This window comes from Primulina tabacum, chromosome 16 (genome assembly GCF_025594145.1).
Source record: "Primulina tabacum isolate GXHZ01 chromosome 16, ASM2559414v2, whole genome shotgun sequence".
Taxonomy (NCBI): domain Eukaryota; kingdom Viridiplantae; phylum Streptophyta; class Magnoliopsida; order Lamiales; family Gesneriaceae; genus Primulina; species Primulina tabacum.
In genome coordinates this window covers 1,880,273-1,996,050 of record NC_134565.1, presented here as the reverse complement: position 1 = coordinate 1,996,050, position 115,778 = coordinate 1,880,273, and the positions used below count along the sequence as shown (strand labels likewise).

General features: G+C 34.9%; 6 protein-coding genes, 1 long non-coding RNA gene and 1 pseudogene across 17 annotated transcripts; 4 read left to right on the top strand and 4 right to left on the bottom strand.

Annotated features, from left to right (window-relative positions):
* Nucleotides 1-11,916: 11,916 nt before the first annotated feature.
* On the top strand, nt 11,917-13,527 carry LOC142529449 (putative UPF0481 protein At3g02645). Its single transcript, XM_075634985.1, has one exon. It carries the CDS (start codon nt 11,917-11,919, stop codon nt 13,525-13,527), a length of 1,611 nt encoding a protein of 536 aa, XP_075491100.1.
* A 24,247-nt stretch (nt 13,528-37,774) lies between these two features.
* LOC142529129 (uncharacterized) lies at nt 37,775-48,454 on the bottom strand. Of its 2 annotated transcripts, none has more exons than XR_012815837.1 (3): nt 48,030-48,454; nt 38,263-38,469; nt 37,775-38,030 (listed from the first exon to the last, which is right to left on the bottom strand). It is a non-coding gene; the product is annotated as an uncharacterized LOC142529129 (long non-coding RNA). The 2 variants fall into 2 exon arrangements; XR_012815838.1 differs by having other exon boundaries at nt 38,263-38,449.
* Nucleotides 38,655-41,638, bottom strand: LOC142529128 (uncharacterized). Of its 10 annotated transcripts, none has more exons than XM_075634538.1 (6): nt 41,106-41,629; nt 40,803-40,885; nt 40,469-40,597; nt 40,228-40,380; nt 39,438-39,525; nt 38,655-39,044 (listed from the first exon to the last, which is right to left on the bottom strand). In XM_075634538.1, the coding sequence occupies exons 1-6, from the start codon at nt 41,125-41,127 to the stop codon at nt 39,016-39,018; spliced, it is 504 nt and encodes a 167-aa protein (XP_075490653.1). In that variant the 5' UTR covers nt 41,128-41,629; the 3' UTR covers nt 38,655-39,015. The 10 variants fall into 10 exon arrangements, with proteins under 10 accessions (XP_075490653.1, XP_075490650.1, XP_075490654.1 ...); XM_075634535.1 differs by having other exon boundaries at nt 39,417-39,525; nt 41,106-41,628; XM_075634539.1 differs by having other exon boundaries at nt 39,438-39,517; nt 41,106-41,620.
* A 4,492-nt stretch (nt 48,455-52,946) lies between the features above and the next one.
* Nucleotides 52,947-59,657, top strand: LOC142529448 (uncharacterized). The gene is made up of 7 exons (XM_075634984.1): nt 52,947-53,694; nt 53,740-54,708; nt 55,009-55,179; nt 55,327-55,530; nt 55,809-56,022; nt 59,180-59,270; nt 59,607-59,657. Exons 1-7 carry the CDS (start codon nt 52,947-52,949, stop codon nt 59,655-59,657), a joined length of 2,448 nt encoding a protein of 815 aa, XP_075491099.1.
* An 11,913-nt stretch (nt 59,658-71,570) lies between these two features.
* On the bottom strand, nt 71,571-73,681 carry LOC142529447 (protein REDUCED CHLOROPLAST COVERAGE 3-like). The gene is made up of 4 exons (XM_075634983.1): nt 73,534-73,681; nt 71,951-72,102; nt 71,788-71,880; nt 71,571-71,708 (listed from the first exon to the last, which is right to left on the bottom strand). The coding sequence occupies exons 1-4, from the start codon at nt 73,679-73,681 to the stop codon at nt 71,598-71,600; spliced, it is 504 nt and encodes a 167-aa protein (XP_075491098.1). The 3' UTR covers nt 71,571-71,597.
* An 897-nt stretch (nt 73,682-74,578) lies between these two features.
* Nucleotides 74,579-79,367, top strand: LOC142529446 (DEAD-box ATP-dependent RNA helicase 35-like; annotated as a pseudogene).
* Nucleotides 79,368-83,494: 4,127 nt separating this feature from the next.
* LOC142529314 (glycerol kinase-like) lies at nt 83,495-86,298 on the top strand. The gene is made up of 4 exons (XM_075634818.1): nt 83,495-83,738; nt 84,153-84,374; nt 84,779-85,745; nt 85,836-86,298. Exons 1-4 carry the CDS (start codon nt 83,605-83,607, stop codon nt 86,079-86,081), a joined length of 1,569 nt encoding a protein of 522 aa, XP_075490933.1. The 5' UTR covers nt 83,495-83,604; the 3' UTR covers nt 86,082-86,298.
* A 5,889-nt stretch (nt 86,299-92,187) lies between these two features.
* Nucleotides 92,188-105,429, bottom strand: LOC142530190 (protein REDUCED CHLOROPLAST COVERAGE 3-like). The gene is made up of 23 exons (XM_075635989.1): nt 105,053-105,429; nt 104,892-104,953; nt 104,692-104,784; nt 104,493-104,565; nt 102,724-103,020; nt 102,562-102,623; nt 101,963-102,094; nt 101,828-101,869; nt 101,216-101,743; nt 100,360-100,514; nt 99,378-99,864; nt 98,369-98,431; nt 98,186-98,287; nt 97,776-98,084; nt 97,613-97,705; nt 97,432-97,533; nt 97,241-97,345; nt 96,526-96,659; nt 95,800-95,983; nt 95,489-95,620; nt 94,948-95,060; nt 94,789-94,867; nt 92,188-94,120 (listed from the first exon to the last, which is right to left on the bottom strand). Exons 1-23 carry the CDS (start codon nt 105,120-105,122, stop codon nt 92,510-92,512), a joined length of 5,028 nt encoding a protein of 1,675 aa, XP_075492104.1. The 5' UTR covers nt 105,123-105,429; the 3' UTR covers nt 92,188-92,509.
* Nucleotides 105,430-115,778: the final 10,349 nt, after the last annotated feature.

Below are 115,778 nucleotides of genomic sequence, written 5' to 3'. Positions count from 1 at the left end.
ACTGAATATCTGCTTGACTTAGGCTTCAAACGAGGTGAGGTTGATAAAACCCTTTTTATTCAAAAATCGAAGCATGATATTCTTGTGTGTCAAATTTATGTGGATGACATCATTTTTGGTGCTTCTTCTCAAAAGCATGTTGATGAATTTGTTAAATGCATGTCTACCACATTTGAAATGAGCATGGTAGGAGAATTATGTTTCTTTCTTGGATTGCAAATTAAACAAATGCATGATGGTATATTTCTGTGTCAATCCAAGTCTGCCAAGAATTTGGTGAAGAAATTTTCTACCGAGAACACTAAACACATGAAAACACCAATGGGGTCGACTGAAAAATTGTCCAAAGACGATGTTGCTGCAGGTGTTGATAACACCCAGTATCGCAGCATCATAGGCAGTCTTCTTTATTTAAGTGCAAGTCGTCCCGACATCATGTTTAGTGTATGTTTGTGCGCCAGGTACCAGGCTGATCCTAAAGTCACTCATTTAAAAGCTGTCAAAAGAATTTTGAGATATATAGCCGGGACAGTTAACTTAGGTTTGTGGTACACCAAAGAAACAAACACAAATCAAGTGGGGTTTAGTGATGCTGACTGGGCTGGAAATCTAGATGATAGGAAGAGTACCACTGGAGGATGTTTTTATCTAGGTAACAATTTGGTGTCATGGTATAGTAAAAAGCAAAATTGTGTATCTCTATCCACTGCTGAATCTGAATATGTTGCAGCTGCTAGCTGTTGTTCACAACTTTTGTGTATGAATCAAATGATTAAAGACTATAGTTTCAACAGTGACACCTTAATTGTATACCGTGAAAATTCAAGTGCAATTGATATTTCAAAAAATCCAGTACAACACTCTCGAATGAAACACATAGACATTAGACATCATTTTATTCGAGATTTGGTTGATAAGGGTACAATTCGAATGTAATTTGTTAGAACTGAGAACCAACTGGCTGATATTTTTACAAAACCATTGGATTTTGAGAGATTTTCCAATCTTAGGAAGTCTCTCAGCTTGTGTGCACAATGATCACTCACGGATGTTGTCCTCGGTGTTACAACACCTGTGGACAACACTCAGCATGCATGTGCATTTTATTTTTAGGATGCTAGACATATTGCATACATCCTGTTTTGTGTGAAGCCTGTACAAGTGAAGGATACTGAATGGTGTGCTCTCAGTTGTGAATCAAACTTTCTATCAAAATTTTCTAAAGTATGGAGTGTGCTCAATCTAAGTCATTAAGCTATGAGGATGTTCGTGTACAACATGATCTTGTCCAATGTAGAAAATGACTTAGAAAATTCTTGAGCAATAAGGTGAAAAATAGAAAAGAAAAAAAAAATTGTTGTTTAGAAGAAAATGGAAAAAGCTACCTAGAGGAGTCCAATGAAGACCATTCTTCTAGTGTGGGAGCTACCACTTCTAATTCAAAATACAGATGGAAAAAGCTACCTAGAGGAGTCCTATGAAGACCGTTCTTCTAGAGTGGGAGCTACCATGTCTGAATTAAAAATGTTCAAGAAAGTTTGAGTCCAACTTGTGAGTGTTGCCAAGAGGTGTTGCCAACACCTAAGTACAGACTGATCACAGTTTGATCACATGCGTGTGCATTTCATTTTTGATCATATTTTAGGCATAAATTTAAGTCATTCATACTGCTGTTATGTGAATTCATCATGACCAGTGGGCTATCAGTTTTTAATTCATGAAATACGAAGAAAACCCTAACCGATTTAATTTTTAAATTTCTTGATTTCTAACTATTTGTGGGGTTAATTCGACGTGATATTTTATCCTGCCTGATTTCTTGAAATAATGATGGCACTGTTTCAGAAAGTTACCGTTGGGTGAGAGTAAAAATTGAGTTGAAAAGGTGCTGAAGTTGCGGCTCAACAGAATGTTACCGTTGGAGAGTTGTGCTTAAATAATTAGGAATGAACGAAAAATAACTTTACTGTTTAGTATTTTCCCTCAGATTCTAAAATTTCTCCTGCCCTCACTATTCATTGTTTTTGCTTAAAATATCTCTGTTCTTCGCGATTTTCTGTGTCCTTCGAACCGATCTACTTCTTTTGTTCTTGATTTCGCAGATGGCTGGCTTTGATCCTCATGACATTAGGAGTGAAATGGCTGCGAGCATGGGTGGAAAATCACCTGACACAACACCCACAGCCGAAACCAATGTTGAGAGGATGGAAATTGTGGGCGGGTCAGAAGAACCAACTCCGATAGAAATGATCGCTCCTGATGAACCTGGGAACGAGATCAATGTCGAGAATCCACCGGACTTTGAAGTCTTGAATAAAGCTTTTCCCACTGCTCCTATGCGCCGAAGGTCAAAGAGACAAGCAGGGTTCGATCCTGACTTTGTTCCAACCAAGAAACCACGGGCATCTACCTCCTCAAATCTTCTGGACCCTGATTTCTCATCTGGAGACGACTCCAATTATGATGATTTTGAGTTGGTGGCTTGCCCCAAACCAACTGTTGCTGCAAAGGAACCTGGTTCTACTTCTGGTATTCAAAAACAAAACCCCATCACAGATACTCAAAATGTTACAGAAGAAAGAGTTCCTGATAAGCCTGTAGAAGATGAACAATCTCTGGCCGAGTTTCTTGCTCACCTTAAGGAAGAAAAGGCTGCCAAGAAACAAATTTCTAAGGATGATGAACCTGATTCAGAAATGATGAAGGAGTTTGAGCAAAACCGACCTGGAGCTTCTTCCTCTTCATCGTCTGTATCTGACTTTGAATCTGAGGAACAGGGTGATGCTGAATCTGAGGATATTGGCTCTGAAGCTAGTGAGTCTTCTGATGATGTTGCTGCTACTGCTGCCGGTGTTGAGGTGGATGTTGACAACACCGAGCACCACATTGACTCGGCTGACTATGATTTAAGTAAGTCTTTTTCCCCCAAATTTTATTCTGAGGATGCCTTGGCATTATGGCCGCTGTTTGTTCAGAGAGAGCTGATTGAGGAGAAAAATATTGATGTTAATGCATATGGGAAATACAATTTGATTGAGTTTCTCAAGAACCGAAGGTTGCTATCCACAGTCACTACTGTTATGCCCTACTGTCGCTGTGTAGTGTTAGAATTCTACTGCAATCTCCTGGGCAGTGTCGGAGATGAGGAATCGGTGAAGTATGGGAGAGTGTTTGTTCGTGATCGTATCTACAAGTTCTCACCTTCTGTGATCAATGCATTCTACAACACTCCGGATATTGAGGAAGTTGAAGAGGATCTGGACATAAATGCTGTAACATATGTGCTCACTGGAGGCCTGATCAAAGTATTCCCTGATTATCCCAAGAAGTTGAGTGCTGCTAATCTCACTTCTTTTTTCTCCGTGCTGCACAAGACATCAATCTGGAATTGGACACCGTCAACCAATTCTACTACTGTGACTAGATCTCAGGCCCTGGTGTTGTTTGCTATTGGTACTGGAAGGGCCTTTAACTTTGGAAATCTGGTGTTCAGGACAGCATTGCAATATGCTGAAGTAGACTTCAAAAAAACAAAGCTGCCCTACCCTTCACTGCTTTATGGAATCTTGGAATCTCAAGGTTTCATTAGGGATATTGATGAAGATCATTGCCCTGTCAGAGATCCTCTGAGGATTTCTCCTGCTTATTTCAAAGGCAACAGAAAGATCGATCTGCCTTGGCTGCATTCAAATGTTGCTCCGGATGTTGGCAACACTGATGATACAACATCTGAACATGTGCCTGAGACAGCTGAACAGCCACCTACAGATGTTCCTCCTACTGGTTATGTCACACTGTCTATCTCCTACATTCAAGCTCAGATTGCCTATGGTCGACAACAGATTGAAAATGCCAAGAAAACCATTGAACATTATGAAAATCAAGTGGCTGACTATGAGCTTCTGCTGGGTGAACGTGCCCATTCTGGACAAAAAGGGGGAGTAGATACAGATATAGCTGGAACCAGTGGAGCAAAAATGACTGATGATGATGATGATGATGGCAGTAATGAAGGATAATGAGATTTTGTTTTTTTTTTTCTCTCTTGATGGTTTTGGTCTCTCTTGATGGTTTTAGTATTTTAGTTGTCCTTTTATTCTCTCTGATCTTTGTCCCTCCTGATTAATGAACTATTTCGGTGTTATGATCTGAATGTTGCAACATCTAACATACAACACCTGTGTGAACTGTATTTTTCATCAGGGGAAGGCTTAACGGTAGAATTCAGGGGGAGTCAACTAAAGTTGGCTGAGTCACTGATTTGCTAACTCAGGGGGAGCTGAGCCGTACAACCATTTTTGGGTTGTTTTGTCCAGAAAGGCAAAAAGGAGGAGATTGAAAGGAATTTTATTCCTTGATATATTTTCCTTTTTTATCTTTAATATTTTGCCTTTCTATACATGAGAATAATCTCGAAATTGATGATATGATCTCGTATAAATTCAATATGTGATATAAGACTATATTTGATATGACTCATAATATTTTTAAGATATGATATCATAATATCTTTAAGATATGATATCACAATATCTTTAAGATATTATCCTTTTTTTAAAAAGAGTTTGTTTCCTAATGAAATTGAGTTTCTATGTTAAATAGGACTCAAAGGAGAAGAAACGAGAGAGAGGGACGATATAGAGCAAAAACCTTTCGGAGAGACAGATATGCATTTGTACGAAGAAAAGGTTTTCTGATTGAAGCAATCTCGCGTCGTTGATAAAGTGTTGCTGTGAAGTGCTGACAACATCCGAAGACAACACCTAATCACTGTTTTGATTAGTGCGCTGATTTTTGAAGACTTTTTCACTTCTCAGTTGATGCATCCTATGTATTTTGGTTATACGGTTTGTTAGAGGTTTAGGATGCAATTTGTTACTCGCCTTAATAAGAGAGTTGTTTTATTCTTTCACTAGTATTGGTTTTGTAAACTTACAAGTTTTTCTAGTGAATTATTTTGCCCTGAGGCACCGCACAAGTATTTTATACTTGTGCATAATTTATCTCTCGTATCTTGTATTGTTATCATTCAAGTTGCGTGTTAGTGTGTTAAACTATAATTTTCGCTGCATGTTGTCGTGGGTGTTACAACACCTACGCACAACACCTACATTCTGATATACACAACACTCACCCTCGTCACATTCACTCTGTGAAAACGGAACTTTCAATTTTTATCATTTTAATTCGTATTTAATTGTTAACTTTGATTTGCGGATTCACTTTCAAGTATCAAAAAGCTGATTAAGAAAAGTTATTTATTAATGTCAAATCAAACCAATGTAAAATCAAATATTCATCGTTTTACAAAAATTATGACAAGATCATAAATATAACAATTATCATACTAATGCTTGCTCGTTCAAGAGTGTGGCTGTGTGAACATGTTCATATTTGTTTGCGTGATATTTCTTGTTTTACATGATAAAAATTAAAAATTTAAAATGATTTTATAAGTGGTTACAATGGACATTTACATCAACTTAGGTTAATCATCGACAAATACGAAGTAGTTGTTATAGGGACTCATTGTACAGTCACGTAGGCGCGAGCTCGAGCTCAGTACGTGACAGTTTGTGACCTCACAGAAATAAATTAAAAAATTAGCTAAATAATGATATAATTTGGTTTTTCAAATTTGAGTGCATATTTTGTTCAATGCCATGTATTGTACACTAACTAAATTTTATTTCATGACATATAATTCATTTGAACCCATTAAATTAGTTAGTTGAGGAATAACTTAATTAATTTTTTTAATTTGAAAATCTAGCTCAAGATATCGGTGTCAATTTGGACAAGACCACATTTACTTACTTACACACTCGTCCTTTGCTTGGCAGAGGGGATATACTGTCCTCTCCTCGCCCTTTTTCCTAGGATGACGTCATCATCTCTTCCCCCAAGTCACGTTTGGCTCCTAATCCACGTAATCAACGTATTATTATTTTTTTAATAATAATAAAAAAAAAAACGACAGGATACTTAAATGTAAACATATATAATGATTTTTTTCATTTAAAAAAAATATAAATAGATTTCTTACAACAACAATTTCTGTTTTCTTTCTAGCATTACAAGTCTAGTCTACTCATCCTTTTTAATACGAAATCATTTAATTATGGTCAATGTTATTACACATCGTAATTCCTAAAATAAATTTGAGATTGAATCAAGAATGGATCAAATCAAATTCAATTCGACCATGATCAAGGTATATAACATATGGTAGACGATAAATCGATACAATCATACGTTAAATGAAATAAATATATTTAATCAAATGCTGTATGATCGTTGACACTAAAACTGTTTTTTTTAAGTCACCGTTTGCTTCATGTGATATGATAAGTAAATGATATATAATAAGAGTGATTATAAAATAAAAAGTAATGATAAACAACACATTATGATAAATTATATGATGTTTGACATGACTTTAACTTACTTGATTATTTTTGTTAATTATTTACTAAAATGCTCTCATCATATATTAATTAGTAATATATTCTTAAAATGATTGAATAAATAAATAAAGTTTCTAGAATTAATTGATTTAAAAAATTATAAATAAAATTAAAATATTATATTGATTATTAAATTTTCATTAATTCCAATTTTCGAAAAAAACTAAAAAATCGGTTAATATCATAGAAAATAATTAAATTTTGATAATAACATAAATATGCATTTATTATGATAATTAAAATAATTAATACAAATTTGAATATTAAATAATGGTTGATAATAATTATAATATTATGGTTGAAAATAATAAAAATATGATCAATAATAATTAAATTATATATAATATTAGTCAAATTAAAAATTATATTTAAATATTATTAAATTTTTTGAATTTAAGTATTTTAAATTTTATAATATTAAAGAAAAATTTAAATTAATCAAACATCATCCCTTCTCTTTCACAGTATTATATAATAAGGCATACAGTGCAGGTTGGGTGTGGGCTGAACGAGCTTGATTACGTGACTTGTAAGAATGAGAGTTGCTATCAAATAGAAAAGATAGTTTTGACTGATGCATGGCCCATGATTACCCCTTTTAACCAGGAATAACTTTACGTGCATGGATTTAACCTCCTACAAACCCGCAGGGTAAAATAGGGTTTTCTGAGAAGATGGCAATTTTTAGGGTTTGGGATTGAGTGAATACAGTTTAGGTGCATGGGAAATTGAAGGGATTTTATAAATCACATCAATCAAGTACTTAACAGATATTAATTAACTTTGAATGTTTTAGGACAACTATTTTTTTGTCTTATCCTGCGTGTGTAAATATATATATATATATTACTTATTAAAATTATATAAAAAAATTATTAATTGTATTTTTTAATATAAATCTTTATTCTGTTATAATTATAGAATATAAAATATAATAAAAAAGTGAAATTGTTGAATTAACTTAAAGTTTCGGGGCTTTTTTTTTAAGTAAAAGTTGGGGGAATTTAACAGTATGATGTTCACGTTTGGTTGTGTTAGTTGGGAACCCAAATCTTTCTATTGAAAATACTGTTTTTCTTGTTTAAAAAATAAATATAAATTAACGAACTCTTTAATTTCGTAAAATCTTGTATTTATTAAAAAGATATATTTTTATAACCCATGTGTCATATTTATAATATTAAAGTTTGACGCTTATGCAACCAGAATTTTCAATCTTATATATATAAAGAGTATTTCTTTCTCATGATATGATGAAAACATATAACGACGATTTTTTATTAATATGTGAAAATTCATATTATTTAATGATATTGAGATATGTGGAGAATTATTTCATAAGATTTTAGAAGAAGTAGAAGTTCGAATGAATATGAGAGTTAATTAATGTGTTTTAAGATGCTCAATTAGAGTAGGTTTGGCTAATTAAGAGTTAATTTGTTAACCCGTCGATAATCGGCACGTATTTGTATTTATATAATTGGAATTATAAATTTTAATACAAGTCCACTAATATTTTAGTGGAACTCAAAATATTTAACATTGTTCTTGAGTAAAAAGATTTGAAATTTTCCGGGATATTTATATATAATTTGAATTTTAAATATTAATTTATATGGATTTGGAATCAATTGTACTATTAATTAAAAGGTAGGTTGAACTTTATTGTAAGCTACATCGTCTTAATAATAGTACAAATTAATGCATATATACTTGTTAAAGTAATTAAAAGCACATAAATAAATATAAATCAACTTACATAGTAATAAAATATTTATTTTCCAAGATAAATTATCATTAAATAGTAATAATAATAATTTTTTATAATAACAAAAAAGTATTATTTTAAGAAGTGAATCATGAGTTAATCAAGTTAAAGATTTGTCGACCACAACTACAAGTTAGCTACAAGTTTACCTTTCTTGATCTGTGTATGTGTCCTCTTTGGGGCACATTCCCAATGTAGCAATGTCAAATGAAACCTTCCAACTTGCAATATTTTAAGTAACATTTGCAAAGGAACAAAAGGGAATGTCGGACTAAATGAAACTTGTGGATGTATCGCATTGGGAAGGGTGGCTTTCCATTGTTTTCTTGAAGAAGGGATTTCGAAAAAAAATCTTGAAAAAAACAAAGGAGAAAAAGAGGAGTTTCCCAAGAAAACAAGCACTCTTTGGACTGAGAGATGATAGGGGAAATGGGGTTTTCTTGACTTTGGGGTTAGAGAAAGAGACATGAAAAAAGAAACCAAAGTGTAGATGCACAAATAATATAATGAAATATTAGGATCTAGAGTAGGTCTTTCATAAGACGGTCTCACGAATCTTTATTCGTGAGATAGATCAATTATGTCCATATTTACAATAAAAATTAATATATTTGACATAAAAAATAATATTTTTTCGTGGGTGACCCATATAAAATATCTGTTTCACAAGATTGACCCGTAAGACCGTCTCACAAGAGTTTTTGTGTAGGATCTATGCCAATTTCGTAGTGTGTGCAAATTGCATTTCAACTTTTACTTCATGGATATATATGATATATATATATATACATATATATATATATATATAAGTTTCATTTATTTTTGTATACTTAATTGACTTTTGTTTAATAAATTTTTTTTAAAAAAAAAATTATTCGAACGTTGTCAAATGGGAACTGGAATTTGGAGCCTGGCGGAATGCCATATTAAACCACTCAACTAAGACACCCTTTTTATTTCAACATATAATTGGAAAAATAGTCCTTTACTATGCCTATTTTGTGTTTTGTTCTTTTAAGTTTTCGGTTTTGGACTTTTGGTACTGTAAATTAGGTTGTGTTTTGGTTTTTAATAGAGTGTAGTCAAGAACATAAAATATTAGATACTTTAATTTGCGTCAAAGGAATTGTATTTATTTCATTGATTAAAATAATACATTCTACACTCTATTTATAAAGATTATCAATGAATAAAACAAATAATGATCAAAACAAGAATGTTATTCTGTTGTAGTCAAATTCTATCCATAGACTCGTCTAGAATCCTACACATGTGTGAGTACGTGTCTACGTGCCAATCTTGCTAACATGGTCCTCTGTTTCCATTTGTTACTCGACTAATGTTGACATGGCGCTGACCATGTCAGCATTTCCAATGTCTCGTCAACATTTTGGTAAAAAAAAAAAAAAACCTAAACGCTAAAACATAACCCCAATTTGAACACTTAGGAGACCTAAGCATATGCAAACTCAAAGGAGAAATTTTTGCTATTTTCCCTTATCTCAAAGATTTGTTAATTAATTAAACATTTTCAATATAATAATCTTCTAATATAACAACCTTTGGGAATCTCTATTTTACTTCCGGAGACCAATCAAACTTGACTAGCTACGACTAATTATCGTATAACCGATAATTTTTTGTGAGTAATTTATGTATAAGTAACTATATTTGCATAGAGATACAACTTCTTTTATCACTTTTAGTCTAATGATGGAACCCAGATGGATACAACGATTTGAATTCGACAAAAACGTTCTAGCTAGGTCCCTAAACTTCTTTAAGAACAAAACCACATATCTATCTGCGACGTTTATAAAAGTACGGGTATCAAAATGCAACACGACTCATAAACCCGACAAGATCCAACACGAAAAAAATCAGGTTCGGGTTGGGGTTTTTCGGGTTGATGTTTGGTGGGTTCGTGTTAGTGCGAGGTTAGACGGGTTTCGGGTTGGGTCAAGGGTTGGATCGCGGGTTGACCTGAAAACTTTTTTTAAAAAAATATTACTTATATTTTTATATATTGTATGTTTGAACAAAATTTATGTATATTTATATGATAAATTTTCATAATTTAATATTTATTTTGTATATTTTTTATTTTTTAACAATTGTTTATTTGATTTAGTAAATATACTTTTAATTTTCTACGATCAAACTTTCAAAATTTAAATCGAAAATTTTGTTATTATGTGTTTAAATTAAAATATTATTATTATTTTTTATTTTTTCGAATTTTTGTCATTACTTTTTTTAAAAAAAATAAATAAAAGGGGGTTAGGCGGGTTAGACGGGTTCGTGTTCGGGTTGGGGGTTTTCAGGTTGATTCAGGTTCGGGTTGGAAAAAAAATTTACGGGTTGACCCGAAACCCGACCCACCAACCCGATTGACACCCCTATATAAAAGGTTGAAATACTTATAAGACTTCAAACTTTCAATGAAAATTAAGAAAAATAGATGTGTATTTCATCATTTTAATAGCTTAATACGAGTTGGATCCATTACCATGTTACCGAATTATCGGAATTACTTATCCACTAAATCAGAATAATCAAGAAAAAATATTATATTTTAAGATATTTACAATCAAATATACCATATGGCACAATAAGAAAAAACAGCAAGCAATGTCTATCTTAAGATGTAATTTTTTTTTATAAAAAAAGCTAAAGATAGATTCAAAATAAGATGTTAACTATTAATTTATTATAATAATTACATGGATTTTCAGAAAATTATTATATTATTAAAAAATATTAATTTATCATTTTATTTTAAGTTTGAGAGCGAGAAAGTTTGGTATATTGTTAGAGTATCAATTTTTTTAAGGTAATATTCTAATTAGAATTTCTCTAAGAATGTAAAAAGTTTTATACTAATAAAATAAATAGCATTGACGTCACAATTTTAAAACTATAAGATAATCAATAGACTATAAGACCGTCTCACGGATCTTAATATGTGAGACGGGTCAATACTACCCATATTCACAATAAAAAGTAATACTCTTAGCATAAAAAGTAATACTTTGTCATGGATGACCCAAATAAGAGATCTGTATCACAAATACGACCCGTGAGACCGTCTCACACAAGTTTTTACCTAGACTATAAACCCCAATGGTACAACAACCAAAAAAACATTTAAAGATATTGGTCTGATTTTGTTAGGGTGGCAAAATTTACTAGTCCATTCAGGCCCAACATTTTTTGGGTACCCACACTTAAATTTTTTTTTCCTCTTTAAAAATATAAAATTTTGGAGGTGGTAACGGTTACAATTGGATTTTAAATTTATTTTTGAACTTTGACATCTTAATATTATATGAATTATCATAAAAAAATTTATAAGACGATCTCACGAATTAATTTTGTGAGAGTTGGATTATATATGAAAAATTAATATTTTTTTATGTAAAAAATATTTCATATTATTATAAATATGGACGTAGTTGTTATATAATTAATATTGCTTTAGTTTGTATTTGATTGGGTTAAATATACCTAGACCATTTATAGCAAGTTCAAGTTTTTTCCCCAAAGAAGGTAACGGAACATCTTTAAACCTCAAGACTAATTTGTAATTCCTCTCAGTCAATATCAATAAATTAATTTCAACTTGAGAATGCGGAAATGTAACATCCAAAAAGAATCAAGAAACGAAGGAAGAACCAAAGCATGTTCTCTCTGCACCCGAATTCGAATCGGAATTTGGACGAACAAAGCTGGATTAACCAGATCCGTCGTGCCCTTGATCAAGATGAAGATCTTGAAGAAGAATCTGATATCCCAGTCTCCATTTTCAATGTCCCCAAGACCCTTTTGCTAAGCAGCCCCGATTGTTACATCCCGCAACGAGTTGCGATTGGGCCATATCACAATTGGCGTCCTGAGTTGTATGAAATGGAAAGGAACAAGATTTATGCTGCAAAAAGATCGAAAAAGCAGCTACAAGCCCTCAGATTTCAACATCTTCTTTACCATTTGATCAAGTTAGAGACTATGTTTCGGGCTTGTTACCAAAATTATCTGAATTTCGACGGCGAAACTCTAGCATGGATGATGGTGGTGGACTCTTGCTTCTTGCTGGAGTTTCTTCAGGTGTTTGCTGTCAAAGGAGGTAGGATTCTCACTAGAGCCTCATCAAGAGTGTCGCGTTTTGTTGTATCGCTGGGCCGACAATCGGCAAGTCATGATAATGCTATTGTTAGAGACATGATTATGCTTGAGAACCAAATCCCATTATTTTGTTTAAGGAAAGTGTTGGAATTTCAGTTAGGATCGGTAACTTTTGAAGCAGATAATAAGCTTTATGCAATGTTAATGAACTTTTGCAAAGAACTTTCTCCTTTCAAGATGATCCAAGAATTGCCTGAAGTTCATCAGGTTATGGGTTGTGACCACTTGCTGGACTTATTGTACCATCTAATTGTGCCAAAATCTGAGGAAACATCATCTGAAATAAAGTTAGATATCGAGGAGCAACAAAACGAAGAAGGTGGCGAAAACAATCTCTGGAAAACTATTTCGAAATCGAAGTCAGGCCTCATGAGATTGATTAAAAGATTATTGGTTTCAAAACCTGCTCACTTCCTTTTCAAACTTCCTTGGAAAATTATTTCCAATCTTCCAGGAGTTATAATTCTAAGGCAGCTAGAATATATTTGCTTCACTCAATACCAAGAAAGAAACGGCCTCGAAAACAGAAACAACATGAATATGCCTCCATTGATGGAAGAAATAGCAATCCCTTCTGTCACAGAACTCTCCAAAGCTGGTGTAAAGTTCTCAGCCACAAATGAAGGGATTTCAAGTATCCGATTCGACGTCAAATCAGCAACATTTCATCTTCCAACATTTGTTTTAGACATCAACACAGAAGCAGTCATAAGAAACTTGATCGCCTACGAATCCTGCACCGCATCAGGGAGGTTGGTTTTGACACGATACGCGGAGTTAATAAACGGGATTATAGATACAGAAGAGGATGCAAAGTTTCTTAGAGAAAAAGGCGTCATTTTGAACCATTCGAAAAGTGATGAAGATGTGGCTAACTTGTGGAACGGCATGACCAAATCTATTCAACTGACAAAAGTGCCCTTCTTAGACAAAGTCATTGAAGATCTGAATATGTGTTATAATCAGAGTTTCAGGGTCAAGATCAGAAAATTCTTGGCACAAAATGTGTATAGTTCATGGCAGTCTCTGACTTTAATGGCTGCAATAATGGTCTTGTGTTTAATGAGTTTCCAAGCTTTTTGCTCAGCTTTTAGCTGTGCTCATTTGTGAATCATTCAGCCACAGAATATATGTTGTCCACTCGAATGAAATAATGAAAACGAAACTATAACGAGAGAGATTCGAGTTCGAGTCTCCCCCTTCCCCAGATCTCAGAAAAAGAAGTTATAATGGATTCATTCACTGGACTGATAAATATGGGCTGCGCCATAATGGTTAAGGGATGCTCCCTGTTCCCTCTTCCCTTGCACACATTTAATGGTTCTTAACAAATGGATCCCATTCTTAAATTGTATTGAATTCGTGCTGCCCTTTCGTCCGGATTTTTCTATGCTCCATTTGGAGTAATTATAGCTGTTGTGTCGTAAATACATAATGTCACGTGATTTAATGATATTCAAGTATGAGAAGAATGACTCAAATAGAGCATAGACCAACTCCATTCTTTCACTTATTAGATGCGAAGGAATGTGACGAACATCGGTCGGTTACTATTAGTATTATTTTTATAATCCTTGTGACTAAAAACACTCAATAAAACTCGTTGGAAAATGTTTTCTCTTGTCGACGAAAGAAGTTTCCGAAAATAATGCTTGATCGATGTCATTTTTAAATATTCATCGGTATCATGATGTGGAAGCTAAATATATCTTTTAAGAAAATATAATATTTTTATAAGTGGGATTCGTTTTAAAAAAAAAGTTAAATTAATGTTATTTTTTAAAATTATTCCTCGGTACCGTGTTGGTAAGCTAAATATATCTTTTAAGAAAATACAATACTTCTGTCATACGGAAGTCTTTTCCAAAAAAAACAAAAAATCGTGTGATCAATGTGGTTTTTTTAATTTATCCATTCGTACCGTGACGTCAAAGCTAAATATATCTTTGAAGAAAATACAATATTTATGATAGACGAAAGTCCTTTTGGAAAAAAAAACCATTTGATGAATGTTATATTTTAATTGGGTCCATTTTATGTTTTTGGCATTCGTCTCTTTTATATTATGTTATAATTTTTATACTAAAAATATTTAAGCAAGATATATATTTGATACGGAATCGTGATTCATGTAGGATCTTTCCCCTTTTGCTATTTTGACCCAAATAATTTCAAACAAAATACCCTAAACACCGAAACCCTAAATTTGTGTAGGTTCCCTCCATTGCCAGCAACAGTATAAAGTCGGGATTTTTCCCCTTCCTCTCAGTATTTCTCTCATTCTACCTTTCGTTTTCCCCTCTAATTGTTAGTTCATTTACAGTTGAAGAAGACGAAGGAAAAACAATGGAAGTGGAAAATTTTTGCCCTGCTTCTACTGTTTCGAAGAAGATGATTTGGTTTTCTGTTCTTCAGGCACTTGTCACTGCTCAAAGATCTATGATTTTGCTTATTTTTCTGGTATACTTTGTGATCTTTTGCTTTCTTTGTGTTTTGTTAAGTTTCTTCATTCAGGTGCTGGAGGTCGAGTTGTTCTTTTCAATATTTGGATTTACATTTTTGTTTGTTCATCAATGGGATTGGGATATGAGATCTATGACGAACTAATAATTCCTCTGTTGAAAAGATACAGCTTCTCTTCTGTGATTCGTCTTGCTTTGGGATTCATTCTTGCTTTTGGATAAAAGTTATTGGACTCATTCTTGTAGATAAACATTACATTGTTTTTGTCTTGGATTTGTGCCGTATCTTGTTGACTTGTTACGGTTGTTGGTTGTTTTGATGGAAAACTGGGAAGCAAAATGGAAATAGAATTGAAGTGATGATCTGTGTAGAGCAAATGTGTTCTATTTAAAGATGTCTAAAACATTAGCAGACAGTTCATATCTTGCTATGGCTTCCCGGTGCCCATTCGGCATGCGACCTCAGGTTTTGTTTACGAGTATAACATCACGTGACGGCATATTTGCATGCAAGTTAAATCTGTACATCCTTGCTGGATTAAGATATAGTCGTAGTTTTAGTAAGAGCCTCTTGGTGTTTGGAAAATTCTATTCAGTATGACCCCACAAATATATTTACATGTTAAATCATATCGTCAGTTAATCGTTATGTACGATGGAGTCTTATAAATCCATTATATTGAAGTGTGATGATAAGCCGTAGCTTCCTGTTTTATCTCTAGGTCTTATTGCTAGTCTATTTATAGGCATATGAAAGAAGTAAGATAATAAATTGGACAATAGTGTGACTTTCCTTTTTGTTACAGATGTTTCTTAAGTGTTTGAAGTTGAATTATTTTCTTTTTTTTTTCGGTTCGTTATATAAGTGTCAATCACTTGATAAGGTTACAAATCTTGGCCGAAATCATAACATGGACTGTAGAGAAATAGATACAGACGCATGAAAAAGAATGTGATACCTGTTTCTAGGTCTTTTCGTAGATGTCTGTTTTCCGTGGATATTTGCCCTCTTTGAAGGATCTATTGAAATTTATTTTTTCTGTATTGGAGAAAATCCAATCAATTGAAAGACATTCAAAACTTCATATCAACATTCTTGTCTTTGCTTGGAACAAGTATGCTGCTTAATTGGGTGTTTCATTAACCGAAGAGAGAATTTCTTATTCCTAGTGAGAAACTGATGCAGGGTTCAGATTTTGGACATTTAGCTGAATCCAAAATTAAAAAACAACCTAGAAGCAATTAGGATCTAGTTATCAGCTAGTGGCATGAATCTTTCTCCTGGTGCCTGACTTGTTAGAAAAAGTTGTTAACTCAGTTTCTAAGCATTTCCTTTTTATCATCAATTGGAGAATAACGTTATATAATTGGGATTTTTTCAGAGTGGAGCTTTTCTTCTTGATGTCAATGTGGTTCCACATCACTTAACTACCAAAGAACGGTATGTTTTTGGTGCTTGTCTCTAGACCCAAAAAGGTAGAATAGTTTGTATTAAATTCCTATGCCACATGTAGATTCCCATTCAGCAATATTGAGAAAGAGGCGGGGTCAGAGGAAAACAAAGATGCTGGTGAAAGCGATGATGGCGAGGAAGATAATGACGACGACGACGACGACAGCGATGATGATGGTGACTGACGACGACGACGACGACTATTCTGGAGAAGACAGCGACGACGGATGGAGATTCTGATGGCAAGGCAGGTGCCAATGGCGATGGAGGAAATGATGATGACTGAGGACGACGACGACGACAATGACGATGACGATGATGAGGACGACGACGACGATAGTGACGATGAGGAAAATGAACCACCTTCTAAGAAGAAAAAGTGAGAATCTTTATGTAGTTTCTTTATGTTTCGATTAGGAACATTCATATTTACATATCTGGGTTTGTTATTTGGTATTACTACATCTGCTACAATGGTTTGGTGTTCGTCGTGTAGTCATAGGCAAATCTGCAATTAGTGCATGAGTATATGACGAACATTCGGTCTATTGCAGAATGTTTCAAACTATCCGACTCACATCCCAGCTAAGGTTATGGTTGGAAGCTTTCAGTGTTTGAACTTTTATACTAACTTCGATGTTGTGGTGCGTTTTTTTTTTTAAATTTAATCTTATGTTATTTAATGTTAGATATTTTAAAAAATCCAATTATCGTAAATTTACTAAAATATAAAACTATTTTTCGATTTCTTAAGTTATTTAAATTGCTACATCTCGCCTCATCCAAAAATTATTATAAAATACCACAAATTGAACTTGGGTATTTTTATATTAAAATTGGAAGAATGTGTGTGTGTGTGTGTGTGTTTTTTTTTTTTTTTTTTTTTTTAAATTTGAAACATGGAAGAATAAATTTTGGATATAGAATAAAAATAGAAAGATCGAAGATAGCATTTTAGATAGAATTTTTTTTATTATCGATGCTATCTATATGCACACAATATGTACTGTATAATTACTTTAAAATTTTAATAAAAATATTTTTTAAATTTTTTTTTATCGTATAAAAATATTCTCATTGTATAACAAATGTTGATGACAACCAATATTCTCATATCTTGAATTTAATATTTTTTTTAATACTGAAGCGTACTAAAATCACTTTTTAATATTAAAAATAATATCATACATATGTTTTAAGCTATAAATTTAATAATAATAATTTCTTTTCTTATTATCGATACTATATGTACACACAATATATTCTTGTTCACTTTTCACATAGATTGAAAATTATTCGAAAAACAAAAAGAAATTCATTTTCAAGACATAGTTAATAAGAATATATTAGTAAAAGAGTAGAAAAAAATATTACTAAATATGATATAAGTCTATATATTTGAGACAAACGAAAAAAAAAACATAACATTACTGACATGTTACGTTAATAATTTACAGGATTAGGAACTTCACGCATGAAAAAACCTCGACTTTTGAAAAAGAGAGAATTGTGGATTTTATAATTTCGTGGAATAAGATCTTGTTTTAGGAAATTAGATAAAACACGTCGACTCAATCTCAAGTCGTTTTTGTCATGAAATCTTCTTTTGTCCTTGGTACTATTTTAGGCCGATCGAGGTGAAGCATGCTTGTTGTTATTACATACTAATTGTTCTGCAAACGCGATGCGTATGTACAGTCTTTTTTATCATTATCGATGAGCTAAAGTGAAATTTGACAAATTATGGAGGATCTAAATTGATATTTGAATTTGTTAAATAAAAAAATAAAAATGTGTGTTGCAATTTTTTTTTAATAAAAACAAAAGTGTAATATTAGTATAATATAAGGGTAAAGTTGAAAGAAAAAATTGGTGTCTTTCCTATGTGGTTACTATCATGCCCTCAACCTTAATAAAATAGAATATATTATGAATATAAAATATAGAGGGTGTTGGTTTTATTTTTGATATTTTCGGATATTTTTTGTAAAATACAGTACGAGTTGTTAGCCATATATGGGAATTTAAGCATATGTTATGTTTTATTTTAGAAAATATTTCATTATAATTTATAGACCAGCTCGTGTGAATTTTAAATTCATTAAACCAATCATAATGTATAATATAATACTTAATTGGATACTTTACAAAAAAGATAAAAATTTTAATTAAGAATAATGTTTAAGTTGGTAGACGTAAGAATAAGAATTTAGAAAATGAAAAATAAATCATTTTTCCCTCGATATGGTGATAGAAATTATGATACCATGTTAAGATTTTGACGCCAAAAAAATTGTTAACAACAAATACCATGTTAAATATCCATCATGCAAAAGGGGAAAGGAAATCCATGTACAAATTTGCAAGGGCCAACTTCATACCCTATTAGCATATAAGATCATACGACAAAAGAATGAATGAAACTTAGTTCATTTCAAGATTCAAAACCTCCAGTTTGTTTTAGATTCAATACTCGAAGGAGAAGACTCGGGCAAAGGGCTCCGGCTTCTGCTTTAACTGTCAGTGATGCTCGTCGCGAGGGGCGGAGAACACGAAGAAGAAGATGATGAATTGGAAGATGAATTTGAGAACCTATTAGAATGGCTTCTGAGTTTCTTCTTCTCAACTTCACATTGCTTATCTTCTATTCTGTGGTGGCTTACTTTTGTTGTATTCAAGTTTACTGGAATTATGCATTGGCATAACAAACCTATACAATAATGCATAGTTTGGTACATAGGATAAGGGAGAGATTGATAAATAATCCTACTTATCCCATGTTTGGTACTTTTTTAAAAAGCCCATGATTATCATGGGCCCTTGATAAATAATTTTTTAGAAGGATATAATGTCCCTTCTATTAGGTGTGATAATTTTTATTTAATGATAAAATACACTTCAAATGACTTAATTACCCTCAATTTATAAATAATTTTTATAAATCTATGATAATACGTAGAAATTAAAATCAAATAAATATTTTTATTTATTTTTATATATTATATAATATGATAATTATATAAATGAATTCGAGATAATTACATAAATAATTTTTATAAATCTCTATAAAATTATTAGTATCACTCGATTAACCTTAAAAATTGATATTTGACTTGACTCACAAAATCAAGACCTCAATTATCATATTATATAATATATAAAATTAGGTAAAAATAAATAAATCATGCGAGCACTATCGGCGCATGAACAGATAAAAAATATGAACTCAAGCAACAACTTTGAAATTATAAAATTTATTATGATAAGTTTAATTTTGTCATTGCAATCTATTATATAAATTTAATCACTCTTATTAAAATCACACCAAACATTAAATATAATATCCTACATCTTATTTATCTTTAACTTATCATTATATTATATATCACATGTTTATCATATCATGTGTACCAAACTATGCCTAAAAGTATTCTTAGCACATAGTTAGAGACAGTGCAACGAAATACATCTAGGGGTGCAGGCGGGACGAGCCACCAACAAGTAACTCGTTAACAACTCGATCATACTCTATGGTTTTGTTTTCCATGTTATCACTGAACATGGCGTTTCTGGCAAGAGCAAAACATGAAGATGTCCAAGTGGTTATCATTTATCGAGTGAAATAGTCTACAGTTATGGTTTTGCACCATTAGTCTCTTGACTCGGAACAACAGGAAGATTTTGTATACTAGCATGAACTTCGTTACGTTTACCAACTCTATTAAGCGTCATCAGGTATTCACCGCTCGTTCACATGTGAATATATCTTATGTGATCTAATAAGTTAATAGTGCAATGAGTCTCTGACTAGAGTAAAACATGCACTTTTGGAAAATGTACTTTCCTAGTTGTATATATGATGTCACTATTATTTCTCAAAGATACATTACATCGTTATCAAAATTATTTGTAACTCTCGATGTACCAATGATTGCGAATTCGATTATGATATATGAGTTGAAGAGGCCATATTGTACGCTAATTATAACTTACTGATTATTGCCGGTACTATAAGTGATACCTAGGGGGTCATAGTGCACGTACTACTAGACACTTTTATCATCATGAGACTTGAGTTCTGACTTTCTTGACCAAGGGATTGATGAAAATAATGAGATTAATTAGGATAAGTATGAATAAAACAAATGTTGTTGTGAATCACATGAAGTTGTGAACTCTCGCTCGCTGTATCCTTGAACCATTGATGTCACACAAGTACTGAATTCTGTGTTCCCGTTGAAATAGTCAAACTCAAGGAGTTGAATTTGACGACTGTAGTTTGATGAATATCAAACATATTTCTTATGAAGGAATTTATAAGAAGATTCCATTATTGGAAGTTGTGAAATTTAACTTAACTGCTAATTAAATGAATGATAGTTTAACTAAGAAGTTAACAAAATTAACAACCTGCAAAAAATGGATCAATAGTCGAAATTTTCATTTTTCATTATATGAACAAGATTTATACTATCGATATATCGGCTCTGTCTGATAGTCGATCGAGATTATAATGAGTTCATAATTATTTATTTAGTAAACTTTAAAGAATAAATTAGTAGTTTTTTTAAGGTAATAAATTAGCAGTTATGACTACTAAATATAAGATTCTCAAAAAATATTCTAGATGAGTCTTGAATTAAAACTGGGATAGTTGGAGCCGACATTAAATACACAAAAATAAATCAAATCTAAAAATCTTACGAATGATTTTAATTCACTACGACACCTAAGAAAATTTTGAACATAAAACAAAATTTGCAACACTTTTGTCTTTTAGATATGCCCGTTTTAACAACCAAAAATTATGTTATCTACCATCCTATTTTTGTTACCAACCTACTTTCTAGTGGTGGCACCTAAAAATCTAGCACTCAAGATTTTGTGAGATGGATCTCAACCGGCCTGAATTTGAAAAAAAAAATTATGTTAAAAATATTACTTTTAATTGTAACTATGGATCAGATCAACAGTCTTATAAATATAAATCCGTGAAACCATTTCACAAGGAACTTTATTATTAAAAAATGAGAGAAATTGTAAAAAAATATAATGCGTAGCAAAAAGATGTGGCTCAATTAATAATATTTTTATTTGTTATGATGTAAATTTATTTATTTTTGAGTTTGAAATGCGTTTTTGTTATACAATTGTCTCGAACCAGAGACCTCATCCCTAATTTGAGATTTTGATGTGAGATATACCTGAAAATAATTGACGAAAATTCAATTTTTAACTAGATATAAATTGTTCTGGCATATGATATATCATGTATGTATATAAATAATGAAGTAAATTAACCAGTATTTGAAATTGAAAGCCTTGTAGAAACATGAAGAATTTGAAACGATGAACGAACACGAGGTTTCAAAAATGGAATAAATTTGAATTTTGATGTCAAGTCTATTACTATCTAGACGATTAAAGAACAAATATTCTTGCTGATAAATTTGAATAAGATTAAAATAAACTTTATTACAGTTTTATTTTTATTTAAAGGATATATTTTTAAAATTTGATAATATTGAGATGATTTTGACTCTTACTAACCATAAAAATATAGGATTTTCAAATTTCAAAACTGGATTCATGGAGTAAGAATTACCTACTTAATAAGTTAAACGAGAGAGATTTTTTTTCCTTAAAAAAAGGCCTAGCACATTGATGATGACACCTCCTTGAATTTTTTGGAAAGCAATTTTCATAATTTTTTTGTATATAATAATTTTTTTGAGAGTATAAGTATGATATTATTCAAAACCACATATATATAATGTAACTGTCCGGACTATTGACGAGAATTGAGCAGTTGACCCGAGTGAAAATTTGTGTTGTTTTTTTTTTTTATTTTTATGATGGAACCTGCAGTCGTTTTCTTTCGATACACACTGAATAAACGTAAACAAAGCTAGCAAACTAAATCGTATTAAGCAAACTCTAGATGACATACTCATAAAAAAACATTAATAGAAAAAATTAAACTCATAAAATTATTCAAGTGCTAGTCTATCTGACCACATCGGGCAGCACCTAAGGAGCGCTTCATTAAAAGTTTGAATAGTTCACCGAGTCTAAATTTCCTTGGAGTTGGCCTGATTGTTTTTATGGGCTCATACCTCGACGATTTTTGGGCCTGGCCTATTTAGCTCTGGATTCAATATAAATCCACCTATGGTAACAATTTCAGATAGTGTCCTGCTTTCATGTCCGAGATGCTGGGGGATGAAGGTGTTAGAGTAGATGTCCTGCAAGCCAATTGTTGGCTGGTGATTTTATTGACTCAGTTGTAATAAACAATCTTTATTTTAATATAATTCATTATTCCATGGTTTGTTATTTCTTTATCTGTATACCCATGTTATCAAATATAGATAAATACCTTGATTATGATTTAATATAAATGAATCGTAATTCGATGTTGAAACTCGTTTGTAAACACTATATGATCTAAATTTGTTCCTAGTCGATTCAGCTGCTTAAAACATGGATAAAGGTCGCTTGAGCTCGAGACTAGCATATGTGATGTTGTGTACTGCGTTTCTTGGTAAGGGCATAGAGATGCCCAAACATGCAGATGGGTACTCATATGATGATTATACCGAACAACCCTCCCTCGGACTTTCCAAGTTGTTATCATTCATCGAGAGGATAAGTCCGTGGTTATGATTGTATACCATTAGTCCTTACGACCCGGGACAACACTGATGCTCTATATGCTAGGACGGTGCTTTGACTCGTTTACTAGCTCCAGGAGAGTTATAAGGTGGCGAGGTTGGGTATAGTTACGACACATATAGGAGCCAGTGCATTGTATTCGGGGATTCACTGCTCACCTACGGGTGTGGATATCCTATGTGATCTGATGTAATAATAGTGCATGGAATTTTTGGCCAGAATATGAGATGTACGTTGGAGAAGGAGTTATCCAATAGTACACGCGATGCCACTATTATAGTTATCACGTAGTGATCGAATTAATATGCAACCCTCGATGAACCAATGGTTGCAAATTAAATCGGGATATATGAGATGAAGGGACCGTACTGTACGTTAATCATAATCGACTGGTTCTTGCAGGCACTATCAGTGATACCTAGGGGGATCATGGGGCGATGCTACTAGACGCTCTTACCATGATCCGATGGGTGCAATCAGAAATGAGTTCTGACATTCTTGATCAAGGTGTTGATGAAAAGAATGGGGCTAACTAGGGTAAGCCCGAATAAATGATTATGTCCTGAATCACAATGAGTTGTGAACCCACGGCTAGCTGTATCCCTGAACCATTGAGGGTCACACAAGATGTATCCCTTATGTGCCATGGCTATTTAAATGTGATTATTAAAAATAGCGGGAGATCAAGACTGGAAGATGGTGGACCCGATGAACGAGATGAATACATGTAAAATATTGGAAGTTCTTGTAATAGTTGCATTTGCATCCCTGCATTCACCTAGGTTTTGGACATGGATCCATGTATGGCTCACATGGATCTAATAGTGTTGGCGATCGATCATCCTTATTTATTGTTGAATGTCATATTATGATATATGCGATATATAGTAATATGCATGTATGTATATTATTAAATAATATAGTTGCATGAATCCGGCAAACATACACACTCGTGGCACACGATTTTTAAATTAAAATGATGAGACAATTTTAAAATTAAAATCTCTCATTTTGAATAAGATTCAAAATTTATATCAAACCGAAAAAGTAAAAATTAAAAGAGTTTAATTTTTCCTTGTCTTCCATCAACCGTGGTTGCATGTTGATGCTACCCGTGGACAGTGTCTGGCTCATATTATTGGGGAGGCTTGTACGCCGAAAAGCTGTGACTTCCATCGGACATATGATGTGAATTGAGTGGAACTCTCATGACTTCGGCTCATATTATTGGGAGAACTCATGGCGACCGTCCACTACAATTCAATATTGATGATTGGTTTGACACGTGAAAATAAACGGCGTCATATTATTGGGTCCTTATTAAACGTGAGGCAAAACACGCGGAGGTTGCATATGGATGCAATTGGATTCTACCTTTTAGAAATTATAATTTGCTGATATTATTCGAGATTATAATTGGATAATTGAACTCTACGTGCCTACTAAGAAAATACGATCGATTTCCTTTTTTCATCAGAGGGTGGTGGAAATGTCAAAATAGTGGGAGGGAAATTTATAAAATGAAATCCATATTTTATATCTTAGAATTATTTTAAAATTATCAGTAACCATTATCTGTTTTTCATTTTCAGTATATTTACGATGTCTACTCGTAACCCGTTTTCAATCATTCTCGATCAAAACAAATTGACTGGCCCTAACTATCATGACTGGTTTCGAAATTTAAAGATTGTTCTGAACTCCGAAAGGATTGTGTATGTGCTTGATAAGAAGACACCAAAGGAAGCGGCTCCTGATATCAGTAAGACTGAATTAGCTAAGCTTGAGAAACATTGGGACCATGATCTTCAAGCTAAGAGCTACATGTTGGCTTCTATGTCAAATGAACTTCAGAGGAGGTTCGAGGAGGCGGTAAATGCTGCTGACATTCACCTTCATCTGAAAGAATTGTATGTTGTACAAACTCGTTCAGAAAGACATGCTACTGTTAAAGAACTCATGACTACACGCTTGCGAGAGGGGACTTCGGTCCATGAGCATGATGTTAGGATGATTGGGCTCATTGAGAAGTTGGTGGGAATCGACGTGGTTATTCCTAGTGAGCTCTCGACTGATATTCTCTTGCTGTCTTTGCCTGCCTCGTTCGATGGATTTGTGGTTAATTTTAATATGAACAAGCTTGAGGCCACCCTTGAAGAGTTGTTCAATATGCTTACTAATTATGAGGCCACAATTAAAAAGGAAAAGCATGTTCTTCTAATGGGTTCTTCGTACGGTACGAAAAAGGGAGCCCCAAATAAAGGCAAGAAGCGCTCTGCCCCTCCAAAGAAGAACAAGCCCAACAAGAAGCCATACAAGAAACCAAAATCGGGGCCCACAAAGCCTGACAAGTCAGAACAAGTCTGTTTCCACTGCAACAAGCCTGGACATTGAAGGCATAATTGCGAGGAGTATCTAGCCCAGAATCGTTCTGGCCATGGTATGTTTTATATTGAAGTTAATTTTTCTATTAATTCCTCTTCGTGGGTATTGGATACCGGATGTGGTTCTCATCTATGCAATGATTTGCAGGTGATGAGAAGAAACAAGAGGCTTAGAGATGGTGAGACCTTTCTAAGACTAGGAAATGGAGCAAGAGTTGCTGCCACTGCCATTGGAAACGTTACTTTAATTTTGGACAATAATTTTAAGTTGTTTTTGAGAGACGTTTTATTTGTTCCTGAATTGGTTAAAAATATTATTTCTATTTTTATGCTTGATAGGGATGGTTATTATTGTGTTTTTGCTAAAGGTGTTTGCAATTTATACAAGAATGAATGTTTGATTGGAACTGGAGAATTAACAAACGATCTCTATAACTTAAAATTAAAAGATATTCCGTTAAACAATGTCCAAGCGCATACAAAACCAACAACAAACAAAAGAAAAATAGAAGATCCAAATCCCGCACAAATATGGCATGCTAGACTAGGTCATATTTCCCAAGGAAGGATGCACAAGCTAGTGGGAGAATGCATGTTTGACTTGTCAGACATAAATTCTCTACCAACTTGTGAGTCCTGTCTAAAAGGAAAAATGACTAAAACTCCATTCAATGGAAACGTGGAACGTGCGCATGGTCTACTGGATTTGATCCACACGGACGTTTGTGGCTTGCTAAGTGTTAGCACAAAATTTGGGCATTCCTACTTCATTACCTTTACTGATGACCATTCGAGGTATGTGTACATTTATTTGATGAAACACAAATCTTAAGCATTTGAAAAGTTCAAAGAATTCAGATCTGAAGTAGAAAATCAGCTGGAAAGAAGTATTAAGGCACTTCGATCTGATCGAGGTGGAGAATACTTAAGTGCTGAATTTTTGGGTTATCTAAAAGAGAATGAGATTCTCTCACAGTGGACTCCACCAGCAACACCATAATCTTCAACTACATAAGAAGATAAAGCCCAAGGTGAAAGGCGAAACCGAAAACCTCCTCAATTGTTGAAGTCTCAATACGCGCTTGAATGCTGTTTCTGAACGTCGAAATCGAACCTTGATGGACATTGTTCGATCTATGATGGGATTCACTGAATTGCCTACATCGTTTTGGGGCTTTGCGCTTGAAACTGCGGCAATGTTATTGAATAATGTCCATACTAGAGCAGTGGATAAAACACCATATGAGATATGGATGTGAAAAACTCCCAAATATTCTTACATGAGAATATGAGGATGTCCAGCTTACGTGAAGCAGACAGTGGGAGACAAATTGGATAGTAGATCCACTTTGTGCTACTTTGTAGGATATCCAAAGAATTCTGTTGGATATTATTTCTATCATCCCAATGAAGCAAAAATATTTGTTTCAAGAAATGCCATCTTTTTGGAAAAAAAATTTCTATTAGACAGAAAAGGCAAGATGATAGAACTTGAAGAAATTAAAGATATTCCCTCAACTATAGAAGTTGAACCCATTTCCCAAGAACCAGTAGTTGAAGTACAAGCTCCTAGAAGGTCTGATAGGGTTATTAGACCAACTGCAAGATATACGCTTCTTCATGAACAAATCCATGATGAGCATTGTGTTGGATGTGATACAATTAATTTCAAAGAAGCAATATCTGATACTGATTCAACCAAATGGCTTGAAGCCATGCAGTCTGAAATGGACTCTATGTATTCAAACCAAGTCTGGTGGTAGATCCACCTGAGGGAATCGTTCCCATAGGATGCAAATGGATCTACAAAAGAAAGCTTGGGGCGGATGGGAAGGTAGTGACCTTCAAAGCAAGACTGGTTGCAAAAGGTTATACTCAAAGGCAAGGAATTGACTATGAGGAAACTTATTCACCAGTTTCTATGTTTAAGTCCATTAGAATACTAATAGCCATAGCAGCATGATATGACTATGAGATATGACAAATGGATGTAAAGACTGCATACCTCAATGGAGACATTAAATGCTCGCACTGAAATGAAGAAAATGGACGAGGTAATGTTTTTTGCAGTGAAGAAATTCTTTACAGCGAACCGCCATTAAGCTGTCCCTTGTCAAAATTCTTATCTTGAAAGTAATTTCAATCCGAGCAAACTCATAGATCGAATTTATGATGTTCAAATATAACCATAACTTGAGTGTAATTGGAAAAAAAAATCTTATTATGGATGTGCGTTCTGAGATGAGTTTGCATGTCTCGCGCCATTGTTAAAGGGATAAATTTAAGTGTTCAGTTCGTTATATTCAATCTGTTGGCCTGTAACAGTGGAGCTTGAGTTGATATAATTTTTTAGTATTACTGTAAGTTAGATTGTTAGAAGTTTTCGCTCCACATATGATTGGTCCTACTACCCAATATTGAAGTCGAGAATATTGTATTATTTAACACTGCCGTGATATAGATATTTGAGCTGCACTGCACTATAAGATTTAAGATTCATATGACAAATCCTCTGTCCTTGCCCAGGAGCTATCAAAAGCTTAATGATGCATTAATTTTGTAGCCGGAAGAACTTGTAATATGACACGTGGTCTATGTTTTGATTTGTGTCTCATATGAATATGTAGCGAGGTGTTTCTTTCTCACGGGAGATTCCTGGATTATGTTTGGAACTAGAGCTAAAGAAACAAGCCGAGTTTGAAGCTAAAGCAAAAGAAATGGATCTTAAGGCTGCCGAAGAAAAGTCAAGAGTCTGATCCAAGGTTCTTGGAGGTAAAAGAGAGACTAGCTAAGCTAGAAGAGATGGTGAAGGAAATTGCAGCGACAATCTAGTGATCCAGTAAAAGAAGGCCAGGGAGACCTTAATGAGCAAAGGCGAACTGTTCAGACCAAACCAGACACATCCCACATGGTTTGAAGGGCAAGGTTTCGGAAGAAAGTGCAACACCCTCAAGTGAAAAGAAAACAAATGGGATGGCACCAGTTACTCAGGCCTTGCACTATGATAAGAAGACAGCATAAACAGATAAACCTCCGAGGATGCCAAGAACCGAAAAGATCAGTCATTTCAGTGCCTTTTGTTTTGGCTTAACCTCGGTTTCTGCAGTCATGTCAGCCCCGTACATTACTTTTTTACATCATTTTGAACAGTTCATGCATTTCAAAAGAATTCATCAGATTCAAAAAGCACTTAGATTCAATATCCCTAGTTTTGCTGGCAATAATGGCTTTTACGGCGTTTGGAGTACAGAGAAGAGCTTCACATTTTCAAATATAATGTTAAAATAATAGCGTATGAATGTGAATCTTGGAGGCTGATTTAATAAGCAGTGACAAATTGTTGTGAAAATATTTATTGCGGAATGTGAAATGTTTGTTATTTATAAAAATAATTCATTTTTTTTTTAAATAAACATATGATCATTGCTTGAGTTCTTTAAAAAAATTGCATAAACTTGCAAGTGGAATCGAGTTATGAATGTGTATTTGTGTCTCACATTATCTATCGTGATAGATTTTGACCAAGCTACTTGGGACCATAAAAACACTCGAGGAACACATTTTCCAAGTCTCCCTATAACTAGTGTGGCTTGCTCCCATGATATCAAACCCATGCATCATCAATTCCTAACCATTTTTTGTCTCAAAAATGTAAAAATTCCAACACGCATACCAATACATACAACGAGGTACTCCTTAGTTACGCGACGATATCTTCATAGCTGTCCATCAAGTTTTTCGTCCTTCGTTGGTGTTTTCAGCCTTCGGGGTGATGATTGTTGGAAATGTGGCATGACGAGGCAATATTTTTGTTGAATTTTTTTAGGCCTTTTTTTCTACTTCATTTTATCAATACATAAAATTATTATATCCTAGTTTTGCTTGTTCGCGACAACTATCAATATTTAATATTTTTTGGTGATGCTATTCAACATTGAATGTAGTCGGTATCGGTATTGAGGGCTGAAACTGCATGCATTAGTATAAGTTGATAGGGATTTTGTTATTTGATCGTAGTTGGTGCTCATCTTAGGACTCAAGATCAATAGGATGAATTTTTTTGAATGATTCATTCAATTGATCTAATTTTAGGCTACAATCAATGATTCACCTAATTGATATAATTTTAGGCTAACATTCAGTACTTCCCAAAGATTACATGCACCAAGTTACCTTAAAATCTCCAATCCTCAACTTATAATACCTTAAAAGTACCACTCTTAACTTTCTTGCACTTCAAATCACGAGAATTACTGACGAGAAAAGAAAAAGAAGACAAAAACAAAGAAAAAAAAATCACGAGTTGCTATCATTTGAGTTTACAAAAGGAAGCTAGATTGGAAGGAGACCATTATTTATGTAGAATTACAGATGGATGGGATTTGATTTCTATTTTTTGTAATGACATTATTTTAATGAAAACATGATAAGTAAATCATCATGCATGACTATATAATATAGTTTGGCCCCACCAAGTCTGCTGTTTTTTATGATCTCTTAGGTAAGAAATCAACGCAATCAAGATTTTTTACATTTTAAATCGAAAAGTGATTTTTTGTTTTTTAAAATGAGATCAAATCCAAGATCCCATTTTAAGCTCGAAAACTTAGTGTTATATGAGCTATAATTCATCGGCAAAAAAAAATGACTTGATTTCCAAGTTCATGAATATTTAAGGGAACCGTTCAAATGTTATTGTTAGAGTAGATGTCCTGCAAGTCAACGGTTGGCTATGAAATTTATTGACTCAAGTGAAATAAACAATCTTTATTTTAATATAATTTAACTTTTCATGGTTTGTTATTTCTTTATCTGTATACCCATGTGAACAACATAGATAAAGACCTTGATTATACTTAATACAAATGAATCGTAATTCGATGTTGAAACTCATTTGTAAACATTGTATTATCTAAATCTGTTCCTAGTCGATTCAGCCGCCTAAAATATGGATAAAGGTCGCTTGAGCTCGAGACTAGCATTTGTGATGTTGTGTACTGCGTTTCTTAGTAAGGGCATAGAGATGTCCAAACATGTAGATGAGTAGTCATATGATGATTATACCGAACAACCCTCCCTCGGACTTTCCAAGTGGTTATCATTCATCGAGAGGATAAGTCAGTGGTTATGATTGTGCATCATTAGTCCTTACGATCCGAGACAACACTGAGGCTCTATATGCTAGGGCTGTGTTTTGACTCGTTTACCGGCTCCAGGAGAGTCGTCAGGTGGCGAGGTTGAGTATAGTTGCGACACATATAGGAGCCAGTGCATTGTAGTCGGGGATTCACCGCTCACCTACGGGTGTGGATATCCTATGTGATCTGATGAAATAATAGTGCGTGGAATCTCTGGCCAGAGTATGAGATGTACATTAGAGAAGGAGTTCTCCAGTGGTACATGCGATGCCACTATTTATAGTTATCACATAGTTATCGAATTAATATGCAACCCTCGATGAACCAATGATTGCAGATTCGATCGAGATATATGAGATGAAGGGACCGTACTGTACGTTAATCATAATCGACTGATTCTTGTAGGCACTATCAGTGATACCTAGGGGATCATGGGACGATGCTACTAGACGCTCTTACCATGATCCGATGGGTGCAATCAGAAATGAGTTCTGACATTCTTGATCAAAGAGTTGATGAAAAGAATGTGGTTAACTAGGGTAAACCTGAATTAGAATAATGTTATTCTGAATCACATAGAGATGTGAACCCACGGTTAGCTGTATCCCTGAACCATTGAGGGTCACACAAGTACTGGATCGTTTGTTTCCGTTGAGAGAATAAATTCAAGGAATTGAATCTATATTATGATATAATAAATTCAAGGAGTTGAATTTATGATAATTAAACTTTGAGAAAATAAATTCAAGGAGTTGAATTTCTGATATAGTAAATTCAAGAAGTTGAATTTATGAAATTTGGAGAGAATAAATTCAAGGAGTTGAATTTATAAAATTTGATAATTTAATTTATTAAACTCAAAAGTTGGGTTTATTAAATATTAAATTTTGGAGGTGATAAATTCAAGGAGTTGAATTTATAATTTAAATATTAAATTCAAATGTTGAATTTATAATGGATTTAATTTATTAAACTCAAAAGTTGACTTTATTAAATATTAAATTAAATATAGTGGAAAGTATGTTTAATGGGCTTGTAGGAGTACAAGTCCAACATACTAAATAATTAAAGTTCTTAATGGACTTTGATTAATTAATTAAACTAGTTGGACTAGTTCAATTAATTAATCAATCCCATTAATGTTAATTAAGAGGCCCATGATTATCCTATGGTAATTAGGTCATGGATTCTTTATTTAAGTAGGAGACTTAAACCCTAGCCTCTAGATGACAACCATAATTTCGAAATTCCTCCCCATCTCATCTCAAGAATTTTCGGCCTCCACTCCTAAAACCTTAGGGTTTTTGTGTCGCCTCTAGTTTTGATCTCAACGTAAAAATCTCTTCTAACTTTTCTAGTGCAAATTAGAAGAGGAACAAATCTTCTAGTCGTGGACCTAATTAGAAGGATTTAAGGAAAGAGTTTTTGAGATCGTTCGCAGGGATTCATCAAGAGCTAGATCCGCCTATACCGGATTAGTTGGAGCCTAGTGATTTAATTCACTAAAGGTATAATTCTAACACCCTATGAATGTTTGATTATAAAACCATACGAGTGTCCAAATACATCTTGAATGTCATGATCTAATAAAAATGTTAAAACTTCCGCTGTGTTTGGGTACGAGAAAACGGGGATCCAACAGATTGGCACACAAAAATAGATCGAATCCATGAAATCCAACGGAGAAGAACCGCTCAAGTGTTGTGCGGAAAGACATACAAATACTTTGAATACAACGTAACATATACATGTGTGTAATATATGTTAGACTTTGGACTATTGGGTTTTTTGAATTTTTGAATGGAAATTGGATAACTTATGGGCTTGTTAAGTAGATGATTAAGTGTTGAATGAAAAGTGTCTCGCGTAGGAAAATAATCTTAGCATCAGTGAGTTTATATTGAGTTACACTTTGTGAAGGTGTAAGAATGATTGGTCAAGAGACTATCTTCCATGAACACTTGCGCAGGAAAGTGCAAATCAAGGGCCCGATTTGGACTGAAAAAAGCTTAACTTGTGTGAAAGCGTACAAACGCGACCTAAGTGCGTCTAATATCCCACCAAGGTTCACTTGACTTTTGCTATTTTCGAAAATTCACTCCACATCTTTTTGGATGCGACCTTCTACCTGGTTGATTGTTGGTAGTTCATATGGCTGATTGATAGTGCTCCAACCGAGTAACCTTTGGCCTTTCGGATGGCCAGTCTGTAACTGTCCATATGGAACTCAAGTGCCTATGTATGGACACAGTCTCGAGTCCTTCAAACATATCTCACACACACTCGTATATTACTTTACTCTCTCTTATTTTCTCTGTCCTTGCTGCTCTGCTCCAACTCATGATGAAGTTCAGGTATTTCATCAGTTCGCTGACATAATACCTTTGTGCTAGGTTACTACTGGTTGTCCCGTTGTATCCTGAGAAACACTCTACCGTTGTATCCTGGAAAACAGTCGATCAACTTGATCCTCGAAGCATATGCCGGAGAGGACGAATCTGTTTTAAAGATATTGTATTTTTTACATGCCTCGGTTTGCTTTATTGTTTTTTGTTTTACCTACTGTATTTTCTCACGACATCGTTCATTTGTATCCGTTTGACCTTTTGTATCTGTTAAAACTTTACACTACTTTATTCATCTTTCGAGAACTACGATATTAGCTTCCAACCTTAAAACAGATTTTGAATAGTCATTACGTGATTTATTTTCAAACATGGCTTCTGAAATGAACGTGCAAAGGGAAACTGGTCCTATTTCTGAAATGAACACATCAAGAGCTTTACTTTAAATTACATGCACAAGGCTAAACCATATTAAAAAATAGATCATAGTTTCGGGCCATGAATTGAAGATTATGAGCCTGATTTGCATGAACCGAAACCCTAGTCGCAAGCTCTGTTTCGGAGCGATGTTCTTCATTTATTCGGGTGATACTCGCTCTGATTTTAGCTTTTTTGTGGTCATATAGTTTGGAATTGAAGGGTAATTTTTTTTAAAACTGAGCCCAGCCTTTCTCGTCACTTCCTAGCCGAGATTCGAGCTCTCCGGCGAGCTCTAGCCACGAGCTGCCTTTGCTCAGACCACCGTCGATTTATTTTTGTATTTTGGGTGTTAAGATCGACTTTCTAGCCGCGTTTTTGAGATTGCATAGGCTGACCGGAAGTGAAATGGTTTACTTTTGGATTTAAATTCATTTCGTCCCTAAACCAAACCCAAACCCTTCTCGTGGGCTTCCCTCATCCCATCTCGATTGTGCGTCTCCGTCGCGCTTCTCGTCTAAAAGTGGCCGGCGACCACCGTAAGTGATAGCCCATGACCTGTATGTTAGAACAGGTGTCCGTCGAGTCAAGTGTTGGCCGAGGGTTCGTGTTGAAACTCTATGAACAAACGATATTTATTTTAATAATATTTGAAATTATTTTTTTGGCACATCTTTATCTGAATACACATGCTAGTTGCATAGTTAAAGTCCTTGAATATACAAATAGTAGAAAGAATATGAGATGTTCATATGATGAGTATCATGAAACTCATATTTGGAATATTGTATATTCTAAAAAGTTCCTAGTCGATTCAGTCGCCGCTAAGAAGGATAAAGGTCTCTCGAGCTTGAGACTAGTATCTGTGATGTGAGTACCATGTTTCATTGGTAGGGGACATTGAGATGTCCGAGCATGCAGATAGGTGCTCCTTGTAGAGTGCACTGAACAACCCTCAATAAAGGACTTTCCAAGTGATTCTCACTTATCGAGTGGAAACATCCTAGTTTATGGTTGTACACCATTAGTCTTTATGACCCGGGACAACATTGAGACTCTATATGCTACCATTGCACCTTGACTTGTTTACCGACTCTTATGGGGTCATCAGGTGGCAAGGTTTGGTGTTTTGTCGAAACATATAGGAGTCGATGCATTGTAGTCGGGGATTCACCGCTTACCTTCGGCTATGGATATCATATGTGTATGTAGTTTGAAATCTCTGATCAGAGTGTTGGTGTTAATTAAGAAAGGGGTTTCTTAGATTACACCATCGATGCAACTATGACATGACACATAGTATCGATTGTTTGACAATTCTCGATATACCAATAGTTGTCGAATCGGTCAGGATATATGAGTTGAAGGGATCGTACTGTACGCTAACCATAATTGAATGGTTCTTGCAGGCACTATCATTTGATACATAGGGAATCATGTAAGCGATGCTGCTAGGAGTTTAAAATGACTGGTTGGGTACTATCAGACTTGAGTTCTGACGTTCTTATTATCAAGGAGTTGATAAATAAGAATGGAGCAACTGAGGTATGCTCATATAAGGACATGTTTAGTCCCGAATCACATAAAGATGTGAACTCACTGCTAGTTGTATCAATGAACCATTGAGGCACACGCAAGTGCTAACTTTTTAGATCACGTTGAGAAGTAAAATAGTTCAATGTGTTGAACGGCTTATAAAAGAGTTTATAAGCGCAAAGAAAAATAAAAGTATGACTTCTATAAGAGAATTGTGGGGAATGTAACTTTTAATTTATGAAAGTATTCCTACATTAAAAGATAACTCAAATAAATAATGTGTTTGAAAATTGTGATTTTCATAAACATTATTATGGACTAAATTATATTAATTTAAGTGTTGAATTAATTAAACACTAATGGACCTAGTAGAGTCCAAATAATTAAATTAATTCTAGTGTTGAATTAATTAAATAATATTAGGTCTTGTAGAGCCTAATAAGAAATAATTATTCAACTAGTGAGCTTGAGTAAAATCAAGTAAAGTTTAAATGATATCAAATATGTTTGAGACATTTAAATAAAAGTCCATGGGCTTTGTAATTGTTACATGCCCAAATAAAATGTATGCATGAGAGGTGAAGGGTTGGAGACAACTTTTTCAATAAACTAGGCATGCATGCCTTTGAAAAGTACTTTTTGCTTTTTCATACACCAAGAAAATCCTTCTCTCCTCTCCATAGTAATGGCCGAAACTTCTCTTTGTTTTTCTCCTAATTTTTGCTTCTTCAATTGTTGAGAAAAGCCTACACTTCTCAAAGAAAAATCCTTTAATTTTTCTAGTGCAAAATTAGAGGGGATCTTCTAGTTAGTGGTGGACCTAATTTGAAGGAAAGAAGGAACTCGAGCAAGGAGTGGTCAAAGAAGCTTGTAGATTGTCTTCCTTCAAGAGCTAAGTAGTTTACAACTTAGTTTGAGCCAATAATCAACTTTTGTGATTGATAGGTAATATTATAAACACATTATGAATGTCATTTTTGTGTTTTATGTTATTTGCTACACATCAAAGTGAGGTGCTCGAATTTTTGCTTGTAAAATTTGATTTTTGAAACTTCCGTTGCGCATCCGGGTACCGTAATCGATCCCCTTTCATTGTAGCCTTGTTACGGCCATGAATTGAATACTCTGAGCCTGATTTTCGCGAACCGAAACCCTAGTCGCAAGCTCTGTTTCCGTGCGTTGTTCTTCGTTTCTCCGTGTGATTCTCTTTGATTTTAGCTGTTTTGTGGTCATATAGCTTGGATTTGAAGCTTAAATTTTGTTTTGAACCGAGCCCAACCTTTCTCGTCACTTTCCAGCCGAGATTCGAGCTCACCGGCAAGCTCTAGCCAAGAGCTGCCTTTGCTCAGACCACCGTCGATTTTATTTTCCAATTTTTGGTGTTAAGATCTACTTTCTAGTCGCGTTTCTCATATTTCATATGCTGTACGGAAGTGAGATTTTTTACTTTTTGGATTTAAATTGATTTCGACACTAAATACTAAATTCAGACCCAAACCCTTCTAATGGGCTTCACTCATCCCATCCCGATTTATCGTCTCCGTCGCGCCTCTAGTCTGAATGTGGCCAACGACCACCGTGAGTGATAGCCCATGACCTGTAGCCTTGTTTCGGCCATCAATTGAAGATTCTGAGCCTGATTTGCGCGAACCGAAACCCTAGTCGCAAGCCTTGTTTCGACGCGTTGTTCTTCGTTTCTTCGGGTGATTCTATCTCTGATTTTAGCTGTTTTGTGGTCATATAGCTTGGATTTGAAGCTTTTTTTTTTCTGAATCGAGCCCATCCTTTCTCGTCACTTTCCAGCCAAGATTCGAGCTCTCCGGCGAGCTCTAGCTGCAAGCTGCCTTTGCTAAGACCACCGTCGATTTTATTTTCGAGTTTTGGGTGTTAAGATCGACTTTCTAGCCGCGTTTATAATATTCCATAGTATGCCTGCGAGTGAGATTTTTTATTTTTTGGAATTAAATTGATCTCGTCCCTAAACTCAAACCCAAACCCGTCTCGGAGGCTTCTCTCATCCCATCCTGATTTTGCGTCTCCGTCACGCCTCTCGTCTGAAAGTGGCCGAAGACCACTGTGAGTGACAGCCCATGACCAGTAGCCTTGTTTCGGGCCATGAATTGAAGATCCTGAGCCCGATTTTCCCGAACCGAAACCCTAGTCGCAAGCTTTGTTTAAGAGCGTTGTTCTTCGTGCAATGCTCTGATTTTAGCTATTTTGTGGTCATATAGCTTGGATTTGAAGCTTAATTGTTTTTTTTAACTGAGCCTAGCCTTTCTCGTCACTTTCCAGCCGAGATTCGAGCTCTCCTACGACGAACTCTAGCCAGGAGCTACCTTTACTCAGTCCGCCGTCGATTTTATTTTCGAGTTTTGGGTGTTAAGATCGATTTTCTAGCCGCATTTCTCAGATTGCATAGGATGCCAAAAAGTGAGATTTTTCACTTTCTGGATTTAAAATGATTTCATCCCTAAACCCAAACTCAAACCCAAACCCAAACTCAAACCTTTATCGTGGGCTTCCCTCGTCCCATCAAGACAGAAACCTCTTTTAATTAAAATTAATTGTTTCTTTAAAAATTTATTGATCAGAATATTATATTAAAAAATTCACAGCAACAAAAACAGGATCATAAGGTTGAAGTGCAAAATAGTTTCCTTCCATTCAAAGCATCTAATAAAAAAAATTATTTCACAGACAACCTGAACTTTTGAAAAGCAACCCTCGAAGCACTGTTTGAGATTGTAAGGATAAAAAATGGTAAGAATTTTCAATGCCCATGGCTCATATCATTCGAGTTTTGATCTGAGCCATATAACCAGATTCCTAGCCATTGGATAACATCGAAAAAAATCAATTGCTAGAATACAAGTTCCAACATCTCAAGTGAAGTGATGAATCATTCAAAAGCTCAAATATTTCAGAAGAGCCTAAAATTACACAAATGAATGTCTCAATTTTAAAAATCTCGAATTATGTAGCTACGAGGTTTATTAAGCCAAAGCATAAATTGCCCCACAAATTGAAGATTGGAAAAACATTTCCAGTAATCAAGACTGCAAAAGCAAAAAGAAATATGTTGCATCGAGACAGAAGCAAAGATCGTAAGAAAGGAGGCTCACTTGATCGGTAACATGATGCTGATATAGCTGATCTCAAGAAACATTTTATAATTATACACTTCAACACGCATCAAGAATCCGCTTAACCTACTTACAAACCAAGAGATTTAAAGCCAAAATGTCAAATAAGAGAACTAGAAATAATCATGAAAATAGTTCCGCATTCTGAAAACAGATTTCATGTTGGTTTATGCCCCCTCTGCACCAAAATGCCATGTCCTCAAAAGACAACATCCATTCCAGTTATCCAAGAGCCATTCAGTAATAACAAAAATTTCAGTATTTTGTTATCACCGAATGACTCTTGAATAACTGAAATGGATGTTTTCTTTCGAGGATATTGCCATTTTGGTGCAGAAGATTTGTAACTTTCAGAAAAGTAGAAGCTTTGTGTCAGGCTATGCATATTTGATGAGAGGTCATATCCAAACTACTTTTGGAAAGGCTGCTCAAAGTTATTAATCTTTCGAGTTACAGCCAGCCTGACCGTATCTAAGCACCTAAATTCACCATTCAGTATCTACTCATGCAGTTTAATCATGCCAATAAGCCACATTACAGATGATGAGGCGAGTCCTAGGTTTGGACAAACCCGTCCTAGACCGCGTCGTTGCCATCCCTATGATCTCTTACGCCCAAGCATAGGTGTGAATTTTATAGTCTATCAAAGTATAAGTACTATGTACATTTTTGCTTACAAAAACGTTAACTCAAAAAATAAAAACATACATAAAATCTTTTTAAAATTTGTGTACCATACAAATTCCACGGCTATTTGGAAATAGTTAGATAGATAAACAACAAACACGATATATTTGCGTAACATAGTTAGGTCAAACCTAGTAGTAGTCTACCATGACAACATTGACATTGAAATATAACGTAGTGCACGATAATATTTCACTCGTAAATCTTCAGAACTAGCAAACCACATAAATTTGAAATTAAGTTAGATGATAGAAAGTGTTTTCTTATATCAAACTCCATCTTCAACGTCAAAAGCATCCGAAGACCCGAAGAACACTCACTTACACCATCAGAAGAGCCACCACTGTGGTCATTAACATCAGTCAGATCCTCCTCCTTGCAAGCTTACTGCACAAGCATAAAAAGACTCCCAAAAATCACAGATTTATAATAGAAATAAAAGAAACCATTTACTGTCGAAAATGAAAAGTTCATTAGCTGGTTTTGTTGAGGCACGTCACTAAATTAACATCAGCAGCACGATCAACATCCCAACCATCCAATCACGATCCCCATCACTCAAATTTACCAACAAATAACATATAACTTTTAAGATTATCAGAATCCAATTAATCACATAACACGTTAATGATCTGATTAATCATATAACCCGGTAATAAATAGGACGAATGCCTTTCAAACCTAACAAAATCTTAAAGCTACACATAACAAATACTCAATGAATGACCAATGAATAAAGCATGAAACATGTCAATGTACGATTTTGGGGATGCATTGTACCGCGTGCGAGGGTAGTGAGCTTCCTTGCTTCGAAATGATGCGGCAACATGATTTCCATCACCCTTAATCGTATCACCATCCTAAAAAACTTCAAACAAAAATCAGCTTCCAATTTTCTTATTCCTATGCCAACAAAAAGATGAACAATACTACATGGTATAGCTTTGATGGTGCAGTTGTACTCCTCATTCACCTATTTAAAACTATATTCCAAATTATGAATTTGTTATTTGCTTCATGCTTGGTAGAGGGTTCGCTCATGCTCAAGCGTAGCCTCACTCTAGCATGACATAGCACCAACGCACAACCCAAATAATCTTCAGGGATTTAGTGATTTACTTGAAAACACCCTGCTCCCTACATCCAGAACTTGTCTACCAGAGTGAAACATATCTCTGCTTTGTATTTTATCTTACCTATATCCATCCCATATCTTATGGTTATTGACAATGAGACGGCAACTGAATTAGAGATATAATCACATAGCTAACATTCCATTAAAAGAAGCCGACCATCCCTAGTTTGAAAGATGAAAGGACCCAGTGTATCCAACTTTCATGATGAACAGACAGACTATGGATTTTATTTAATTTTGATTTGGTTTTAATCTCCACATTTAGCACTCATACTAAGATGGAGTGTTCAAGATTGTGAACTAAGATATTTTGTTAGGTATCACCATCAGCAAAACACGTACCATGGAACACTCGGATAAACCGGGAACAATGATAGCATAGAACTCAACTAAAACAGTAACAAAAAATGGAATAGGCAAAAATGGTTCATGTACCATGATCTCACAAAGCAATACATCATCAAATACGACAACACCTCGAAAAAGACGGCACTCATCAATTTCAGCATTTCTTGCCCGGAATGTCATGCAGAAAAATACATTTTTGCGGTTTAGCTTGCAAACTTTCTCGAGTTTGAAATTCTTTTGCTGCAACCAACCCAAAAATATGCAAAACAAAATTATTTCAACTATTCAATAAACAAAACGGTTAATAATATCAAATAATTTGTCTAACTTCTGTCTGATTGTAGGAGTCTAAGGCTAGTTCCGCCAAATCCTTGACGAGTTCCCTATTACATCCATGAAGCCTTGTCACCCATGTAGCGTACTTAGAGTCACGTATAGTTTGATATTTATCGCACATCTGTCAACAAATTTAAACAATGTTTATTGTTCGAAGGTCATGCCTAAACATGATGTATGTACATTTGATATAATATAGAGTATTAATCCCAATAATAATGTAGTAAGAAGTTAGAGGCAGACTCTTCTTTCCTCGACCATCAAAGAAAAATACATGAAATCCGGATTATTGAATCCATTGGAATAGAAAGCAAGGAACAACTTACCATACGCAGCATCCCCTCTGATATATCTCTCATTGTAATAAAGCCTGCAAAATTAGGACCCCGTTCAATTGAATCGACTTCCACTGAGCGGCGCGCGTCAATATCACAATATTATAAGATGAAAGATCGAGCAGAGGATTCTTCTTCATTGAAAGCTCCTAAGCGCTATAGTTAGTCTATATAAAAATATACACGCTCTAATACACAGGAATAAATAACACAGCAAGAGCTTTACTTTAAATTACATGCACGAGGCTAAACCATGTTAAAAAATAGATCATAGCTTCCCGATTAATATCATACCACAGCTATACAAAAATTCCATGAAATAACCAGAAGCTTCAACTATTACACTGTTACACTTCCTCGGACAATCGCAAGCACAACGAGATAAATCATTCAAACAAAATTGGTGAAATTGAAAATCATCAGAGACTCGCAAATGAACATAAAATCATGAAGGACTAAAATTTATAAATCAATCAGCAAAATGAAGGTCAAATTGAAAAACAACCTGAGAAAAAACTTGATGAAACTGAAACAACAACGAAATAGATCTCAAAACAAGAAGAACTGCAGAAAACAGAGATTCCGTATGTGGAGGAAATGTGTACCGCACATACACAGAGAAATGAAAATTTAGATATCGGAAAAACAAGAAACAAAGAAATCGAAAGAGAGCGAGTGGCGGAGAGATGTAAAGATAAGATTTACAGAGAACGTAGGCAACAGGGTTTATCTCCTTCCCTCCGAGGTCGCTAGCTTTGATCCATTAACGCTCAATGTTTTGTTCCATGGGCTTTTGTGTGGTTAAATTGGGCCGTCCAAGGGAGATGGAAGTTCCTAGCCGCCTTCGTTTTTTTAATCGAGTTCGATTTGAATTTCCGCTCGAATTCATTTTGAATTAAAGCCGAGTTCGAATTCTGCTCGAAAAGATTCGAACATATTCACAACTATTTGAACTATTGTTGGAAAGGCTCGAAATTTATTTATTTATTTAATATATAATTATATTATATTAATAAAATATTAAGCCTCGTGACTGGGCTCGCCCACTGTCGAACAAAATAACTTGGGCTCGAGCTCTGCTCGAAAAAAGTTTGAACATATTCGAGTTCGACTCGAATTCGATAAATTCGGATACAAATCAAATATTTTTCGAATCGACTCGAAAATCTCACCAATCAACTCAGTTCATTTACTCCCCTAATCGTGGCATAGCAAATACCAAGACATCCATGAATCCTAGATCACATGTTGAAATGGCAGGCAAAATAGCATATTAGTCATTTATAGTTGGCCCAAAATCTCTGCTCATTAAAAAAAAATTTCCATCTTGGATGTATCTAATTTAGAAATTTAATGATTTTCAATGATATTTCTTTAAAAAAAGATTTTTATAGATTTCATAGATTTTTATTGTCTTTATTTCTTCCCAATTCAATCGATTATGATCTTTTAGTTTAGTTATATTATAGAATATTGTAAATTGTCATCTCAATCAACATTCTCACAATTTGGTTGAACTATATATAAATATAATTCCAAAATTATTTGTTTACTTTTTACGTAAATCTATAATTAGTATTTTGTTATATATTTTTTTAGACAATTGATGAGTTTTTATGATAATCAATGTTAATTTTTGAACATATTTGTTTATGCAGTTAACATTTATTAAAAAATTAAATTGTATCATATTTGTTATTTACGTCATACTATATAGTTTTTTTGTTAAAAGTTGGATAATTATTTCTTGATTCCCACTTCTCATTTCTTGTTAGACCAATTAGCTTATTCTTTAAGTGTTGGGTGCAATAAATATTTCTGGTAGATAGAGCAAATGAAACATGACGATTGATTGTTGTACTGTTCAAAAGATTTGAATTGCACTGTTACCATCTGCTATATTTTTTAGTAAAGCGGCAAGTATTCGGTCTACAATTGTCTCAGAGCCAAGGTCATGGGATCAATATTCATTTATTGCAAGGAGTGCAATTATTAGGAGAGAGATTGTTGGAGAGCAATAATTAATTATGTTGAATAGAGCAATCTAAACGTGACGTTTGAGTTGTTCTACGGTTAAAAATATTTGAATTTTACTGTTATCATCAGCTATAGTTTTTGATAAAGCACAATCGTTCGGTCCTACACTAAGTCTTTAATTACCCGATCTATCTCACCACGCGCGGAAAACTAGAAGGCTAAGAAATTCTCTTGGTTCAAGTTGCTAGTGGATGAAAATTCTTTACCCTCTTCCTTTTTTTTCCTCTGATTAGCTCAAAATAAATTTGCGGTGACAGAGTGATGAGATGTATCAGTTCAAATCAATTGACACGCCCTGTTAAATGGCGTGTTTTCGACCGAATATTAAAAAATTGCTTATAAAATCGATGAACGTATAGAGAACATTTGTTATCATCATTCTTCGTTGGTCTGAAATTTTTTGAAGTGTTCTTCAAATTGTTTCGGCCGATTGAAGTGATATATTTTCTTTCAGTGTTGAATATATTTAATTGTTTTAGCTACTCAATATCAATTTCTTCTTCCACATACGAGGTACTTATACTCCAAATTAAATTTTGTAGTTTGATTGAAATTGATAAATTATTTATTTGTGATTATTTTTTGTAGATAAAATTTTGATTATTGTTAATTTTGTTCTTAACTATTTAAATACAAATAAATATTACAATTAATTTTATTTCTTATTAATGTATTTGACATGCGTAGTATGCAAATTTATTATTATAAAAATTATTATTTGTAGTATTATTGACTTATAAAATACAACTAAGAAATACAATTTTTGTAATTTAGAATACTAATCAACGTTTATTTAGAAAATAATAATAATACTTATATTTATAATTATTATTGTTGTTGTTGTTTATATAAGTAGCATATAAAAAATTAAGTATTACAATTAATTTATTTTATAGAAGTGACATAAAATTTATTATATTTTTGTTCTTAACGTATTGTACACAAAATAATTTGCGTGATTAATTTATTTCATAAGTATATTGTGAAAACTTATTATTTTATTATTATTTGTATTATTATTAACTTATAAAATACAATTAAAAATTAAGATTTTTTTATTTTAGAGTAACAATAATTATTATAATCGTAATTATTATTGTTGTTGTTGTTATTTTATTTAGACATGCTATAAAAAAATTAAGTATCATTGATTTATTTATACAAATAATAAAAAATCTATTATTATAAATATTTTTTTTGTTCTTACTTTATTAAATAAAAATATGTAGTATGATTTTATTATTAATTTTATTCGTATTTAATATGACAGCAAGTCACGCCCAATTAATAATATAAAAGCAAGTCACGCCCAATTAATAGGCGTGACTTGCATTAAAATTTTTTAAAAAAAATTAAGCAAGTCACACCCAATTAATTGGCGTGACTTGCTTTTACATATTTTTTAAAAAAATTTTAAGTAACTCACGCCCAATTAATTAGCGTGACTTGCTTTAAAAAAATATTAAACAAGTCCAAACATCTCATTGGATTAAATTTTAAACATTTTTCCTAAACAAATAACAATAATAATGATAAGCTTATCATAATAAATGATTTTTAAATATCTTTATAAAAATTAATAATTATTATAATAACAAATAATAATTATAATTGCAAAAAAATTAAATCAGCATAACATATAAATTATATTTTAACATAAATAATAATTTTTTTATAAATTTAATACTTAACATAAATAAGTGTGTTAATATATATATCTTATATTGATGGTTGAATTAAAATTTACCTGCAAAAAAAATTAAAATTAACTCAAAATTTGAGTCAATCCAATAAACAAATTATATTAAAAAAATTAAGACAACTTACTCGAAATGAAAATGAGAAAAACTTAAAACACAACTCTTCGTATTATATAGGCAAAGTAGACGGATGCTTCCAAAAAAGCTAGAGTACATGGCTTTACAGGCCTTTCACTACCATCCAATTATCAATAAATAAATATCACATGACTTTGCAGCCTTGACCATCTTTTTTACATTGCATCGATAGACGATACAAATTTATTTATTTTAAAAAATTAAATTAAATTTTTGTAACGTTTTTTAATAAAAGAAAAGAAATATATGTTTGGGGACCCGGACACTAATCAAGTTCATAATCGTCATTGGGACCATTTAATCAATTATAATAAACAGGGTCTAAATTTTTTTTTTAAAATGCGGAACGTAATGGAAATCATACTAGTATACATATCAGTATAACATAAGGTACAAGTCCTGTACAACATACATTCAATACAGACGAAGGTTCAACAACTAGCTATCAAGTGTTCAAACCCTATCTACAGCAACATCAAAGTCCGTGGTATCCACTCTAATCATGATCTCTCGTCATCTCCTCGACCCCGATCCTGTCCCACCTGTTGTCATGCACACATACAAACACGACAACTGCCGGATAATTCCGGTGAGAATATAATCCCAGTATAAATCAACGAACATGCAATCATATAATCAATATAAAGCATGAAGCAGATATCAGATATATATCAAAGTCTGAAACATAAATAATATCAAACTATCAATCATACTCGTGACTCCACGACTCAGACTAGACTCAATCCTAGTCTAGGGATCCCGATTTCCAGACGTTGGTATTCCTATATCGACCAATAGTAATAGAAGAAACTACGATTCTATCCACTTCGATATAACCAAACATCCAGTGTCTTGACCTATCCGTCACACACTGTGGCACTATCGCCAATACACTATCTTGTGACATCATGCAATGTGCCCGTGGCGATCCCACCACTATCAGGCACTTCTGTCACAAGATCACTCGACTAATACATGCTTTCTATACATCCATAGAACAAGCATATCAAGTCAAATCAATGAACATAGTAATAAGAAGTATGTGATTTAGGAAAACTCAAGTATATCCTACTTGAGTCGATCTCCCAATACCACATTGACTTATACCTTTCGTTCGTAGTCTCGGTTTGAAGCAATAACAGTTCTAAACTCAAGACTGTCTCTGTAAATCTGAAACGACATATCGAGAATCATAATATCAATATTCCATTCTCAATTCAACACTGAATCTGATTAATCTGGATTTAATTTAATTCGCGGCATAACGGCACAATCTCAGTATCCCCGTCAATACCATATCAACAGATATCAATTACAAATCATAACTCATATCCGATATAATCTGTAATTCATTCATAATCCAAATTTGTCCGATTTCAAATCAATATAATCAGAAAATCATAACAATTCCATAATCAATCTGTTCTTCGATCCGACTTTGATTATGCAATGTCTAGTATTCCCAGAACACATCATAATGATCAAATAATAATTCTCCCAATACATAAATTTCAAACCATATCAGAAAGTAATGAAACTTACGTCCTTGTGTAGTAGGTGACGAGAGGAGCACAGAACTGTGTTCGGATTAAAAATCGGATCACCGGTACATGCAAAATCACAATTCTAGTATCAAATGAAGCTTGAGAGAAAATTTCTCGAAAGTCTCGATTCTTTCTTCCTGTAGATGCCGAGTGAGATGAGAATATATATCTCAAGCAAGCATGGTATGCCAAGTGTCCCACTCAAGCCAATATTGCACTTTAGCCCCTGAATTCTTCACTATTTGCAATTTGGTCCTCAAATCTCTTTTTAATTCCCTTTCAATCCTCATTAATTACAAAAATCGTGGAATTTAATTCATCATTCCAAAATTCATAAATTAAATAATCTCGGATTAAAATGATATAATCTCGGGTCTTACAATATGTCTATCAAGTAATGCCATATAACTTGATTTTTTTTTAAAAAAATATTATGCAAGTCACGCCATCTCATTTGACGTGACTTGCATTAAAAAAAATATTATGCAGCTTTAATATTGCATGTGTTTGTTGCACCCTTTGTCTTTAATTCAGGTGATGAGAAGTGAAATAATTAAAAAAATTCACTATTATTATTATTATTATTATTTTTAAAAAAAAGGAAAATGTAACTTTAAAAAAAAAATTATTAAGCAAGTCACGCCATAGATGGCGTGACTTGCTTTATTAAAAAAAAAATTAAGCAAGTCACTCCATCTGAGTCACGCCTCTTCATGTTACTTTGACACACTATTTTTTTTACTTTATTTTATTGAATTATTATAGAATGTGGTGTAAACTGTTAAAAAACCCGTGATAGATCTTGATATTTAGTGATTGTGCCATGGAATCGTCTCGTCTTTTATATATGTCTATATATTTATATAAGTATACATCTATATTATTAATAATCTAATTACATTGAATAATTAATATTTTATTCTTTAATTTTAATTCATAATATTTTAATATTAAAATAATTGTATTATACTATAATATGTTTAGTATTAAAGTATATAATTATGAAATTTATTTTGTCATTAATTGAATATAAATTAATAGATTTTAATTTATGATAATATTTTTTTCTTAAATATTATAAATATAAAGATGGGAAATTACTTTGATGATTTATTAACTCTAAAACTTTTTTTTTTACTTTTTTTAAACCACCTTCTAGATATACACTTCTTCATGAACAAAGTCATGATAAGCCTTGTGATAGATGTGATCCAATGAACTTCAAAGAAACGATATATAATACTGATTCATCCAAATGACTTGAAGCCATGTAGTCTGAAATGAACTCTATGTATTCAAACCAAATCTGGACATTAGTAGATCCACATGGGGAAATCGTTCTCATAAGAAGCAAATGGATCTACAAAAGAAATATTGGGACGAATGGAAAAATATTGACTTTCAAAGAAAAACTGGTAGCAAAAGATTATACTCAAATACAAAGATTTTGGCTATGAGAAAACTTTTTCACTAGTTGTTATGCTTAAATCTATTATAATACTACTAGCCATAGCAGCATGATATGACTATCAGATATGTCAAATGGATGTAAAGACGATTTAAAGCCAAAATGTCAAATAAGAGAACTAGAAATAATCATGAAAATAGTTCCGCATTCTGAAAACAGATTTCATGTTGGTTTACGCTCCCTCTGCACCAAAATGTCATATTCTCAAAAGATAACATTCATTTCAGTTATTCAAGAGCCATTCAGTAATAACAAAAATGCTTCTTGAATAACTGCAATGGATGTTGTCTATTGAGGATGTTACCAATTTGGCGAAGAGATTTGTACAAACCCATCCTAGACCGCCGTCTTTGCCATCCCTAGGATCTCTTACGCCCAAGCATAGGTGTGAATTTTATAGTACATCAAAGTATAAGTACATTTCTGCTTACAAAAACGTTAATTAAAAAATAAAAACATACATAAAATCTTTTTAAAATTTGTGTACCATACAAATTCCACGGCTATTTGGAAATAGTTAGATAGATAAACAACAAACACGATATATTTGCGTAACATAGTTAGGTCAAACCTAGTAATAGTCTACCATTACAACATTGAAATTGAAATATAACGTAGTGCACGATAATATTTCACTCGTAAATCTTCAGAACTAGCAAACCACATAAATTTGAAATTAAGCTAGATGATAGAAAGTGTTTTCTTATATCAAACTCCATCTTCAACGTCAAAAGCATCCAAGTATAACAAAAAAAATAATTTTTTAACTCACACAATAGAACAATCAACACTAAAAAACTATCTTTTTTTCTTTGTTTCGCTCTCTAATTTACAATGTCGAAAAGCTTTGTTGGTGTAATAAAACCGAGGCAGCGAGAACCCTATTTATAGAGCTCATCCTAAATGTGAAACCGTGTTTCTTTTGTCAAAATTACTTCAGCCAAAAATATTTCTGCCACACACTGTTCACATTAATGATTTTTTGTTGACAGTCACCCAAAATTTAATAAATGCAAGATGGTGGCATCTCACCTATCACTCGGGTACTTCCCCTGCAAGGGGTTTGTATGAGTGATCCGGGCCCACCTCCCTGTAAAAAAAAAAAATTGGCTCGAAAAAATCCGAGCCGTTGGATCGACCCCTGCAGGCAGTGCCCGCAGGGGTAGGGTCGACCGAACTCCTGCAGGGGAATGACGAAATCATATTTAGCAGGACAGGTCTAAAGTGAGGCTTGTAATGTGTGTGTCTAAACCCATCCTAGACCTGCCCGTTGGCATTTTTAGGGTCTCTTATGCAGGAGCATATGCGTGAATTTTATAGTAATATGCAATCTTTTTAAAATTTGTGTATTTAACACAGTTAGGTCGAACCTAGTAGTCTGCCGTGACAACATTGAAAATAGAAGACAGTTTTCAACATATTATCCTATAGAATTATTGCAGCAAGATATGAAACTGAAATTTATGGCATCCGAATTTCAGTTCGATTTTTGCTTCAACAATTGAAAAACTTGATTGGTTTATGCCTTTTTTGAATCAATCTGGCATACCTAAATCCAAAACATCAAAATCAAACTTGTATAGCCGTCTCTTACCTTGGTTTCGCCTTCTGGATGACCGTTCCGTCTTGGGAAGGAAAACACGACGATTCCGCAATAATTTTCAGTTGTGTTCTCTCATTAAAGGGTTTGGGATCGGGTGATTGGGAGTTTTAGGCAGCAAAACGTATGGATTTGACATTTGATGGGTAATAATAACCCAAAATTCAGCTTAGCCCTGGACCCATTAACTCTTAGGTCCAACTAACTTTGACCTTTTAATAAACCAAAAACTATCATTTTTTTCAATTTACTTACAAAAATATTGTATTTTATTTGACTGCCAGGGAATATGCGATGTAAATCCTAAAATCTAGGATTTTAGATTTTATCATGATAATATTTTATACCAAGATTTGCGAGATTTTCGGAATTTGTGATGTGACATTTTTTGGAACTCAAGAATTTAAATAATATCGTGTATATTTTTTTCGGAATTTGAGATATGCAGAATTTTACCGGATATAGATCTAAGATTTGATATACCTGGATAAAGATTTAAGCAAGAAGATAACCCAATCTTGGAACTAAAAATCTTGAGGATTTTATCATGGGATTTTCGAAAATAATATTGAAAGAATATTAGGGAATTTTCGAAAATCATAGATAAAGGGAAGAGTTTACACGATAAATGCAGCTTGGGAAAGATTTAACTACCAGGATTTTAGGAAAATAATCAAAATCTTATTTGGGAAAAATACTACTAAATTTCGGGTTTAAGTCAGCAAATTTGTGGGATTTAAGAAATATAATTTTTATTATTTTAGGAAATAAAAAGTCTACCGAATATTGGGAATTAGACACAAAAGTTGAAATTTTGCAGGCTGGGCAAAGCATAAATTTCGAAATTTATCCTTGGGATACATACATGAATTTCAAAATTTAGGTATAGGATAAAGAATAAAATTTAGATTTGATCACGATTTTGGATGGAGATTTGATTCAAGTTTAAACGCGCGGATGACATCTATCGAGATAGCAGCCAACCCCTATAAATAGGAGGGCCTATAACTCGAAAATTCACACCATTTTCTAATCCAGATTTTCGAGTTTCTCTCCTAGTTTTCTTAGGATTTTCGAGAGCTTGCTCTCTCAGTGTGCGAAGAAGCGAAGCGCTGCTGCAGTCCAACCCCGAAGCTAGGGTTCGAAATTCCAGTGCAGGAATTCCCTCTATTCACGTTTTCTACTATATCTAAGGTAAGTGGGCTTGTTTTAAATGTGTAATTTCGGTGTATGCATTTTCGTATTTTCGAAATTTCGGTCGAGTACAATTCTTCTTCTACCCCTTCTGGCTACGATTTGTGCATGAGTTTTATGTTGACACTGTGAGGATTCAACTTGATATGGGAGGGAATCCCAACTATGATATGACCCTCATACGGTGGGGATATAACCGATCCGGCCTCGCCCCCTAGAGGAATAAAAATTAGGGACTGACGTCAGTAAACCATTGAAAGTAGAGGAATCTCAGTGTCAGGTCAAGGATACAAATGTGGTAGGTATGAGTCAATTTATGCATGGTGTGTGTGTGTGTACGTATTTCGAATTTTATATGCATGTTGTTGTGTACTCGAACGGCCCCCACTTGCTGAGTATTTCCCAAAATACTCACCCCTTACAACCTTTCCAGATAAATCCGAAGATAAAACAGAGGAACATGTTGAGGAAGAAGAGTCGGATCAATTTTGGGGCTGGTGAAATTATTTAAATTTCGAGAATTTTGCTGCAAGGATTTAAGAATTTTAGTAGGTTTATTTTAATTGTAAACGCTTCCGCAATTTGTTCAATTTATTCAGTTGTAAAGACAATGGTTGTTTTTTGCGAATTTATGAAATAAACTGGTTTCGGTTTATACTGTGCTACGAGGCTGGTTGTTTTTCGATTGTGTGACTGATGAACAACGTCGGTGTCAAATTCCGAGTTTCGGGGCGTGATATTTAAGTGGCATTAGAGCCGCCAGGTTCAAAATCCGAGTGGAAGAATCGAGTTTCAAAAAAAAAAAAAAAAATTCGGATTTCGGCCAAACAGCACCTTACGTGCGCCATCGAGCTTTTCCGCCGATTCCGACCGATTCCTGTATTGTGTGTTCAATCAGAGACCAGTTCCGAAATCGTCTTGACGAAACGAACAATAGCCCTCAACCAATTTCAGATTTAGTGTTCGGGTGAAGCCGTAATTTCAGATCTAAGAACTAGGGCGTGTAAACCCTAAACGCCGAATTTTGTTTTGTCCAATTACCCTACCAATACTACTCCGATTTTAAATTAATTTTACACAAACGATACACAATCCATGGGTAACGTTTCTCAACAATCAATTTTCGGATTGGATCAACCAATCGTAAACGCCCAAATTCGAGATAGTTAGCGAGTTGCGCGAATTTTCCGGCCAAATTAGGTAACTTCCGACCGATTTTGGCCGTGACATCGCCGGTTCCGAGACCCTGACTTCTACGCCAACGCGCGCCTTTACTCCGACCGTACTCCGGCGAGTCAACCCGACGAGTCAACTCGGCCGAATCATCGAGTCAACCCGCCAGCTTTAACATCCTATTTTCGGAAATTTTCGAAAAATACATATAAATTTCAATACCTTGCTCTATTAGTTCTTGATATTTATTTTATCCTATTTTTGATATTCTGAGCGTTTCCTTTCTTTATTGTTTCAGGAAATGGCTCGTTTCCGTGTCACCGCTCGTAAGAAAGTGACCCCGATTACTCTTAGGGAGACGACCCAGATGGATAATCACCGACCTCGCACGCGCGCTCAGGCTGCTATACATTTAAAGGAATTGGCTATAGGACACCAGGATAGGACTATCAGGAGGCTGAGAGCTAGTAATCTTGAGAGGAGGCAACAAGTGGAAAATCTGACTACCAAACTGGAGACAGCAGAGAAAAGAATTGACGAGGTCTTCCAAATGTTCGAGCTCGTTAAAGAACATAACTGCGAACTGCGAGAGTCATTACAAATAACGATGAATCAAGCCAAGCAAGCTAAGGAGGAAGTGGATAGACGCACCATAGAACTGTCTGAAGCCCGTCAAGCCCGGCTGAGGGATAAGAAAAAAATTGAAGAATCCTGGAATGTGATCATGCAATTATCTGAGAATAACCAAAGGCTATCCAAGGAGGTAGACGAAAGGAAAGCAAAGGAGAAGGAGCTCATCCAGAAGAATGAAACAAACTGCGCACACGCAAGAAATGAATTGAATGACGCGATAGGAAAGATTCTGACCCACAGGGAACAGATTGCTGAGTTGGAATCAGAAAATCATAGCCTTCAGATGCAGCTGGCAGATTTCATAGACCCAGAGATGCCTGATGACCCCGAGGAGGAAGAAGCCCCACCTGATGTGGCAGTGGGAAATGGCGAGATAGCAGATTAGAACGTTTAGTGGACCATTTCTTTTTGTAGTATTTCCGTTGTTGCTACATTTTCTTTTCTTCAGTATATTTATTTATTTAGATTGATCATGTTCATTTATTTTCCTGTTTGAGAAATCAATAAAATATTTTATTTGTTCCATTGATTTCAATTTACTTCTGCGCAATCTATTGCATGACCCTACTCGTACCAATTTTTAGAACTTGCGAATGTAGGAAATGGCCGGCAGACCCCCAAGGCAAAACCGCAACCCGCGTTACGCTAATGCCGATCACGAAGAGAGACAGGAGAATCGACAGGAGAATAGGACCACCGCCTGCAGTTAATCTAAGCCGAGCTGATCTTATGGCCATAGCCACCATAGTGGCGACAACACTGCAAGGGTTGGGAAACCCAAATGCCAATCAACCACCACCACCACCGAATGGAATCAAATTTCATTATGAATCCCTCCGAAAGAACAGATGTCCGATATTCAGAGGGGACGCTGATCCCGAAATTGGCCAGAGTTGGCTAAAGAGTGTCGAGACTCAGTTAAGGCTTTTGGAAGTTCCCGAGGAACTCAAAGTGGATGTGATTGTGCCTTTCCTGGAAGACAGAGCAGCTAAATGGTGGGAAGCAGTCTCGCCAGCCATGATCGCTGCTGGACCAATCACATGGCGAAACTTCCGAGAAACATTTCTGAAACAGTACTACCCGACAGAAGTCAGATTGCAGAAGTTAAGTGACTTTGAAAATCTTACTCAAGCTCCAGACATGTCAGTAGTGGAGTACACGTCTCAGTTTAATGCCCTTGGATCTTATGCTCCGGCCATCATGGCGGACGAAGTTTTGAAGCTGCACCTCTTCAAGAGAGGATTAAACAGTAGAATCCAGTCAGCCTTAGCAGTTTATCAGCCCGCCAATTTTGCAGATCTTATGGGCGCAGCTATCCGAGCTGAAACCGACATCCGCCGCAGGGAGGGAGAGAATAAGAACAAGCGACCCCACGCCGGTCAGTCTTCTCAGGGCGGTTAGAAGTTCAGAAAGCCAAACCAATCAGGCGGACCTTCCTCAGGGCAAACCTCAGCGGCCAACCATCAAGGACCCAAGCCATGCCCGAAGTGCGGTTTCAGACACCCCGGGGAATGTCGAAGAGCCAGTGGTGCGTGCTTCGGATGTGGGAAAGCAGGGCACAGGATCGCAGATTGTCCTACAGCCGCCAACCAAGCAGCTGGGCCCAACAAGGGAACTGGGCCGAATGTGGGAGCTAACCCCAACAAACCAAAGGAGAATAAGCCTAATGCCAGGGTGTTCGCTATGAACCAAGAAGAGGCAGACGACGCCAATGAAGTCGTATCAGGTACCATCTTACTTCAAAAAGTACCTGCTTATGCATTGTTTGACTGTGGTGCTACACACTCTTTTGTGTCTAAAAGGTTTGCTAAGAAAGTAGGACTTAAGCCCGAATCTCTAACTGAACCTTTTCGGATAGCCACACCTACGAGTAAGACCATAGAAACTCATGAAATTCACGAGGATTGTAAGATCGGTATCGCTAATCAGACTTTCAGTGCCGACTTGATACAATTGGTTATGGTCGATTTTGACATCATTCTAGGGATGGACTGGTTAGCCAAAAACCATGCAATAGTGGACTGTAAAGGGAAAAGGGTTAAGCTCCGAACCCCAAATCAGGCAGAGATCGTGTATCATGGTAAATCCAAGGAACGAAAATCACTCCTTTCCGCTTCCCAGGCATGGAAGGCCATGAAATCCGGAGAAGACATCTACCTAGCAATGATCAACGAAGTGCAAGGAGAAGTCGAAATGAGGATAGAAGACATCCCAATAGTATGTGAGTTCCCGGATGTTTTCCCAGAAGAACTCCCAGGGACAGTTCCGGACCGCGAAGTTGAGTTCGAAATTAATCTGGTTCCTGGTGCAGCACCAATCTCTAAAGCACCTTACAGGATGACGCCAGCTGAACTCAAGGAGCTAAAAGAGCAACTCCAAGAATTGCTGGACAAAAAGCAAATTCGACCTAGTGTGTCCCCATGGGGAGCTCCAGTACTCTTCGTAAAGAAGAAAGACGGTAGTATGAGATTGTGCATCGATTACAGAGAATTGAACAAGATCACAATCAAGAACAGGTACCCTCTACCTCGGATAGACGATCTGTTTGATCAGCTTAAAGGAGCCGCCACCTTTTCTAAATTGGATCTGAGGACTGGATACCACCAACTGAAGGTCAAGGCTGAAGATATCTCCAAAACAGCTTTTCGGACAAGATATGGGCATTATGAGTTCACAGTGATGCCTTTTGGGTTGACTAATGCGCCTGCAGCCTTTATGGACCTAATGAACAGAGTGTTCAAACCATTTCTGGACCGGTTCGTAGTGGTATTTATTGATGACATCCTCATTTATTCTCCCAACGAGGAAGAACATGAAGAGCACCTCCGCCTTGCACTACAGACACTGAGGGAGAAAGAGCTATATGCTAAGTTTAAGAAATGTGAGTTCTGGCTTAAGAGTGTATCCTTTTTAGGACATGTGATCTCGGAAGCAGGAGTATCAGTGGATCCCAAGAAAGTTGAGGCAATTACAGATTGGCCAAAACCTAAGAACGCCACAGACATCAGGAGCTTTCTTGGACTGGCAGGTTATTACAGGAAGTTCGTCGAAGGTTTTTCTTCCATAGCTATACCACTGACTAAGCTCACTCAGAAGAATTCCAAGTTCATCTGGGACGAAGGTTGCGACAAAAGTTTTCAGACATTGAAAGAAAAACTTGCATCCACGCCAGTGCTAATCTTACCTACTGAAGATAAGGAATTCACCATCTACAATGATGCATCTAAGGAAGGTCTGGATGCGTACTCATGCAAGAGGGAAGAGTGATCGCCTATGCGTCAAGGCAGTTGAAACCGCACGAAAAGAACTACCCTACGCATGATCTTGAGTTAGCAGCAGTTGTCTTTGCCTTAAAAATCTGGAGGCACTATCTCTATGGTGCCAAGTGCGAAATTTTCACAGATCACCAGAGTCTCAAGTACTTGTTCACCCAAAAAGAACTAAACATGAGGCAAAGGCGATGGATCAAACTATTGAAGGATTACGACTTGACTATAAGTTACCATCCAGGTAAAGCGAACAAAGTGGCCGATGCTCTGAGTTGGAAAAATGGAGGCAAGATCACTCTAGCTTCACTCTCCGCCCAGCCATGTCTGCAGAAGACAGTCAAGTTAAATCAGGACCGAGACCCCGAGCTAAAGAAACTTAAGGAACAAGTCAAAAATGGGAAGTCTCAAGATCTACAAATTGATGACAAGGGAGTCGTTTGGATGAATGGACGACTGTGCGTACCGAACAACGATAACCTTCGCCAAGAAATACTATCAGAAGCACACAAGTCCAAGTTTTCAGTCCATCCAGGCAGTACAAAAATGTACAGAGACCTTAAGAGGAATTTTTCGTGGAACGGAATGAAAAGAGATGTGGCAGTATTCGTCTCTAAGTGTCAGGTTTGCCAACAAGTCAAAGCAGAGCACCAGCGACTCGGAGGATTATTGCAACCGTTGGAGATACCTGAGTGGAAGTGGGACCATATCTCCATGGACTTTGTGGTAGGATTACCAAAGTCAAGGCAAGGTCAGGACGGAATATGGGTAATTGTAGATAGACTTACAAAATCTACACACTTCCTACCCGTCCGTATGAACTACAATCTGGACAAATTAGCTACACTGTACATGGACAATATTGTAAGACTTCATGGAGTACCAGTGAGCATCCTGTCTGACAGAGACCCAAGGTTCGTCTCGCGCTTTTGGAAGAGCTTTCAAGAGGCCATGGGAACGAAAGTAACCCTAACTACGGCCTATCATCCTCAAACCGATGAACAAACGGAGAGAACCATCCAAACTTTGGAAGATATGCTGCGAGCATGCACTCTTGAATTCAGTAGCAATTGGAGCACTCATCTACTTTAATTGAGTTTGCTTACAACAACAACTATCACAGCAGCATCGGAATGGCCCCATACGAAGCTCTTTATGGAAGGAAATGTCGATCACCACTTTATTGGGATGAAGTGGGAGAAAAAGCAGTAGTAGGACCCGAGCTCGTATTGATAACAGTAGACAAGGTTACAGTAGTCCGAGAGAAACTCAAGGCAGCTCAAGACCGACAAAAGAGTTGGGCAGATCTGAAAAGAAGGCCAGTGGAATTCAACGTTGGCGAGAAGGCCTACGTGAAAGTGTCGCCTATGAAAGGAGTTGTCCGATTCAGTAAAGCCGGGAAGCTAAACCCCCGTTATGTAGGACCCTTTGAAATTTTGGAAAAAGTAGGCACACTGGCATACAGATTGGTGCTGCCGCCAAACATGTCTAGAATTCATAATGTTTTCCACGTGTCCCAACTACGGAAATACATCTCGGATCCAAGCCACGTGTTGGAAGTAGAACCGCTCATAATCGAAAGTAACTTGGGAGAAGAGTTGAAGTACGAAGAAGTTCCCATTAGAGTCGTGGACACCAAGAACCAAGTACTGAGACGACGAATCATTCCCTACGTCAAGGTACAATGGTCGAACCACAACGAAAGAGAAGCCACGTGGGAGCTAGAAGAAAGGATGAGAAACCAGTACCCGTACCTCTTCGGAGACCAAGCCAACCCAAGTTTCGAGGATGAAACTTCCCATAAGGAGGGAGGGATGTAAAATCCAGGATTTTAGATTTTATCATGATAATATTTTGTACCAAGATTTGCGAGATTTTCGGAATTTGTGATGTGGCATTTTTTGGAACTCAAGAATTTAAATAATATCGTGTATATTTTTTTCGAAATTTGAGATATGCAGAATTTTACCGGATATAGATCTAAGATTTGATATACCTGGATAAAGATTTAAGCAAGAAGATAACCCAATCTTGGAACTAAAAATCTTGAGGATTTTATCATGGGATTTTCGAAAATAATATTGAAAGAATATTAGGGAATTTTCGAAAATCATAGATAAAGGGAAGAGTTTACACGATAAATGCAGCTTGGGAAAGATTTAACTACCAGGATTTTAGGAAAATAATCAAAATCTTATTTGGGAAAAATACTACTAAATTTCGGGTTTAAGTCAGCAAATTTGTGGGATTTAAGAAATATAATTTTTATTATTTTAGGAAATAAAAAGTCTACCGAATATTGGGAATTAGACACAAAAGTTGAAATTTTGCAGGCTGGGCAAAGCATAAATTTCGAAATTTATCCTTGGGATACATACATGAATTTCGAAATTTAGGTATAGGATAAAGAATAAAATTTAGATTTGATCACGATTTTGGATGGAGATTTGATTCAAGTTTAAACGCGCGGATGACATCTATCGAGATAGCAGCCAACCCCTATAAATAGGAGGGCCTATAACTCGAAAATTCACACCATTTTCTACTCCAGATATTCGAGTTTCTCTCCTAGTTTTCTTAGGATTTTCGAGAGCTTGCTCTCTCAGTGTGCGAAGAAGCGAAGCGCTGCTGCAGTCCAACCCCGAAGCTAGGGTTCGAAATTCCAGTGCAGGAATTCCCTCTATTCACGTTTTCTACGATATCTAAGGTAAGTGGGCTTGTTTTAAATGTGTAATTTCGGTGTATGCATTTTCGTATTTTCGAAATTTCGGTCGAGTACAATTCTTCTTCTACCCCTTCTGGCTACGATTTGTGCATGAGTTTTATGTTGACACTGTGAGGATTCAACTTGATATGGGAGGGAATCCCAACTATGATATGACCCTCATACGGTGGGGATATAACCGATCCGGCCTCGCCCCCTTAGAGGAATAAAAATTAGGGACTGACGTCAGTAAACCATTGAAAGTAGAGGAATCTCAGTGTCAGGTCAAGGATACGAATGTGGTATGAGTCAATTTATGCATGGTGTGTGTGTGTGTACGTATTTCGAATTTTATATGCATGTTGTTGTGTACTCGAACGGCCCCCACTTGCTGAGTATTTCCCAAAATACTTACCCCTTACAACCTTCCCAGATAAATCCGAAGATAAAACAGAGGAACAGGTTGAGGAAGAAGAGTCGGATCAATTTTGGGGCTGGTGAAATTATTTAAATTTCGAGAATTTTGCTGCAAGAATTTAAGAATTTTAGTAGGTTTATTTTAATTGTAAACGTTTACGCAATTTGTTCAATTTATTCAGTTGTAAAGACAATGGTTGTTTTTTGCGAATTTATGAAATAAACTGGTTTCGGTTTATACTGTGCTACGAGGCTGGTTGTTTTTCGATTGTGTGACTGATGAACAACGCCGGTGTCAAATTCCGAGTTTCGGGGCGTGACATAAATCGTGAGAAAGATTTTTCTTATTGTCATCCAGATATTTTGGTGCCTGGTACTCGGGTGTGCCTAGTTCTTCATTACTACATAAATAATGGTTTGGGCTCCAAGAACATCTATTTTCATAGTCGATGTTACATTATTCTAACTGTTTTCATATAATTTTACTCTTTTAGGTTTCTTCTAGTTTCAGCTGCATGCCCAAGGCGGAGTGTACTGGATGAGAGGTTAAAGTTGGAGCCATCAGACTGTCTTGGAGCTTTACTTGTATGCATGCGAGGATATTATGATTAGCCTTGGCATCCTTTGGATTCCTTATTATTGGCTGGTGATGGGAATGGAATGAACTTGTAAAGAAGATGAAGATTGGAGCAGAGAATTAGAGCTATGTAAGAATTACGGAAAGGGATTCTCAGCCGTGTCTTAATTCCATTCTACTCCTAATGAATAAAATATTAGAAAAACAAACAGATTGTTAAGTGATGGCACTTCCTCCTTAATGCTGGAAGGCCTTGGCCGGTTTGTGCATGTCTTATACGAGGATTTCAAAATAAAAAGCACAGGTTGGTTGCATTTCTTGGTTGATCTTATGACTTCCCGCAGCATGTGGTGTACACTGTTTGCAAAGAAATGGATACTTTCTATAATGGATGATTGCTATATGATGCTTTGTTTGAATAGTGGTCACCTTTTTTTTTTTCTTTTTATGTTTGTATCTTGTGAAGTTGAATGGAAAGGAGAAAAAGTGACAGGGAAAGAAGAAGCGAGAACGAGGATGCCGAGCTCCTTTTGCAACGCCAACATAGAAATGCAGCCCTGAATCAAGTCAAGGATTCAACGGACTTTAGTAATCCACTGGCACCTGGATCTTGTTCCTGTATAATTCATCAACAGTGAGGTTCTTTCTTCAAATGCTTTTGTATCTAATTCGAGAACTCATAAGCATATATATCATTGTTATTTATAAATTGAACAAATTATTTTATCGGTATTCTAAAAAAAAACCCGTCTATCGCTTTTTAGAAAACTGATTTAAATATCAAATGAGTTTATATCCTTGTGCATTAATATATTTCTTGTTTGTGTTATTAAGATTTAAGAGAGTTTGATTGTTGACTTTGGATAGAGGTGAGTAAAGGAGGTATTCGTTTTCGCAGATCAAGAAATTGTGATAGTTACTTGCAATTCGAACGTGTGGAGGAGTTGCAGAAGTGAGATTTGGAACAACTTCATCATGAATTTACGTTTTACGAAAATGTATTTTTTGTATAAAAAAAATATGAGGATGTATCCATAATTTCAACTTAGGCTTCATTAGTAAAAAGACTCTTCTAACAAGAAATACTCGAAATTGCACATGAGCCAACTTTTGCTTGACAGCGGATGTGAGATAAGAAATTGCACATGCCATATTGTACTCGAAATTCACATTAGGGTTCAAAAGTTCTGTTGTAGAATATGTTGCGTATTATCACTTATTATATTGTAACACATTTCATTCATACTTCAATTTATATTACTTATAGTCACACACATTTCATTCATACTTCAATTTATATTACTTATAGTCACACTCCACTTGATACAAAAAATAGAAGACGTTTAGAATAAATTAAAATAAGATACAAAAGACATCCCCTCAAATTCTAGGTGAGAATCAGGGAAAAGTATTTTAGTCCTAAGCATTTTTTCTCGACATTTTTTATATCTACGATTTTGAACATGTTATAAAATTGGCAGATCGACTTTAAATTTATAGTTAAAATTAATGGTTGGTTTAGTAAACATTCACAGCAACAAAAACAAAAACAGTACGATAAGGTTGAAGTGAAACTAGTTGCTTCCTAGCCGTTCGATAGCATCGAAAAAACCAAATTGCTAGAACACAAGTTCCAAAACCTCGAGACAAGTAATAAATCATTCAAAAGATCCAATTTTTCTGAAAAGCTAAAGTGACAAATGAAGGGAGAATCAGTTTTAAAAATCTCGAATTATGTAGCTATGTGGTTTGTTAAGCCAAATAATAAATTGCCACACAAATTGAAGATTGCAAAAACATTTCAGACAATAAGACGATTTAAATGTCTTGTTTTTTTGTTAACAGGTACTCGACCGAGAATTATACTCTTACCTCTAGCATGAAGGTTTCACAGATACAGTGGGTTACAATATCTTAAGCAATTTCTTATCTCTCGTCTGCTATCAAAGAAAAGTTGGCTCATGTGTATTTGTGAGTGCCGTTTCATGTGTCAAAATACATTATATGATTTTGAATATCGCCATCAATAGTTCAGTCTGTTATTGTTTCGAAGTAGTTGACATATATGTACGACAACTTGTATTCAGTGCTATTACTCCTCAACGATGCCGAAACGCTCAGACAAGATGTCATGTGTGAACTAGGTTCTCAAGTATCACACATTCTATGGTATATCAAGATTTACGGATTAAAGTCGTCCACCATATTCACTAACCTACTCGAGCGAAATCTACATTCACATTTTGATTGAACAATAAGAAGTTATTGTTATATCCGTACACATAGGTTGAATTTTTCATCAATTGCTTTAGTTTTTGTGTTTTTAATAAGGAAAACATGCAATCCAATCATTCAGGACATTGACATCAACTGAGACAATCAACTATTTGCGTTCTCGTCCTGTCATTGGTCGAATGGTTTCTTATACGAGATTTTTTAGACTTAGAAATATATACCAAATTATTCTCTATAGTTGTTACGAGTCTTTATAAATATGGTTTAGTTCATTTTGATTACAGTTTGAGTTGATTGACAAAAAAATGTTTGATTGAATTATAATTTTCAAAAGAAACATGTTCGAGCTCAATCATTTTATTTTTTTCCTCTGTATTGCCTTTGTTTTTGTTTCATATATACTTATTCCCCAACAACAATCCTTCAATTCCTTCCCACTCTCAATCTTTTATGCAGAAACGCTTTTTTTTATACACCAAATTCAAAAATATTACATGATACGGGTATGCGTATTTGTCTCATTTTATAATGGATAAAAATATTTTTAATCCTGGTTAATTGACATTTTGAGCCTATATATACACAAATAAAAAAAAGTATGCTGTAAAAATTCATGATTACTACTTCTGAAAATAGAAAAAGAAAGAAACCGGAAAAGGTAGAAACCTTTATAAATTGTACTGTAATTAAATCAATATTACAAGTGTCCGAACCAAAATCAATAAGATAAGTCTATCTTAGAAATGTGTGTGCTTGCAAGATAGATAGTAGAGGGATAGTTAAATGTCTTATTTTTTTGTTAAAATGGCAATCGATCGTGAATTATAGTCTCACCTCTAGCATGGTTTCACAGATATAGTGGATTACAACATCTTAAGAAATTTCTTATCTCTCGTCCGCTATCAAGGAAAAGTTGAGCGTCGTTGCATGTGTTGAAATGCATTGTAGGATTTTGAATATCGCCATCAAGAATTTAGACTGTTATTGTTTCGACGTAGTTGGCGTACACGATAACTTGTATTCGGTGGCCCACTCCTCAACGATGCCGAAACGCTCATACAGGATGTCATGTGTGAACTAGGTGCTCAAGTATCACTCGTTATATGATATATCAAGGATTCAAGACTTAAAAATTAAACTTGTCCACCATATGCACTAACCTGCTCGAGCGGAATCTATATTTACTTTTTGATCGAATGGTAAGAAATTATTGTCATATGCATACACATAGGTTGAATTTGACCAATTGCTTTTGTTTTTTGTATTTTTAATAGGGAAGACATACAATCCAATCATTCAGGACCTTAACATCAACTGAGACAATCAACCATTTGTGTTCTCGTCCTGTTATTGGTCGAATAGTTTCTTATCCGAGCTTTTTTAGACTTAGAAAGATATATCAAATTAATCTCTATAGTTATTACGAGTCTTTATAAATATGGTTTAGTTCGTTTTGATTACGGTTTGAGTTGTTTGGCAAAAAATTGTTTGATTGATTTCAAATTTTCAAAAGAAATATATTCGAATTCAATCATTTTGTTTTCTTCCTCGGTATTGCCTCTGTTTTTGTTTCATATATACTTCTTCTCCAAGACCAATCTTTCAATTCTTTCATACTCTAAATCTTTTATGTAGATACACATTTTTTAAGACACCAAATTCAAAAATATTACATGACACATGTATGTGTATTTGTCTCATTTTATAATGGATAAAAATCTTTCTAATCCTAGTTAATTGATACTTTGAGCCTATATATACACAAATAAAGACAAGTATGCTGTAAAAAATCATGATTACTTCTTCTGAAAATGGAAAAAAAAAGAAACTGGAAAATGTAGAAACCTTTATAAATTATATTGTAAGTAAATCAATATTACAAGTGTTCGAACCAGAATTAATATGATAAGTTTGTCTTAGAAATGTGTGTTCTTACAAGATAGATAGTAGAAGGATAGTTAAATGTCTTATTTTTTGTTAAAAGGGCAATCGACCGTGAACTATACTCCCACCTCTAGCATGAAGGTTTCACAGATATAATGGATTACATCTTAAGCAATTTCTTATCTATCGTCTCCCACTAGGCAAATTTTTTTGCATGTGTCGAAATGCATTAAGGATTTTGAATATCGTCATCAAGAATTCAAACCGTTATTGTTTCGACGTAGTTGATGTACACGACAACTTGTATTCGGTGCCCCACTCCTCGATGATGCCGAAACGCTCAGACGGGAGGTCATGTGTGAAATAGGTGCTCAAGTTTCACACGTTCTTTGGTATATCAAGATTTACATATTAAAATCGTTTGATCGAAGGGTAAGAAGTTATTGTCATATTCGTACACATAGGTTGAATTTTTGATCAATTGCTTTTGTTTTTTTGTGTTTTTAATAGGGAAGACAAACAATTCAATCATTCAGGACCGTGACATCAACTAAGACAATCAACCATTTGCGTTCTCGTCCTGTAATTGGTCGAATTGTTTCTTGTCCGAGATTTTTTAGACTTAGAAAGATATACCAAATTATTCTCTATAGTTGTTACGAGCCTTTATAAGTATTGTTTAGTTCGTTTTGATTAGGGATTTATTTGTTTGACAAAATTTTTTTGATTGAATTCTAATTTTCAAAAGAAATATATTCGAATTCAATCATTTTGTTTTTTCCTCGGTATTGCCTCTGTTTTTGTTCTATATATACTTCTTCTCCAACACCAATCATTCGGTTACTTCCCAATCTCAATCTTTTATGCAGACACACATTTTTTTAGACACCAAATTAAAAAATATTACATGATACAGGTATGCATATTTGTCTCATTTTAATGGATAAAAATCTTTGTAATCCTAGTTAATTGATACTTTGAGCATATATATATACACAAATAAAGACAAGTATGCTGTAAAAATTCCCGATTAATACAACAGAAGATGGAAAAAGAAAAAAATCGAAAAATTTATAAGCCTTTATAAATTGTACTGTAAGTAAATCAATATTACAAATGTCCGAACCAGAATCAATATGATAAGTTTGTCTTAGAAATGTGTGTGCTTGCAAGATAGATAGTAGAGATATGGTTAAATGTCTTATTTTTTGTTAACAGGACACTCGGTCGTGAATTATACTCCCAACTCCAACATGAAGGTTTCATAGATATAGTGGATTACAACACCTTAAGTAGTTTCTTATCTCTTGTCCGCTGCCAAGGAAAAGTTGAGCGCCGTTGCATATGTCGAAATGCATTATAGGATTTTGAATATCACAATCAAGAACTCAGACTGTTATTGTTTCGACGTAGTTGACATATACAACAACTTGTATTTGATGCCCCCACTCTTCAACGATGCCGCAATTTCTTATCCACGTCCGCTACCAAGGAAAAATTGGTACATGTGCATTTGTGAGTGTCATTGTATGTCTCGAAATGCATTATAGGATTTTGAATATCACCGTCAAAAAATTCAAACTGTTATTTTTTCGACGTAGTTGACGTATACGACAACTTGTATTTGGTGCCCCCACTCCTCAACGTTGCTGCAATTTCTTATCTGACATCTGCTACCAAGAAAATTTTGGCTCATGTGCAATTGTGAGCGACGTTGCATGTATCGAAATGCATTATAGGATTTTGAATATCACAATCAAGAATTCAGCATGTTATTGTTTCGACGTAGTTGACGTATACGACAACTTGTATTATGTGCCCCTACTCCTCAGCGATGCCACAATTTCTTATCTCTCGTCCGCTACCAAGGAAAAAATTACAGACTGTTACTGTTTCGATGTAGTAAATGTATACGACAGCTTGTATCCGGCGTCCCCACTTCTGAATGATGTCGAAACTCTCAGACAGGATGTCATGTGTAGAGTAAGTGCTATAGTATCATACGTTCTATGGTATATCAAGACTTACGAATTAAAGTCGTCCACCATATGCACTAACCTGCTCGAGCGCAATCTACATTCATTTTTTGATCGAAGGGTAAGAAGTTATTGTTATATGCGTACACATATGTAAAATTTTTGATCAATTGCTTTTGTTTTTTGTGTTTTAATGGGAAAAACATACAATTCAATCATTTAGGATCTTGACATCCACTGAGGCAATCAACCATTTGCGTTTTCCTCCTATCATTGGCCGAATGGTTTCTTTTTCGAGCTTTTTTGGACTTAGAAATGTTACACAAATTATTCTCTATAGGTGTTACGAGCCTTTATAAATATGATTTAGTTTTTTTTATTGAATTCTAATTTTCAAAATAAATATATTCGAATTGAATCATTTTGTTTTCTTCCTCTTTATTGCATCTGTTTTTGTTTTATATATACTTCTTCTCCAATACCAATCATTCACTTCCTTCTCACTCTCAATTTTTTAATGCTGACACGCAGTTTTTTTAAACACAAAATTCAAAAATATTACATGATATGAGTATGCGTATTTGTCCTATTTTAATGGATAATTTTTTTATCATGATTAATTGACACTTAGATCCTATATACACACAAATAAAGACAAATATGCTGTAAAAATTCATGAGTACTACTTCTGAAAATGGAAATAGAAATAAACCAAAAAAGATAGACGCCTTTATAAATTGTAATGTAAGTAAATCAATATTACAAGTTTTCGAACCAGAATCAAAATAATAAGTTTGACTTACAAAATTTGTGTGCTTGCAAGATAAATAGTAAAAAGATAGTTAAATGTCTTATTTTTTTGTTAACAGGACACTCGACCGTGAATTATATTCTCATCTCCTGCATGAAGGTTCACTGATATAGTGGATTACAACATCTTAAGTAATTTATTATCTCACGTCCGCTACAAAGGAAAAGTTGAGCGCCATTGCATGTGTCGAAATGCAATATAGAGCTTTGAATATCACAATCAAGAACTCAGACTGTTATTGTTTCGATGTAGTTGACGTATACAACAACTTGTATTTGATGCCCCCATTCCTCAACGATGCCGCAATTTCTTATCCTCGTCCAATACCATGGAAAAGTTGGGTCATGTGCATATGTGAGCTTCGTTGTTTGTCTCGAAATTTTTATAAGATTTTGAATATCACCATCAAAAATTCAGACTATTATTGTTTCAACGAAGTTGACATATACAACAACTTGTATTCGCCTGCCCCCAAACCTCAACGATGCCGCAATATTTTAGCTTCCGTCCGCTACTAAGGAAAAGTCGGTTCATGTGCATTTGTGAGCGCCGTTACATGTGTCGAAATGCATTATATGATTTTGAATATCACCATCAAGAATTCAGCATGTTATTGTTTTGACGTAGTTAACGTATATGACAACTTGTATTCGGAGCCCATACACTTCAATGATGCCACAATTTCTTATCTCACGTCCGCTACCAAAGAAAAATTGGCTTATTTGCATTTGTAAACGCCGTTGCATGTGTCAAATGCTTTATATAATTTTTTGAAAATCACCATCGAGAATTCATACTTTTATTGTTTCGACGTAGTTGAAGTATACGACAACTTGTATTGGGTGTCTCCACTCATCAACGATGCCGCAATTTTTTATCTCTAATCCACTACCAAAACAAAGTTGGATCATGTGCATTTGTGAGCGTCGTTGTACCTGTCAAATGCTTTATATGATTTTGGATATCACAATCAAGAATTCAGATTGTTATTATTTCGAAGTAGTTGACGTATATGACAACTTGTATTCGGTGTCCACACTCATCAACGATGCCGCAATTTCTTATCTCTTGTCCGCTACAAAAAAAAAGTTGGCTGGATTTGTGAGAGTCGTTGCAGGTGTCAAATGCTTTATAGAATTTTGAATATCACTATAAAAATTCAAATTGTTATTGTTTCGACGTAGTTGACGCATACGACAACTTGTATTCGGTGTTCCCACCCCTCAACTTTGTCGCAATTTCTTATCTCCCGTCCACTATCCAGGAAAAATTGGCTCATGTGCATTTGTTAGCGCTGTTACATGTATCGAAATGCATTATAGGATTTTGAATATCACCATCAAGAATTCCAACTGTTATTGTTTCGAGTAGTTGACGTATACGACAACTTGTATTCGATGGATCTACTCCTCAACGGTACCGCAATTTCTTATCTCTCGTCCGCTACCAAGGAAAATTTGGCTCATGTGCATTTGTGAGCATCGTTGCATGTGTCGAAATACATTAAAGGATTTTTAATATCACCATCATGAATTCAGACTGTTATTGTTTTGACGTAGTTGATGTATACGACAACTTGTATTCGACGCCCCCACTCCTGAACGATGTCGAAACGCTCAGACATGATGTCATGTGTGGACTAGGTGCTATAGTATCGCACGTTCTATGGTATATCAAGACTTACGGATTAAAGTCGTCCACCATATGCACTAACCCGCTCGAGCGGAATCTACATTCACTTTTTGATCGAAGGGTAAGAAGTTATTGTTTTATGCGTAGACATATGTAAAATTTTTGATCAATTGCTTTTGTTTTTTGTGTTTTTAATGTGAAAGACATACAATTCAATCATTCAGAACCTTGACATCCACTAAGGCAATCAACCAGTTGCGTTCCCGTCATGTCATTTGTCGAATGTTTTCTTTTCCGATCTTTTTTAGACCTAGAAAGATTACCAAGTTAATCTCTATAGATGTTACGAGCCTTTATAAATATGATTTAGTTCGTTTAGATTATGGTTTGAGTTGATCGACCAAAATTTGTTTGATTGAATTCTAATTTTAAAAAGAAATATATTCGAGTTCAATTAACCATTTGCGTTCTCGTCCTGTCATTTTCGAAATGCATTATCAGATTTTGCGTCGTTGTTTGTCTCGAAATGTATTATAAGATTTTGAATATCACCATCAAGCATTCAGACTATTATCATTTCGATGTAGTTGGCATATACGACAACTTGTATTCGGTGCCTCCAATCCTCAACGATGCCACAATTTTTTATCTCTCGTCCGCTACCAAGGAAAAGTCGGCTCATGTGCATTTGTGAGCGCTGTTGCATGTGTCGAAATGCATTATAGGATTTTGAATATCACCATCAAGAATTCAGCAAGTTATTGTTTCGACGTAGTCGAAATGCATTATAGGATTTTGAATATCGCCATCAAGAATTCAGCAAGTTATTGTTTCGACGTAGTTGACGTATCCGACAATTTGTATTCGGTGCCACTACTCTTTAGCGATGCCACAATTTCTTATCTCACGAAAGCTACAAAGGAAAGGTTGGCTTATGAGCATTTGTAAGCGCCGTTGCATGTGTCAAATGCTTTATATAATTTTGAAAATCACCAACGAGAATTCATAATGTTATTGTTTCGACGTAGTTGAAGTATACGACAACTTGTATTGGGTGTCTCCACTGCTCAACAATGCCGCAATTTTTTATCTCTCATCCGCTACCAAAACAAAGTTGGCTCATGTGCATTTGTGAGCGTCATTGTATGTGTCAAATACTTTATATGATTTTGAATATCACAATCAAGAATTCAGATTGTTATTGTTTCGAAGTAGTTGACGTATATGACAATTTGTATTCGGTGTCCAGACTCCTCAACGATGCCGCAATTTCTTATTTCTTGTCCGCTACCAAAAAAAAGTTGGCTGGATTTGTGAGAGCCGTTGCAGGTGTCAAATGCTTTATAGAATTTCGAATATCACCATCAAAAATTCAAACTGTTATTGTTTCGAGGTAGTTGACGTATACGACAACTTGTATTCGGTGCCCCCACTCCTTAACTTTGTCGCAATTTTTTATCTTTCGTTCGCTATCAAGGAAAAATTGGCTAATGTGCATTTGTTAGCGCCGTTGCATGTGTCGAAATTCATTATAGGATTTTGAATATCACCATCAAGAGTTCAGACTGTTATTGTTTCGACGTAGTTGACGTATACGACAACTTGTATTCGGTGGCTCTACTCCTCAACGGTGCCGCAGTTTCTTATCTCTCGTCCGCTACCAAGGAAAAGTTGGCTCATGTGCATTTGTGAGCACCGTTGCATGTGTCGAAATACATTATAGGATTTTGAATATCACCATCATGAATTCAGACTGTTATTGTTTTGATGTAGTTGACGTATACGAAAACTTGTATTCGGCGCCCCCACTCCTGAACGATGTCGAAACGCTCAGACAGGATGTCATGTGTGGAATAGGTGCTATAGCATCACATGTTCTATGGTATATATAAACTTACGGATTAAAGTCGTCCACCATATGCACTAACCCGCTCGAGCGCAATCTACATTCACTTTTTGATCGAAGGGTAAGAAGTTATTTTTATATGCGTACATGTATAAATTTTTTGATCAATTGCTTTTGTTTTTTGTGTTTTTAATGGGAAAGACATACAATTCAATCATTCAGGACCTTGACATCAACTGAGGCAATCAACCATTTGCGTTATCGTCATGTCATTGGTCGAATGGTTTCTTTTCCAATCTTTTTTAGACTTAGAATGGTTACCAAATTAATCTCTATAGCTGTTACGAGCCTTTATAAATATGATTTAGTTCGTTTTTTATTATGGTTTGAGTTGCTCACCATTATGTGGTGATAGTTGGACTTCTTAAAATCAAAATTGGTGATGTACTGCGCAATTTCGTCATTGTGCAAAATAGTAGCGGAGTGAAGTTCGGTTTTAAATGCTTTGCGGTCATGCCATTTGACTAATATAACATATTTGATGGTCAGTTTTAGCTACCAGATGTCCACGGCGGTGGCTCAACGATGATCAGTAAAAAAAAGAGTGATTTAAGGATGAAGAAAGAGAAAGTTGTGGAGCAGCAAGGTGAACCTGCTCAGAAGTGTGGGATGGCTCGAACTTGGAGATGATGGCTCATTACAAAGAAATCATGAACTTTCTAATGTAAATCCAAGTACTAAAATGGGAGTACTGAGGTGTCAAATGCTTTATAGAATTTCGAATATCACTTGAGTTTGTTTCGACGTAGTTGTCGTATACGACAACTTGTATTCGATGCCCCCATTCCTCAACGATGCCGCAATTTCTTATCCTCCTCCACTGCCATGGAAAAGTTGGGTTATGTGCATTTGTGAGCGTCGTTGTTTGTCTCGAAATGTATTATAAGATTTTGAATATCACCATCAAGCATTCAGACTATTATCATTTCGATGTAGTTGGCATATACGACAACTTGTATTCGGTGCCTCCAATCCTCAACGATGCCACAATTTTTTATCTCTCGTCCGCTACCAAGGAAAAGTCGGCTCATGTGCATTTGTGAGCGCTGTTGCATGTGTCGAAATTCATTACAGGATTTTGAATATCACCGTCAAGAATTCAGCAAGTTATTGTTTTGACGTAGTTGACGTATACGACAACTTGTATTCGGTGCCACTACTCTTTAGCGATGCCATAATTTCTTATCTCACGTCCGCTACAAAGGAAAAGTTGGCTTATGTGCATTTGTAAGCGCCGTTGCATGTGCATTTGAAAATCACCAACGAGACTGTTATTGTTTCGAAGTACTTAATGTATACGACAACTTGTATTCGGTCTCCCCACTCCTCAACGATGCCGCAATTTCTTATCTCTTGTCCGCTACCAAAAAAATGTTGGCTGGATTTGTGAGAGCCGTTGCAGGTGTCAAATGCTTTATAGAATTTCGAATATCACAATCAAAAATTCAAACTGTTATTGTTTTGATGTAGTTGACGTGTACGAAAACTTGTATTCGGTGCCCCCACTCCTTAACTTTGTCGCAATTTTTTATCTCCCGTCCCCTATCAAGGAAAAATTGACTAATGTGCATTTGTTAGCGCCGTTGCATGTGTCGAAATGCATTATAGGATTTTGAATATCACCATCAAGAGTTCAGACTGTTATTGTTTCGACGTAGTTGACGTATACGACAACTTGTATTCGACGGCTCTACTCCTCAACAGTGCCGCAATTTCTTATCTCTCGTCCGCTACCAAGGAAAAGTTGGCTCATGTGCATTTGTGAGCACCGTTGCATGTGTCGAAATACATTATATGATTTTGAATACAGGGAACAACTACAATACCTTTGTTCCATATACATTATATAAAGACATGAGAACAACACAAATCACTTACATACAGGGAACAACTACAGTATCTTTGTTCCATATTTAACAGCATCTTCTAGCTTCCCTTTGTCAAGTGCAATCTTGGAGGACTCCAAAAGAGTTCGCCCATCAGCAGAAGAGCATACTACATGCTGTAATTTTGAAGTCCAAAGAAGTTATCATAGATTGCCTGATACGTGATTAGATTTTCTAGTTTTTGCTTGCACCTACCTTGCAGACTGGTACCAAGCTGATGACATCAGATTTCTTAAATGGAGTGGAGCTGTCCATATCATAGTCTTTAGGAACCAACTCTAACCCAACCTAAAAAACAGAAAAATTACTAAATCCTTCCCAGTTATACAAGATTTAGTAGAATAAGTTAAGGTAGAACCTTATGACAAAGTCCTCTGAGTACAGATAACTTTCTCAAATGTCGGAATTCATCTTTCAGTTCCCAACCAAATTTTTTCTTTAGAAATACATGCAGCCATGTTAATTTGAGCGTTTGATCTTGCACGTCATCATTTTTGGATTGGGAAGACCCTAGCAGAAGTTTAAGGTTGTGGCTATTGAAGTGGACATGCTATCCATGCTCTGAATAGAAGCAATTACAGCTTGAAGCAAATGTTTAAAGGCTCGGGTAACCATCTCATGAATACAAAGAGATTCTATATGAGGAAGCTTCTCTGCAAGTTCAACCTATTTTAAACAATAATATTTATCCAACATGAAGCATGTCACGCCCCGAAACAGGGGTTGGTTGACACCGACGTTGCTCTCAAATTTACATTCGAAAACAACAAGCCTCAGAAGTACAAAATTCATAAACCAGTCTTTTTATTCATAAATACCGAATATCTCAATGTCAGATACAAACTCAAATGTTTTATAGCAAAAATGTAAAACCGAACATAATACTGTCTTAACAGATGCAGCGGAATCTAATTACATAATTCAGAACTGAGAAAAATAACAATCTTCTTCACCAGCCCGAAAACTGATGCTATTTTTCTTCTTTTAACAATTCTTCCTCGCTCTTATCTGAGATGGATTTGGTGGGTGAGTGATATGGTTGTCACTCAGTAATAACTCCTAGTTTTCGAAATCATTTTCATACTGAAACAGTAATACGAATAATATACAGAAATTCTTATTTTCATAACAGAAATCAGTATTCAGTATTCAGAAATCAGTAATCAGTATTCATTAATCAGAAATCAGAAATTTAACAAGTAAGAAATGAGCACATTAGTGAATTTTATGGCTAAACTGCTATCAGTCCCCTATATGTTCTCTCCTCTAAGGGGTGAGGCCAGTAATCAGTAATGTTCAGAATATATATTCCTACCATTAGTTCACTAGGTTTCAGTGCTTCAAAATTCAGATATCAGAAATCGATCATACGGAAACTTTGCTTTAAAACATAAATCATCAAACTGGATTCAAGATACTTATACATAAGCTCACTTACTGTAATTTTCTTAAAGAATTTCGGTTGAAGTCTGGAAATCTGCTTGCCTCGCTACTGGATTTTACAGCTTCGAAAAATGCACTCTCTTAGCTCTAATTTCAAGTGTGAACTCAAAATTTTGGTAACAACCATTTCAGAGATTGAGGTTGCTATTTATAGGCCAAAATCTGACTGTTAGCCTTCCAATTAATGACCATAATCTGCCATTAACAACCTTTATTTCGTGTTAAATGCTTCAGTTACAAGTCCTCAGCAGAATCAGTAGTTATCTGTTGGAATCTCGCTACTGAACTCTTCTGCTGCTGGATTCTGTCTGCTGGATTTTGTCTCCTGGAAAATATCATCTTCTGAAATATGAGTTGCTGCTGGAATTGCTAGCTTCTGCTGAAATTTGCTAGCTGCTGCTACTGCTGGAATTCTGCTGCTACTGCTGGAATTTCAGGTTCTCACAAAGCATGAGAATTTCATGCGAAACACATATAAGCGCACTTGTACACACACACAAAGGCAGATTTCACCCACCACACGACCTAAAGAACGCATTTGTAGCCCTCTAAGATGCATGAAGTCAGTCAATGTATGCCCATCTACTGGAGAAAGTTCCAATGATGCAAAGTCTGCAACTTGAAAAAGGAAAAGAAATGACCTCATTCTTTAGAAGCACTCCAACAGTTCATTATGACTACATTTATTAGCGAATGATACCAGCGAATAATACGGTATGTGTATTTGTCTCATTTTAATGAATAAAAATATTTATATTCCTGATTAATTGACACTTTAAGCCTGTATATATACACAAATAAAGACAAGTATGCTGTAAAAATTCATGATTACTACTTCTGAAAATGGAAAAAGAAAGAAACCGTTCTCTAAGATGTCTACTTTCATAAAGATTCTTCCGGGACAACTACTAGATATAAGTGAATCAATATTACAAGGGTCCAAACTAGAATATATATGATAAGTGTGTAATAGAAATGTGTGTGCTTGTGAGATAGATTGTAGAGGGATAGTTAAATGTCATATTTTTTTGTTAAGGGCACTCGACTGTGAATTATACTCTCACATCCAACATGAATGTTTCACATATGTAGTGGATTATGTTGGGTGCAATAATTGTCCCTGCTTGATAGAGCGATCGAATCGTAGTGCTTGAGCTGCTGTGCGGTTTAAAAGATTTGAGTTGTACCATTACTAATAGCTATAGCTTTTGGTAAAGTGGCAAGCGCTCGGTCCTACAATTGGTATCAGAGCCAAGGTCACGGGTTCGATTCCCATTGATTGCAAGGAGTGCAATTATTGGGAGGGAGATTGTTGGGTGCAATAATTGTCTCTGCTTGGTAGAGCGATCGAATCGTAGTGTTTGAGCTGCTGTAGCGGTTTAAAAGATTTCAGTTGCATCATTACTAATAGCTATAGCTTTTGGTAAAGTGGCAAGCGCTCGGTCCTACAGATTACAATATCTTAAGCAATTTTTTATTCCCCGTTTGCTACCAAGAAAAAGTTGGCTTATGTGCATTTGTGAGCGTCGTTGCATGTGTCGAAATGCATTATAGGATTTTGAATATCACCATAAAAAATTCAGACTATTATTGTTTTGACATAGTTGATGTTCACGACAACTTGTATTCGGTGTCTTCACTCATCAACGATGCCGAAACGCTCAGACATGATGTCATGTGTGAACTAGGTACTCAAGTATCACACGCTCTATGGTATATCAAGACTTAAGATTAAATTTGTCCACCATATACACTAACCCGCTCGAGCGAAATCTACATTCACTTTTTGATCGAAGAGTAAGAAGTTATTGTCATATTCGTACACATAGGTTGAAATTTTTTATCAATTGCTATTTTTTTTTTATGTTTTTAATAAGAAAGATACAATCCAATCATTCAGGACCTTGACATCAACTGAGGCAATCAACCATTTGTGTTCTCGTCCTGTCATTGGTCGAACGGTTTCTTATCCGAGCTTTTTTATACTTAGAAAGGTGTATCAAAATATTCTCTATAGTTGTTACGAGACTACTACTCAATAATACTATGTTTTAACATTTATATTGTTTTAGGCCTTCTTCAAGGGGCCAAACATCAGAGATATCAACTCAATGCACAACAAAATCGATGACATTGGTCACTATTATGTGGTGATAGTTGGACTTGTTAAAATCAAAATTGGTGATGTACTGCACAATTTCGTCATTGTGCAAAATAGTAGCGGAGTGAAGTTCAGTTTTAAATGCTTTGCGGTCATGCCATTTGACTGCAATAACATATTTGATGATCAATTTTAGCTACCAGATGTCCACGGTGGTGGCTCAAGATGATCAGTAAAAAAAAGAAAGAAGAGTGATTTAAGGACGAAGAAAGAGGAAGTTGTGGAGCAGCAAGGTGAACTTGCTCAGAAGTGTGGGATGGCTAGAACTTGGAGAGGATGGCTCATTGCAAAGAAATCATGAACTTTCTGATGTAAATCCAAGTACTAAAATGGGAGTACTGAGGTTTCTGAATGTTGGAACACCCTTCTAGAACAGTTTTTGTAAGATATATAATTACATTGATGTTGAAAATTTATAAATCAGATTTTTTTTCCATTTAAAGCCCCTGGCTATTTGTACTGTATTTATTATGATTATTGTTAAGAGAACAAGTGACTTGTTTATCCAAATTCCAACTCCCCATATCCACGCCTTCTTATTAATTATGTTAACTTCTTGTCATAGAATCTGAAGTACTAAATTAGTAACTCATATGCTGATAAAGTTGAAGGAAACATGAAGAAGTTCATCTGATATGGCTGTCTACACGTCCCAATTGGTGAGCACCAGAATCACTCAAGAAGAAGTTCATCTGCTATGTTTCCAATAAAAATTCCTTAAACGATGAGTGAGGACACCGTGACAGTCTTGTAGAACTTAACAAGAGACAACCAAATTGGTTGGCTATGGTCTAAGCGCAAGATATCTTTTCATTCAGCGGCATAATTTGACCAGTGTTTTCTGCTCCACCTTTTCCTTGGGCTTCCACTAGTGTAAACAATGTTTCATATGTTTAATTTTCTCATCTCTAACGAAAACTTTGATATCTGTTCGGGAGCTGGCGAAAGGCATCACTTATTCGGAGCCATTGTTGACTGGGTGGAAGCCACCCTTATCGATTCAGAGGATGCCAAAGAAGGCTTGTGAGGCCATTAGGAAGCAGTGGCACATTATTGAGGATGGAGATGATGTTCCATAGCCCATAAAGAATTTTAAGGATATGAGGCTTCTAGAACCAATATAAAGTCCAAGGAAATTGTGCAACCGACCCATATCCAAGTTTAGGGGCTTCCAGTTATGTTGTCAGGAAGTGATATGATAGGGATGGCTTTCACTGGATCTTGGAAGACGTTAGTCTTTGTGTTGCCACTTGTTATGATCACTTTGCAAGAAGAGGTGATGATGTCAGGAGCTTCTGGAGAAGGGCCGTTTGGATTGATCATTTATCCTTCTAGGGAACTTGCTAGGCAAACATTCGAAGTTGTGGAACAATTTCTTGAACCAATGAAAGATGCTGGTTATCCAGAGTTGCGACCTTTTCTTTGCGTTGGTGGAGTTGATATGAAATCACAACTTGACGTCGTAAGAAAAGAGTTCACATCGTACGTAGTTGCTACACTAGGGAAGCTCAAGTATATGCTGGCAAAGAAGAAAATGAAACTTGATAATTGTAGGTTTATTTTTTTCTCTCCATTTTCTTCAGAATTCGTCATGATTGGATTTTTCTTACATGCACTTCACTATTTTGCATGTTGATGTTAAATTCGCGGTGATGAATTTTTGCATCAATTAGTGTTGGCTTTTTCATTTGCCTTCAAAATCATAAAATATTGGATGGTCATTATTTTAAATTTCTCTTTTCACCTCTCCAGACGACGTTGTTGCTGTATTGTAGAAGTTTGTATATCTGGTACATCATTCTTGTAAATCTTTTTTAGGATTAGGGATTACAAATGCATTTCTCTTAGGGGTGATCAAAATTTTTATTAACCGCCAGAACCGAATTGCACCGCACCGTTTTTCATAATATTTTATAAAAATCGCGATTAAAAATATTAATCATAATTGTAAACAACATATTCAAATAAAGAAGTCATAATTCATTATATACCAGCTCTCTTCAAAATTATTATTCTTACAAATAAAACTTATCTTTTTCTTAATTATTCTTCATATTTTTATTTTATTAAAGTATTTATTTCTTTTGCTACAATATTTTGTTTGAATTTTGAAAGTAAAAAAAGATAAAATAGTGTAAATATCATTTTTGTTTTGACTGTATTATGTTAAATTATTAACTTAGTTTTGAATCTTGATTATTGTTTTATCTATTTTGATCTTTATACGTTTTGAACTATATTTTATATTTGAATAAAATATATTGTTGTTGTTTTTAAATAAATTAGAATATATATTCTAATATGTTTCATTTAAAAAAATCGTAAACTGACTACAACCGCTTGAAACCGCTCAAAACTATAAGGCTAATTTTTCATGTAAAACCGCGATTAAATTTTTAAAATACTAACCGACCGCATAAAGCAATTCGGTTTACATTTTTTCAAAAAAACCGCAAAACCGCACCGTGATCACCCCTATTTTCTGTTATGAAAATCATTTAACCTTGATTATTCTGTTTTTCTATCATAAAATATATTATAGGCATCAGTTTATGAGTTCATCTGACAGTATGAAGCTCGATGTATCAGATTGTGTGTCTTAACCTTGAAAATATGGCACCCATTAAATATGGTTGAGTTCGTTTTGATTACGGTTTGAGTCGATTTAGACCAAAATGATGTTCCACAGCCCATAAAGAATATTTTATCATTAGAAATGAAAATAGATTTTGAATTTAACTTGAATAGATATAGTTTAAATTACATAAACTAGTATATATGTAGGTGAACTCAAAATGTTGACTTGTAAAATGAATTTAGATTTATGGTTCCTCGTGTTTCTTGCTTGGTTCCTTCTTTATAGGAATCATAACCAAACCGTTAGTTCACATGGTTGGGTCATGGGTGCATGATAATCTTGGATCTGCATGATTGTGAAATCAATTAAAAGGAAATCATGGTTGTGAACTTATTTGTTTTTGGATATAGTTGCATTCACTTTGGTATGTTACTAGCAAGATGAGAATTTAGCATTTTACTTGCTACATTTTCAAGATTTGTTAGGTAAAAACGGTAGATTGGTTGGGCTTATCCAAGCCTTGTGCTTGTACTTTTGAAAACGTTGAAGCAATTAGATTGTTACAGTTAAAGCTGATAATGTATAATGCATATACTTTTCTTTTTTAACTCCTGTTTGAATGATTCTAAGTACATTTTTCCTTTAAAAACGTGTGTTCCTAATTACACAAATATGGAAATAGATCTGAATTGACCGCACAGTATTCTGCAGATATCTAACTTTGGATAAGGCAGATCGCTTAGTGACTTGGGCTTTGAAGATGACATAAAGAGAAGTCTTTGATCACTTCAAAGCGCAAAGACAAAAACCCTGCTATTTTCAGCTACAATGCCGACGAAGGTTCAAAATTTTGCTATGAGTGCACTAGTGAAGCCTGTAATTGTGAACGGTGGAAGGGCCGAAGCAGCTGATCTTGATGTGATTCAAGAAGTGGAGTATGTGAAGAAAAAAGCAAAGATCGTTTACCTTCTTGAATGCTTGCAACGTACCCCACCGCCGCCTGTTTTGGTGTTTTGTGAGAACAAAGCGGATGTGGATGACATTCTTGAGTATGTTCTTCTAAAGGGAGTAGAAACTATCGCAGTTCATGGAGGGAAGGATCAGGAAGAGGGAATACGCCATCGTGGCCTTTAAATCTGGCAAAAAGGATGTTTTAGCAGCCACGGATGTGGCTTCCAAAGGTCTCGATTTGCCCGACATTTATCACGTCATCAACTATGATATGCCTGCAGAAATATAAAACTATGTCCATAGAATCAGAAGAACGGGCAGATGTGGGAAAACAGGAATTGCCACAACGTTTATTATCAAGAACCAAATCGTAACAACCCTTCTGGATTTGAAGCACCTCTTACAAGAAGCAAAGCAGAGGATACCGCCTGTTCTTGCTGAGCTTAACCATCCAATGGAAGATGTGGAAGAGATAGCTAATGCAACTGGAGTGAAGGGTTGTGCTTACTGCGGTGGGCTTGGTCATCGTATCCGTGATTGCCCCAAGTTGGAGCATCAAAAGAGCATGCAAATTGACTGTTCAAGAAAGGACTATTTCGGATCAGGAGGTTATCGAGGGGAGATTTGACTTGTACTCTTCGATTGTGTCATCCATTTTCTTCTATCTCGTTTATGTTTTATACCATCCATTATCCTATCTCGTTTATGTTTTATACCTTTGTTCTTTCAGTACGGGATCCTTGTCTGCTTTTATGCCCTTCAGTGCTTCCTCGATATCTTAATTATTTGAATCCACTTGCTTTATATAAATATAAATACCAAACAGCTTCTATTCAAATTCCAATTCCACATCTTCAGGCATACTAAAATATTTTACACAATGTATCATAATATAAATTTATAAATTATACCGCTAAAGGAAAAGCATACCTTTTTGTCCAATAATCTGTTACTACTATAAAAATGTGAATAAAAAGCAGAGTTTTCCACTCTCAAATTGTTTAGGGACATTCCAGCTCCATGATACACAAAGTAGCCATAGGGCCTGTTTATTTATTTCATATGAATGGATGCATTTCGCTATGTGATTAGGCACGCGTATTGGACGGGATCCCTTCGGTGCAACGCATCAAAATCTTGAGGTGTTAGAATGCAACCCTTCTCGTCTGGTATCGGCCTAGCGAATAATACAAGAGGACCGACATAACTTGAGAAACTATGCCTTCAAGTTCGTTTCATTCTGATTCTGTAGATGATGTTTCAAGTAATCATTTAGACAGCAAGTAATAGTTCTTTTTGACACAAAACGAACTTTATCGAATAACCTGAAGATCATACAAGTCCTGTTAATTCATAATTTCTCTGAATCTACAACGTGCTCATTCTGAACTAAGGTCGAGGAAAGTTCCCGAAATTCTTCAAGAAGACGATTAATGCTCAATATTTCACCCTTTTAAGGATTTGTTTATTTTCTTTTTAACTGGTCAATCATTCAATATTACTTGCAAGTTATGCTTCAAAAGCTGCTAATGTGTGCCAAGTGAATAAAAGAAACTCCAAACTTTTTATTATACTAAAATGAAGCACGTGCGATGCATGTAAGTAACAATTATATGATAAAAATGAAAATTTTGATTTTCTAAAATAATAATTTGAATCATTTTGTTATTTATTTGAGTTTAATCTCTTGTTATATTAGATGAATAAATTAATTAAGAACTTATATATTTTACTTTCGAATTTTTTGTCAAATTCAAATTCAAATTGTTAATTTTATGATATATAATAAATTATAATTAGCATAATATATAGAACCAAATAAACTGAAACAAATTCTTTAAAAAAAATATCCAAACACCACATATAAGGCATAATAAACTAAAAATCAATCAAATTGTGGACTTTATCAATGCATAAATAATAATTTACATAAATTAAGCACACTAACGATAAATAATTATCGATTTAAAATATCGTGACTAACTCATCAAAAAAACATCAAAACTAATGAAATAATAATATTGATAGTAAAATATAACTCATAATATTTAATTTAAATAATATTTAAACACCTACATAATTTTTTTACCTTTGTTTTTAGAATTTTGTATCATAAATAATTAATTTTATATCAGAATCTATCTTTTATAAACTACATCAATGATAATTAATTTCTTGTTAAATATAATTTTAAAATAATAAAAAAAGCAATATATGTAATGAAATACACATTTAAATAAGATTATATGATAAATATCAAATAAAATCTAATAAACTTATAGAATAATTATTAAATATAAATTTTAAACTACTGGTATGATTTTCACATAAAAATTTGAAATATAACCAAAGAAATAAATTTGCATAAAAAATGATATTTTTTGTATTTGTTGAATTAGTTAGTTTGATTTCAAAATAAATAAAGATGTTAAAATATCATATATAAAAGCTCTCATACTTTGACAAATGTTAATCAATGATCATTATAATTTATATTTATTATAAGGATCATATCATACATTATTTTTTATAGTAGAAAATAACTTTCGTCTCATCAAAATATTATCAAAACTAATGAAATAATAATATTAATAGTACACTATAACTCATAATATTTAATTTAAAAATATTTAAACTCCTACAGAACTTTTTACCTTTTGTTTTTAGAATTCTATTTCATATATTATTTTTTATAATAGAAAATTACTTTCGTCTCATCAAAATATTATCAAAACTAATGAAATAATAATATTAATAGTAAACTATAACTCATAATATTTAATTTAAAAAAATTTAACCTCCTACATAACTTTTTATCTTTTGTTTTTAGAATTCTATATCATAGATAATTTATTTTATATCAGCATTGTTATATAGATACATATATATATATGTATGTATGTATATTGAACATCTTAGTAGATATTTCAAATGCTACCAAATTTTTGTTTATTGAATGTATAAATTTGTTTGATATATAATTTCTTTTAAAAAGTGTTACTAAAACTTTAAATTTCTTATTATAACCAAACTGTTTGAATTCTTCTAATATATTAATATTTTATGTATTATTAATATATTAACACTCATAATTATTGAAAAAAATTCTTCTAAATAATTTATTAAACTCTTTATTTTCGTTTCTTAGTTAAAAACCTAAAAAATATGTTAGTATTAAACTTAATATTTTTATAAACTTATCTTGTTATTCTACTTATTGCATATATAATTAAATTTTTCATAAAATTTTGTTATAGTTTTTAATTATTATTTGCATAAAGATAATGCAATCATTATATATACTAGCAAAAGATGCACACGCATTGCATGTGTTATTATTATTTTTAATTTGATCAAATAATACTAAACACTTAACACGAAATTATTTTCAATTTAAAAGAGTTGTTCGATTTAAAATAGAATTTTTGTTTAGATTTTTTTCTATATAAAATATGGAATGACTTGAGGAGGTGTAAAATATGGGGTGACTTGAGAAAGTTTTTAGTATGGTAAAAAGGTAATTATGGAATTAAATATTTTGGTGTCCTCTAAGATAGTTACTCTAAAGGTCTCACACTTTATAATATAGCATAGATAATTTGTAGAAATAATATGTGAATTTTTAAAGTGGATCAGATATTATAGTTACGAGGAAATTATATGAAAATATTAATTATCTAAATGAATAAGTCATTTTCTTAAAAACTAATTAGTGATATAAAGCCAAACCACCAAGAGTATCAATCTTTATATACATTATATACGAATTAAAACTATTAACGAACAACAAAATAATAATTATTATGTATATGAATCATATCATTAATAGATCTAGTTATCAGTAAATTATATGAAAAACATTAATATTATAAATGAATAAAATATTTTCGTAGAAATTAATTGGTATCACAGAATCGGATTAGATAAGTTTGAACAATCGAGTCAACCACAACATTAAACAATTAATAAGTAGTCCAAATATTTATGACGTCATCATTCGTAGAAACAAAAATATATCGTGGATTTTTGTACTTTTTTCCCAAAAAATACAGAAAATTGGATTCACGGGCCTCGCGTGATCTCCTCCAAAAGATCACGAAAATTATGATTCCTCAAAATTTAAAAATATAAGCCTTTGCTTTTTCATATTAATTACGTGAAAATATTAATAAAAAAACCCTTTAAAGATCCTCCAAGGTGATAAATATTTATCGAGTAATTTTCGTTTACCTTCTTTATGTTTTATATATTTGACAATAATCATTTTTGACATGTTATAATTTTTATATTTGATAATGAATATAACTGTCAGAATACGAATGCAAATAACTCAATAATTATCTATAATATTTTTTTATTTTCAATTTTTAATATTTATTTATTTTTATATATTTTTTAAAATTTTTGAATGAATATATCTCTGATAATATTTAAAAAAACCTCTAATAGATTTTATGTAACAGGAATATTAATTTCAGCCAACCACTGTTTAACAAACAGGAATGTCATGCTTCTACAAAGTCAACCCAAAAATTTGATAAAATCCATATAAAAGGGAAAATTGGAATCAACGAAGATAGCCAAATGTTCAAATATTCAATTTTTAAAATAAAAAATCTGTGTGAAACGATTTTATGGGTCGTATTTGGATGAGAGAGATCTTTTATTTGGGTGATCCATAACAAAATATTACTAGACTATTATTTTTTATTGTGAATATCGATAAGATTGACCGTATTAGTAAAAACGTATTGATCTAAATCATCTTTAAATAATCATTCATAATTGATATCAAATCATGGCGCAAATTTTATTTGACAAATCCTTGGATCAACATTCAACACCATCGCCATTCCCAAGAAACTGAACCCGCTACAAAATGTCCGGGGAAGATGTATTCGTGGGTTCGATCGATCAAGGCACCACCAGCACAAGATTCATCATTTATGATCGGGCCGCGCAGCCCATTGGATCTCACCAAGTCGAGTTCACCCAGTTCTATCCTCAATCTGGGTAAATTTTTTTTTTAAAACTTTAAACTGTTTGAAGATTGCATATATATTTTTATTTTCTCGTGGTTTATAGCTGTTTTGTTTTCTGGGTTGTATGTGTTTTTCTTTGAATCAACAAAAAGGTTGAATCTTCTTTGGATTATCTTTGGGTTTTTCACTGTTTGAACACTGATTTATTTTCAGAGCATATATATTTTTCGTCTAAATTTCCAAAGAAAAAAGATTCTTTCGGTTTATCTGTGTAGTATCACATTTACTAAACAGTTTTGGTAACTGATGTATTTTCAGCTAACAAATCCAGTTTCAGGGGCCTGTTAATAAGAGTATATGTTTAATATAAATTTAAAAATAAATTAATGAACCCGTGTTGTTTGAGTAGGAAGTACCATTTTGGTTGATTTTGAGTATTTTGTAGATGGGTTGAGCATGATCCAATGGAGATTCTCGAAAGCGTGAGACTCTGTATTGCAAAGGCTGTTGATAAAGCCACAGCTGCAGGCTATAATGTTGACAGTGGATTGAAAGCCATCGGTCTTACGAATCAGAGAGAAACGACTGTTGTTTGGAGCAAATCCACCGGCTCCCCTCTCTACAATGCTATTGTTTGGATGGATGCACGTACCAGTTCTATCTGCAGGTAATTCTTCAATTTTGGATCAAAGATATAACTACTTTTAGCCTACCTTGTGATCTTTTGTTGTTTAGTGATAGTATCCGAATCGGGCTAAGATTACTTCTGTCATCTCGGTGTTGAGAAGTTGTGTTCTGAAGCTTTTATTGGGGAAAAAAGCATAAATTTCCATCACTAGCATTTATTTGAGTAATTACAATATGCGGACTTTGTATCATGAAGCACCACTGAGTGCAAAGAGGCTGGTCATGACTCTTGAAAGTGACCCTGAAGAAAAAATTCATGTGTGATTTGTCAAATATTTTTATATTTTCGTGTCAAATAGATTTCCATTTCTGGGTTTCTTAGTTCAGAACCTTTATTGTTAGATGACACTGGTGTGGGATTTCATTTTTGTATTTTTCTTCTAGAAAATTGGAGAAAGAGTTACCAGGTGGAAGAACTCATTTTGTAGAGACATGTGGTTTGCCAATAAGCACTTATTTCAGTGCTTTGAAGCTGTTGTGGTTGTTGGAAAATGTGGAAGCCGTAAAGGAGGCGGTGAAGCGAGGAGATGCATTGTTTGGCACCATAGATACATGGTTGATTTGGAATTTGACAGGAGGAACTGAAAATGGTTTGCATGTCACTGACGTGTCAAATGCTTCCAGAACCATGTTAATGAACCTCAAAACACTAGATTGGGATAAACAAACTTTGAATACTCTGGGGATCCCAGCTGAGATCTTGCCTAAAATTATCAGTAATGCTGAGATAATCGGGGATATAAGCAAAGGATGGCCGATACCTGGCATCCCGATTTCTGGATGTCTCGGTGATCAGCATGCAGCAATGGTGGGGCAAGCATGCCGGAAAGGCGAAGCTAAAAGCACATATGGGACCGGGGCTTTTATACTTCTTAATACTGGGGAAGAGATAGTACAGTCGAAACATGGGCTTCTGACCACCTTGGCTTATAAACTCGGGCCAAAAGCTCCCATTAACTATGCACTAGAGGGCTCGATTGCCATAGCTGGTGCGGCAGTTCAATGGCTTAGGGACAGTCTAGGCATAATCAAAACTGCTAGTGAGATTGAGGAGTTGGCTTTGCAGGTTGACTCATCTGGGGGGGTATATTTTGTACCTGCATTTAATGGTTTATTTGCGCCATGGTGGCGTGATGATGCTCGTGGGGTTTGTATAGGAATCACTAGGTTTACAAACAAATCCCACATTGCTCGAGCCGTGCTGGAGAGCATGTGTTTTCAAGTGAAAGATGTGTTGGATTCGATGGACAAGGACGCTGGAGAGAAGGGCGAGGCTGAGAATGAGAAAGGGGAGTTTTTACTTAGAGTGGATGGTGGTGCCACTGTCAACAATTTACTGATGCAAATTCAGGTATTACTTTCTTGCTACTCTGGTTCCTAACGGTTTCTTTAGGGGACAGTTATGAAATCAATTCCTAAAAGTCTGGTTTGAAATGTACAGGCGGACTTGATAGGAAACCCAGTTGTGAGACCAGGTGATATAGAGACTACTGCTCTTGGGGCGGCTTATGCTGCTGGATTAGCTGTTGGTGTTTGGACTGAAGACGAAATATTTTCTTCGGGCGAGAAGGCAAAAAAAGACACCAAGTTTGTTCCCATCATGGATGAGGAATTGAGGAAGAAGAAGGTGGATTCTTGGTGCAAGGCAATTTCAAGAACTTTTGACTTGGCGGATCTTTCTCTGTAATTTGAATTGCTTCATTCCGCAATCTCGTTTATTTATCTATTTTCTTGTTTATTTACATCCCAAAAGACAGTAATATTTCATGAGAAATGGAGAAATAAAGGATGTGACTACTTCTGCTGATGCATTTCATGAAATTTCTTGTTCCTTTTGGATATAAAGCCTTTTACTTTCTTCAAGACCTGGCTTGCATCTTTTGTAACACATGCTCTTCATTTTACCTCTTGTCGATTTTCGGTTCAAATTTTTTTGAAGGGATTTATGATATCGTAACGAGGTTCTTGAAAATAGCATTGTACTTCGTAAACAGGTACACATATCTTTTGTATTATCCTTGACACTGAGATATATCATAAAACCAATAAATAGTTGACCTTCTTGTTCGGTCAAGTGACCAGTACCCCTATATATATTCGTAACTGGAGCAACTCCGCCCCTTTCTCTTTACGCTACAAGGATCAATGCCTGCACGTCTTTGATCGACGGGAGGAGCATCTCAAAATATGGGGCGAAAGATCTTACGTCTACCACTGGAATATATAGAATAATCATGTTAGCAAGGCTTGGAGGATAAAATTATGAAATGATAATGATAAAAAAAATGATTGAAGTAGAAATATAATATATAATGATAAAATAATATTATGTTTTTTATGATTGGTAAGAATAAGATAATTTAGAATCTTTTGATGAATTGACTAAATTGTCCTTCCACTATTGCGACGGCGGTCGGCCGGCGGTGTGGTGGCCGGTCGGAGACGGCGGTGGTCGGCCGTGGGGGTGATCGGCGGTGGTGGTCGGCCGGCGGCGGTCGGCCGTGGGGGTGGTGGCGGAGGCGGTGGTGGCGGCGACGGCAGCGGTCGACCGTGGGGGTGGTCGGCGGAGGCGGCGGCGGTGGTCGGATTCCGACGGCGGTGGTGGTCGGAGGCAGGGGTGGTCGGCGGAGGCGACGGCCGTGGAGGTGGTTGGCTGGCGGTGGTCGGCCGACGGCGATCGACGGCGATGGAGGGGGGGTGGTCGGCGGTCGGTGGTGGGAAGTTGTGGTGAGTTTGGATATAGAAAAAGAGTAAAATTGAAAAAATATGATGGATTAAGAGTTGGATAAATAATACTAGGTGGAGATAAGTGATTATTTTATCCCAGTTAATATAACCTAATCATTTATAATAGAGATTGACTTGATTAAATAAAAATCTTACCAAAAGTGTGATTAGATGGGTTAAAAAGATATAAACTCACCTAATCAAGGGTACCAAACGCAGCCTAAGAAAATTATTATGCGAAATATAGTAAAAAAATGATTTTTATTGATGCATTTTGAACGTGTATTCGATTAATAAAATGGAACACTCGACAAAATGAAGTGGAGAATATATTGATAGATGGATATAATGATTAGACATGGATTTGTATTAACTGATGATATGATATACTATTTAATTTATTCTTTTAATGTGTTTTGCAAACAAATAATTAGGATATTGTCCGATATACTATTTAATTTGTTTTGCAAACAAATAATTAGGATATACTATTTAATTTATTCTTTTAATATGATATAGTATTTAATTTGTTTAATTTAATAAGTTTAAAAAGAAAAAGAAAACGAATGTTATTTATAATTGCAATTTCGTGAAATCATTTAAAAACGAGTGCAATTATTGGGAAATCCTTTTAAGACAGGCAAAGTGAAATTTGTTAACTTTGTTTATATGCCAAGAAATGAAATATGATAAAGAAAGTTTAATATTGTCTTAATCATATAGACAACATACTATAATTCACCCAGCTTCTGTAGATGAAAAGATTTGGATTTGACAGGCATTTGAATAGATGAAATGAAATGATTTTATACTTGGACGTATTTGAAATCAATCACAATGATTTAAAAATAACTAATTAGAATTTAAAATTTATTGTCAAATGAATTTTGCAAAACAAACCAATAAATTTTGAAATCTCAAACTTTAAACCCATTCATCCAAATGCGAGTTAAGATTTTAAATTTTAATTATATACAACGATAAATAACAAATGCCATAAATTCTTGTTCGAATTGAGGGGTTATTTATTTATTTATTTATTTTTTTCGGTGACTTGAAGCAATTATTTATGCAATCTGAATCAGCTGACTCATGCATGCTTTGTCCCTTGTAAGTTGTAAACCGTTCTATTAAATTAAGATATTTGAAACAATATTGTTGATTCAAAATCGTGATATGGAAGATGTTGGATATCTTTGATTTTGTTTTAATTTTGATGTAGCCACAAAATGTAATCCTTCGTACTTTTCTACGTGCTCGTAAACGAGCCCAAGTAGTCATAGATTGGTACTCCGACTGCCTCATAATTGGGTCTAAGTAGTCGTAGACGAATGATATGCGAGTAGCGTAAGTGAATAATGCAAAGGAGTAGCGTTGGTGAGTAACGCAGATGGATTCTTGTTGCCCTAGACCAATAAGCAGTAACTTTGTGGGTTGTCACATGCATTACAAACAAACGACAAAGATGACAGCTGGTATAGACACTCCGACACTCAAGTTTATAAATAGTTCACAAATATTGTCCGAAAGTTGAAGAGCTCAAATAGAAAAATGAAATAGTGTGTACATTTAATAGTGAGAGTGATATTCTATTTATAGGTTTTTTAAGAATGTCCATTGGACTTGGGCTTTGTAGGGAAAGTGGGCCAAATAATGAAATTGTGTTAATAACACATCATAGGCCCCTACTCTTGAGCAACGCCAGTGAATTGGGGGTGATAGAGAGTACATTACATATCTTGGAAATAATTAGTCTTGAGATAGAGGTTGGCTTGGTCGCTGAGAAATAATTATAACGATTGAGTCTGGTATTCTAGACCTTGTAGATGGCATTGACTGAGTAGCTTCGTACATTAATAGTTTGGAAATTGTTAGGCTTTTCCATAGTCGGTCAATTATTTTGTTGAAAAAATCAGATTCTTTATCGATTTATCCCTTGTTTATAGTCGTTATGACTTATGCATTGACTTGCTGCATTTCTTTTAGTCGATATGACTTCTTGTTATGACTTGTTGTATTTCTTATAGTCGATGTGACTTTCGTTAATGAGCAATAACGTAGTGCTTAACGCGTGGAAAGTTGCGAGTGGATCAAATTCCCAAGATTTTGTCTCAAGGGGAAGTCTTAAACATACATCTTGGGCGGATATGTGTCCCGAGACTTAATTTTATTGATGTAACCTCTTACAAAGTCTGCAGTTTAACTTTCTTGCAAGGCTGTTATGGCCTCTTAAGCACGGATAACATTTACCAACTTCACATGTCTATGACATTTTACTACTGAAGATGTGTCTTGTGGTTTTTCATTGAATAGAACTCGTCGATTATTGAAACCGTGTCTATCCTGTAATAAACTTCCTTTCAATGTAGACAATCATAAAATATGTCAAGAACTTTTGTCCATTGAAATCATTAAGATATAATTTCTCTGCAATATTGTAAATATTATAAGCATTATACAACTTAAAGTTATCTCGATCCAAAGCAGAGCTATGTCCAAAAAGTTCTACAGCTTCATCATCAAATCTATCTGCTATTGAATTCTTCCACCTGAAAATCTACTGCGACATGAAATCCATCAAAATGGTAATTATGCTCAACTATAATAGATTTTTTTTGCTGGCACGAACGTCCTGTAACAGATCTATAACAAGAATTCATATCTAGAATCTCAATACCATTATTTTCACAAACTGATAGTTAGAAGAACATCATAATCTTCTGCTCTTAAACCTACTTTTTGAAATCGTCGATATTGTTATCCTAATTTGATTCATGTATACTCCATAACAGGTTGATATTCCTCTTAATATATAATCTCGTCTGATTGAATCTCTTTCATTGATAGAGCATTGCCATATTGGAGTGCGTATGACCGGATCTAGTTAAATATAATCACTAACATCATTATCAACTCTAACATTCACATAACTGTAACATGCTTATTTAAAGTGTAATCATATAATGTGGATACAAAACGTGAAAAATATCAACTCTTCCATCCTAATTGGATAAACATGTAAGACATTCTTTTGAAAATGTATGTAGCAAAACAATGAATCTTTGATTAATTAGACTCATAAACAAGTAATTCTGTCAAGTAAGTAAACTTTTTTTACATTTTCATATTAGAAGATCCCAAAAAACATTCTATCAATCAATAATTACATCGCGAGATATTAATTCACTATAAGACATCCATAGAATGTTTATTGATTGCAAATTGAATATTTCAATCAGAATTCAAATTTTCTCAACACATGCCTACGATAAGAAGACCATCAACAATGAAAGGTGCAAAAGCTATCGCTAAATATTTTAAATGAACATTAAAACTAATATCGATAATTAATAACATCCAAGTACCTAAGTAGAAGGAATGTGCACAAATGAAGAATTTAACATTAAGCCAGCGACATAAGCATTTCACTTTATTAAAAGTCATGTAAAGCAATTTATTACCGTCTCAAAAACTCAAATTAAGAAGTAAAAACATAACTCAAACTACTGTCGCAATCACTTGACAAATAATTGAAGACTCATTTATTAATTTCTACGCATGAACAAATTTAATATGATTTTATTTCTAAGCATGACATAAAATTCATAAACAACTAAAAATGTACATCGTACAGTAGTTAATCTCAAGCTCAACATGTACCAAAAATCTAACTACAAACTCGACTAAGCCAAAATTTGAATATTTATGCGTAATAAATGGAATGAACTCAACCATGTTAGTGTCACATCATTATTATTAATTACTAGCAACTAAACATACACTTGGACGTGGAAATTCCTTTGATAGGGCAGAGGGCTTGCTGTGATGGGATTAATGGGTTTGGCTTGTATCTGTGATGATAAAAACAAGGTTCATCTATCAAACTCTAATCTATAAAATACAAAACTCACTGCAAGAATAGTTACTGTAGGACCGAGTGCTTACCGCTTTACCGAAAGCTATAGCTAGTGGTAATGGTGCAACTCAAATCTTTTAAACCGCACAGCAGGTCAAGCACCACGGTTCGATCGCTCTACCAAGCAGGGACAATTATTGCACCCAACAATCTCCCTCCCAATAATTGTACTCCTTGCAATCAATGAGAATCGAACCCGTGACATTGGCTCTGATAACAATTGTAGGACCGAGTGTTTACCGCTTTACCAAAAGCTATAGCTGATGGTAATGGTGCAACTCAAATCTTTTAAACCGCACAGCAGCTCAAGCAGCACGGTTCGATCGCTCTACCAAACAGGGATAATTATTGCACCCAACATATATGCGTCTAATAAAGAAAGTTTAAATTTTGATTTTGAATGAAAAGAATGTTCCAGCAAAAGAAAAAATTGGAAAAAAATAGTTACTGGTTAGAAAAAATGTGGTCAGAAGAGACGGAGAAATATGTATGTGAGACATGAATATGAAAAATGAAATATGAGTTTTTCCTTTCGGACTTCTTAGTTTTAACTAATAATAGCAGGGTGGTCATTTTTATAGAGTTTAAATTACCGAAAACAGTTTTTCTGTGAAATTTGGATAGTATTAAATAGTAAAAATAATTTTTAATAAAATGATAAGTTATCCGTCTTACAATTGAAATTACACCTGAGGCTAGATGTTTGTTTTTAATGAATTGCAAACTATGTAATAATTTGGGAAACATTATTTGACATAATAGTTTTTCATGTTAGGAGGCGACATTAAATATTCCTTCTTTTGTAATAAATCTTAATATTATAATAAAAAAACAAAGAACAAAGAAGCACAAAAGTAATAAAATAAAAATAAAAAGAAGGGTACTAAAATACCGTTGTGACTAACACAAAATGCAGCAATTAACGCCTTGCTGTTGGAGGTGAAATCAAAATCTAATTTAGTGGAATGTATTTTTTTCCCTTATTGTAGTACATTGTGTGAGTCCAGGTGAAAAAAATATATGTAACCCCTTGTATTAGTTAGATTAATTGTTGGAAAACTCCATAATGGAGATTTTGTCGCTGTTGTTAGCATCTTCAATCCTTAAAAGATTCAAAAACTTATCTATAAGCAACATACTGGAAAGAATATAAGAGCTTGACCCTAGGAAACTTATCAATTCCTCAAGAAATGGCAAGTGTCTTCACAGATAATTATAACTAAACCGCAAGAGAGCAAAGAATTAACAAATTTATACGAACACTTACGCCAAAAAATTCAGGCGAAGAAACCACCAAGGTCCACCAATCGAACACCCCGGAGGAATTTATTGAGAAATACTTTGTTTACACCTCCACCATGCTGTATCTTGGAACATTTCCACAGCTTAAATTTTCATGTGAAGGCACATACCTCTGACATTTGTTGTTGAAGAAGCGTAACAATCGTCTAAATCTTTGGATAAACTCTCTTTCACCTCACAGACGCACATAAGGATTGTCGACTGTGCAAGCCATGCACACCATTTGGGAGTTGCTGCCGGTTTTTTTTGCGTTTTGTGACAAGCGTAAATCCTTCGCTGTCTCTTGTCTTGTTCATGTTTACATCTTGCATTTGATGAGTTTTTCTATCATTACCATCAAAGATCTTTATGATTGCACTGTCATTTGCAATTGCTTCAGCAGAATCACTAGAATATTCATACTTCTTGTCACTAATAGGAGTGATGCTAGTGGGGTCAGAAGAATTCTGTACTGAATTTATCATGAAACTTATAAGAACCTGTCTTGCTAACTCCGCCTTCACTGCATCAGACCCGTTTTTCTTGGTCCTTTCAGTTACTTCTTCAACGAGATTCTCTCCTCCAGAACCTGAATGCACCTTTTTGTCGTATGAATTGGTGTTGTTGCTAGGTTCTGAATCTTTAGCGGTTGCATTCATTTGCCACGCACCTCTAGGAACAAATGCAGGTGCATTTGGATTCATGGTAAAGCCATTTAATTCAGAAACTGGGATTTGGTGATTTGGGAATCCATGTCTGACCCAGAAAGCATGGCTTGCTCTACGATACATGGGCGATCTTGGACCACAAGGAATTCTAACAGCAACTGATTGAAACCCCATTGGCTCTGCGAGTGGACCTTGGCTGGCCACTAAGTCATAGACACTTATGGCAGAAGTGGATTTTAATGAATGCGTCAAAGAGTAGGAACCTGGACTGAATGGTTCGGCAGAAGCCGAAAGCTTGGTTCCATTTGTTTCTACAGAATTCTCCTGGTTGCCGGGATATGAAATATCTTCAGCATCCGAACAAGAGTTTGCCAACTCGGATCTAGCTTCAAGAACTTCACCTTCACTGTCCCCTTCAGCATTCTTGGGATCTGGCAATGAGTCTTCTACAAAAACTCCTGCCCTCACATCCTGTTGTGCTGTCTCTTTTGGACTTGTGGAGAACTGATTGCCAGATTTTTCGTCACTTAATTCTTCTACTTTCTCCAGTAAGGGCTTTAGAACCGTACCTGGTGCTGCCACGGCTACTTCTTTGTATGACAATGATTTTGATGCTATGAGAGTGGCAGGAACTGGAGAAGCTTTAGTTACTGATGCAGGACTTCTGGACATCAAAATTTTTGCCTGCGCTTTACTTGAACCATCAGTCGTATATAAGGTAGCTTGCTTCAGGGGAGTCACTTCAGCAGGAACTGTCTTGAATGTCCCCTTACCCCCCAGTGAAGTAACCTCCTTTAAATAACAGCCATCTCTAGAATTATCTGTCTTTATCTTGGCAAGATCTGGACGCTTTCTGTTAAACTTTCTACCAGCTCCATTACTGGGCCGTGATTTCGAATTGGCTTCCTGCCACGCTTCTAAATTCAATTCTTGAATGCCTTCTTCTGAAAATGGACTCACGAAAATATCTTCGGCGATAAATAATGGTGCTTGGGAGGAGTTGGTATCTGACTTTTCCTCTTCACTGCTACTTTCTTCGGTTGTTACACTGATTTCTACACATTCATTCCTGACGGCATTTTCATCTTTTCCCCCTTGCTGCTCTAGATGGGATTTTTCAGCAACTGGAAAAACCTAATAGAAAATATTGCAGAAAGTAAATTTGTAGCCTAAGAAGAACCAAACGTTTATCTATTCAATAAAAAATTCAGTAATAATAATGATGAGTGCATATCTCATATAACAAAACGAGTTTGCATCAAAGAATAGGAACTAAATGTTGTTCACCACAAAGGTCAATAATAATCAAGAAAACCATCATGGAAGAAAGCTACGTTTTATCAGAGAGTTGAATGGCAGGCGTAGAAAATTACTGGTATTACAGTTCTCGGCAACATAATTTAGCAAGTAGAGATCAATTCAGAAGAAAATGACATGCACCACAGCAAAACAGATATTCATTCATGTAATATTTTTTTAAAAAATAAAATAATTTCAATAGCTGATTTTCTTGAATGGAACGAGGAGGAGAATTTCTCTCTGACCCTAGACTTCTGCTGGGGATTTAAGTAGAACGTTTTGCAAATGGAGATCAATTCAGTGCGCACAAGATGAAATTCTAAGAAAAAGGTCTTTAATTCAACTAAATTTGATTTCGATACCAACACCATCAGTCAAAGGATAATGAACTAATGAGGGGTCTTGGTGAAAAATCTCACCTACATAGTTGTAGATTAGTGATCTGTGTAGGGATAAATTTGCCATAAAAAGGTTCTTGTTTCTTGCTACGCAAAAGAGAATACCTTTGAACGCCGTTTCCTCTGAGCATCAGCTGATTTTGGCTCCTGATCTGGACTTATATAATTTAGGAGATCTGACACACTGCATAAGAATTTTGATTGTATTGGTTTTCCAATATGGAAGGTGAAAGATTAAGTAAAATTGAGATACCATATGGATACCTCAGATGGCCTTTGCTGGCAATAGATGCATCTGGTTTGGGAGTTCCATTACGTGCTGCTTCTTGCTGTTCCAAGGCTTTTGATTCAAAATATTCTAGCCATGCAGCAGCATCCTACATGTACTCAGAAAATATTATCTACCCAACTTGCTTAATGTTGTCACGAATTTGTTAAACCTTCATAGCAAGCCACTTGTTAGAGTGTCTGTGTCTGAAGGTTCATTCACAAATAAAAATTGCAGCCATGATCAAAACAGAAAGCTCCCTAGATTTCCAATAGCTATAAGCAGAAGCTTTTGGCAGACGGTTTTCATATAATATGCATGTACTTATGATATTCACAATTCTACAATAGAGCCTTTCTGTAGATGAGTTTAAACTGAATGTTCCAAAGTCGGCCAACTTGGAGAAGAAAAATTGCAAGTACACATCCAGAAACAAGGGCAAAGGTTTTCCACCTTTCAGCATGGTGCAAATCATAAATAGCTAATAAATGTAAGTCTAATAGCAAGAGGAAGGCATGAGTTCATAAATTTGTGAACCTGAGTCCGGAGATCCTCTGCTCCCATTTTAGCCCGCAGAATTTGCAATGTAGTTTGTTCATGCTGCACGCTCAGGGAATATGCTTCCATCAATGAAAATGCAATGGCTATCGCATGATAGCTGGCAGCAGTCTGTCAGACAGTGACAAACATATTAACTGCCAAGTTCCATTATTTTTCGGTAAGCATGGGCATGATATTCATGCATGCAAATAAGCAGCAGCTTGTTTGTCATGACTTGTTAGTGCATCCACAGAATGTCTGAATATGGACATCACATGGTAGCACTGATGGATTTGTACAGAAGTTACCTGTATGTGATCTGCACCTAATAATCTTTGATTGCATTTGAGGGCTTCATGCAGATATCTGAGAGCGACATGAACATTGCCCATACCCTCTTCCATCATAGCCATATTTATGTATGTAGCGGCCGTATTAGGATGAGAGAGTCCACATGTAAAATGAAGAAGGTACAGTGCACGGTTCACATATCTGCTCATAGACAAACACGTTGAAGTTATCGTTAAGAAGCTAAGAACAAGAAGAGATGCAAGAATTTTGTGCTGAAGGAGGAAAAACCGGAAAAAGGAGGGAGGGGGAGAACCAATTAAAATAAGTAAATTTCATACAGGATAAGAAAAGTCTATGCCGTTGTTAAGAAAATTACTATGTATTGAAAAGAACGATGCTGATCACTAGATTGATCATGAAAATATAAATGATGCATGGGAAATAGTAAGAATCACAAGATTTTTCTTTTTTAAATTGCCTCCATAGACCCAAATAGCATAAATCACAAGTTTGACGAAATAAGTTTAAATGCACCCAGTTTAGAAGCTGAAATACATTCTTGGATGAATGGCTGACTACAGATAAAACAGGGATACAATTGAATTTCAGGATATCCAACCTCGTAACTTACTTTCAACATAGAAATTATTTAGATGCACCTTTATAGGATCATGATATGAGAGCAAAATGCAATTCCAGATGATAAAATCACTTCGAGAATCTAACAATCATATACAACTCACTTTAAAGCCAACTCAATGTGTTGAAGACGGTAATAAAACACTGATAAATCTCCATAGCTTTTCATTGTATCAGGATGATCAAGCCCAAGCTCCCTCTCATTGATATCTAACGCCTTTTGCTGATATATGGTTGCCTATAAAAGAACAATTAAAAGACAATCAGGTTGAATATCCTCCCATTCGATAAAATTAAGCACTCATAGGTCTGCATGCACTATATCATGGCACATCCTACTTCGAGAAAATGGTCTTACATCCTGTAGAAGCTAGATAAATCTGCATAATATCGCTCATGGAATTCCTGACAATAATTAAAACTTTGACTATTTCATAAGATCCAGTAATGATGCGGGGCAGTTGCATATATAATAAAAACAAAAATTTGTCTGTTCTTTTTCAGGTTTTCAGTGTATGCTGTTAAGAACACTATAACTAGAACTGCCATTCTTTTATTATTGAATTGACAACCATCATAAAACAATGTTTCATCATGGAAATTCAAATTTCAACATCCCCTCAGGAGTATTGCAGTTACTCTTCAAATTTGACTAAATTCTTATAATACCAACCTCCACTCTGACATCCATACAGCGTTGATTTATTTACTTCATTTAATCAATTCATTAAATATTTTTTTGTGGGGAGGGAGAAGGAAGTATTTGGTGACGTATAATTAAGTTATATACATCAAAATCAAGTTGAAAAACTTCATCACCTGATCAAAATCTCCAGTGTGGTATAAAACAACAGCTAGAAGACTGTAAGCACTTGCAGTTGTTCGATGATATGGACCACAAACAGCAATCATCTTTGCCAGAGCCTTCAGTTTAAAATTAAGCGTAAATTTTTATTATGGAGACATGAGAACAGCACAAATCACTTACATACAGGGAACAACTACAGTACCTTTGTTCCATATTTAACAGCATCTTCTAGCTTCCCTTTGTCAAGTGCAACCTTGGAGGACTCCAAAAGAGTTCGCCCATCAGCAGAAGAGCATACTACATGCTGTAATTTTGAAGTTCAAAGAAGTTATCATAGATTACTTGATACGTGATTAGATTTTCTAGTTTTTGCTTGCACCTACCTTGCAGACTGGTACCAAGCTGATGACATCAGATTTCTTAAATGGAGTGGAGCTGTCCATATCATAGTCTTTAGGAACCAACTCTAACCCAACCTAAAAAACAGAAAAATTACTAAATCCTTCCCAGTTATACAAGATTTAGTAGAATAAGTTAAGGTAGAACCTTATGACAAAGTCCTCTGAGTACAGATAACTTTCTCAAATGTCGGAATTCATCTTTTAGTTCCCAACCAAATTTTTTCTTTAGAAATACATGCAGCCATGTTAATTTGAGCGCTTGATCTTGCACGTCATCATTTTTGGATTGGGAAGACCCTAGCAAGAAGTTTAAGGCTGTGGCTATTGAAGTGGACATGCTATCCATGCTCTGAACAGAAGCAATTACAGCTTGAAGCAAATGTTTAAAGGCTCGGGTAACCATCTCATGAATACAAAGAGACTGTATATGAGGAAGCTTCTCAGCAAGTTCAACCTGTTTTAAACAATAATATTTATCCAACTTGAAGCATAGAATTTCATGCGAAACACATATAAGCGCACTTGTACACACACACAAAGGCAGATTTCACCCACCACACGACCTAAAGAACGCATTTGTAGCCCTCTAAGATGCATGAAGTCGGTCAATGTATGCCCATCTACTGGAGAAAGTTCCAATGATGCAAAGTCTGCGACCTGAAAAAGGAAAAGAAATAACCTCATTCTTTAGAAGCACTCCAACAGTTCATTATGACTACATTTATTAGCGAGTGATACCAGCTTAGGCAGCGCAACATCGTCATAATATCCATGTGCCATCTTGACCAGCTCATCCACTGACTGCAGGTTGAAGCAGTGAATTATAAGGACCCATGCCATGGAATTATCTTAAACATTGAAGGAAAAAATAATAGGGCTTGAAGAATTAGCTCAAATTGTTCGAGCCGAGTACTTCACCCATCTTGCTTCATGGTGTTCAAGCGGATCAAGTTACATCCACTACCTTCAAAAGGATAGTCTTGGAATTTCATATTTCTGACCCCAAGAACTGCCACAATTTTTTGAAGGTGTTCGTCTTGCCAGCAGACAAAGCCACAACCCACTATCCTTTTTCGAGACTAAGAAAATCATCTTGTTAATCTATATTATAGCCTTATGGCACCTAAAATGCCATCAAAGACACCCATTCCTTCTCAGACGAGAGACCTGAGTAGAGGGAGAGTAAGACTTTGTACTACCCTGTCCGTCCAAGTCAAAATCCAACTCTTGTGATTGTTTAGTACTTCCGGCAACCAATACGAGTTTCAACTCCAATGGCTACTAGAAGACTAGAACCTTGTATGCTAGGATATAATGAGAGTTGTGTAGAGCGATTTATGGTACGAAAAAGAACATATACTACTTGAGATGGGGCATGCAGCCAACAATAAAAAAGGAAGGAGGTAGAGACGATTGGAGAAAGGATATCCGAAACTGAAGAGCTCTTCTCAAGTAAATATCAGGGTGTAAACCTAGATACACTATTAGGTTACAAATATAGCCATTTATGCTCACTTTTCTAGTACTTATCTATTTTGAGTCCAGCTCAATGACCCATTTTCTTTCCTTTCTTCCTGCATCAATCGACCTCATTCTCTTGGAGGCCAGAGATCGGCATTTGAGAAGTAACAAAGAACCATTGGATTATTCTTTTCAATCCTTTTAAATATACAAGTTCAAAGTTATGAAGAGAACCATTGGGTCAAGAACCATTTTTCTTAAATTTTAGTCATGTTAAAAATAATACCTTGGTATGAAGACAGACCCCATTTTCTTTCAAACGTGAAATGGCCTCTTCTGGAACATATTTCAGCAACTCAGGTGCAGACTCAAAGATCTTTGACTCCCCCATCTTAATTTCCATTTCTAGGCTGCTGGATCCAGCACAATGCTCTTCATCCTTTAGGCTAGGAGCTGGTGCTTTCTTTTCCTTCTTCGCTAGCATTTTAAATTGTTTCCCGAGTCCTTTGATTACTTCATTCTCTCCCTTGTGACCACCAGAGCTTTTATCTGCTGGTGTTTCCTGCTTTTGTAGATGCTGTACCCAACAAGAACCAAGTTCCCATCTGATGAAACTTCTTGTCACAGCAGGACTATCTTCGAGCTTTCTCATACTATCCTTCATTACTTTTTGGACCAGACATCTTGAAGAGCCAACATCCATCAAATCAGGCCTGAGAGTTGGGCCTCTGACAGATGATTCAGTACATGCCTCATTAAGCATTACTCTTAAACTGTAAATGATTGAACCACTTATCAATATATAAATAAGGATATAAGTAAGTCAAAATGTCAAAACGTCAAATTGTGTAGTCAGTTTTTCAGAACATACGACAAATAAGAAAGACAACAAATGATTCAACTAAACACCTAGGTTCAAGTTTGGCGACTCGCCTACTTACATTGTGAAACATAACCTTAAGGAGACATCCAATGGATCTAACAAGGAAGCCACCCACTTAGGTATTGAAATGAATTTTAAACGATATATTGTATTATGAACTACATCTGCAGGCAAATGATGCTAATGTTCCTCTATCATATATTAGCCGCCAATTCCTTATCACACAGCAACAACTTGTGGAATCCATTGTAAGCAATGCTTCAACTGAACAACGCTTATGCTAGTGTACCAGATGCAAAAAACTGAGCAATAGGAAATTCTAGCATGCAGTCAAACACATTGTGTGTAGCACACATTTGCAATAAGCAAAGATGAGTCATACAACCTATTAATGTTAAGCGCATTGGACCCCCCATCTTCTTGATCCTCAACTAGAACATCTTGAATAAGGCTCTTTCCCCTTTTAGCATTTCCAACTACCTCAACTGTTGCAGTGTAGCCGGACTGCCTCACAACTACTGTACCCAAGGAAGAAGTATCCTGAAAATAAGGACACTTTTCACTCTCGCAGATAACAAAGTTTGCCTAGCTAAAGAAGGGAGTATTGAGGGGCAATGATGTAAAACCGATGAATTCAATTTGTCATATAGTTTACGATGGGAAAAGAAAGTTAGCATCATACACAAATTATGATTATAAAAAGTGACACGGTTAATTTTCTTCCATCAAATAGATGTGACCTCTTTATGAGAATGTGAGGTGATAATTATACGTTATTCATCTAAGAGAAAATAAGAGATTAGCTAACAGATTAATACTCTGACCCACATCAAACTTTATGGAAAGAAACAAAGAAACAGGCTTACTGTTGAAATTTAAAGAATTCACATATGGATAAATTTGAGAAAGCAAAATACACACAATTTAACTCTTATTTTTATATGGGGAATACGAAATAATGAGCTTATCTACTTTTTCTCCATTACAAGATCCTGTATAGATTTCACCTAATCCTTGAGTAGAGGCACCATCATTTCAGAACTTCTATTTCAAAAACTGAAACAAAATAATCTAATAATTATTAAACCTACAGATGAATGTTAATTATTAAAAATTACAATTTCATTTTTGGCGGTGCATTAATCCATAAGCTCCATTTTAAAAGACATAATAATCAGGTGTAACAATGCAAGGTGAGCCAAAAATTTAATAGTTGTGCAGAGAAAGTAGGAGATACTCACACGTACTACTACACTTTCATCTGCAGTTATTCCTTTAAGTAGATTTTGTCGAGAAATTTCTTCAGCAGAATCATTAGAGGTTTTAGAACCAAATATCTTTAATTCCCTTTTCAAGTTTGCGACCGCATCATCCCTTTTCACCATAATATAAAGGTCTCCAACGCGACTCTCATGCACAACTGAACCAGGAAGAAAATTTGCAGTGTCGTTAGCAGTGGAATCCATCACTTTTTGTATGGATGAAGCCGCTTGAAAGATGGCGACATCTAGAAAAAGATTATGAACCAAAAATGCTTTTCTATCTCGAACCACTCTCTCTTCTTCAGTTTTACAAGGAAGGCTAGCCAATATTGCAAAATCTGTAGCCCACTGTCTACTATCATACACGCCGCATCTTCCCTGGCCTCCACCATTTCCTCCCCAATTCTCATCCTCTCTAGGAAGGGGTATGAAGTTCGGTGCAGAATCAACAATAGACGGAGGAGCAAGCCACGTATTGGCACGGAAACCACATGGTAGGTTACCGAACTGAAATGAATACCATAACAACTCATTTCTCCTTCTAGTATAACCTTAATTGAATGAGAATTTCCTAGCTAAATAAGAGGTTACCTTATTGTGCTCGATGAAAGCTTTTATCAAGGATGCATATGCCTGCACAAAAAGTATCAATTAATTGTCCTATAATACCACAAGGTCTTAACACATTTGGATTTTGGAGCAACAAAATCACGTGGAAATGCTCACATTGGCAAAAGCTTGGCTTTGTTGTTGCAGAAGATCCACCAAAGAATGGCTGTGCAAAACTTGTTTGCCTAAAGTGTAGAACCCTTTCACATTTGCCATCACTTGTATTGTCCTCCCATTGCATATTTTTATCTGCAACCACATCGTAATATCATCAACTGTAACAGTAAGTATTATCTCAGATATAATGCTCGATCCACCTCTTTGTACAATATTTAAGACTTATACACATAGGTTGAGATTTGCCTTAACCCTCCATTGTTCAGCAGCTTTCTTGTAGATAGAAGCCAAATTGACTTAGCTGGAAGTTCTTCACTTAAAATCTTTTGGATAAATTATAACTTAGTCTTAAGCAGAAGACAATGAAAATGAGACAACACGATGGCATTTCATACAAAAATATTAAAGCTCCACATAGACTCCAAAATTGCATACCAAAACAAATAATGTAAGTATGCAACAGCCACAAGGAATACCATATCATCTTTCAGATGAACTAGGGAGCAAAAGAAAGTATTTTGATCAGAATGTTGCTCTTTTATATGATAACCAAAAAATAGCACTACAGTCCACAAATAAAAGAATTCAAATAACCGCACCTGTACTGCGAAGTAGTCACCATCTCGCCGCATTTCTCCATTACATTCCACTCTTTTCAAATCTGCAAAATTTTAGCAGCCATTTTTTTTTTCAGGAGAAATGTACACGATTCTAATAACCAAGCAGAATCATAGAAACAGTGGAGGAAGAAGTGATCTGACGAAGTATAGGAGGAGATAGGTGAGAGAACGAGAAGAATTCGTAGAAATCCGAGAGCTTTGGAATAGGCTGGATCGCCAACATATCGTGACATTCCGATATCGCCAGAGGCGTAATCTCCGGTGACTGCAACTCTCCATTGCGTGTCCGTGCCACGGCGGCGCTCTGTTGGATTTTGTTCTTCTTCGATCGAGATTCCGACCCACCTCCCTTAGGTTTTCCGAATCGCGTCGTGCAGGCGACGATGTCCAAAATCCTCCGGACGTGAGATACAGCGAGCGACTCATCGGAGTAGTCCTCTGCAGTGACAGTGGCATTTTCGTTAATAACATGGAATCGTCGGGCCAAATGTTAAATGTGTTTATTAAGTCAATTTTTGTATTCAAAGCACGTTTTTCACGTATGAAGTCAGTTTCAAGGCTTTGATTATTGCAATCATTAAAGAATAAAATCGACATGGGAAGTCGAGGTCACATTTTTTATTTATTTAAAATAGTTTTCTTGACTGGATTAACTATTCTAATAAGTACTATTTAAAATTTTTTACTTAATTAAACTACTAATTTTACCATCTTTATTTAAGGTAAAATAAAAAAAAAACTCATCGCTTATTACAATTATATTTCGAACCTAAAATTTTTCTCTAAATTTGAAATTTTGATGTCAACAGGACCGACTTTGGCCATGGATGGACAAAGACTTTAACCTTTGAATCGAAAATTGTTGGCACAAAACATGGCTTTCAAATTTGGTGGGCAATTAATTACATGGGTAGGTAAGAAAGACTCATTTTTATTTTTATTTTATTTTAAAAAAATTATATAAATTTTTTTTACAATTTAAGTTGCATCACTTATATAAAAATAAGAGTAGGTCTTTTATGAAACGGTCTCACGAATCTTTATCTGTGAGACAGGTCATCCTTACCAATAGTCACAATAAAAAGTAATAATTTTTCATGGATGACCCAAATAAGAGATATGACTCATAAAATACGATCCGTGATACCATCTCACACGAGTTTTTGCTTAAAATAATACTCGACATGCCCTTTATTAATTTCTTTTTTTCTTATTCTATATTTGACTCTACGATGATTGTGGTGAATGGCAAGCATGGGAAAGTGATTGGCTTGATACTTAATAATTCTTGAAAAAGGCCAATCCATAGAGGCGGCTATAATGTAATGCTTATTTAATTTACTTTCTCAGAATAATCGTAATAATGTAATGCTTATTTAATTTACTTTCTCAGAATAACGTAATTCTCCATGAATGTTTTATTTCTTTTATAAAAAAAAAATCAAATTTTTGGGTTCAAAGAAGAAGTTCAATTATTTGCCTTAGTTGTTGCAATGTAATGAGATGTCGTACACTTTTGCAATGTAATAAAGGTAAATGCAAAAAAAACCCTCGAAGATATAATAGAAATTTGTCTCATTTTCTCCATTTTGATGAGTTTAATAAGTTTTCTTGATTAACCAAGCAGCCTTTTTACATGAACTAAAAATGAAGTTTTCGATCAAATTGAGGTTACAACTCAATCCAATCTAGAATTTTCTTACCCTCCCACTTATTTTAATGGGACAAAATTAATAAATTTCAACACAAAAAATTATCAATCTAGACCTCACACTAAATTAAATTTTTAATGGGGATCCACAATAAAAAAACAACCACCTAAATATTCATTTAAGGCATACTATAAATTTTTTTTACCACCCCACAACCAAATACTTGATGGTACATTTAGGAGTAAGAGTTGTGCCTACCTTCAACCATTCTCAGCAAACATGGCTTCAGGCTGGTGACTTCTAGTTTTTCACTCAATTTCTGTCCTTTCACCTGTTCGCAGACACACAATTCAAAAAAAAAAAAAACCCCCATTTTTAATTTGTTGTTTTTATCAAACTTCAATACCAAGAAAAACACACAGACCAATTTGTGTGTCTGTGTGTGATATGAACTTACCTCGTGGGAAAGAGAATAGTTTGTAAGGTGGCATGTTTCAACGTTAACTGCCAACAGCTTCTTCACATCAAGAATCTTGTCTGTCGAGATACCCTTCATTTATGGATAAAAATATTTATAAAAAAAAAATCGAAATGGGATTTTCGAAAAATAATCAAATCAAATGTGAATAATTAACAATAATATATCAAATTTAGTACCTTGAGCACAACTTGAGTCTCGTATGGGGTGATTACACAGACATCAAGAACACTTGGCACAACTGCAAAACCAAGAAAAAAAAAAACTCACAGAAACAACAAATATATATATATATATATATATATATATATATATGTAGATTCCAAGAAAAGATGCTCACCTTTCTCTTCTTTCTTTTTCCTTTCTGATTTAGCCTTATTTCCTTTGCTCCTACTCGACTTAGGTGCCATTTCTCGCCAATCCTTTCTTTATTATTATTATTTTTTTTTACTAATAACAAGAAAATATTTATATGTTCATATATCTATATATAGTTAAAGCAAATTCAAGTAATCCAAGACACACATGAATGCCAAGAGGAAGAATAGAAAGAAGAAAAGCCAAGAGAAATCTAAGGAACCATGTATGGTTTTTTTGGTAAACAATGGAAAAAAGAAGACAAGAAGTAGAATGGAAAGAGAGTGTGTGAATTATGAGCTGAGCTTTTTGGTGAGAAATGAAATCTTGTGAAGGTTTGGTGGAGAAGATAGGATAAGGGTTTTTATATATGGGTTTATATTTGATAAGAGGATTTGCAAATAAATATTGGCCTCTCTTTCTTGGTTTCTTAGTTCTCCATTTGCTATTGTTATTATTATTATATATATAACCTGAAATTTATACTTAATTTTGTTAATTATTTAAAGTTTTTTTTTATAAAATTAATTTTTTTTAGCCATATAAATGAAAATTTCAAATTTTAGTTTATGATGTATAATTTTATAAAACATGAAATTAATTTATATTTTTAAAACATAATATATGTGATGTCCTTTTCTTGTGAGGAACTATAGCCCATGCAAATTATTTGGACTCAAACAAGACTCAAATATTTTTTTTATTTTTTAATTAAAAAATTTAAATAAAAAAAAGGATTAGGAGGGTTAGAGGTAGCCATTGGATTCCTGACACGTGGAATTTTTTTATTGGGCCTTCTTCCTCCAGCCGGGTTGCTTGTTTTTATCAAGCGTTGGCATCTTTGATTCTTCATCCCATTTGTGTGGTGATTTTGAGACCCATTTTGGCACTTTTTAGTAGGTGAATGGCTACTTAATTAATCTATTTAATATGGTAATTAATTTCCACCAAATTATCAATTTTTCCTTGTTAATTAACATGGTTTGTTTCGATTTCAAATCCATTATATATACTACATCGAGTCGAAACAATTAAATACACGACGAATCCAAACTTTGATAAAAATGATTGGTTTTAGTTCTATTATTACGTGTAAAGATAATTTTTATTTTAACGTGGGTTCGAACTATCATCTCCTTAAAATCTTGTCGTTACTATAATTTTGTTCAAAGAACGCGGAGAATTAGTGTAACAAATAGTGAAGGTAATTTGGTTTGCTTCGGATCCTCCAACGTGGGGAGGTTGTCATCCTAATTCATAAATGTTTTTATTAATACTGATTGTTATTCTGTGAAATAGCAGACACAAGTCATTCATAGGTTAAAAGACATGAACTTCGGACAACTATCTCTTTGTAAGTAGCACACAAGGCACAGCTACGCATGTGCTTTCAAGTCATTCGATATTTTGCCATTTGTTTGTTTATCTAAAAGGCACGCACACGTACACACAGACATATATACTTACGTACATATTCAAAAATCATTTTCAAAGATGATGAAATTAGGGGTGGAAACTAAACGAATCGTGTGTGTGTATATATATATATATATATATATATATATATATGAGCTCGAGCTTGATTTGAAGCTCGAAAAATTTAAATTTTTTACTCGAGTTTGGCTCGAATTATGGTTTCAGTTTGAGTTCAACTCGAAATATTTGATCATATTCGTGAACTATTCGAATTATTTCTCCAATATAAATACTAAAAATTTTGAAAATATATAATTATATTATATGAATAAAATATTAAAAATAGCGAATGGCTCGTGAATTAGAGAACCAAATAATATGTGCTCGATTTTAACCCAAAAAAAATTCATATATGTTAGTATTCGACTCGAAATTGATGATTTGGATTATAAATTAAATAAATTTCGAGTCTGCTCGATTCGTTAGCACCCTTACTTGTAACTGATAGGAAAACATGCATTGGCATGCAAGACATAATTTATTCCTTAATTATATTTTTCTTTTATGATAATATTACACTTAAAAATACTTAAGTAATATAGTTTTGGATTTCTAGACTAATGATATTAACAAAGAGATTAAAATTAACTCTAGATATGATTTTCTATTTTTTAAAAAGTTTATTTCCTAATAAAATCTATTTTCTATGTTTGTAGTGTTAGAGAAATCTCAACCGAACCATCCTCAGAATCCTCTCTAGATTATCTCTCAAATTTACAACAAATGATAAGATAGTGTTTATCATCTTCCATGTATGTAGGACCATTTGTTACGGAAATAGTCATATAAATATTTCACCATGTAAACTATTTCAGATATACAAAGGAACATCTTCGGCTGCATACCGTTTATGGCATCAGAGCCCTCCTCCTACGAGCTTCATTTTTTTTTCTTCTCTCCTCCAAATGGCCTCTGGATCTTCTTCAGCTGTTGTCAATATGTCTCCAAACACTACTCAAAACCTTAATTACCATTAATGTGGCAGCACAACTCCCTCTTAAACTCACCAAAGTCAATTATTTTTCATGGCGTGCTCAGTTCAACGCTCTATTCTTTGGGCTGGATCTTCTCGGCTACCTTGATGGTAGTCTACCATGCCCAGTTGAAAACGTAACTCACAATGGAAAAATCGTTCCAAACCCAAACTACATTCCATGGCGTCGTCAAGATTAATTAATCCTTCATGCTATTCTTGCCTCCTTGAGTGAATCTACCATCCCTTTGGTCTCTTCAGCAACATCGAGTCATGAAGCATGGACTCAACTCTCTCGTCTTTATGCTAAGAGATCTACAACTCATATAATTCATCTCAAAGATAAAATCAGCACAATTAGTCGTGGTGATCTTTCTGTTGCTGATTTCCTTGTGTCCATCAAACAAATTGCCGATGAGCTCACCATTATCGGTGACCCTCCTAGTGACGCCGACCTCCTCGTCTATGCAACTCGTGAATTAGGCCCTGCTTACAAAGAGCTAATTACAGCTATGAGGACTAGTGATTCCGTAGTTCCTTTCGAAGAATTGTTTGATAAAATCATTGACCATGAAACCTTCCTCCTTCATCAAGACAAACACAATGTCGAACTAACCCCACCCACTGCAAATTTGGTCAAACAATACTATAACAACAACAGACCTTCCAAATCTCACACTTTTTCCTTTGCGCCTGGTCTTCTTCCAACCCCTCGTCCTCAAAACAGATTCTCCAAACCATTTCACACAACTTCGTCTTCTTCTGAAGTCATTTGCCAATACTGTGATAAACCTGGTCATATAGCCACCAAATGCTTTAAACTTTTTTCACACCTTCGTCTGCGTCGACCGACTGCCAACCACATTGCACTTCCACCCCTTACCGCAACACAAAATCTTTGGATCTTAGATTCTGGTGCATCCCACCATGTCACTCCAAATATGTCCAACTTATCTCTCCACCAACCATACAAAGGTCCCGATGACATTCACATTGGTGATGGATCAGGTTTGCCAATAACTCACACTGGTGATGTCTCTCTTTCTCCCTCATTTAATTTATCAAATGTTCTCTGTGTTCCCTTTATAAAACTTGATTTCCGTCTCTAAATTCTGTTAGTCTAATCACACATCAATTGAATTTTTTCCTTCATATTTTGTTGTCAAGGATTTACGTATAGGGACTCCTCTACTCCACGGAAAGAATCGGCATGATCTGTATGAGTGGCCGTCTGCAGATTTTGAAAATAAAATCTCTCCCATGGCACTGTCCACTGGCACTGTTGTTAAAGCATCTCCAGCGGTTTGACATGGGCGCCTTGGTCATCCCTCATTTAAAATAATTAGCAAACTAGTTCAATTTGGTTTGGTGTCTCTATCCTCCTCCTTGAATCCAACTCCTTTGTGTCAGTCCTGTTTATGTAACAAAAGTCAACGACTTCCATTTGGTGATTCAAGTCTGGAAAGTCGTGGCCCTCTGGATTTAATTTACACTGATGTCTGGGGTCCTTCTCCTGTTCAATCTGTCGATGGGTTCAATTATTATGTGATTTTTGTTGATCATTTCTCTAAATATGTTTGGCTCTATCCTTTACGCTTAAAATCTGATGTCTATACCTTTTTCGCCAATACAAAGCTGTGGTAGAAAAAAATTTTAATCGATCCATTATTTCAGTTTACTCAGATGGTGGTGGTGAATATACCGCTCTCAAATTTTTTTTTCCTCCGTTGGAATCCAGCATCTCAAGACCCCGCCGCACACACCTCAACACAATGGCACTTCTGAAAGATGCCATCGACATATTGTTGAAACTGGATTAACTCTCCTTCATCAAGCTAAATTTTCTAACAAATATTGGTATTATGCCTTTCAAACTGCTGTTTATCTAATTAATCGTCTTCCAACTCCGATTTTAAAATTTTCTTCTCCTTATGAAAAATTATTTCATAGCAAGCCAAACTATACCAAACTTCGTGTCTTTGGATGTTTATGTTTTCCTTGGCTTAAACCTTACACTAATAACAAACTAGAACCAAAATCATCTCCGTGTGCTTTTCTTGGTTACTCCCTTAATCAAAGTGCTTATTTATGTCAAGATTTAAAAACACATAAAATTTACACATCTCGTCATGTTCGATTCTTTGAAACTGAATTTCCCTACTCTAATCTATCTTCTCCGATGTCCATCAGCAAATGGCTTGAATCGTTGACCACCTATCCTTTCCCATTGTCACATGTTGCTGAACAACAGCCTCCAGATGGTTGTATTGCCATGGCTCCTCTTCAATTTATGCCACAACACTCATCGGATTCAGCGCCGCCAACTTCTGTGGTAACTCTGTATCCGCCCCTCACTTACCTTACAATAGTCCCCCTTGCACCTCTACATCACCAACTTTGCCACAAAACAATGATTCCAATAATTTATCAAGTCCCCCAGACTCCACCACGCGTATTGTTCCTTTCGCTCCTCTCTGTAATGAGCAATCACAAATATCATCATCTCCTAAGATCCTTTCCACTTCAAATCCCCCTCCCTACACCATAATCACACGCTCAAAAAATAAAATTTTCAAGCCAAAACGTCTTTACCAAACCAATACCACCCATCCTCTTCCCGACTCAGTTGAATCATCTTGTGTTTCCAAAGCTATCAAACATATTGAATGGAGGCAGGCCATGTCTGATGAAATTTCGGCCCTTCTTCGAAATGGAACATGGGAACTAGTTCCTCATAGCGCCTCTCAAAACGTTGTTGGTTGTAAATGGGTTTATCGCATCAAAAGAAATCCCGATGGCTCTATCTCCAAGTATAAAGCTCGCCTTGTTGCCAAGGGCTTCCATCAAAGGCCTGGTATTGACTTTCATGACACGCTCAGCCCCGTCGTGAAACCGACAACCATTCGTCTCATTCTCGCCCTTGCTTTATCCAGTGGTTGGCCTCTTCGTCAGTTGGACGTCAACAATGCCTTTCTCCATGGCACCTTATCTGAAGAAGTGTTTATGCAGAAACCACCAGTTTTCATTGATCAATCTCAACCCAATTCTGTCTGCAAACTCCAAAAAGCAATTTACAGCCTCAAACAAGCGCCCCGTGCCTGGTATACTGAGCTCAAAGGTTTCTTGAACTCTTATGATTTTGTCAGTTCACACAATGACACATCATTGTTTACTTATCATACACATGTTGTTACAATCTATTTCCTAGTCTATGTAGATGATCTAATAGTCACAGGAAACAATCCCAATTGCTTGGACCACTTTATAAAGGCTCTGGCCGCTCGATTCTCAATCAAGGATCTTGGGGACCTCCATTATTTTCTTGGTATTGAAGTTCTCCCAGTCAAATCTGATCTGCTTCTTACCCAACATAAGTATATTCGGGATCTCCTGGCTAAAACCAACATGACTGGTGCTAAGGAGTGTACTACACCGATGTCCTCATCTCAGATTCAGCCACTTAATGATGGTTCCAAGCCAACCGATGCTACACAATATCGCCAAACAGTAGGAGCTCTGCAGTACCTCTCTCTTACAAGGCCAGATGTGTCATATGCTATCGATAAACTAGCTCGCTTCATGCATTCCCCTACTGAAAATCATTGGTCAGCAGCTAAGCGTGTCTTGTGCTACCTAAAGAACACCATGCATCATGGGCTATTTCTAAAACGAAATCAGAAACTTGACCTCACAGCTTTCACAGACGCAGACTGGGCAGGTAACCGTGATGACTTCAGCTCCACCTCTGCCTACATTATTTATCTTGGAGGTACTGCCATCTCTTGGTGCTCAAAGAAGCAAAAGACTATAGCGCGTTCTTCGACTGAAGCTGAATATCGATCTCTTGCTTCATGTGCTTCCGAGGTCCTTTGGATCAAAAACCTTCTACAAGAGCTGCATGTTCCTTGTACTACTGCTCCGAAAATTCTCTGTGATAATGTTGGTGTCACTTATCTCTCCGTTAATCCAGTCTTTCACTCAAGAATGAAACACATTGCCATTGATTATCATTTTGTCCGTGATCATGTTGCTTGCGGCTCGTTCTCTGTCTCTCACATTTCCTCAAAAGACCAACTTGCGGACGCTCTCACAAAACCCTTGTCCTCTGCTCCGTTTCAGACTTTGCGCTCCAAGATTGGTATCTCCAATGGGAGCTCCATCTTGCGAGGGGATGTTAGAGAAATCTCAACCGAACCATCCTCAGAATCCTCTCTAGATTATCTCTCAAATTGTTACAACAAATGATAAGATAGTGTTTATCATCTTCCATGTATGTAGGACCATTTGTTATAGAAATAGTCATATAAATATTTCACCGTGTAAACTATTGCAGATATACAAAGGAACATCTTCTGCTGCATATCTTTTATGTAGTAATTTATTCAAAGAATCATATCAAAATCAAAGAGATTATATATATCGAAGAATATATGCTGCAAAGTGCAATGAGAGCAAGAAACATGTTTGTTGCTTTGAAGAAATCAAGTGGTTGAGTCTCGACGTGTTCTTGTGTTACCGTGAAGTATTGAAGACTTTCGAATATAACACTTAACCAAAGTGTTGAGAGTGTTGTTCATTAAACTAGATTGCAGTTCACAGAGTTTGTGTCAATTGTTATTTTTATTGATAGAAATTTAAGATGCACTTCAATCCATCTTTGTGTCAAGAAAGTTAGTTTTTAGTTATTGACTAGTATTCATTTTGTGTAAACTAAATATCTTCTAGGGAATCTTTTGTTGCGAGGAACTGTACAAGTTTGAACACTTGTGTATAATTAGTTGTGTCTTAATTTATTTACATAAAATATTTGTGTGCAAAATTATTTATTATGTTTCATGTTGTATTAGATATTACGTCACCGCACACAACATATATATCTAATACACACAAGTCTCATGTTATTTAGTAATTATATGTTAAATAATTTTTCAATTGGTATCAGACCGAACACTTGATGTTAGTAAGTGAGATTATGGTTATTTTTGCTTAATAGAAAAAATTTACTATGGACGTGCCACTTGTCAACACTGCATTACGACCACCAGATCTAGATGGATCCAACTCCCCTCTATGAAAAATCAAAATGAAGGTCTACATCAAATCCATCGAAAAAAGAACATGTCAATATGTTGTCCATGGATTTTGTACCAAATAGTATCACACAAGAAAAATGGAAAAAAAATAAAACTTGTTCAAAACAAACTTAACAAAATTAGGTACATTTTACAAATTCACATGACAACTAACAAGACTTGGGACTTCATTTAATTCTTGTTTTTCCCTGAAATTGTATCTTTTGTGGAGTATAATGAGGAAGATGACGATGATGAGAATAATGATAGTGTTGAGGACGATGATGACATAACCTTGGACAACATCGATGAAGACTATGATTTGACTATGTCATTCTCTCGAAAGTTATATTATAAACTCTCTGTTTCTCATTGGCACATCTATACAAATCGTGAGATGATTGATGAGAAAAATGTGGATATCGATGCCTACGATAGGCGAAAATTGATCAGTTCCTTGAGACTCTGGGACTTCTTTCGACTGTCTCTGTTGTGGCTCCTTACTGTCGTAAGCACATCCTTGAGTTCTTTGTGAACCACTCATTCAGTGTTGGTGATGAGAGGTTGGGGAAATATGGACAATTGTTTGTGCGCGATCGTTTTATAAGTTTAACCCTACTGTGATCATGGATTCTATAACACACAGGCTGGTGAAGAGGAAGGTCAGCTCCTGAACATTCAACAAATAACCGATATTATCACGGGAGGTCTGATTCGACGTTTTCTAGACCATCCAAAAGACTGTCGGCCGTAAACTTGACCACTTTTTACTATGTGCTGCACAAGACTGCTATTCGGAATTGGACTCTCTCCACAAACAACACTGTGGTTACAAGACCACATGCACATGTTTTCTTTTTCCATTGGTATTGGAGTACATTTAATTTTGGAAAGCTGATATTCAAACAGTAATGCAGTTTGCTGATTGTGGGTTGAAATGCACAAAGTTGTCCTTCCTTTCTCTGATCTATAGGTTCCTCGAATCTCATGGTTTTATTCGTGATTTAGATGAGGAGTTTTTGGATGTAAGTGAGCTATTGAAGATTTCTCCAGCTTATTTTAAGGTAAACATGAGGGTGCACCTCCCATGGTTTGAATCTAGTGTTGCCCCTGACGTTGACAACATGTCCTCGTCGTCTGTTGTGTCTTCCTCTGACTACATTAATATCTCTCCATAATATCTACAAGCACAAATCGACTTAAGCACATTGCCTATGTCAAGGAACTAATTGTCCACTACGACGCTCGGGTAACTGAATATTCCCTACTACTGGACATGGCTGAGCATTTTGGTCAAAAAAGGGGAGAAGAAGGTACAAGGTAGCAAAAATTTCTGGTGAATAAGATGGTATAGATGCGGCTCCGATCAAGGAGATGCAGACATCGATGCATTTTGAAGCAATTCCCTAGTCCTTTCCATTTATCTCTATGATGTTGCTAGTGTTTGTTGTTGTTTGATGCTTCGTCATTTACTAATTAATGAATGTTCTCGACTCGTGTTGTAAACACCTCTAACAACATCTCATCTAACATGATTGAATTCATGCAGAGATATGTCTCTAACTCAGGAGGAGTTGTGTAGATCAGTCTGTGTATAAAACTCTCAACATTTTTTGCATGTTTTGTCCAGAAAGACAAAAAAAGATGAGATTGAAAGGAAAACAAGCTTTGACATACAAGACATAATTTATTCATTAATTATATATTTTTTTTTGATAATTTACGCTTCAAAATACTCAAGTAATAGAGTTTTGTATATCTAGATTAATGATAATTAACGAACAGATTAATAATAATTCTAGATATAATATTTTTTTCTTAAAAATAGTTTATTTCCAAATAAAATTTATTTTCTATGTTTGTTAGTTATCTATTCAAAAAATCATCTCTAGATCAAAGAGACTGTACATATCGAAGAATAAAAACTGCAAAGGACGGTGAGAAAACAAGAAACTTGTGTGTTGCTCTGAAGAAATCAAGTGGTTGAGTCTCACATTATTGCTGTGTTACCGTGAAGTATTGAAGACTTTCGAGTACAACACCTAACCAAAGTGTTGTCAGAGTGTTCTTCATTAAAATGAATTTCAGTTCACAGAGTTTGTGTCCATTGTTATTTGGTTATTTTTGTTGATAGAAATTTAGGACTCACTTTACTCACTATTTGTGTTAAGAGAGTTAGTTTTTAGTTATTCACTAGTATTCCTTTTGTATAAACTGAATACATATCAGCATTGCACAAGTTTGAACACTTTGTATAATTAGTTGTATCTTAATTTATTTACATAAAGTATTTGTGTGCTAAATTATTTATTCAACTACATGTTGTGTATGTATTACAACATTGCATATAATGCCTATATCTGAAACATATAATTCTCGTATTATTTAGTAATTATATGTTAAATAAATATTTTAGGACTTTTTCCAACTGGTTTATTATAAAATACAACTAAAATTATGAAGCTTATAAGCAAGTGCAGTTCATGTAGACATTGTACCAAAACGCCAAATAAATAATTGCGATGAGTTGAATTGAATATTTGGAATTGTTTAAATTGATAATTTTTTTAATATGAAAGAATTTGACAGTCAGTCTTACAGAATATACTCATTGGTCAAATGCTACACAACGGCAATTAAGAAACCAAATTTGACTTGGAATCTTATTAGATTGTCTTAATGAGAGAGACATCAACGATGCCAATTGAAAGCATCCAAGATAAAAGATGTCAAAATTTAATTAAAACTCGATTTATTTAATTTAATATTTGATGGTTGGAGCAGCAAAAAATTTAATTTATCGGCTAGTTTGCATTATGATTGAAAGATTTGAGTGGATTTAATTTCAAATCATCGTCTCAAATCCAATGTATATTTTTTAATCATTAACAACAGCAGAATTAGAATGAAAGATTTGAAATCAATTATGTTAAAGCATATTTTTTTCTTCAATTTTTAATTTACTATCCAATTTAGTCATTTAAATATATACATTTCAGTCCTCCCACACATCCCAATCTTTCAATTCAAACATAACCTTAGTTTTCCCAAATTTAGGGGTTGTTCGGTAAGAATTTTGATGGATTTAATTCAAAGGTTTCTTAGTACAACTTCATAATATTTTTTAAAAGGGATTTAAGAATTTTTGTATCTAGTTTTGCTGTGAATTTTGAAAGTTGTTTGGGGGG

Bases quoted from the DNA above. Each gene is read 5' to 3' on its own strand.
- LOC142529449 (XM_075634985.1), top strand. From the start codon at position 11,917: ATGTTCTCTCTGCACCCGAATTCGAATCGGAATTTGGACGAACAAAGC.
- LOC142529128 (XM_075634533.1), bottom strand. From the start codon at position 41,127: ATGGAATTTTTGTATAGCTGTG. The intron at 40,381-40,468 runs GTTAGACAAATT...GGTTGGTTGCAG, and splicing joins ACTCCTACAATCAGACAGAA to CAAAAGAATTTCAAACTCGA. The intron at 39,518-40,227 runs GTACATGAACCA...GAAGTTTTTTAG, and splicing joins TATTGCTTTGTGAGATCATG to GATGGTGATACGATTAAGGG.
- LOC142529448 (XM_075634984.1), top strand. From the start codon at position 52,947: ATGCCGATCACGAAGAGAGACAGGAGAATCGACAGGAGAATAGGACCA. The intron at 54,709-55,008 runs GTGTGTCCCCAT...ATGCGCCTGCAG, and splicing joins CAAAAAGCAAATTCGACCTA to CCTTTATGGACCTAATGAAC. The intron at 55,531-55,808 runs GTCTGGATGCGT...GTTACCATCCAG, and splicing joins CAATGATGCATCTAAGGAAG to GTAAAGCGAACAAAGTGGCC.
- LOC142529447 (XM_075634983.1), bottom strand. From the start codon at position 73,681: ATGAGGTCATTTCTTTTCCTTTTTCAAGTTGCAGACTTTGCATCATTG. The intron at 71,881-71,950 runs GTTCTACCTTAA...TCTGTTTTTTAG, and splicing joins TCAGAGGACTTTGTCATAAG to GTTGGGTTAGAGTTGGTTCC. The intron at 71,709-71,787 runs GTAGGTGCAAGC...TCAAAATTACAG, and splicing joins GCTTGGTACCAGTCTGCAAG to CATGTAGTATGCTCTTCTGC.
- LOC142529314 (XM_075634818.1), top strand. From the start codon at position 83,605: ATGTCCGGGGAAGATGTATTCGTGGGTTCGATCGATCAAGGCACCACC. The intron at 83,739-84,152 runs GTAAATTTTTTT...AGTATTTTGTAG, and splicing joins CAGTTCTATCCTCAATCTGG to ATGGGTTGAGCATGATCCAA. The intron at 85,746-85,835 runs GTATTACTTTCT...TGAAATGTACAG, and splicing joins ATTTACTGATGCAAATTCAG to GCGGACTTGATAGGAAACCC.
- LOC142530190 (XM_075635989.1), bottom strand. From the start codon at position 105,122: ATGGCACCTAAGTCGAGTAGGAGCAAAGGAAATAAGGCTAAATCAGAA. The intron at 100,515-101,215 runs GTGAGTATCTCC...CCTTATTTTCAG, and splicing joins ATGAAAGTGTAGTAGTACGT to GATACTTCTTCCTTGGGTAC. The intron at 97,346-97,431 runs GTACTGTAGTTG...TTTAAACTGAAG, and splicing joins CTGTTAAATATGGAACAAAG to GCTCTGGCAAAGATGATTGC.